Here is a 144179-nt window from a genome sequence, read left to right as displayed (position 1 = left end):
GGCTGGGGGGGCTCAAGGCTTGGTGGCGTTCTCTCATCCTGTTGTCCAGACGAATAGCATGTGAGATGAGGGTTTCGAGGTCACTTGGGCATCCAATAGAGGCCAGACCGTCCTTGATGGGGTCAGACAGACCATGGTGGAAGGCTGACACCAGGGCAGTCTCGTTCCATCCACTTACTGCTGCGAGTGTTCGGAACGAGATGGCGTAATCTGCGACGCTTCCTCCTTGCCGGATGGACATGAGCTTTCGGGCTGCGTCGGTACTGATGTCTGCCTGATCGAAGACCCGAAGCATCTCTTCAGAAAACAGCTGGAAATCAAAGCACTCAGGTCCCTGTCTTTGCCAGATAGCAGTAGCCCAGGCTCGCGCCTTACCAGCTAATAAGGTGATCACAAAGGCAATCTTGCGGCGATCCGTAGTGTAGGTGGTAGGCTGAAGCTCAAAGGTGAGTTGACACTGGGTAAGGAACTCTCGGCACTCACTGTGCTTGCCGTCATACCTCTGTGGTGCAGGAAGGCTGGGTTCGAGAGGTGAAGAAGGCAGCATGGCAGGAGGCACTGGAGCAGGAGCTGGAACTGGATCAGGAGCAGGAGATGCAGGCAGAGATGTCAGCTGTGCCAGGGTTTTCCCAATTTGCTGAAGCAGTTCCTCGTGGCGAGCAAGGGCCTCACGTTGGCTGGTGAGCATACGTCCATGAGCGTCCATGGTCGCTCCGAAGCGTGTCAAAGCTGCCATAATTCCCTGAAGGTTGGCCGGGTAGACAGTTGAAGCAGCCTCTGCTGAGTCGGTCATGACGGAGTCTTTCTGTTAGGGTTTTGCTGGGATTCGAACCTGGTTCGTTGGTGTGATGATCCAGCAAACCCCCACTAGGCCACCAGGGGGATGACAAATGCAGAGGCGTGAGGCGGAAGTAGAAAAAGTAACAAAAGGTTTATTTATACTATGTACACTATATACAATCCAGGGCAAAACAAAAAAAAACAAAAACAAAGAGTATAATTCAAAAAGAAAAAGGCAAAAATGCAAAAGCTCAGAAGATCCACAAAACACAGTACAAAGGAAACTGGAGATAAACATAACAGCACAAAGACTCCGTGACAAGAGGACTGAACTCAGGGGTATAAATACACAAACTAATTAAGGACACAGGTGAAGATAATTAGGACTAACAGGCAATTAACAAAAACACAAAACACAGGAACAGTGGTGGCCTCTAGAGGCCAAAATAAACAAGACACGAAAAGGAAATAACAGCGGCCTCTAGAGGCCAAAACAGTCCAAGTCCTAACATCGACACTCATCTGGTGTTCAAACTCAGGATGGCTCTCCTCATACGTGGCCCTCTCCTCTTTTGCTCCCAGTATTCTGGGCATGCCTCTTTGCTGCCTGACCGGCCTGCACCTCATCGACTCTGTCTTCTCCCTTGCACAGGCCTAGGGCCTCAGCAGAACCCCAATGCTGTTTACCCTGGCTCTGCTATAGCCTTATGGTTATTTTATTCCACACTCCTGGAATCCTAGTCTTATGACCTCAACAGATATAGAACCCTATTGTGGAATTACTGTGTTATAACCCTAATATGAAATACTTTGTGCTGCTATAAACCGAATATGAAATACATTGTGTTGCTATAACCCTAATATGAATTACTTTGTGTTCCAACAACCCTAATATGAAATACTCTGTGCTGCTGTAACCCTATTTTGAATCACTTTGTGTTGCTATAACCTTAATATAAAATACTTTGTGTTGCTCATCTCATCTCATTATCTCTAGCGGCTTTATCCTGTTCTACAGGGTCGCCGGCAAGCTGGAGCCTATCCCAGCTGACTACGGGCGAAAGGCGCGGTACACCCTGGACAAGTCGCCAGGTCATCACAGGGCTGACGCATAGACACAGACAACCATTCACACTCACATTCACACCTACGGTCAATTTAGAGTCACCAGTTAACCTAACCTGCATGTCTTTGGACTGTGGGGGAAACCGGAGCACCCGGAGGAAACCCACGCGAACACGGGGAGAACATGCAAACTCCGCACAGAAAGGCCCTCGCCGGCCACGGGGCTCGAACCTAGATCTTCTTGCTGTGAGGCGACAGCGCTAACCACTACACCACCGTGCCACCACTTTGTGTTGCTATAAACCTAATATGAAACACTTTGTTGCTATAACCCTAACCCCTAACCTTAAGCCTCTAACCCTTACAAACCCCCCCAAACCCCCCCCCCCCCCCCCAAAAAAAAACCTAGTCCTGGCATTGAACCCAGGCCAGACAAAGTTCGGGGCCTACTCTTTAGCCACTAGGCTACATGATTCTGTGGTTCTTGACCCCTCCACTACACCTTCTCCCCGTACCTCCCACCTGGAAAAATACCTTATTCTCCTCCTCTTTTCTCCACCACCAATCATCTGTCGATCCTGCACCAATTTAGTTTGAAGTTTGAATGACACCACTCAGAACCTATCTGATTCGAGCTCTCCCTCATTACCTGATTTCCACTCAACTTCCTTCCCCTTCCTTCAGTTAGTTCATAAATTCAACCCAGCCTCTCTCTCTCTCTCACTCACACACACACACACACACACACACACACACACACACACACAGAGACACACACATTAGCCTCTGATGAAGTAGCATAGGCTGCGAAACATTAGGCAGGACTCAACACAGTGTGGGTTTTAACAATTTAAATACTCTTGAAACCACCTAAAGTTTTTTTAACAGCTTCAACTTAGCCTAATGCCCACAGAAGATCCCTAAACCCAACCCTGTACAATTGGACTGAGTCTTCTACCTGGCTGCAAGAACCACAACCCATCGCGTGGACACTCACCATCCACTGCTTTGAGATGAACGGGCCCACTTAACCTATGTGGTGGAAGTGTAATAATTCAACACCTCAAGGCTGTTAGGGAAAATGAATATGAAATATGAGTTTATTATACTCTCGTGACAGCTGGCTTCTCCGCAATGAAATTCACAAAGTGTTTCACCCAGAGAAGCGCCTTCTGTTATCAACATACTTTTTTTTAATACAAATGTTCCTCTGTGGGCGGCACGGTGGTATAGTGGTTTGCACTGTCACCTCACAGCAAGAAGGTCCGGGTTCGAGGCCCATGGCCGATGAGGGCCTTTCTGTGCGGAGTTTGCATGTTCTCCCTGTGTCCGTGTGGGTTTCCTCCGGGTGCTCTGGTTTCCCCCACAGTCCAAAGACATGCAGGTTAGGTTAACTGGTGACTCTAAATTGACCGTAGGTGTGAATGTGAGTGTGAATGGTTGTCTGTGTCTATGTGTCAGCCCTGTGATGACCTGGTGACTTGTCCAGGGTGTACCCCGCCTTTCGCCCGTAGTCAGCTGGGATAGGCTCCAGCTTGCCTGCGATCCTGTAGAACAGGATAAAGTGGCTAGAGATAATGAGATGAGATATTCCTCTGTTATCTCCTTTCACAGTCAAGGGCATCTTCTCTTCTGTCTCTGCACATAGACACACTTAAGCCTAGGTCACAACCGGATGTACGATTTTTTGGCCGTGCAATTTTTGGCGTTTCCCAAATCGCTGTGCTTTTTTTGTTCATGGAGAAAGACGCACGTTGGCCGTAAGTTTGTCTTGCAACCTGAAAAAATGTAAGCGCCCGTAGAGTTTGTTTGACATGACAAAGAACCTCTGCGGCTGGTCTGCAGCCAGTCTACGGCTCGAAAATCAGCACGTCACACGCGCGCCCTCCGTGCGTTTCACGCACGCCCTCCATGCGTTTCTTGCGTTTTTTGCACGTAGACCGGCCGTAGGAGCACATACAGCCGGTTGTGACCTAGGCTTTACGATAACCTTGTAGGATCGAACAGTGTAACCAAAGCAACATGCTTCATCTTATATAAACATGAGACACAGGGTCGTTGACCTTCCTCCAAAGGATGACTACTCTCTAAAAATTATATTTTCCTCTACACATTCCCCTTTTTTGATAACTGTAATAAAGAAAAAGACTTTCCCTAATGCATCTTTTCTGTTTCCTGTCCATCCTATACAGGTTTTCAACAGGCACTTCATTAACAGGGAAATGGAAATGATTATGCTGCTGTTTTTGTGAGACATAGGCATCTCTACACAAATGGCAAATGAACAGATAGGAAAATATGCAGATTCATATTATACATCTCAAACATAAATATCATGTTATTTCTTCAGCCAGCAATAAGCATAAACAAGAATATCTATAGTTCATAATTGTTCACATTTGAGAAAGGGGGTTTTAATTCTCATATGACCTCAGAGGCCAGTCCTAAGGATTCAGCTTCACCATCTGGTAATTTTCCATGACTGCATGCATCATCACCATATCTCTCAAGCATTGTCACTGATGGGTGCTGTTTTCACTCTTATGCGCGTTCTCATATGAAATAGCACAATAGGGAGGGCGTTCACCCAATTCAGGCCTGTATCTTCACAGCATTTGGCCAATTTGTTCTTCAATGTGCCATTCTCTATTTCTGCTGCACCGGCACTTGCTGGGTGATGGGTACAGTGGTGTCTTATTATTTTTCACAAAATTTTTGGGAGAAAATTGAAAACCCCTTTGTGAATCAATACTTAGCCATATAGCTCATCATTCCCCTTTTTGATACATGGTTCTGCCCATGTATCAACTTAGCAAACATGGGGAAATAACAACTAGGGAGGCAGGGCATTCCACCTAGCCTGGTATGAGGACCATACCACATCCCATTACATTTGATGCAACCGGCCTTTTTCCAGCGTGCTATCTCCTGTGATGTAGCTGGTGACTGAACCTGCTCCAGTGTAGCAAACCTGGAAAGAGGATTCTGAGACACAGTTAGGGTTAATGCAAGCACAAATGGGGAACCCTTAGAAGCAGCTGCTTTAGCAGTTGCATTGGCAGCAGCCTTACCTGCGGAGACAGGATTAGTCGAGTTAATATGAGCTTCACATTTACAAATGGCAACCTGCTTAGGGAGTAAAATGGCATCTAACAGTTATTTGATGAGTTTGTGATGTGCTAGAAGTTTACCTGTAGACGTTAGAAGCCCACAATGTTTCCACAACATACCAAAATCATGTGCTACTCCAAAAGCATACTTACTGTCTGTGTATACAGTCACTGTCTTACCGTCTGTGAATTTACAGGCTTCTATGAGTGCCACTAGTTCAATAGCCTGTGCCAAAACAAGGGTTTCATAGGCAGAGACCACTGCGAAACCAACAAGGTTCTTACCTGAGTCTGGGTTTTTTTGAAACCGAGCCGTCCACAAAAAGCACCAAGTCTGGGTTTTGCAAAGGAACCTCGCTGAGATCAGAGTGAGGCGAACAAATCTGGGACATGGTGGATACGCAACAGTGAAGCTCGCCATCATCTTCAGTGGGTAACAGCATCACGGAGTTTAAGATAGAACAGTGTTTCACTGTGATGTTAGACATTTCAAGTAACACAGTGTTGTATCTGAGCCAGCGAGCTGCTGACAGATGAGATGTTTTTGTTCTAGGAGAAGAGCAGAAACAGCATGTGGAACCAATAACATTAGCTCTGAATAGCCCACTATGTCTTGTGAGGCTACCATGGCCTTTTCAGCGGTGGCAACGGCTCTGAGACATAGCGGTAATCCCGTTGCAACAAGGTCAAGTTTAGCAGAATAAAGGGGCGCTAGTGTGCAGTCATGGAGTAAGACGTTCATCTCTTGAGCTCCGTGTTGTTACCTCCTTTTAAAAGTTAATATTTATGACATACCAATGTTTTTCTGAAACTGCCTGCTGTTTAAGTTCTTCTTACGTCTATCGAACTCAGTTTTACGCCAAGATGCCCAATAAGGAAAAAGAAACTAAAAGTGGGAAAGGTTCATCTTCCAATGCTGCTAGCAATGAAGCGATATTAGCTGCTATCACTAAACAAGGTGCGGAGCTAGCCAAAGTTTCTAAACTAGTGGATGGTCTTAAGAAATCAATGGAAGAGTGTCTTGATTCAATAGAGTCATGCCTGTCCACTCTTCAGCACAAACATCACGAAGTTGAATGTTGTATGGGTGATATGGATGAGGCTCTTTCGACTGCTGACCAATGCCTTACGACACTGGAGGCTACATGCAACGAGCTGCAGGTGGCTAATGGCCGCCTCAGTGCCAAGCTCAATGATTTAGAGGGGCGCTCTCGTAGGCAACTTCAGCAAACCAGTGAAGGTGAACAGAGCACATCGCAGCTTGAAGCCCAAGCCCAAAGAAAACAAGCGGCCAAGATCCATCATCGCTAAAATCCATAACGACAGAGACGTGCGAGACATCTTGCGGCTAAGTCATCAGCTGGCACCGCTCAACTATAACGGAGAGAAGCTGTCGATATTCCCCGACTATACAGCGGAGGTGGCAGCCCAGCGACAGTCCTTCAACACCGTGAGGTACAGGCTCACCGAGGCGGGAGCCAAGTGCTCTCTTCGCTATCCCGCCAAACTTCATGTGGTCTACGACAACACCGTGAATGTCTTTGAGACAGCAGCAGCAGCTGCAGAACGATTTGCCGAAACTCTAACAGTTAAAGCTTAACGTTTTCATAGAAAGCTCAATGTTTAGTAAGTATTTATTCTTTGCAGCCAAGTTTTTTTTTTTTTTTTATGGGCAATAAGTTGCTTGCAAAGGAAGCGGGACTTTTCGTTCAAATAGTGATTTACTGAGCTTAGTTGCCCGGTCTAACTTCTTTGCATGTTATGCATTATTCATGAATATGGTAATTCAGCGAGGCATACAGTAGGCTATATTATCTGTGCAGTAATACATTGGTTTATTTCACTGTATCGGAGGTTCTCACGGAGCTCTTGGCTTAGGTTAGTTTTTGGTGTGTAGTTCAGCTGGCTCTGTTACCCGGCAGTCTCCTTATAGGAAGTATGGTAAGCCGCATAGTTCTCCACTGTGGCTTGGGGTTTATTTTTGGGGGGTTTATGTTTGTTCTATGTCAATCTGCCAGATATGGAGTTCTTATATGTCAGTCAGTCTATATGTCAATCTCTACAATGCGTTTACTTAGATGCAGGATAATTGTTCAATAAGGTCAGGACGAGGTCCTATTACTTTCATATCTTGGAATTGTAGAGGCCTTGGTGGAGCATTAAAGTGAGGGAAAGTTTTTTTCACATCTTAAATCCCTGTCAGCAGATATTATTTTTTTGCAAGAGACCCATATTTGGCCAACTGAGCAAGGGCGATTACGATCTTTATGGATATCCCACATTTACCAGTCTTCTTTTTCTTCTAAGGCAAGGGGGGGTTGCTATTCTTATTCGCAAAACTATTCCATTTAGTTTCAAGTCCATGTCCACTGACCCAGCTGGGAGATATGTCCTTGTCACAGGTACAATTAACTCTGTTCCAGTAGCCTTCTTAAACATATATGCCCCTAACTTTGATTGCCCTGATTTCTTCTGCAAAATTTTCAATCTTGTGGCCAACCATAGCACTCACAATATTATCATAGGTGGAGACTTCAACTGTTATCTAGACCCTCAGATTGACAGGTCTTCTTTGAAACCAGCCCCACCTTTAAAATCTGTACCCACTCTTAATAATCTCATGAAGTCACTTGATTTAGTAGACATATGGAGACTTCAACACCCCTCTGACAGACAATATTCTTTTTTCTCCCCAGTCCATGGCAGCTTCTCCAGAATTGATTACTTCTTAGTTGATGCTAGATTAATATCAAAAGTAGACAATTCCACATATCATAGTATCTTGGTCTCAGACCATGCTCCCCTCTCAATGAACATTGATTTTAACTTAAATGCACATCACTATAACTGGAAGTTCAACCCTACTCTACTCACAGATAAAGGTTTCTGTGAATATATATCCATTAAAATCTCAGACTTCCTGCAAAGTAATGACACAGGGGAGGTCTCAGATTCAATATTATGGGAGACTTTTAAAGTTGTTGTGAGGGGGCAAGTCATATCATACCAGTCTTCCTGTAAAAGAGCTAGGCTAAGACGTCTTTCTGAGATTGAGTCGGAGTTATCTGCATTAGAAGAATCTTATAGAAACTCAAAATCTGAGGACACCCTCAACTCTATTTTGAAAACAAAATATGAGTACAATCAGATTCTTGGTGGGCAGGTGAGGCATTATATTAATAGACTGAGACAAACACACTGAGCTTGGTGAGAAAGCACATAAGCTGCTTGCTATACAGTTAAAAGGAGTGTAAGCTGATCGGGCAATACATAAAATCTACTTTACTAATGCTCAGCTGATAACCGATCCCAAACACATAAACAAAAGATTTTTGGATTTTTACAGCCATTTATATACATCAAGGTCCACAGCCACTGACACAGAGATAGCAAACTTCCTCAATGCGCTGGAAATTCCATCCTTTGATGATGATGCCAGACAGGTTTTGGATGCGTGTATCACACTGGATGAAATTAAAAATGCCATACACTCCTTTCCTAATGGCAAAGCTTGCGGTCCCGATGGATTTGGTATTGAATTTTATAAAGCTCACATTGACACCATTGCACCCCTTTTACTTCATATGATAAACTGCTCTTTGGAGGATGGAATGTTTCCCCAAACCCTCTATGATGCCCATGTCTGTCTGCTTCTGAAGAAGGACAGAGATGAAGCTGATGTGGCATCTTATCGTCCCCTAAGCCTGCTAAATTCTGATCAAAAGATTATAGCCAAAGTTCTAATGAATCGACTGAACAGATACATTGGCACCTTAATCCACTCTGATCAAACTGGGTTCATTCCTGATAGATTCTCATTCTCTAACACCCGCCATTTGTTGAATATTATATACTCTACTAAATTGCCCCATGCTGCTGTTATCTCACTAGATGCTCAGCAGGCTTTTGATCAAGTTGAATGGAGATACATGTTTGCAGCCCTGGAAAAATTTGGCTTTGTCGACAAATTTATGACATTATTAAGAATGCTGTATGCATGTCCCAAGTCCTCTGTTCTGACAAACTTTGATAGGTCGCCTCAGTTTACGTTAGGGCGTGGTACAAGACAGGGATGCTGTCTTCCACCATGCTTTTCGCCCTGGCTCTTGAGCCTTTGGCGATAGCTATTAGAGCCAACTCAAATTAATGGGATAAGATGTGGCATATCTGACTGTGTCATTGGTTAGTATGCAGATGATGTGATTTTGAGTTTGTCGGATGCGAAATCATCCCTATCCCCCCTCCTTGATTTGATAAAGCAATTTGGGCAATTTTCTGGGTTCACTATTAACTGGGATAAAAGTCATGCCTTTGTCTAGTGGTCTAGACTCCACTTTTATCAATGCTCTGCCATTCAAGCTTGCAACAGACCACTTTAAATACTTAGGGATTAACATCACTAGAAATCCCAAACTTCTCTTTAAACACAATTATATGGAATTTATTGCAAAACTTAAACGTATGATTGAAAAATGGAAGCTTCTCCCTCTATCATTAATTGGATGTGTTAATATTATTAAAATGATTGTGCTACCCAAATTCATCTATCTTTTTCAAAATGTACCCATCTTTCTTACATCCTCCTTCTTTAAGACAGTAGATTCTATCATCATGCCCTTCATTTGGGCCAGCAAGCCACCCCGCATAACCAAGGCACATCTACAGAAACCCACAACTGAAGGTGGCCTTGGACTCACTGTATTGTGCCATTATTACTGGGCCTGCAATGCCAGAACATGGGTTTTTTGGTGTCATGCTGCAACTGCTGGTGGACAAGAGAGCAACCTCCACCCCAGCTGGCCTGCGATGGAGTCTCATAAGGCACTATCACTAACAGGAGCATCCTTACCTGCAGCTCTATTCTCTGAGTCAAACCTGCTCACCAAACTACTCAAGCAGCTTAAGGCGGACTTTATTTTATCTAATTCACTTAGAATTCTTAAGCAAATTAAAAGTGTGCTGAAGCTCTCTGATTTGTCCAGTTACGCCCCCATATGGCAGAATCCTAATTTCAAACCAGGTTTATTGGACTCTACATTTACTTCCTGGGCTGTGCAGGGCCTGTCTGTAGTTAGAGATTTCTATATAAACAAATGTTTTGCATCTTTTGCTCAACTTCAGGAGAAATATCAAATTCCCACTGGGCATTTCTTTCACTATCTACAAATCAGAAACTTTGTAAAACAGTCTCTACCTCTTGGTCAGTTGCCTGACCAACATAACTTCTATCATCTTTTGACTACAAGCCCTATATCCAAAGGTCTCATTTCTCAGTTTGTTTCACTTTTCCCAGTAAACATATCCTCTTTTCACATTAGGGATGCCTGGATGAAGGACACAGGTGTGGAGATTTCGGATGGGCTATGGGCAATGGGGTTAGAAAGGATTAAAGTATGTTCTATTAATGCTAGACTTCAGCTTATTCAGTATAAAGTCATCCACCGCTTACATTACTCAAAAACTAAACTTAATAGGATATTCCCCTCTGTCTCAGCTATCTGTGATAAGTGTAAATCAAATGATGGGACCCTGGCTCACCTTTTTTGGGACTGTCATAAGCTCAGAGGTTTCTGGGATGACATTTTTCATTTATACAGTGTTATTTATAACAAGCCACTGCAACCAGATGGTATCTTTGCTATATTACACTGCTCCACCTACTCCATAACTCTTCCAACAGCTCTACAAGAGGCTCTTATGTTTGGTATGGTTATAGCAAAAAGGGTGATCTTAAGGGAATGGAAATCTTGTTCTCCACCATGTCTTGTTTATACCTTGAAGAACTGCGGTACACAATATCTGATAATTGCACCAAATTCTTTAAGATTTGGGGTCCCTTTATTGATTATATTAACAGGGACAGAGAGACAGTGTCGAATTAGGCACACCTGAGTATTCTATAATGTACCTTTTTGTATAGCTGTCTGTTTTCCTGCCCTTTGAATATAAAAAACACTCTGGGACATTGCCTTTGGGACCTCTCTGATCACTTCTGGCCTTCACCTCATGGACAGTTCCTGACTAGTCTGGCTAACACGACTGCAAAGCTCTACGAGCTATTGGTCTGGCCAAGATATTAAGCCCAACCGTTTCCCAGAGCCCGTGGTTGACCCGCCTCCCTGAAATGCCTCAGTTTGCTACTGGTCGAAGCCAGAAAAGGCTGTGACGAAGCTTAAACCAATCACATCACTCTTTCCTCTGACGTATGTGACACGACGGGGCTAACTGGTAGATTAAACTCTTACTGAAGCCGGTCGGGAGCAAGGCGAAAACGTCCTTCCTTTCAATAAATACCTCCAGGGCTGCTCTTTGCTCCGTTTTCAATGAGAACTTGCTCCATGTTCGTAATGTTTCTAGTGAATGAAGCGCTTCCGGCATAGATTCTGTAAACAATCTATGGCTTCCGGTTGCAGTTCTACTACGTCACTACCTTGAACACGCCTCTACCCAGGGCCGTTGGAGATGCTCAAAGTTTATTGGTTCCCGATTTTTCGGGAGCTTGGAAGAGCTGTAGATAGCTTGCCTGGCCAGACTAAGCTCGCAACAGGCCCTCATGTTGCGTCACGCTTAGGATGGGCGGGCCCAGGCTAGTTCCTGACATCTAAAGAACATTTCTATCATTTGTTGGACTGACTTATTGAGATGCTTATCTTGAATGGACTGGCAGTATTTGTAGATGTAGTTTGTGTTGTGATGCTGTCTTGTTGTGGTTTATGTTTTGTCTGTTTGTTGTGTGCTGTCTTTACCTGTGTCTTAACTTGTCAAAAAAAACTTTCAAAAATAAAATGCTTAAAAAAAAAAGTTTAGCAGAATAATATGCAACTGGTCGCAACTTATCTCCATGCTGTTGTAGTAATACTGACGTCATACATCCTGATTTCTCATCGACTGTCTGGACGAAAGGATGAGTGGGGTCTGGGATTCCCAGTGTGGAAGTGCTCTGGAGGGCCAACTTCAGCTCAACAAATGCCTCTTCTGCCTCAGGAGTCCATGTCACCTTATTATAAGGTTGTAGGTCCTTGCTGTGGATCAGTGAACTAAGGGGAGACTCAAGTATAGCATAATTAGAAATAAATACACAATATGAGCACATACCCAAAAATGACATAATTTGCTGCTTGGTTAAAAGGTTTTTGTATGGCTGTGATTCTTTCTGATCTCAGAGACTTACCCAGGTCTGGCACGATGTGTCCAAAAAATTTCACCTCTTTTTGGACAAACTGGAGTTTATGTAGACTAGCCTTATGACCTTCTGCAGCCAAATGTTTCAACAAAAAAATCGTGTCAGCTCTGCACTGCTCCTCAGAAGGTGAGGCCAAAAGTAGGTTGTCTACATACTGGATTAAGGTGTGGAGCCTTCTGTCAACACAAGAGAACTGAGGCTTTGTCTCAACGCTTCATTGTACAGTGCTCAGCGTAAATGAGTACACCCCCTTTGAAAAGTAACATTTTAAACAATATCTCAATGAACACAAACAATTTCCAAAATGTTGACAAGACAAAGTTTAATATAACATCTGTTTAACTTATAATGTGAAAGTGAGGTTAATAATATAACTTAGATCACACATTTTTTTCAGTTTTACTCAAATTAGGGTGGTGCAAAAATGAGTACATCCCACAACAGAAACTACTACATCTAGTACTTTGCATGGCCTCCATGATTTTTAATGACAGCACCAAGTCTTCTAGGCATGGAATGAACAAGTTGGCGACATTTTGTAACATCAATCTTTTTCCATTCTTCAACAATGACCTCTTTTAGTGAGTGGATGCTGGATGGAGAGTGATGCTCAACTTGTCTCTTCAGAATTCCCCATAGGTGTTCGATTGGGTTCAGATTGGGCTTTAGGAGAGGCTTCTTTCATGGACGGCATCCATGCATGCCATTCCTCTGCAGTGTATGCCATATTGTGTCACGGGAAATAGTCACCCCAGTTTGGCTTTCTACTTCTTTAGATAACTGCAGTGAACTTGCATGCCGATTTTCTTCAACCCTTCTCATCAGAAGACGCTCCTGTTGAGGTGTTAACTTCCGTGGATGACCTGGACGTCTCTGTGAGATGGTTGCAGTTCCATCTTTCTTAAATTTTTGTACCACTTTTGCTACAGTATTCTGACTGATAAGTAAAGCTTTGCTCATCTTCTTGTAGCCTTCACCTTTGTGGTGGAAAGAAATTATTTTCTTTGGGGAATTCTGAAGAGACAAGTTGAGCATCACCCTCCATCCAGCATCCAGTCACTAAAAGAGGTCATTGTTGAAGAATGGAAAAAGATTGATGTTGCAAAATGTCGCCAACTTGTTCATTCCATGCCTAGAAGACTTGGTGCTGTCATTAAAAATCATGGAGCCCATGCAAAGTACTAGATGTAGTAGTTTTTGTTGTGGGGTGTACTCATTTTTGCACCACCCTAATTTGAGTAAAACTGAAAAAATGTGTAATCTAAGTTATATTATTAACCTTACTTTCATGTTATAAGTTAAACATATGTTATATTAAACTTTGTCTTGTCAACATTTTGGAAATTGTTTGTGTTCATTGAGATATTGTTTAAAATGTTACTTTTCAAAGGGGGTGTACTCATTTACGCTGAGCACTGTAAATAGTGGGAGATTTGCAAGATCCCTGACAAAGGCATGTAAAAGTGTATGGTCTACCATCAAACTGAAAAGCGAACCAGAACTGGCTGTCTGGATGAATTAGCACACTAAAGAATGTATTCGCGAGGTCTACTACAGAAAAATGTGGATTATTTGGTGGCATTTGTGAAAGAATAGTATGAGGGTTAGAAACATTAGGAGCTCGAGCTCTTACAGCTGCATTTTACCACCTGCAGGTCTTGTACAAATCTCTACTCAGTGGGTTGACCTGGCTCAGTGTGTTTCTTAACCGGAAAAATGGGATTGCGCATGGGGGAGTTAGGGCAATCTACAGTTACCCCTGCTGCCTTTAGAGAATTGAACACGGGCCTAATGCCCTCTATAGCTTCAGGTTTCAGGAGTTACTGGGACTTACAGGATCTAAAATCAGATTTTGGGGCGATCACCACTGACTCAATACCCTTTATCAGACCTATGTCATGTTTGCCCTGTGCCCAAAGCTGTTTAGAGACCTCCGTTAAACATGGGGAGTCAACTGCAAGTTTAGTAAATTGCCATTCTGACCATGTCCCTGGCACAGGTTTTTCAACAGTTAACACTACATCTCTCTTTACAGAGACAATGAAATCCAAACTCGTTTGAAATGCACTCATGTTTTGACTGTACAGTACTCTTGGATTGGTGGCATATTGCTAATCACTTGCATTTACACACTTCTACACCCATAGGCCCAAATCCTTCCACCTATACCCTTGTTGTTTTGCCAACGACACGTGCGGAGCCGTGTGTGAACTAAACGCCAGTCGATAATCGCTTGGTGGTTGCACAAATGTAGTGCACCTGTGACTGTCCCAAAATAATTTCTTTAATAACAGGTTTCTCATGTCTTCTACATTCTTTAAACCAGTTCTGCTCAAACTTAACATCTGGGTGCCGGTGGCTAATGTGAGTGGTGCAATGTAAGTTTTTTGGTCACATATAATCAGTACTGATTGGGCTAGTGCATGTTTTTGCCATCTCAACCTGCTCTCAATTTGTATTCAGAGCATCTGGGGGCGCCAACCTCCACTTGTATATAAAGGGGTGGAGATGGGTCTAGTTTAACCATTGTCATGATTGCCCCCTCCTCATCTGGGATTCGCACTACCTGTAACCCATCTGGGAGACCTATGCCTAACTTGTGCATCAGATCTCTCCCTGGCAAATTTACTTGGCAACAATGGGACAATAAAAATGAGAACTCAAATGTCTCGGACTCACCCAGTCTACAGAGGAGTGGTTCAGTAAATTTCTCGAGGACCTGCTGTTCAGAAGCGCTCATAGTGATCTGGGATCGGTTAGTTATCTGGGATCGGTTGCTGATCTTTGGCTGTGTAGAAAACTCTGAGGATCTAATGACAGAATGTCCCACTCCTGAATCTAATAAGAAATCTAAAAGCTTATTAGAGACAGTTAGAGAAAATATTACCATTTTCAAGCATAATTCATCAGCGTATAATGCATATGTACCTACTTGTTTACTTTCCCTACTTTGTGCAGGCTGTAGCAAGCAGTGAGTGCAAAGCAGATTCTTCATTGCCAGAACCTTGAGCAACTAGGACTGGCGGTCAGTCCACCATCTTGGTAACCTTGGGACCCTCACTGTTTCGATATTGCAGACATTGGTCATGCCAGTGATCAAGTGAGCCACAAATGAAGCAGCCATCTTGGCACTGTTGACCTCTTCCTCTCCCATGACCTCTTCCATGTGACCTTCCATGTCCCGCTCCACACTGCTGACTTGCTTGCATAACTTGCACCATTGTAAGCATGGTCTTGTGAAGAGTGTCGTCCTATTTTTCTGTCTCTGCTGCATCTTCTCATTCAACCTCTTTTCTGCATGCACTGCATGCCTCTCTACCTCGGCAAGTTTGCACACCTCCTACATGACACATCCATCATTGACTTCCGGGGCGCGGTACGGCCGCTGACCCAGTGCTTCACGTTGGTGGTTTGTCTGTTTGTTTTTGTTCGTTTGTCTATTAATTTCGTCTAAACGTCTATGATAAGCCTGTCTGTCTAAACAACATTAGAACGAGCAGCTTCAATATGGAATTTCTAAAGTTCTGGATGGTGATTTACATCGTGTTGCTGCTGTTGTCGGTGAGCGTCTCAAGCAGAGGACAGGATGTCCACGCTGTTTTCTCTTACACCAGAGATCAGCTGCTGACGCTGCAGGCCCACGCCAGGAATTTTGAACACCTAATTCCTACGGACTGTAAAGAAGTATTAAAACAACACAAAGTGCGATGGCCCGCATCAAGAAGAAATACAAAGATAAAGAAGAGAGGTTCGAGAGGAGGAGTAAGGGTGAGACTGAGGAGACGCGGCTCCAGATTTCCTCTACCTACAATCACACTTTCCAATGTGCACTCCCTCAACAATAAAGTTGAGGAATTAGCTGCACGAGTACATCTGGAAACAGACTTCAAACTATGCAATTTAATCTGTCTAACAGAGACATGGTTAAAGCCTGAATCAGTGGTCTCCATTGCCGGTTACACAACAATACGGGCAGATAGAGACGAACACCTGTCGAGGAAATCAATCGGTGGGGGATTATGCATGTTTTTGGACAATAAATGGGCCACGCAGATGCACATTTACGAACAAGTCTGCACCCCGGATTATGAAATTTTAACGGTATCATTTCGCCCTTTTTATCTTCCAAGGGAATTTGGACAGATCACAATCATCTTGACGTATGTACCTGGACCGAAACACCAGGAGGCTGCAGGTAGGATAGCAGATAGCTATAATGCTGCACTCCTGCGCTCGCCAGACCAGCCAGTGTTCATACTTGGAGATTTTAATCATTGTGACTTAGCAAACCATCTCCCTACGCTCTATCAATACATTGACTGTCCAACTAGAGGCACGAGAACTCTCGACCGATGTTTTGGTAATATACCCGACGCATATAGAGCACTCTGTCGTGCGCCATTGGGAAAATCGGATCATAACGTTGTTCACTTGCTTCCCAAATACAGAGTGAAAAGTAAAAGAGAGCAACCGGTTGTTAAGGATATTCAAGTATGGGATACTAAGAGTCAGGAGATGCTACGTGACTGTTTTGGAGACACAGACTGGCAATTGTTTTTTGACTGTTGTGATGATATGGATGAATTAACAGAGACTGTGACTGAATATATGAAATTTTGTGAAGCTAATGTCACTACTAAGAAAACGATTACATTATATCCTAATAACAAATTTGAGGCCTCTGCAGAGATGAACAAGTGTATAAGAGAGAGGAGGGCAGCTTTTATTAAGGGGGATCAGGATCTTGTCAAATTGAAACGTAGGGAATTGAGGTCAATAATAAAGAAGAATAAATTGAAATACAAGGAAAAGGTAGAGAGCCAATTCTGTTCAGGGAATGCTAGGAAAGCGTGGGATGGACTGAATGCCATGATGGGAAGGGAGGGGAAGAAACATGTTGCATTTGAGAATAAAGGGGAGTCATTTGCAAATGACTTAAACCAATTTTATTCTAGATTTGAAACTCCTCTACATACAAATTCTGATAGTACTGATTTTAGTTTTGATATATTTAACAACACAACTACACACTCTTCAATAATACTGACAGAGACAGAGGTAGCAAGCAGTTTAGCTAGAACTAAATTGGGTAAAGCACCTGGCCCCAACGGGCTCCGGACTAGAGTGCTCAAGACATGCAGGTTTGAGCTTACCTCAGTGCTTACAAAACTGTTTCAGCTTTTATTGAACAATCAGTATGTCCCAAAGTCATGGAAAATATCAAATATAGTTCCCGTTCCCAAGAAACCAAAAGCCACAGAGCTTAATGATTTTAGACCTGTTGCACTGACCAGCACTCTGTGCAAGTGTATGGAGAGGGTCATAGTTAACCATCTTTTATCTTCGCTTAATGAACATTTTGACCCACTTCAATTTGCATATAAGAGGGGGCGGGGCACTGGCGATGCAACTTTAACACTAATGAATACAGTCAGCAAACATGTACAGCAACCTAAAAACTTTGCAAGATTATTGTTTATTGACTTCAGCTCAGCTTTTAACTGTATGCAGAAACATATTTTAGTTGAAAGATTGTGCAATATTAATGCAAATAGTATTCTTGTGCAATGGATAAAGGAATTCCTTACAGATCGACCACAAAGAGTGGTGTTCAGTGGCATCACTTCTGAAACTGTAATCTTAAATACGGGGGCGCCTCAAGGCTGTGTACTTTCACCTGTTTTGTTTTCCTTGTATACTAATGAAATGCAAATTATGAACTCTACTTGTCACTTGTATAAGTATGCTGATGATATGGTTGTGGTGGGTTTAATGCAGGCAGGGAATACAGCCAACCAATCTGCATATTTTAACTGCATTGAGGAGCTTACTACTTGGTGCAATGATAGTGCTCTTTTTATTAATGAGGGAAAAACTAAAGAGATGGTGATAATGAAACAGAAAAATGCCTGCCATGAACTCGTACCTGTTGTAATCAACGGCCAACATGTAGAGGAGGTCGAGGACTTCAAATATTTAGGAACATATTTTGATTCCACCTTGAGTTTTACTAAAAATACTGAGTATATTTTTAAAAAGGCAATGCAGCGCCTATATCTACTTAGAAAGCTGAATTCCTATGGGGTCAGCAAGAATGTTTTGGAGACTGTGTACAGGAGTTTGGTTGAGAGCGTGTTGACATTTGATGTGTATACTTGGTTTGGAAACCTGGGGGCTAAGAACAGAAACAAACTATCCAGGATCGTGAACATGGGCAGTAAAATTGTTGGCAAAGGGCAGAAACCATTAGCAGATATATATGCCACATATGTAAGACGTAAGGCCCAGCATATTGTGTCTGATTCAGTGCATCCTCTGTTTAGAGAATTCAGGAAACTGCCATCAGGAAGGAGGTACACAGCTGCTGTAGTAACTAAGAATATATATAAAAAGTCATTCATACCAAGTGCAATATCACTGCTTAATTCCCAATAGTCCATGTGAAATATCTGTGCACTTACTCTAGATATTTGGGTCTATCTAACATTTAGACTATTGCTGCTGCTGGTAATGTGTTGTATGTATCAAGATGAATGTGATATATGTTGTATTTTGCTGTTTATTTATTGTGTATGTATTGTGTTTCTTGTTGTTTATTTATTGTATTTTTAAAAACCCACCTGTGGAGCCAAAGACAAATTTCCACTTTTGTGGACAAATAAAGTTATTATTATTATTATTATCTTTGACCATCTTAGCTATGTCAGGCTTCAGGCCACTGAGGAAAGCATTCTTCAGGTGAGCTTCATAAGGTTTTACATCCCCGCTGGCCACCATGTTGGTTGGCCTTTTGAGCCCCAAGTGTGTATCATGCACTAAAGTCAGTCTCTGCAGGTATTGTGTTATTGTCTCATCATCCTGCTGCTTACAGGTTGTTATTTGTGTAATGTCCATCTGGACTGGAAACCTCGTTCTGACAGCATTCTGCAATCCAGTGACGAACTCTCGGTAGGCCTGTTTACTGGGATGCATCCAGTCTGGGTGGTTTGCGTGCTCTTCTTCAGGAAACTTGCCTTGATCTTGCTGAAGTCCCAACCTAGTTTCTTTGCAAATACTCAGTGCATTTAATGACTGGTGGGGAGGTATGCTTGACACAAGCTGTGGAGTTCCTTGGCACACATAGGTCTACCATGCTGCCTGGGATCCTTTATCTCAGCAGCCATTTGCATAATCTCTTGTGGATCCTATGGTCTGTAAACCATCATTGGCCCTTATGATCCTACAACAGCTACCATAGGCATTTGGTGAAATTTATAGTCCCCCTTCATTGTGTGGGACCTTGTGCCTGATGACACTGGGGTAGATGTCACTACCTGTGTAAAGCTTTCACCTTGTTCAGTTTTCTCCATGAGTTGATTATGATCATAGTTGACCAGCAGAGGGTAATACAGGCTCTGTTTCTGGAGGCTGAGAAGATGACAGAGGAGGAGGGGGAGGGAATGAAGAGCAACTCCTATCCAAATCCTGCATCAGGCTGAGTTTTGAGTAAATGCCAGCAGACATCATGTCTGTTTTCCTCTGTGACGCTCCAGGCACAGCTGAGGCTGTGGAAACAAAAGCACTAGAATTCTGATTAGTTCCCTGCCATTCTAACTAACCCTGACATGGGTGTGCATTGATCCGTTTATCTCTTATTGCAGGTTCTGTTTGCCACATTTTAAATGCACCCCAATCAACCTTTATTCTATATTTCTTCTTCCTTTTTTCATTATCTTCCTTTACTCGTTTCAACCTTTCCAAGATTCTGTATCTGCCGTACACTTAAACTGCCTCCCTCTGGGAACCTGCATCGTTCTACCCACATCCTAAGTTTCTTACATGAGTCCAGTCCATAATTAGTTAACATACAGTTGACGTTTGGAGAAGGGTGGTGGGTTTCAGGACTTCTCAGTTTCTGACTGCTTTGTTTCTTTTTGCCCCATCTTATATGTCGCAGAGGAACTGCAAAGACCATATTTTACTCTCCCATTTACCCCAAACGTGTCGTGATCACGATTAGTTACTGCTATTCATCAATAAAAAGTAGGTTTCTAGTCTGCCTAAAACCTTACTTAAAAAGAGCAGAAAGGGTTTTTATCTCAAACTGGTACGTATTCGGGGCGTCGTGGCTCAGGTGGTTAAGGCGCCATACCATGAATGCGGGCGACCCGGGTTCGATTCCGGCCCGAGGTCATTTCCCGATCCCTTCCCGTCTCTCTCTCTCCCGCTCATTTCCTGTCTCTACACTGTCCTATCCAATAAAGGTGCAAAAAGCCCAAAAAAATATCTTTAAAAAAAAAAAAAAAACTGGTACGTATTCACCCTCTCAAAAATATGCACATTGATGGATCTGCCATCTACACGCGCATCTACTACGGCTTCACCGCAACACGATCATTTGTCATCAATTCATGAGAATAAAAGAAAAAAAACCTTCCTCACCATGAGTTCGTTGGATATCAGCGGCAGTGGTGGATCCCCATCATCTAAAGAATCGGTCTGTCTCTGGAGAGCTCGTCAGACTTGCTGGGCAATAATTTCCCCAACCTTGGATCTGGAAAAATCCCTGCTACTCGTGACATGCCATCCTCGTTGCCAAGAACTGTGATGGAAAAGAGTAATCATTCAACACCTTGAGGCTGTTCAGAAAAAGCAGACAGAAATATGAGTTTATTATACCCTCGCAAGAGCTGCCTTCTCCACAATGAAATTCACAAAGTGTTTTACCCAGAGAAGCGCCTTCTGTTATCAACACGCTTTTTTTATACAGTTTAGCATGAATGACATATCAGATGTTCCCCTGTTATCTCATTTCACGGTCAGGGGTGTCTTCTCTTCTATCTCTGCACATAGACACGCTTACAATAACCTTGTAGGATAGAACAGTGTAGCACAAAACAACATACTTCATCTTTATATAAATACGAGACACAGTGTCTCTGACCTTCCTTCTAAGGATCACTACTCTCTAAAAATCATAATGTGGCAGCGGGGGCGTGGTCAAGCATCGGTCTGTGACTGGAGGGCGGAGTCAGGGAAGGTAAGTGGCAGAATCACTGCACCTGATGTGAATTAATGTGTTTGTGTGTCTTCCCCAGTGACCGCGCCCTATTTAAGGAGGGAGAGCGAGAGCAGAGGGAGCTCTTCCCCAAACCAGACGCCGGTTGTGTGTGGGTGTGTCTGTCTGTGTTCGATTTGCTAAGTGTCCACTGAAAAGTGAAAAAAATAAAAACGGTTTACCAACCTGAGCTCTGTCCTGCTGTCTTCTGTGCTCCTCCCATACGTTTGAACTGCTACAGTAGTGCCGAAACCCGGGACAATTTGGAGCGCAGAAACAGAACAGTCCCATGGAGTCCTCCCCGTTCGCCGACCTGGTCCACACCCTCTCCACGGCCCAGTAAAGCCAGCACCAGGTGCTAATCGCCCTCCGAAAGGAGCAGGAACAGCGGTTCGAGGCCCTGGTGTTGGCTCAGCAAGAAGATCGTCAGGCGTTCCGGCACCTCCTCGCGTCGGCGGGGTCTACCAACTCTCCCACCGCGGGCCCGTCCCCCCTCACCCTAACAAAGATGGGCCCGCAGGATGACCCCGAGGCATTCCTCACGCTCTTTGAGCAAGTCGCAGAGACCTCGGGGTGGCCAATGGAACAGCACGCGGCGCGCCTCCTCCCCCTGCTAACGGGAGAGGCACAGCTGGCCCCGCTACAGCTCCCTGCCAACCGCCGGCTGGCCTACGCCGACCTTCGCCGGGCCGTCCTCCAGCATGTGGGGCGCACCCCCGAACAGCAACGTCAGCGCTTCCGTGCTTTGCTCTTGGAGGAAGTTGGCCGGCCGTTCGCGTTTGGCCAGCAACTCCGGGACGCCTGCTGGCGGTGGTTGAGGGCCGACAACCGCGACGACGAGGGGATCATCGACCAGGTGCTACTGGAACAATTCATCACACGCTTACCAACCGGAACCGCAGAGTTACCAACCGGAACCGCAGACACATTCACATGCATGTATCCAACCCACACACCAACCCCAAAACATGCACTCCTTCCAACACCCCCCACATATACTAGGATCCATACACACCAATACAGATAGACTAGACCCACATGCATAAATACAACGCATTACAATAGACACATACATAGACACACACCAGCCAATTTTCAGACATTTATACAAACACAATGAAACAAGAACCAGACCCTCTCACTAGACAAGAAGCCAAACAATATTTCAAAATCATTCAAGTTTCACACCACAAACATATAGTCGACACAGCCATACAAACACACTTTCCCAACAGGCATGCACAGACAGATAAGAAAACTAACAACATTCATCAAACCAGCAGCACCCACAACTGACACACGAGAATGCATACACAACAACACCACACAATGGATGACAGAACATGCAGATCCTTCACCAACACTACACAATGCAACTTGCCCACCTTTTACAAAACCGCACACCTCCCTACAACCATACAGTCTTCCAGATTGCCAGTGGCTGGGCCAGAAAAAGATATGGAAATAGATTTACTGACTCTACTCTCCCCACAGTACATCAGTCCCTCTCCTTCCCGAACCCCAGTTCAAACACAACACAAACCACTACAGACACTATAAACATCGCAAACCCGGACCATTTTCCACCCCTTCCTGACCCTTTGCAGCCTACAATAGAAGTCATTTCCCCAGAACGGTGCTAGATACGTCCTCAGATACTCACACAACAAACACCAACCAACAACATACATACACCAACATACATACACCACCACCATCTATACACCACATTACCACACACCTGAACCAACACATACACCACATATATGGCTAACATGCATTTATAGCGTGCATTTATTTTGGTTCTATATATACTGTATATTTTACATGTATAAATTTTACCAAATAAATCCATTCCATTCATCAACCCCCCACCCCACCCCTCCCCACCCCTCACAACCTACTATGCCACAGCCTACACCTAGCCTTTCCCATGCACCCACCCAGCCAGCACATTTTCGACCCACATACCATTGTGCATGAAACCCCAAATAAAAATTAAAACATTGGTCCATTGTAGTACAACGTCCCATACTCTTTCTAGGGGATTCAAATTTAAACAGGATCCCCCTATTTCCCAACGTTAGAATCCAAATTGACAGCTACCCCAGTGCTACCATTTACCATTTCCTCAAATTACTGGAACAAACTCCCCCACTCTCCCAAGTGGAGTCGGTGGTCTTTAACAATCTAGATCACAACCCCAAAAACACAAACACAAAACAGATTTCATTGCTCCATAAACAGGCCCCCCCAACATTCCCCAATATATCCCACTGATTAACTTTTCACCCTTTCTTACACCAGTACAAAAACATAACCTAACCCAGATGAATGCATACATTAGCAGACATTTCCCCCATATGCCCACTATTCCACCAGAAATATTTCACACCACACATGACAATATACTTTGGACATCCACTACTACACACACCATCTTTACACACTGGTGCAATTACCTAAATTTAACCTAGTCTCTGCCATACCCCTGGATCCCTCCCAATCCACTTCCCCTCTGTATCCACCCCCACCCTCCTACCACAAGACCCCAACACCACAAGACAGCTTAATTATGAACCTTTCCACCTCCTTCCACCTCACCCTTTCACAAACATCCCTCTTGGAGAGGGAGTTGACTTTCATTCCACACACTTCACACCTCCACCGGGTGAGCTGCAAAGGGACATCCACAATTACCATCACAGACTTAAATTAATTGATCACTTCTCATCAGATAACACCCATACCCCCACCCCATTCGCCTTCCCCTCTACCTGAGAACCAACCCAGTCCCAGATAGATGGGAAATTCCGTTGCCTTATCCAACAGGACACGCGCACATGTTTCCATTTCCTCAGGACCCCCCCCATCCAACAGGACACGCACATGTTTCCATTTCCTCAGGACCCCCCCCCCCCCACACACACACACACACACACACCCTCCCCATCATAACCTTTCAATTTTTTAACAACAGGTCATCAAACAACTTCAACAAAACAAAAATAGTCATAAAACCAGCAGATAAAGGTTCAAAAATAGTAATTATAGACACCCAGCACTAGCTATGTACAAGAAACTAACAGACAACTATTCAATCAGAAATATTATCAACCCATCTCTGATTCCATGCAACCCAGAGCACAATATCAAATACATCAATTAATCACCTCCCTTCATCAGCAACACTATCAATTCACAGGATTCTAACTAGACCAAAATATCCGCGTAGTGACACCAGTCATAATGGTGGGGGGTTCGGGAGCTGCCTTCAGCCCCTGAAAGCTCACGGGTTCTACATGCTTGGATAGGCATTCGAGTCCATTTCCTGGGACTTGCAGGCCTCCCTGAAGGTCACTCCTTTTTGGTAATATTAATGAGATTTTTGTTGCCAAAAGTTGCTGTGATTGTTTTTGATTGAAGACTTATTATAATTAATATTCAGCTATATTGGTGACATATTTATGGACTAAGAATAAAACAACCAGTTGATGTTCGCCAAGTGTCAGCTTTATTTTCAGCTTCAGCCATTCAATTACAATACAATGTAAATTTAAAAAATTGCCAGGGACGAACAAGTATTGTGTGCATGGCGCATAAGCGCCTCTTAATACGGATGACACTTTACAGTGAACACAGCATAAGGAAGAAGGTAAACCAGACTAGCATGATCAGGGACAGTCTTCACATAGAAGTACTGGGGCAGTTATGCACTGGGCACTTATGTGGACGGGGAGTGGAGCATGTCAGAATATAGAACATTCGCTTGGTGGTGTGCTGTCACCACCGCATGGGGAGAACAAGAACATTTGCCTGTTCTCCCCACATTTTGTTTAAATGTGGTCTTTAAACAAAAGACCACATTTTCAACCTTGACAAGTCTTTTTTATTAGTGTAGCAGCAACTTTTACAGGCATGTCAGCAATATTGTGGGCGTAGCCGTAAGGAAACATTGCGTATCAGCCCAATACACTGAAAAGGCCTAGTTAGAACCCTGAATTCGACAGAAAATATTCCTATTCAGCCCACATCAACCCCACCCACGTCAGTTTTACCTCCTTCCTAAAATTAAAAAAAAAAAAAAACATGGACTGTTCCCTTTGTAGTTCCCCCCGGAAGACCTATTGTTTCTGACTGTAATAGTACCACCTACAATGTATCAATATTCATTGACCACTATCTCAACCCCCCTCCACTAAACATTCTTCCTACATTAAAGGAGATATGCAGAACCATGGTCTCACTTTTTGTTTATAAATGCCTTGAGACCTCAAGAATGGCATATGAATTGTTTTAAGCATTAACAATAAATATAGTAATTTTTACAATTAAAGTGATTCATATAGGTAGCGGTCTGAATGAATGATCTTAACATCTGTGACGTCACAGCAGGAAGGCTATCGTCTCATCGCCATTTCCGCTATACTAAAACACAGAGCTAACTGCAACTTTGATCCTCCATATTGAGCTAATTTATTGCCATGCCACGTAGATGTGTTGCTGGCAGGTGCAGCAACACGACAGAAGGTGGATTTATGTTGCATTCATGGCCCAAGAATGTTCAAACTGCAAAGATTTGGACACGGTTTCCGAGAAATTCACAGATTGGGCGCCTACGGAGTGGTCTCTCCTCTGCTCTGCACGTTTTACTGAGGACTCGTACAAAACCTCTGATCTGTTGACGAGCATTGGCTATAAGCCCATATTGAAAGAGGGTGCAGCACCAACAATTAAAGGAAAAGAAAACTACAAGAAAAGGAAAGTAAGTTCAGTTGCACCAGTTCTCCCGGAGTGTGAGCTGAGCAGTAATGGTGGAGTACTCAGTATGGAGAAAATGGAGAATGAGTGGACCAGTCGTCAGATATCTCCGCTGGATATGCTTGCTTCAGCAGCAACATCTCACCCTTACATGGAAGAAGCAAATGAACGCGAAGAACTGAAAGTCAGATTGTTTCAAAACAAATCAGCCACAAGCTTGGCCTTTGAGAAGCAAGAACACAGATGAGTAAGATGTGACTTTCATTTGGTTACATAAAAAAAAAAAAAAAAACCAACACTCGTTGTTTACCTGCACTTAGATTAATACATGTAACTTGTATTGAAGTTACTAGTATAAGATTACTAAATTTACTTCAGAATGTGATTGTCTCAGTTTATCTGATTATTTAATTAGCCTTTTACATGTTATCAGTGAAAATGCATGCATGTATGTTGCATAAGTTATAACGCCTATCCTGTTTTAATGAGAGTCACATGAGACAGTCAGTTCAATTCCATCCAATTCTCTAGATGGCTTTGTTCTCTGGCTTTATTTCGTAAGGTGGGGACCTCCGTGGCCAACGTGTTACTATCGGATTCACTTTCTGATGGTTCGAACTGATACGGTTCTACATGTATAGAAGTAGCATGTACACACACTCCAATTTCAGGACTATCACAGTCAGATGTATTACTATCCAAAGAATCTCCAATAAATCTGAATGAAGAGGCCACTCTCGCCTGCCGAGTCTAGCTTTGGTCTATAGCACCGGTTCCCGCTGTGATGTCACCCACCCAGGGCTGACTGGCTCAGCAGGGCAGCTCGAATGCCAACTTTGCAGTCGATTTTAACTCTCAAAAATATATATTTTTTTAGAAAGAAAGAAAGAAAGAAAGAAAGAAAGAAAGAAAGAAAGCCAAACTTTATTCACCACACACTTGTGAAATTCCTCTCTGCATTTAACCCATCTGAAGCAGTGAGCACACACATGCGCGCGCACACACGTGAGCAATGAGCACACACACACATACCCAAAACAGTGGGCAGCCATGCTAACAGTGCCCGGGGAGCAGTTGGGAGTTAGGTGCCTCGCTGAAGGGCACCTCAGCCCAAGGCCGTCCCATATTAACCTAACCGCATGTCTTTGGACTGTGGGGGAAACTGGAGCACCCGGAGGTAACCCACACAGACACGGGGAGAACATGCAAACTCCACACAGAAAGGCCCCCACCGGACTCAAACCCAGAACCTTCTTGCTGTGAGGCAACCATGCTAACTACTTACACCACCATGCCGCCCTAATTATTCCCAATTATGCAGCATACAAGAGTCAAGGATGGAGATACTATCCACTCAGAAATGTATTTAAAAATAAAGGTTCTGCGTATCTCCTTTAAAGACACCTACCACTTCCTGGACAGAATCTGACCCATGGCAGTCTCCAACCACACTCTCCTCTTCACCCTTGATGTAGACAGCTTATAAACCAACACCCACGGGCCTACAGGCCCTATGCAACTGTGGCAGCGGGGGCGTGGTCGAGCGCCGGTCTGTGACAGGAGGGCGGAGTCAGAGGTCCCCTGTGGAGACCACCTCTCCCCGACCCAACTCACAGAGATCGCCCAGTTGCAAGCCGAGTTTTCGGACGTGTTCTCGGCCCTGCCTGGTCGCACCAACCTCATGGAGCACCACATAGAGACGCCCCTGGGGGTGGTAGTGCGTAGCCGCCCTTACAGGCTCCCCGAACACAAAAAAAAAGGTGGTTCGGGAAGAACTTGAGACCATGCTTGAAATGGGCATCGTCGAGGAGTCCCACAGTGACTGGAGCAGCCCGGTGGTCTTGGTACCCAAGGCCGACGGGTCGGTCCGGTTCTGTGTGGACTATAGAAAAGTCAATGCGGTGTCTAAATTCGATGCATACCCGATGCCTTGTATTGATGAGTTGCTCGATCGACTTGTCACTGCTCGCTTTTATTCGACGCTGGATTTGACGAAGGGATATTGGCAGATCCCCTTGACTCCACTATCCCAAGAGAAAATGGCCTTTTCCACACCGTTTGGTTTACACCAATTTGTCACCCTTCCGTTTGGGCTGTTTGGGGAGCCCGCTACGTTTCAGCGGCTGATGGACAGAGTCCTCCGCCCGCACGCCACTTACGCGGCCGCATATCTGGATGATATTATCATCTATAGTAATGACTGGCAGAGACACCTCGAACATCTGAGGGCCGTCCTTAGGTCACTGAGACGGGCGGGGCTCACAGCCAACCCAAAGAAGTGTGCGATTGGGTGGTGGAAGTACGGTATCTGGGCTTCCACTTGGGCAACGGGCAGGTGCGTCCCCAAATTAATAAGACCGCAGCAATTGCGGCCTGCCCGAGGCCCAAGACCAAAAAGGGGGTGAGACAGTTCCTGGGGCTGGCTGGCTATTACCGTAGGTTTATACCTAACTATTCGGACGTCACCAGCTCGCTGACTGACCTCACTAAAAAAGGGGCACCAGATCCGGTCCAGTGGACGGAGCAATGCCAGTGGGCTTTTTCTGAAGTGAAGGCTGCACTGTGTGGGGGCCACTTTTACACTCCCCTGACTTTTCTCTCCCCTTTGTGTTGCAGACCGACGCGTCGGACAGGGGGCTGGGGGCTGTTTTGTCCCAGGAGGTGGAGGGGGAGGACTGCCCCGTCCTGTACATTAGCAGGAAGCTGTCAGTGCGTGAGGGGTGCTACAGCACGATTGAAAAAGAGTGTCTGGCCATCAAGTGGGTGGTCCTCGCTCTCCGTTACTACCTGCTGGGGCGCCCTTTCACCCTCTGTTCGGACCACGCGCCCCTCCAGTGGCTCCACCACATGAAAGATGCCAACACGTGGATCACCCGTTGGTATCTGGCACTCCAACCCTTCAATTTCAAGGTGGTCCACAGGCCGGGGGCGCAGATGGTCGTGGCGGACTTCCTCTCCCGTCAAGGGGGGGGGGGAGTCGGCTGCAGGCCAGACGGCCGCCCGGCCTGAGTCGGGCGGTGGGGGTATGTGGCAGTGGGGGTGTGGTCGAGCGCCGGTCTTTGACAGGAGGGCGGAGTCAGGGAAGGTAAGTGGCAGAATCACTACACCTGACGACAATTAACCTGTGTTTGTGTGTGTCTCCCCAGTGACCGCGCCCTATTTAAGGAGGGAGAGTGGGAGCAGAGGGGAGCTTCCCCGGACGAGAACACTCGAGTCTGTGTGTGTGTGTCTTGAACGTTTAGATTGTCAGACTGAAAAGTACGGCAATAAAGCTGATATTTAACCCTGTTCTCTGTCCTGCCGTCCTCTGTGCTCCACCCCCACGTACGGAACATTTACAGCAACATATTCCATAAATATCCAGACCCCACCAGACCAGATCACATACTCTTTCAATTAATAGAAATACGTCTCACACACAGCAACTTCCTGTTTGACAATAAATATTACTTACAAATTTATGGGACTGCCATGGGTTAGAGATTTGCACCTTTATATGCCAACATATACATGACTGAGTGGGAACAAGCTACCTTATCCAAATGCCTACTACAGACCACTTTCTTCTTCCGTTTCCTTGATGATATTATTGGAGCTTGGCCATATTCCCTATGGGATTTCTATAACTTTTTAGACATTCTCAACTCTCACCATCCTTCTGTTCAACTGAATTGGTCAATTTCTTAGACACAACAGTTTTCTTCACACCCGTTTCCCTTCGTCACAAGAAATTTAGCAGTAAAGTTTTCTTCACATCCACCAATACACATTCCCTTCTTCATAAATGCAGTAGCCATCCAAAACATACATTCAAAGGAATTATTAAATCACAAATCATCCAGTTCCACCGTATCTGCTCCTTTTCAGATGTTCACCACACCATTTCCATACTTTTCACATCTCTACACACCAGACATTATTCTAAATGCTTCCTCCGCTACATTAAAAATCAAACACTGGCAAGGCTTCTTCCCATTCACTCACCAATCCCCCTCATCACCAGATTCTCTCAAGACCATTCCTACATAAACGACTTAGAACTTCATCCACTTCTCTACACAACACCCAACTGTCCATAACCACACTCTCATATCCACCTACAAACATAATAAAAACCTCAGGTCTTCTAGTCCATGCCTCTTTCACCCTCTCACCTCCCTCCTCCCAATCCAATAAAAGCAATACATTTCTGACCCCTACAATTTGTCATTAATCCACATACTCACCTTTCAGCCCCCTCCCATGCACTCATAATCTGTTCACTCTGCTACCTGATTTACATAGAAGAAACCAAGAACACTCTACGCACATGTCTCAAACAACACCTACACAATATACACAAAAACAAACACAACACTTTACCTGGTCACCCACTTCCAAACACATGATGTCTCCCATCTCCAGATCTTAGGGCTTGAAGGGAATCCAGTTTGGACACACCTGCAAAAGAAAAGAACAGAAAGATATTGGATATTAAAATTAAATAAAATTTTTCCAAAGGGACTGAACGAGAAAGAAAATTAAAAATTAATTACAAAGTATAACTGCTTTTTACTATAGACCCTTTTCAGTCACATGACCTTCGTAAACGCGACCGCCATTTTGGACATGTAGTGGACTTCGGCTCAAATCGGTTTGAATGCGAGGAAGGCGACAAACATAAAAGAAAAAGGAGCGAGATGCAGAAAACTGTATTTACTAGTTTACTGTAATTATGATCTGGCAGCTATTTACACCGGATCCAGTGTAAATAGCTGCCAGAGCCAACGTCCGAGGTTCCGGAGCGCGCTGGTTCCGGCCGGCCGCGAGCGAGCGCACTCCGGAACCTCGGACGTTGGCTCCGGCAGCTATTTACACTGGATCTGGTGTAAATAGCTGCCAGATCATAATTACAGTAAACTAGAATGGAATGTTAACAGCAAATGTAATGCCTTTTCTGGCTAATTTTATTCGTCTTACCTCCAACAAAGTGGTCACTACACAAGCGTTGGTATGCCGCTATCCATCTTCTCTGTCGGTCAGCATCTACCGGGATCCGATAAAATGATAACCCTTGCCTTGTTTGTTGATGGTTACTACATCCAGGTGCACAACAACATAGTGGCATGATGGAAGTCTTGCTGAAAATAAACACTTTCTTTGCTGCCGTTCCTCAATGTTGGCTGTGGTAAACTACTGGTAGTACATGTCCAAAATGGCGGCCGCGTTTGTCGTGATGTCACGTGAAAAGGGTCCATAGAGTTGGACACCTCTCTCCTCCCTTCCCTCGCCTTTTTTTGCCACTTATGAGTAACCTAATACCTTTTCGAGCACCTAGTAAACCAGTTCTTAACAGGGCAATTTAGCTCAGTGGTTAGAATGGCCATCCTTCAACCCAAAGGTCATTGCTGGGTTTCAGTCACATGACTTTTCTTAGTGGTTTTACCAGAAGTGAACTAGTTAGTGGTCTAAACGGCCGCTGTAGTGCAAACAACTACCGATAAGTTATCAGAGTATGCTCGTAATCTAGAAGCCACTGCTCATTTTAGATATATTCAGGAGATTATGTGCAATGGAATAGACCTCTACAGTCTGGGAAAGAAGGATTTGTCATACGATCTCGAAAATTACCCTTCAGTCAAGTTCCCCAACATCTCGAACTATCTGGTGTTGCAGACATCCTTCTACACCGCAAAACAGATGAAAGCGTGGAAGAGTATGGAGGCTTACAACTTTTTTTTTGTTTGTGGCTGGGTAAAGGATCTCGGTATCAAGTCGCTGCCAAATGAATCCTGTATTGTTTTTGCCTGTGTATGCATTTTTTAAGCTTTTCGTTTGTGTCTTTACAACAAAATGTTGCAGTGTAAACAAACAACAGTTTGCTTGATTCTCACTTGTGTTCACTCTTATCTCTCAGCTAAATCATTCACAAAGATCATCAGAAACCCCTTTAAAGACCTGGATCTTAGTTAAACAAGATGGAGAAGTGATCACGGCGCATTGTAACTCTATGGCTGGGTAAGAATTTTGTCGTGACGTTCATGCCTCTGGACTTTGTGAGGAGTAAACAAAGAAACAGATGGGGACTTTAGCGCTTTGTGACTAAAAAAAAGTACTGTAAAATAATGACACATAGCAAGAAAAGTACTTGGAAAACACTAACAACATAGCTGAGAGGGATATACAAACCTTTCACGAAGTAATCACTGCAAACTCTAGCATGCTTTGATTTGGCTCCCTTCAATTTCAGTGAGAGGTTCAAAAGCCACGTTTCTCGACGTCTTTTTGTGAAATCCTGTGTTCGTTCACCCTTTTTTATTAGTTAATGGGGAACCCTGAAGAAACTTTTCAGTTTCACGGTTTGATTGATTTGAACAACCTAAAACAACGCAAGCATAAGGCATTTTTCATGTGAGCAATCCACCTTCTTCGTACAAACACTTAGTCAGCTGAGCTTTGGTAGACCACCAGCTAAAGTTGTGAATAACTAATGAGGCAGATGTGACGTCATGTGAAACCCAGCAATTGATTCAATTCCAAGCTTGCACATCGTATTGTCCATAACTTGGGATATGTGAGCCATATGAGAGCACTTATCACTGGTTTTTAAATGTTTTAGTTCTCGACCATGCAGGGGGCCTTTTACGTCCCATTAATTACCCTCCCCCTCCCCCAATCCCAAAGCTTACCCCAATCCTCATCCTAACCCACCCTAAACTTAATCTCCGCACCCAACTTCCAACCCTGACCCTTCCACAACCTCTCTCTTCCTTAATTCCTTACCCTAACCATTCCAATCACCTAATCCCAAACCTCTCCTACTCCATAACCCTAACCTCTTCCACTTCCAATTCCTAACCCTAACCTTTTCCACTTCCAATTCCTAATGCTAACCTCTCCCAATTCCCAACCCTACCCTTTCCAAACTCTTTATCCCTAACCTTATCTTTCCTACTCCCAATCCCTAACCCTACCATCTCCCACTCCCAACCCTTTCCAACCTTATTCCTAATCCTAACCCCACCCAGTTACCCATCCCCGACCCAAACCAGGGCTTGTATCCCCCCCCATAACCCTCACCCACTCCCCTCTCTTTTATCACTTAGTAAGCATGTATTACATGCGAGGATCTTTAGCTCAACAGGTTAAATGATAGCCCATCCACCAGAAGGTCATGGGTTTGATGCCAGGCCTTCCCCTCACCAGGTCCTCTCTTTCCACCCCCAAACTCTAATAGACCTTTGCATAAGAGAGTTATTCCACTACCCCTACCCTACACTAATTCTATACCTATCCCTCCACAACCTCTCCCTCCCCCAATCCTTGATCTTTCTAAACTCTTTATCTGTAACCCAACCTGTCTTCTTCTTTTGGCTGCTCCCAATTAGGGGTCGCCACAGCGGATCTTTCATCTCCATTGCTCCCTATCTTCCACATCCTTCTCTACCACACCTGCCACTTTCATGTCCTCTCTCACCACATCCATGTATCTCCTCTTTGACCTTCCTCGTTTTCGTGTGCCTGGCAGCTCCATCCTCAACATTCTTCTTCCAACATCAAATCAAATCAAAATCAAATCAAGTTTATTTGCATAGTGCTTTTAACAATAAACATTGTCGCAAAGCAGCTTTACAGAATTTGAACGACTTAAAACATGAGCTAATTTTATCCCTAATCTATCCCCAATGAGCAAGCCTGTGGTGACGGTGGCAAGGAAAAACTCCCTCAGACGACATGAGGAAGAAACCTCGAGAGGAACCAGACTCAAAAGGGAACCCATCCTCATTTGGGCAACAACAGACAGCCTGACTATAATATTAACAGTTTTAACAGGTATAACCCTCAACTGTCCTCATGGGGCCGTCCTTCACAGGAGCGGTGCGATAAAACTCCGACCAGACACAGGGCACCAGGATGGATCAAGCAGGTCCGAGGGGCAGAAGAGGCCAGCATCTCAATCCCAGGATCAACATGTAACTCAGAGGTACAGATTTGGGGGGGGGGGGGAGAGAAAGAAAACACAGGTTGTTAGGTATGCCCTAAAAATGACAAGTATTAAATCTGTGTGGTAGGCTCGCAGAGACGAGAGTCTTTACATCAGGCATAACACACAACAATGGCATGTTAATATGGTAAAAAATATATCATGACCTGCTCTGGCTGGATGCTTGATTGGGTGATGGGAGCACACTCCTCAGCAATGATGAGATGCAGATGGGACCCTTAGGGCTGGCCAAGACAATTCAGTTACATTTCACCGGGTCTGGGACATGCGACAGAATGTCTGATGGCCGATTCCCTGCAGGCTACGATAGCCAGTCGAGGTCTCCACCCTCTCCACCAAAAGATTTCCTGTTGACTCCATGTAACTCAGAGGGACAGATTTGGGGTGGGGGGGGAGGGAAAGAAAACACAGGTTGTTAGGTATGCCCAATGTCACCTGAATAAGTAGGAGCAGTATACATATTGCACCGAGTACAAGCAGGGACTCCGGCAACTAACTATGACAGCATAACTAAAAGGAGAGAGCCAGAAGTTAACACAGGCATGAGGGAGCCCCGGGACATAAAGCAGCCAGCCACTACACCGTCAACAAACTCGAGTGAGCAAGCGAGTGGGGACTGACAGCATCCATACATCCCAGTTTACCAAAACACTCTATGTCTGAGGACCCTCCAGATCTACTCCTTTACCTCATAAACACCATTAACAAAAGGCTTGACTAAACAGATGTGTTTTCAGCCTAGACTTAAATGCTGAGACTGTGTCTGATTCCCGAACATTACTTGGAAGGCTGTTCCATAACTGTGGGGCTTTGTAAGAAAAGGCTCTGCCCCCTGATGTAGCCTTCACTATACGAGGTACCAGCAGATAGCCTGCACCTTTTGATCTAAGTAGGCGTGGCGGGTCATAGAAGAGCAGAAGTTCACTCAGGTACTGTGGTGCGAGACCATTTAGTGCTTTAACGGTCAATAGTAGTATTTTACAATCAATACGAAATTTGATTGGGAGCCAATGCAGTGTGGATAAGACAGGCGTGATGTGGTCATATTTTCTAGTTCTAGTAAGGACTCTTGCTGCTGCATTTTGAACTAACTGGAGCTTGTTTATGCACTTATTGGAACATCCAGACAGTAAGGCATTACAATAATCCAACCTGGAGGTAACGAAAGCATGGACTAGTTTTTCTGCATCATGCAATGACATTAAATTTCTTATCTTTGCAATATTTCTGAGATGAAAGAAAGCTATCCGGGTGAAGTTATCAATGTGAGTTTCGAATGAAAGACTGGGGTCAATAATCACTCCGAGGTCTTTTACTGCTGCATGTGAAGAAACAGAAAGGCCATCCAGAGTCACTGTGTAATCAGAAAACTTACTTCTAGCTGTATGTGGTCCTAGCACAAGTACTTCAGTCTTGTCAGAGTTAAGCAGAAGGAAATTAATAAGCATCCAGTGTCTAATGTCCTTAACACATTCCTCAATTCTATTAAGCTGGTGTCTCTCATCAGGTTTTGCAGAGACATACAACTGTGTGTCATCAGCATAACAGTGGAAACTAATACAATGTTTATGAATAATATCGCCCAGAGGTAACATATATAGAGAAAAAAGCAGTGGACCCAAGACAGAACCTTGTGGAACACCAAACTTTACCTCGGTACGTCTAGAAATATCACCGTTTATATCAACATACTGATAACGATCAGTTAGATAAGACCTGAGCCAGAAGAGGGCCATTCCCTTAACTCCCACAACATTTTCTAGTCTATCTAGAAGAATGGAATGATCAATGGTATCAAATGCTGCACTAAGGTCAAGCAACACAAGTAGCGAGACACAACCCTGATCAGATGCCAACAGTAGCTCGTTTACTACTTTAACCAGTGCTGTCTCTGTGCTATGATGAGGTCTAAATCCTGACTGATACATTTCATGGATGTTATTCCTATGTAAGTATGAGCATAACTGCTGTGCCACAGCTTTTTCAAGGATCTTGGAGATAAAGGGGAGGTTTGATATTGGCCGATAATTGGACAGCTGACAGGGATCAAGGTCAGGTTTTTTAATCAGGGGTTTGATAACTGCTAGTTTAAAGGATTTGGGTACATAGCCAATCATAAGAGAAGAATTTATTATTTTTAGAAGCGGTTCAATTACTCCAGGCATTATCTGTTTGAATAGATGTGTCGGTAAGGGATCTAGTACGCAAGTTGAGGCTTTTGATGTAGAGATTAATGAAAGTAATTCAGTTTCTTTTAGGGGAGTAAAACATTCTAACTGATGATCTGATACAGTTATATTGTTAACTACAAGGTCACTTTCATTGTCTAACCTTAAATTAGTAGTTTGAATTTTTTGTCGGATATTCTCAATTTTGTCATTAAAAAAATTCATGAAGTCGTTGCTACTACATACTGCAGGTGTGCATGTGTTGATAGTGGACTTATTCCTGGTTAATTTTGCTACAGTATTAAATAGGAATCTAGGATTATTTTTGTTATCTTCTATTAGGGAGGAGAAATATGTTGATCTCGCAGCACTAAGAGCTTTTCTATACTTCAGGAAGCTCTCCTTCCAAGCTAATTTGAACACTACCAATTTTGTTTGATGCCATTTACGTTCCAATTTTCGAGTGGTCTGTTTTAATGTGTGAGTGTCATCATTATACCAGGGTGCTAATTTTTTGTCTCTGACCATTTTCCTTTTTAGAGGAGCTACATTATCTAAAGTATGGCGGAATGTTGACTCTATGCATTCAGTTGCCTGATCAAGTTCTGCAGGGGCTGACAGTGACCCAATCAAAGTTGACAGCTCTGGGAGATCATTTATAAAGGTCTGTGCAGTAGTTGACGTGAAAGTACGTTTAATACAGTAGCGTGGTGAGGTGCATATATTATTACTCAGACATATCTTGAATGAGATGAGACAATGATCTGAGATAACTTCAGACTGTGGAAGTATGACTATATTATCTACGTTTAATCTGAATGTTAGTATTAGATCAAGGGTGTGACCACCATTATGGGTCGGTCCTATGACATTCTGCTTAATCCCGACTGAGTCTAAGATGGACACAAACGCTGTTTTTAAAGGGTCTTCTGGGTTATCGAAGTGAATATTAAAATCTCCGACAACTAAAGCTTTGTCTAAGGAAATAACCAGATCTGAGATAAAATCTGCAAATTCAGAAAGAAACTCAGAATATGGCCCCGGGGGCCTGTAAATAATAAGCAATGGAATTAACTGGGTAGACTTATTTTTTGAGGCTACATACATTATATGAGTATGAAGAACTTCAAATGTATTAAATTTATAACCAGGTTTTTGTGTTACACCTAGATAATCGTTATAAATAACCGCGACGCCTCCTCCTCTGCCAGTTAGACGAGGCTGGTGTATATAACTGTATCCAGGAGGACTCGCTTCATTTAATGCTATATATTCATTTGGCTTAATCCATGTTTCTGTTAAACACAGTACATTAAACTCCTGATCAGTAATGAGTTCATTAACCATTAGCGCTTTAGATGTAAGAGATCTAATATTTAATAGCCCCACCTTTAGATCAAAGGTGCTGGCAGCAGCTGTACAGTTAGTATGATCTAATTTTATATTGATTAGGTTACTGGAACAAACTGGTACAAACATGCTCTGCATCTCTTCTCAGGATGTGCCCATACCATCTCAGTCTCATCTCTCTTAGCTTAATTGTGAAGGACGGCCCCATGAGGACAGTTGAGGGTTATACCTGTTAAAACTGTTAATATTATAGTCAGGCTGTCTGTTGTTGCCCAAATGAGGATGGGTTCCCTTTTGAGTCTGGTTCCTCTCGAGGTTTCTTCCTCATGTCGTCTGAGGGAGTTTTTCCTTGCCACTGTCGCCACAGGCTTGCTCATTGGGGATAGATTAGGGATAAAATTAGCTCATGTTTTAAGTCGTTCAAATTCTGTAAAGCTGCTTTGCGACAATGTTTATTGTTAAAAGCGCTGTACAAATAAACTTGATTTGATTTGATTAATTCCAAGCTCTCCACATGTGCTGTCCCTCTGATGTGCTCGTTGCTTATCCTGTCCAACCTTGTCACTCCCATCGCAAACCTCAACATCCTCAACTCCGCCACCTCCAACTTTGCCTCCTGTCTCTTCGTTAAAGGTACGGTCTCCAATCCATACATCATAGCTGGTCTCACTACTGTCTTATACATCTTAAATTTCACTTTTGCTGGAACTTTCCTATCACAAATGACTCCCGAAATCCTTCTCCAACTGCTCCACCCTGCCTGCACACTCTTTCTCACCTCACTATCGCAGCCCCCCATTTTCCTGCACAGTTCACAGTACTTGAATTCACCAACTTTCTTTACGTCTACTCCTTGCATCTTCACTACACTCTCATCCCCATTCTCATTGATGCACATGTATTGTTTTGCTACTGCTCACCTTCATTCCAATGCATACCTCCATCTCTCCAAACCCAACTCAACCTCTTTTCTACTTTCACCACATATCACAATATCATCCGCAAACCTCATGTTCCATGGTGACTCTTTGCCTCACTTCATCCGTCAAGCTATCCATCACTATGGCAAACAAGAAAGGACTCAAAGCAGATCCTTGATGGAGTCCCACCTTCACCTTGAACCATTCAGTCGTTCCAACTGCACATCTCACTGCTGTTTCACTGTTCTCATACATGTCTTGCACCACTCTAATATACTTCTCATTCACTCCACACTTTCTCATACAATACCATAACTCCTCTCTCGGCACTCTATCGTATGCCTTCTCCAGGTCTACAAACACACAATGTAGCTTTCTCTGGCCTTCCCTGTACTTCTCTATTAACATTCTTAAAGCAAAAATTGCATCCAACGTGCTCTTTCTTGGCATAAACCCGTACTGCTGTTCACAGATTGCTACCTCTCTTCTCAATCTCGCCTCCAGTACCCTTTCCCATAGCTTCATGGTGTGGCTCATCAATTTTATCCCTCTGTAATTACTGCAGCTCTGTACATCTCCCTTATTCTTGTATATTGGGACTAGCACACTTTCTCCATTCATTCGGCATTTTCTCATTCTTTAGGATCTTATTTAACAATCTTGTTAGGAACTCCACAGCCGTCTCACCCAAACATCTCCAAGCCTCAATCGAGATACCATCTGGTCTGACTGCTTTCCCAGTCTTCATTCTTTTCATGGCTACCCTCACATCATCCTTACTCTAACCAACTCTACTTCCTGATTTGCTGTCTCCAACGAATCTGACCTTTTCTCTCTTGGATTCTCCTCATTTAATAAATCCTCAAAGTACTTTTTCCACCTTCTTAATACACTCTCTTTGTCAGCACATTTCCATTTACATCTTTCATCACTCTTACCTGCTGTACATCCCTCGCTTCCCTGTTTCTCTGCCTAGCTAGTCTGTACAGGTCTTTCTCTCCTTCTTTGGTCTCCAGTCTTTCGTACAACTCCTGGTATGCATCTGCTTTCACCTTCACTACTGCTCTTTTTGTCTTCTGTCTTGTCTCTCTGTATAACCGCCTGCTTTCCTCATCTCACTGATCGTCCCAATTCTTCTTTGCTAGCCTCTTCTCTTTTATAATTTCCTGCACTTCTTTGTTCCACCACCATGTCTCCTTGTCTTCCTTCCTCCTTCCCGATGACCACCCTAGCACCTTCCTTGCTGCCTCTCTTACTAGTATAGCAGTAGTATCCCAATCTTCTGGCAGACTTCCATTACCACTCAATGCTTGTCTCACTTCTTCCCTAAACTCCTTCTGATGTTTAACCTCTTTTAATTTCCACCACTTAATCTTCGGCTCCACTATTTCACGCTTCCTCTTTTTCACTTTCAAGCTCATCCTGCACACGACCACTCAATGTTGTCTAGCTACACTCTCCCCTGCCATCAGTTTACAGTCTCCAATCTCCTTCAGGTTACCCCTTCTGCAGAGTATGTAGTCCACCTGTGTAGATCTTCCTCCACTCTTAAATGTCACCCTGTGCTGCTCTTTCTTCTCGATGTATTGACTATTGCCAAACTCATCCTCTTTGAAAAATCAACCACCATTTGCCCTTCCACATTTCTCTCTCTTACACCATATCTTCCCATCACATCCTCATCTCCTCCGTTTCCCTTGCCAACATGTCCATTGAAATCTGCTCCTATCAGCACGTGCTACTCCCTTGGTATACTTTCTACCATTTCATCCATCTTTTCCCAGAAAGGATCTTTCTCTTCTCACATCCAACCTGTGGGGCATATGCACACACAACACTGATTACCACTCCTTGAATCTCCAGCTTCGGGGGCGTCATGGCTCAGGTGGATAAGGCGCCATACCATAAATCCGGGGACCCGGATTCGATTCTGACCCGAGGTCATTTCCCGATCCCTCCCCGTCTCTCTCCCACTCATTTCCTGTCTCTACACTGACCTATCCAATAAAGGTGAAAAAGCCCCAAAAAAAATCTTAAAAAAAAAAAAAAGAATCTCCAGCTTCATGCCTATCACTCTATCTGATACCTTTTTCACATCAACAGAGGTGGAAAAACCCGGGTGCAGAAAGTAAAAACCCTGCCACATTTTTGCTCCAGCCAATTCAATGAACCAGCTGATCCTAATTACCACATCCCCTAAGCCAGGTTGATGAGCTAATTGGTGAAATCACCTGTGTTGAGAGCACAGGCAGAAGGAAAACCTAAGCAGGACTTTTACTTTGTCAATCCAGTTTTTCCACCTCTGCACATCAATCACACTGTTGACCAACTCTCCCCTCAAAACAATACCAACACCATTTCTCTTTCCATCAACTCCATAATAAAACAACTTGCATCCACCTCCAATGTTCTTGGCCCTGCTTCCCTTCCACCTCGTCTCCTGCACACACAAAATGTCCAACTTCCTTCTTTCCATCATATCTGCTCACTCTCTTGCTCTGTCAATGTTCCCACATTCAGTATTCCTACCCTCAATTCTAAGCTCCTTCCCTTCCACCTTTCATGCTCTCTCCTACCACACCTCCCCCCTCTCTTTTTCCTTCTCTGTTTTGGGGCAACAGTAGCATACTTTCCACCGGCACCCTATTGGCCAACAGTACCGGAGGCGGCTGTTGTTAACCTGGGCCCTGACCGATCCGGTATGGTATTCTTTTCAATCCACATGTTAGATTTGGCACAGTTTTACGCTGGATGCCCTTCCTGACACAACCCTTTCCAATTTATCCGGGCTTGGGACCGGCACCAAGAGTATGCTTATGCACCCCCAGTGGCTGGATTAGGGTGCATAAGCATACCCAACCTGTACAACTCCCAATTCCTAACCCCAACCCTCCACAACCCCATCCCCTACCCTAACCTCTCCAAACCCTTAACCCTATCATCGCCCACTCCCAATCCCTAACCCTCACCCCTAATTCCTAACCCTATCCATTCTCATCCTTATTTCCTCATCTTAACCCCACCCACCCTCTACCACTCACCCATCCCCTACCTGAATCAGGGTTTGTATTTCTCCCCCTCCACCACCCGTAACCCTAACCCAATCCCCTCTCTTTTATCACTTAGTAAGCATGTATCACGTGAGAGGATTTTGAGCTCAACAAATTAAATGGTAGCCCATCCACCAGAAGGTTGTGGTTCAATTCCAGGCCTTTACCTCACCAGGCTCTCTCTTTCCACCCCCAAACTCTAATAGGCCTGCACATAGGAGTTATTCCACTACCCCTACTCTACACTAACTCTATACCCAACCCCTAAAACCCAACCCCTTCCTCCACCCCTAAAACCTTACCATAACCCATCACCTCAGCACCTAACCTTCACTGTTTCCCCTTTCCCTACCCACAATCTTAAAATAAGACTTACCCCAACTCTAATTTTAAACCCTCCCCTAAGAAAAACCCAAATGCAACATGGCGATGACTGATTTGGCATTGGTGGAACATTAAGGAGAGGCCCTAGGAAGGACAGTGCACAACACAGCCTCCATAAAACCTAACCCTATCCCCTTAACTTAAACAAAGACACTATGTCTGAGTCATGAACACTACTTGGAAGGCTGATCCATAAATGTGGGGCTTTGTAAGTGAAAGCTCTGCCCCTGATGTAGCCTTTTACTTTTTGAGGTGCCCAAAATAGCCTATACCTATTGATCTTAGTAGGCATGGCAGGTATTCACTCAGGTACTATGGCTCAAGACCATTCAGTGCTTTAGAGGTCAATAGTAGTATTTTATAATCACTGTGAAATTTGATTGGGAGCCAATGCAATGTGGATAAGATAGGAGTGATGTGGTCATATCTTCTAGTTCTAGTAAGGACTCTTGCTGCTGCATTTTGAACTAACTGGAGCGTATTTATGCACCTACTGGAACATCCAGACAGTAAGGCAATACAATAATCCAACCTGGAGGTAATAAAAGCATGAACTAGTTTTTCTGCATCATGTAGTTACAGTATTTATCTGTGCAATATTTCTGAGCTGAAAGAAGGCTATCCAAGTAATATTATTTACATAAACTTCAAATGAAAGACTGGAACTAATAATCACACCAAAGTCTTTTACTACTGCCCACAAAGAAACAGAAAGGCCATCTAGAGTTACTATTTCATCAGAAAACTTGCTTCTAGCTGCATGTTGTCCTAGTACAAGTACTAGTAATGTCTTGTCAGAATTAAGTAGAAGGAAGTTAATAAGCATCCAGTGTCTAATGTCCTTTACACATTCCTCAATTTTATTAAGCTAGTGTCTCTCGTCTGGCTTTGCTGAAACATATAGCTGTGTCCCCCAGCATAACAGTGGAAAGTAATACCATGCTTACAAATAATATTACCCAGAGATAGCATATTTTAATGAAAAAAAAAAAAGCAGTGGGCCAAAGACAGCACCTTGTGTAACACCAAACTTTACTTTAGCATGCATACAGAAGTCACCATTTACATATACAAATTCACAATAATCAGTTAAGACCTGAGCCAGCAGAGGACCATTCCTTTAACTTCAATTACATTTTCTAGTTCATCAAGGAGAATGGTATGATCAATAGTGTCAAAAACTGCACTAAGGTCAAGCAGCACAATCAAGGAGACACAACCCTGATCAGGAGTCAGTCATTTACTACTTTAACCAGTGCTGTTGCTGTGCTATGATGAGGTCGGAATCCTGATTGATACCTTTCATGGATGTTATTCCCGTGTAGATATGAGCATAACTTTTATGCCACAGTTTTTCCTAGGATCCTGGAGATAAAAGGGAGGTTTGATATTGACCTATAACAGCTGACAAGAGTTGAGGTTTTTCAATCAAGGGTCTGACAACTGCTAGGTTAAAGGATTTAGGTACATAGCCATTGCTAAAAGAATAACCGATTGTTTTTCAAATAGGTTTGATTGCTTCTTGTGTTATCTGTTTGAAGAATCGTATAAGGGGTGAAAAAAAATCATATATAGGCAAGTACACAAGTTGAAGATTTTGATGAGGAAATAAGTGAAATTAGTTCGGACTCTAAGGTGTAAAACACAAATCATTGCTCTGATGTAGTTATATTGTTCTCTACAGGGATACTTATCAAATTGTCCAGTTTAAAATTAATAGTTTGATATTTTCACCTGCTATTGAAAAAACTTCATTAAGTCATCACTACTAAACATTGAAGGTGTGCATGTTTCTGTGGTGGTCTTATTCCTAGTTCATTTTGCTAAAGTATAACATAAAAAAATTTAAGATTATTTTTATCATCTTCTATTAGCGTGGACAGAAATGTTGATCTAGCAGCATTAAAAGCTTGTCTGTGTAGTTCCAGAGGCTCTCCTTCCATGCTAATTGGAATACTATCAATTTTGTTTGACACCGTTTTCTAATTTTATGTTCTGATGTATGTATGATTGTTATAGCAGGGTGCTATGTTTTTCTCCTAAATTACTTTCGTTCAAGTGGAGATACATTATCTAAAAGTAAAGCAGAATGTTGACTCTAGGCATTCAATTTGCTGATCAAGTTCTGTGGGGTCTGACGGTGATCCAATCAAAGTTGATAACTCAGGGAGACTATTTATAAAACTTTGTGCAGTAGTTGATTATAGTAGTTTGAAATGAAATCCGCAAATTCAGAAAGAAATTCAGAATATAGACCACGGGTCTATAAATAATAATTAGCTGAATCAACTGGGTAGACTTATTTTTTTGGCTACATATGTTAGTATAAATTATGTCAAACATAGTGATTTTTGTATGATTCCTAGATTATCATTATAAATAACCGTAATGCCTTCTCCTCTACCAGTTAAATGAGGCTGATGCATATAGCTGGACGAGCTTCATTTAAATGCTCCATACTCATTTGGTTTGCTCCACATTTTTGTTAAACATAGTACATTAAACTCCTGATCAGTAATAATTCCATTAACAATTAGTCTCATGCTGCAGCACTACACTGATAATAGTGTTGCAGTTAAATCATTACTTGTATAGTGGTACTTAATGACTACTTAAGATCAAAAGAAAACAATAATAGTCTTATTTTAAACATCACTATAAGGTTACATATTTTAAAACCGACATATAACATCAACAATAAAGTTCAAAGTACAGGTCATTTTCAGACAAAACTACAATAACAACCATATTTAATTTGACAACTTTAAATCATGCACTGTCTCTGAATTAGCGCACCTGTAGGTCTTAAACGTAACTGAATAAGTAAACATCTTTCCACACTGTGATCACTGTTGCAGCTTCTCTCCTGTGTGAATGCGCCGGTGTCGTTGGAGACCACTCTGCTGAGTAAAACTCTTCCCACACTGTGAGCAGTGATACGGCTTCTCTCCTGTGTGAATGCACTGGTGTTTTTGGAGCTCACTCTGATGAGTAAAACTCTTCCCACACTGTGAGCAGTGATACGGCTTCTCTCCTGTGTGAATGCACTGGTGTTTTTGGAGCTCACTCTGATGAGTAAAACTCTTCCCACACTGTGAGCAGTGATACGGCTTCTCTCCTGTGTGAATGCACTGGTGTTTTTGGAGCTCACTCTGATGAGTAAAACTCTTCCCACACTGTGAGCAGTGATACGGCTTCTCTCCTGTGTGAATGCACTGGTGTTTCTGGAGCTCACTCTGATGAGTAAAACTCTTCCCACACTCTGAGCAGTGATACGGCTTTTCTCCTGTATGAATGCGGTGGTGTTTCTGGAGCTCACTCCGATGAGTAAAACTCTTCCCACACTGTGAGCAGTGATACGGCTTCTCTCCTGTGTGAATGCGCTGGTGTGTTCGGAGAGTACTCCGCTGAGTAAAACTCCTCCCACACTGTGAGCAGTGAAATGGCTTCTCTCCTGTGTGAATGCGCTGGTGTTTTTGGAGCTCACTCTGACGAGGAAAACTCTTTCCACACTCTGAGCAGTGATACGGCTTCTCTCCTGTGTGAATGCGCTGGTGTGTTTGGAGACTACTTGGATAATTAAAACTCTTCCCACACTGTGAGCAGTGATGCGGCTTCTCTCCTGTGTGAATGCGCTGGTGTGCTTGGAGATGACTCCGCTGAGTAAAACTCTTCCCACACTGTGAGCAGTGAAATGGCTTCTCCCCTGTGTGAATGCGCTGGTGTGCTTGGAGATGACTCTGATAAGCAAAACTCTTTCCACACTGTGAGCAGTGATACGGCTTCTCTCCTGTGTGAATGCGCCGGTGTTTTTGGAGACTACTATGACGAGAAAAATTCTTTCCACACTGTAAGCAGTGATACGGCTTCTCTCCTGTGTGAATGCGTTGGTGTGTTCGGAGGTTACTCCGATGAGTAAAACTCTTTCCACACTGTGAGCAGTGATATGGCTTCTCTCCTGTGTGAATACGCTGGTGTCGTTGGAGATCACTGTGCTGAAGAAAACTCTTCCCACACTGTGAGCAGCGATACGGCTTCTCTCCTGTGTGAATGCGCTGGTGTTTTTGGAGATAACTCTGATCAGTAAAACTTTTCTCACATTGAGAACAGTGATACGGCTTCTCTCCTGTGTGGATGCGCTGGTGTCGTTGGAGATCACTCTGCTGAGTAAAACTCTTCTTACACTGTGAGCAGTGATATGGCTTCTCTCCTGTGTGAATGCACTGGTGTTGTTGATCACTCTGATGAGTAAAACTCTTTCCACACTGTGAGCAGTGATACGGCTTCTCTCCTGCGTGAATGCGCTGGTGTGTTTGGAGATTACTCTGATAAGCAAAACTCTTCCCACACTGTGAGCAGTGATATGGCTTTTCTCCTGTGTGAATGCGCTGGTGTTTTTGGAGATGACTCTGCTGAGTAAAACTCTTTCCACACTGTGAGCAGTGATACGGCTTCTCTCCTGTGTGAATGCGCTGGTGTGTTCGGAGATTCCTCTTATGAGTAAAACTCTTCCCACACTGTGAGCAGTGATACGGCTTCTCTCCTGTGTGAATGCGCTGGTGTGTTTGGAGATTCTTCTGCTGAGTAAAACTCTTCCCACACTGTGAGCAGTGATACGATTTCTCTCCTGTGTGAATGCGCTGATGTCTTTGGAGATTATTCTGACAAGTACAACTCTTTCCACACTGTGAGCAGTAATGTGGAGTTCCCCCTGTCTGACTGCACTGGTTTGTCTGGAGTGCATCCTGATGACTACAACTCTTTCCACAGTCTGAGCAGTGGTGAATTCCTTTCTGTACATCACTGTGAGAAGTGTCAGAACTGACAGCATCAGTTGATGTTGGCTCACTACTGGAGCATTTGGAGGGGATTTGAAGTTCATATTTAATCTCTCTTGATTCCTGAAGTCTCACATATGCTTCGTAGTGGCATCTCTGGATGTGTTTGTCTTGGTAAATTTGAGATGCATCAGGACAAGGACATGTGGAGCAGGAAAAGACTTGCAGCAGAGCGTTCTTTACTTCTGGAGAAGCGAAAGGACAAAAATGTCAGAAATTGAACATGAAATGCAATAGGATTATAAAATCTAACAATATTAATCTAATGTCAGGGAGCATTTTTACTGAATTTCAAATATTCAAAATTCCACATGAATGAAGACAGACCAAAAATAAAATAATAAAATTAAAAAAAAAGCTTGATTCAATAAGGTGCTGGAACAGCAGCTATACACAGCATTAGCTATAGCCTTATGGGTCTGAGCAACCAAGGGAGAGTTATTGGTTTCTGTTTGATATAATGTCAAGTCTAGGTAATGGCAAGCCTAGCCTTATTTACAGCTCAACCAGGATTGAAAAGGAAGCTCAATCCTAGTATTCAAGGTTCTGAAAGACACAATGGGCCTTATTTATCAAGCTGGATATGAATAGATTTATTTGCAAATAGTTTCTAGTAGCATTTACACAAGCAAGTCTGTATTTTTTCATATGGATTTTATATATGGACTGGGTTGTCAAGTTTAAAACACTTATTTATTTCAATTACACACACATTTAATGAAATTAAGCTTGTGGGATTTTTGTGAAACCCAGTTGATTCATATTAATGTAACTAATGAAAAACAGCAAGCCAACATCCATAAATTAAGACACATAAGAAGAGTAATTTAATTAAAAAATGTCACACTGCCACGGTTCAGATGGTATTCAAGTCGGTCTACAGCAGTAGGAATTTCCTTACTGGAGTATTTGAAGAATGCCATGGTGTGGTTTGTAGTAATAAAGCAAACCAAACCTCCATGTGTTTAATTATTCAATCATCGGATGCTACTTGTCCCTAAAAGTTAGATGGCCTTTCGATTGCATAAAACCAGTGAAATTTAGTTCCCTCTGAATTTCGGTCATTGTGATACATGTTTATTTCTGTAATATCTCACAAAATATCAGGCCATTCTGTGGCTGGGAAGTTATTTAATTTGAGGGGATTCCCGAGCAAATAATGTGTATGAAATCGCTTGCTTCATGCAGTCAAGTAGATAGAGGAAGTACGTTTCCGAATGCGCAGGTTTACCTTCTTCTTCTTTTGGGTTTTACAGCAGCTGGTATCCACATTGTTGCATTACTGCCCTCTACAGGTTAACCTTGACCGTGCACTGACAGTTACATCATTCTGTTGCTAAACGAACAGCTGATCACACTGAGGTGCTCCCTGACCACCGATATTTATTAGTTTGGTTCTGTGTTTCCTTTCCTTTGTAACATAACGTCTTTACTTTTCGCTTTCCGTTACTGTAGTCGTTTTTTCATGTTTCATTCACACACTTATGTCCTCCATTTTTCTCTCCTATTTCAAATTTGTATCCTACAATGCCTTGTGTGAATGGGGAAAGCCCACTATGTGATGCATGATGTAGTATCTTGAATTGGCTCATAGTGAAGCAGGAAAAAATAGCAGAGAACTTAGGGCCACATGGCCCTAAATTCATTAATTGTTCTATTTAAAAAAAAAAAAAAACTAATAAAATTGGAAGTCTGTGATTTGAATTCAGTAGCTTTTGGTCCACTAAACAAAAATAACTGGGTGTCAGAGAAAATTCTTTTTATGACCTAAACTTGAAAAATCTGAAAGGCAGTCTACCTTTAACATGAAGTTATTTATCTGCAAGAGTTTAAAGGAGATACGCAGAACCATGGCCTCACTTTTTCTTTATAAATGCCTTGAGACCTCAAGAATTGCATAGGAATAGTTTTAAGCGTTCGCAATAAATCTAATATACAACCCCGATTCCAAAAAAGTTGGGACAAAGTACAAATTGTAAATAAAAACAGAATGCAATGATGTGGAAGTTTCAAAATTCCATATTTTATTCAGAATAGAACACAGATGACATATCAAATGTTTAAACTGAGAAAATGTATCATTTAAAGAGAAAAATTAGGTGATTTTAAATTTCATGACAACAACATCTCAAAAAAGTTGGGACAAGTCCATGTTTACCACTGTGAGACATCCCCTTTTCTCTTTACAACAGTCTGTAAACGTCTGGGGACTGAGGAGACAAGTTGCTCAAGTTTAGGGATAGGAATGTTAACTTGTCTTGTCTAGTGTAGGATTCTAGTTGCTCAACTGTCTTAGGTCTTTTTTGTCGTATCTTCCGTTTTATGATGCGCCAAATGTTTTCTATGGGTGAAAGATCTGGACTGCAGGCTGGCCAGTTCAGTACCCGGACCCTTCTTCTACGCAGCCATGATGCTGTAATTGATGCAGTATGTGATTTGGCATTGTCATGTTGGAAAATGCAAGGTCTTCCCTGAAAGAGACATTGTCTGGATGGGAGCATATGTTGCTCTAGAACCTGGATATACCTTTCAGCATTGATGGTGTCTTTCCAGATGTGTAAGCTGCCCATGCCACACGCACTAATGCAACCCCATACCATCAGAGATGCAGGCTTCTGAACTGAGCGCTGATAACAACTTGGGTCATCCTTCTCCTCTTTAGTCCGAATGACACGGCGTCCCCGATTTCCATAAAGAACTTCACATTTTGATTCGTCTGACCACAGAAAAGTTTTCCACTTTGCCACAGTCCATTTTTTTTTTTTAACTTCTGTTTATTGATTTTTCATATTAACACACACACACACACGTACATACACACACAACAGCAACACCAACAAACAAGCATTGTTGTCAACAATGAGCCGCTTTACATCAAAATCATTACAATACTATAGTCTCATATAGGTAGCAGAAGTTAAGAGGAATGCCTGGATTCAACATAGTCTATAAAGGGTTGCCAAGTCCTATAAAAACGATCAGTAGAACCTCTGAGAGTATATTTCAGTTTTTCCAGTTTAAGATGTTGCATAATATCATTGATCAATACTGTATGAGAGGGAGGGCGTGTCTGTTTCCAGTTCAAGAGAATTAATCTGCGTGCTAAGAGAACTATGAACCTAGTTGCCATGGACGCAGACCCTTTTAGAGGACTGTCCTCACTCAGTACCCCAAATAGAGCCAATGCCGGATCTGGTTCAAGTGTGTGACCAAAAACATCAGATAAGGTTTTAAAAATGGAGACCCAAAAATCTGATAACTCTGGACACAGCCAAAACATGTGACCCAGTGTAGCTGGAAATGCCCTGCAACGGTCACATAAGGGATCAATGTTAGGATACATTTTAGCAAGCTTGACTTTGGAGAGATGCAAGCGATGCACCACCTTGAACTGTATGAGCCCGTGTCTGGTGCAAATGGATGCTGAGTGTACCCCCTCCTGTGCTCCCATCCACTGCTCCTCTGTCAAGTCAATGCCCAAATCTTCCTCCCAAGCAAATTTCAGAAAATCTAGAGATACATCTATCTGGCTAAACATGTGGTTGTAAAAGTATGAAATCACCCCTCTAGATGAAGGATCAACTGAAAATAAAGAGTCCATCTGGGTGGGGGTGGGAGCATTAGGGAAAGAGTTTGTATTAGATCTTATATAGTCACGAACTTGCAAAAAACGAAAGAAATGAGACTGAGGGAGTTTAAGCTTTCTACGCAGCGTCTCAAAAGATGGGAAAATAGCATCAATATAAAGGTCCTTCATTCTTGAGACCCCATTATGAGCCCATAGTTGAAAGGAATTATCTAACAAAGAGGGATGAAAGTGATGATTTGCACATAGAGGGGCTAGAAGAGATTTAGCATGCCAGCCAAAGTGTTGTCTTATTTTAGTCCAAATTTTCAATGATTCTGTCACTACAGGATTGGATTTGGCATATTCGACTGGTATTGGAAGGGAAGAGAATAACAACGCACTCAAGGAAGTAGGATGACATGAGGCCCGCTCAATCTGCAACCAGGCAGGTTGTTCTTCTGAGCCAGGGGTCTGATCCCAAAAAGAGAGAGCTCGTACGTTGCAGGCCCAGTAATAATACTGAAAATTTGGAAGGCTCATGCCCCCAGAACGTTTAGGTCTTTGCAAAAAATCTTTCCTAATTCTAGGGGTTTTCTTATTCCAAATAAAACTAGATATTTCACTGTCTAATTGTTTGAAAAAAGACTTATTAATGATGATGGGGATGGTTTGAAAAAGAAACAGGAATTTAGGAAGAATGTTCATCTTCAAGGCATTAACTCTCCCTGCTAGAGACATAGGAAGATGGGACCATCTACCAAAATCCTTAATAGTGCGATCAAATAAAGGTTTAAAGTTAAATTTGAACAGTGACTGGACAGACCTTGTTACAACTACTCCCAGATAATTGAAAGATCCATTAACCAACCTGAATGGAAACTGAGAATAAGACACAACCTGAGCAGCGTTGTTTATGGGGAACAGTATACTCTTAGATAAATTCAGCTTGTAACCAGAAATCTTGCCAAAAATTTTCAAAACAGACATAATATTGGGAATAGATGTGAGAGGGTCCTGAATATATAAGAGCAGATCATCTGCATACAATGACACTCTATGCTCTCTCCCTCCTCTGAATATTCCCTGGTAGCCATTGAGTGAACGTAAGGCAATGGCCAGAGGCTCAATGGAAAGTGCAAATAATAGGGGGGAAAGAGGACACCCTTGTCTTGTGCCACGCCGCAAGGGAAAATAATTTGACCTGAAAGCATTAGTCTGAACCGAAGCCGATGGGGAAACATAAAGAAGACTGACCCAAGAGATGAACTTTTTGCCGAATCCAAATCTGTCCAACGCAGAAAAAAGAAAATCCCATTCAATTCGGTCGAACGCTTTTTCAGCGTCTAGTGAAAGGAGTACCTCTGGGCAGGAGGAAGGGCTGGGAGTGTAAATAATATTGTAGAGTCTACGAAGGTTTGAAAATAAAAGTCTATTCCTAATAAAGCCCGTTTGGTCCTGTGAGATAATTGTGGGAAGGACCCTGTCTAAACGGGTGGCCAAAGTTTTTGCTAATATCTTTGTGTCTACATTCAAAAGGCTGAGGGGCCTGTATGAACCTGGGTCAAGAGGGTCCCTATCCTGTTTTAGCAAAAGGGAAATGCAGGCCTGGTAAAAAGTGGCAGGAAGTGTATTAGCGCTGAATGATTCATTAAAGACATCTAAAAGTACAGGAGAGAGGAGATCTGAAAAAGCTTTGTAAAATTCAGAGCTATATCCATCAGGACCTGGAGCTTTAGAGGTTTGCATGCTCTTAATAGCGTTATTTAGTTCCTCAAGAGACAGAGGTTCTTCAAGTTGTGCCTTATCCTCTTTGGAAATAGTCGGGATGTTCAACTTACTGAAAAAATCATCAATTAAAGAGGGATCACCTTCAGACTCTGAAGAATATAAGTGTGTATAGAATTGTTCAAATTCTCCATTAATATCCTGCTGATCAAGAATTGTTTGCCCCGATTGCGCACGAATTTCAGTTATCATTCTAGAGGCAGCTGATTTTCTGATTTGTAAGGCCAGAAGTTTCCCAGCTTTCTCTCCATGCTCGTAAGATCTATGGCATGTTTGCAACAGAAGCTGTGCAGTTTCATTTGTGGATAACAGGTCAAATTCTGTTTGCAAAGCTAGTCTGTGTTTGTAAAGATCAGGACTGGGCGATACAGAATATGAGTGATCTAAATCTAAGATCTCATGGGTAAGACTGGAGATACGTTCAGCACGCAGTCTATTGGTACCCACACTGTAGGAAATTATCAGGCCACGAAGGTAGGCTTTCAAAGTTTCCCACAGTGTGCTCTTGGACACTTCTCCTGTGTCATTGATAATCAAAAATACTTCAATGTTGGATTTTAAAAATTCTGTGAATGATTTATCTGCTAGTAACAAATTATTAAAGCGCCAAGTCCTGGGCATATGTTTGTTGGAAAAAGCCAGCTGCATTTGGTGCGGGGCGTGATCTGAAATAACAATAGCCTCGTAGTCACACCGCCTAATCGCAGGGACAAGTTTACAATCAATAAGAAAATAATCAATTCGACTATATGAATGATGAACTGGGGAGAAAAAGGAATAACTACGAGATGTCGGATACTTGAACCTCCAGGGGTCAGTAATTTTAAAGGTGTCCATAAAGGATCTAATTAGTTTGGCAGATTTTGTCAATGTTTGGGTTTTATTGGATGACCTGTCCAACTTGGGATCCAAGACGCAATTGAAGTCCCCACCTATAATCAGGCGGTGGGTGTTCAGGTCGGGGAGAGATGCAAAAAATGTAGAAAAGAAATGCTCATCATCAAAATTAGGACCGTACACACTGACTAATGTAAGGGGGGTATTATATAGGGACCCAGTCACCACTACAAATCTACCATGTGGATCAGAGGTAACAGAGGAGGAAATGAAAGGAATGTTCTTATTAATTAGAATCGCAGCCCCTCTAGACTTAAAGTGGAATGTTGAATGAAAAAGCTGACCAACCCACCCTTTTCGTAGCCTAAAATGGTCTTGGTTCCTCAAGTGGGTCTCCTGTAAGAATGCTATGTCAGTCTTAAGTTTTTTTAAATGGCCCAAGACTCTACCCCGCTTCATAGCTGTATTAAGACCTTTCGTATTCCAACTGACAAATTGCACCAGGCATTCCTCTTTAGCATCAAAAGAAGTCATAGCTACCATGTGTTTTCCCTATTATTGTACTTAATTCAGACATGAGTTTTTTACAGAGCGGCATTTTTGTAAGATGAGAGACATGCAAACAGCAACAAGAACAGCAAACAAACACCCCACCCCCCCACCCACTCCTGCCTTTCCCCAACTGAAAGGCCTTAGGACCAAACAACTTAAATAGGCCTACCTTAGGACGAGACATGGTACAGTCGCTGCACCACCTAAGCTAGTTCAGAGCTTGCTTAAACTCCTGTTTAACTCGACTCCCCTTTTTTTTTTTTTTATAAACATAGATAATTATAATTCAATCTAACCCATTGCATTTACATTCCATGGCCTATTCAATGGTGGAGTAAAATAAAGAAAGCTGGACTAAATTAAAAATGGCACTGTGCTACTCTCAAGTGAGCCTATCAGGTGCAGACAGTGCATGAAAAAGCCCAGTCCAAATATGACAGAAGATAAAATAAAAAAATAAAATAAAATAAAAAATCCATTAAATATGAATTCCAATAAAAGTGCTCCCCAAAATGGGCTAGGCCTATGTTGTGGCATATTAAACATACAAACCAAAGTGCAAGTGGCCTTTTGGGATTCAAGGCTGCTCTGCTACAATAGGCTAGTCATAGTGCTACATGCGCTTAAATTCTCAGCTTATTTAAACATTACACTATATCTTATAGAAGTATACATGTAGGCTAGGCTATATAGAAATCATAGGCCAGGGCATTACTCCAGTCCAGTCCAGCCCAGTAAACTGAGTGCATGCATTGAGTCCACCACATGCGTTTTGTAAAAATCAACATAGAAAAAAAAAAAAAGGTGACAGCAAAGTGAAACTTGGCAAAAACGTGGCACTGGCAGGCACGCTCTAGTATTGTCTTTTTCAAATGAAAATAGCTGAGGGCTTTGGACCTGCAAATGCAAGCCCTAATAGGTGGCTAGCTCATAACGAGAAAGAGAGGGGGGAAAAAAACTACCACCTATGGCGCATCAAACTATAACAATTTCGTTACTCACATGACCCTTCTACAGCTAGGTTCGGGGCGATCTTTGTCTGAAAAAACTTTTCAGCTGCTTCTGGAGTGTTGAACTTGTGCCGGACACCGTCGATGTTCACGGAGAGGACAGCAGGGAAGAATAAACTGTAGTCCATCTTCGCCTCACGCAGCTTTGCCTTCACCGGGTTGAAGGCGGCTCTGAGCTTGCTAACCTCGGCGGGGAGATCGGGAAAGATGTGAACAGGGGACTGTTGATAAAGTAGCCGACCCTTTCCTCTGGAAATGCCCAGGATCCGCTCCTTTTCGGCGAAGTAGTGTAATCGTGCTATGATGGGGCGCGGGCGCTCACCCTTCTTCGGCTTCAGAGCCAGGGATCGGTGGGCACGATCGATGACGGGGGGGAGATGTGAAGTTCTCAGGGCCCAACACCTCCGACAAGAATTCTTGTAAGAAACGGGTTAGGTTAGCTCCTTCAACTCCCTCAGGGACACCAACTATCCTTAAATTTTGTCGCCGACTTCTGGACTCAAGATCAATACATTTCTCCTGTAAGCGTTTCAGCTCGCCTGAAAGAGAGCCATGCTCACTCTCAAGTCTTGCAATCTGTTCCAGTGCGTCGTTTAGACGGTGTCCCATACTAGCCTGCTCCGTAGTTACTTCTTTATGGTAATTCTGGAGTTTTACAATTTCCTCCTGTACATCTTCACGTAACTTTTGAGTGTTGGAGATTGTCTCCGTCCGAAGCGCCTCTATGTCTTTGCACAAATCCTGACGAAGGGTGACAATTTCAGCTTTAAAGTCTTTCAGGGAGGCTTGACGAGATAGCTGAAGTTCGTCTCTCAGTGTTTGTAGCGTGAGCGGCGCCTCCTCCATCTTGTTAACGTTATCCTTCGCCATGAGGTTACTCACTTTGATAAACTTTGTTTCTTCCGGTTCAATTAAACGAAGTTTGGTGATGCCATACAGTCTCAAACTTTACTAAGCAGAATTTCGCAATGGGTAGTCAAGTACCTTGCAAATAAGTTAAAATATTAATGACAAATGCTCAGGAGCCGCGGAACTCCAGTCTACTCCATACCACCTGCCGGACAACCTCGCCACAGTCCATTTTAAATGAGCCTTGGCCCAGAGAAGACATCTGCGCTTCTGGATCATGTTTAGATACGGCTTCTTCTTTGAACTATAGAGTTTTAGCTGGCAACGGCGGATGGCACGGTGAATTGTGTTCACAGATAATGTTCTCTGGAAATATTCCTGAACCCATTTTGTGATTTCCAATACAGAAGCATGCCTGTATGTGATGCAGTGCCGTCTAAGGGCCCGAAGATCACGGGCACCCAGTATGGTTTTCCGGCCTTGACCCTTACACACACAGATTCTTCCAGATTCTCTGAATCTTTTGATGATATTATGCACTGTAGATGATGATATGTTCAAACTCTTTGCAATTTTACACTGTCGAACTCCTTTCTGATATTGCTCCACTATTTGTCGGCGCAGAATTAGGGGGATTGGTGATCCTCTTCCCATCTTTACTTCTGAGAGCCGCTGCCACTCCAAGATGCTCTTTTTATACCCAGTCATGTTAATGACCTATTGCCAATTGACCTAATGAGTTGCAATTCGGTCCTCCAGCTGTTCCTTTTTTGTACCTTTAACTTTTCCAGCCTCTTATTGCCCCTGTCCCAACTTTTTTGAGATGTGTTGCTGTCATGAAATTTCAAATGAGCCAATATTTGGCATGAAATTTCAAAATGTCTCACTTTCGACATTTGATATGTTGTCTATGTTCTATTGTGAATACAATATCAGTTTTTGAGATTTGTAAATTATTGCATTCCGTTTTTATTTACAATTTGTACTTTGTCCCAACTTTTTTGGAATTGGGGTTGTAGTAATTTTTACGATTAAAGTGATTCATATAGGTAGCGGTCTGAGTGAATGGCCTTGACATCTGTGACGTCGCCGCAGGAAGGCTATTGGTCTCATCGCCATTTCCACTATACTAAAACACAGAGCTGACTGCAACTTCAAGCTTCCATTTTGAGCTAATTTATCACCATGCCACATAGATGTGTTGTTGCACCCGCCAGCAACACGACAGATATTGAATTAATTCAACAAAGTGTAAATTCAATATCATAGTCGCCACTGAAGTCCACTTGATCCTTGTTTACCGTCAATGGATCGGTCACTCGTCAAACAGTCCGCCAAAATCCGAGTAGGGAATGGCTGAGCGTAGCTGTCAGTCAAACACAAGTTACCCAATGGGAATGCATTCCTGGACAGCCCACCCACACGAAGTTTGTGCCAAAACTGCAAGCAAAAAGTCAGGGAGCGCAAACGAGAAAGCTGGAATCGCAACCAAAATAAATTACATCAAACAAAACTGAGAAAGACACGGAACAAAAATAAAAGGTTTCTGAAGAGTAATAGACTGATATTTTGCACGATTACACGAATAATTTGTTTGCCAGTCTAAAAAAATTGACTTTGTTTTTTGTATTTTGATTTGTTGTTTTTGTTTGATATTTCAAAAGTATTGTATGAACATTTTGGCACAAAATTGATTCCATAGAGTACTCAGTATGGAGAAAATGAGTGAACCAGCCGTCTGATTTCTCCGCTGGATATGCTTGCCTCAGCAGCAACATCTCACCCTGACGTGGAAGAAGCGAATGAACAGAGAACTGAACGAACAACTGAAAGATTGTTTCAAAACAATTGGCCACAAGGTCAGCCTTCAAGAAGAGAGAACACAGACTGGTAAGCTGCGACTCTCATTTGGATACAAAACACTCAGTTCATCCGATTATTTAATTAGCGTTTTACGTTTTATCAGTGAAAATGCATGCACGTACATGTATGTTGTGTAAGTTATAACACCTATCCTGTTTTAATGAGAGTCAACCCATAATCAATGAAGTCAAAGCAGTCTTAGTTGAGCAAGTCGGTAGCGGTATTTCTTACTTTCACCATAAATTTTTATTTATATGACTTTGGTCTATAGCTGTGTACAACAGCACTTACAACTCTAGATAAAAGTGCTTTTCATGAGGGCTTTTATAGTGCTATAGAATAGCTACAGGTGTAACCACTTTCAATGCTTAAACGTTGCACTTGTGTAGCGCTTTTGTAGCAGTCAGATATAGTGCTTTCATCACAGTAAATACAGCACTTCTGTAGCACTTCTATAGCGTTTCTATTGCACTTACGTAGCTATTTTATAGCACTGATATAGTGCTTATACAGTACCAGTCAAAAGTTTGGAAACACCTTCAAATTCGATGTTTTTTCTTTCTTTTAATTAACTAAAAGACACTTCGTGTCTTAAAGTAATGACTGTTATTTCTCTTTACTTAGTTGAGTGGTTCTTGACATAATATGGATTACTACAGTTGTCGAACAGGGCTATTTACTGTATTTTTATTATTTACTCTTTACTGGTTGATGGTGTCAAATGCATTAAGAAGGCAAGAAATTCCATTTTTGACAAGACACACCTGTTAATTGAGAAGCATTCCAGGTGACTACCTCATGAAGCTGGTTCAGATAATGCCAATAGTGTGCAAAGCTGTTAAAATAAATAGTGACGACTTTGAAGAATCTAAAAGATGAAACGTTTTAACACTTTTGTTTACCATATAATTCCATGTGTTATTTTATAGTTTTGATGAGTTCAGTATTGTTCTACAATGTACCGTAGGAAAATAAATAAAAACATCGAATTTGAAGGCGTTTCCAAACTTTTGACTGGTACTGTATCTCACTTGTATACTATTGTATATGGCACTTATACATCCTTCATTGCAGCTGCTTTTAATGAAACGGAACTCAAATGCATGGAATAAGTTTATAAATGTTTTATTTCTTAACAACATACCAGAAAACATACCAAACTTTCATTCCATTCATAAAACAGCATCGTCAGTTTTTGGGGTTTACACTGAATATCTTGGGATAAACACATCAATTTCCAAAATAAATATCAAGTATGTAGGTATCCTCCAAAGGCCTAGTGCTCCAGCTGAACATAGTGTGTCCACGATGGTCATGTGGACAACTTTAGCTAAATTGGCCCTCTCCATCAGGAAGGCCAATTTGATGGCTTCTGAAAAGTAATGCCCATGATTAATATTGCCATCTTATAAATCTTTAACACTTGTATAAAGTCATTAAATCATATTCTTCATTGTAGTCTGAATAGATCAACCTGTTCATGTGTTAACTCATAGAAATGTCTTACGTCCATTATAATATATATTATGATACTATATTCTTGCAGTGCACGCTAAAACAGAAATAAAGGTTAAATATTATACGATAAAATATTTGAATAAAGGTTTAGCACCAATTCATCAAAGATCATCATGTAGAGCCGGTAACTCTTAAATGTCACCTTCTGGCCTGTCCCTCTAATGTTGAAATGCAGTTGTGCTTTATGTTTCATCATTCGGTTCACTATGTTGACAGCCAGGCGGGCAGGATTTGGTCCGCCAACCTGGGACAGCACATCAACCTGAAACATAATATCCACCTGAATATAATTCTTTTATGTACGGTGTAGAGTAAATTTTAGTGTCATACTGTTTTGTAATTTTCCTTTTCACCAAGTGTCATCTCTTCAAGGACAAACGGCTCAGAACACTTTGCACTGAAACATTTTTCATCTTATGTTCCTTACGTGCGTAGCAGATGTGTGTACAAGCCAGCGATTAGACAAGATCCAATTAGCTTTAGACCTGCTCACGCTCCCGGCGCGTGATCAGGGCATGCAATTGCAGTGATATAATGCAATAGATGTAATGTTTCCTTTTTATCTAGTAAAGTATATATATAGATTGAGAACAAAGGGACTATGTGAGGGGTGTGCCGAACCCTCATCACTTGTCCGTTTCTGCAATAAACCTCCTTTCTCTTGCAAAAGGACGAGACTGGTGTTGGTCATTTTTCCACAACAAAGCTTGGCGTCCCTGGGTGGGCTGCACGACTTCTGGGCGGCAAGCGGACTGGAGGACTCTCGTGGAGAAACAAACATCCATCCTCAAACCTTGTATTCTTCAGCGAGGAGGTGGTATGCTCTTTGCTGCCCAGGGGCGGGAAACGCTGCAGTCCACCATTAAATAGGTAGGAACCACTAATCCTGTTTGACCTTATTTAAAGTTTACGAAATTAAAGGAGTACCGAAATTAATGATCAGTGAAGTTTAAAGGTCATAGACAAAGTTTCAAACGTTCATAAATGTAAAACCTTTTATGTTAAACCCTCTGTAATTTTCTTTTGGTCCCAAGAAGTACTGTTAATAAGTTAGCGCGTATCGCGGTGAATTTCTGCTTGGCGATTTTCATGACCACTCAGCGCATGACGTCATTCAAGACAAACAAATTGCTTGAATTGAGTCCACTTCCGTTTATTTGCATTGCCATTCAGCTCGAGTGCAGATGTGCGTTCGGGAATTTCCAAAGAAAAACCATGCCTTATTCTTGTGCAGTGAACTGAAACAACGGGACCGGTTCAGGAAGAAGTTTTTACCTTTTTCCAAGAGAGGAGAACTGGCGGAGAGAGTGGATTGTGCGTGTGAAGCGAGAGGGTTGGTAGTCGGGTAAATACGCCACTCTGTGCACTGATCGCTATTTGAAGAAGCCCCATCTGTTGGAGAGTTTAGGTGTCAGTGTCGGACAGAGAAGGCTCAAACCTGACGCTGTTCCAACAAAATTCGAACACAAAATCAAGCAAAGAAGAAATGGACCAGCAACGCTCAAGCAAAAAGGAGAAGATTAGAGGTAAACATTTTTACCTTTGCTTGCAATTGACAAGTCAAGAATCCTGAGGGATCCTGTACAATCGTTGTGGAAATGAGACAAAAGGGATATTTCCTCGCTTAGAGTAGGCTATAAATAGTATAATGCCACGGATGGCAGGCTAATGTGGCCTACTGGCAAGTAATCGTTACCTATATCCACTAGGGAGGGTGGTTTAATTATTCTTCAAAAGGGCTCTTATTTAGTATTACGACAAAAGTAAGAATTTATCATAACTAACAGGATAAATCGTTTGGGCGCAAGTCTTGTTGAGGTCCGGGGTCACCGCAATCAGAGTCGGCTGAGTCGCTGTCCGATTCCGAGGCTGCACGGTCAAACCAGTGAGCCACATTCACCGATTGCTTCGCAACAGCCATAGGTTCATACATATATGGTTTCACCTCTCGATATTCAATTTGGAGAGTTCCTACTTCAAAAACGCTATCAGACATTTTACACAACCTCTCACGACCAAAGTCCGTACACGTGTGCTCGGTTCACAAGTAAAAACAGAACTGCTCCCAGTCTGTTTGCCTTGAATGACGTCATGACGACGGTCCCCTGGCAGTAAAAGTGCGCATAAGTGAGATGTAAACAAACCTTTGAAATTTGCGCAAACCAGTATATTTTAACCGTTTTATTCAAGTTTAGGGTGCAAATTAGACACCAAGAAGATTGAATTCACTTTTTGGGTCGTTTTTCTAGAAAATAAAGTTGATATTCTATGTTCCACCTCTGACCCTTGCCTATGACCGTTAATGTTTGTGTCATGGCAAAGATGCATCAGTAAGGAGTCAATGATCTAGAAACTGGGTTTCTAAGATACAAGTTCTGGGAACTTCAACCTACGTGACAGCCGAGAATTAAGTTTCCCTTAGTTCTTGGAAAAAAAAAAAAAAACCTAAGGATTTATACATACCCATGACACATTAAATTGTTCCTACATGGATAATAAGAACACCAGGCTCGTCCTATATGCATGCACACACACACACCAGTGTGCTATCGGAGAGTATCTTTGTCTACTCTCTTCGCTTTCTCCTCAAACACAATTGCAAGGCACTGTGTGTGTGTGTATTTCTATTTTTAACGCAGTGTGGGTGGTGCAAGTTTTATATACCATGAACGTAAGTTTTATTTCATTATTCTACACATACAGTTGTAATAAGAGTTTGCCTCTGTAACAAAGAGTTAAGTAATTTGAAGTAAAATGGGTTTGTGCCATAAAGGCACTGAAGACACAACACAGCATACGATAAGGCACTCTGTTGTTCATATGATAGTCCTAACATAAAAAAACATTCATGAGAGTTAACTATGGGGAAGCTCTCTAGCACAGTTTGATATCGGAGTAAAAGAATGTGGGTTTCCTGAAAAGGTAAGTTTTAGTATGAGGCAGTTGGAAGGCTTAAAAAAGGCTTTAGACAAGAAAGAGAAGGATGAATTAGACAAAAAAAAAAGAATGAGGCATTTTTAGGGAACTGGAACGCGTTTGGAGAGTGACAGCGTGAAGCATGTAAGAGAGAAAAACGACAGGCAGGACCTTCATCTGTTTCTCAGTGTTTTAAGTTGCAGGCTGATCCTGACCTCAACTCCGCCCCACCGAGACAACGACTACCACAGCCAGATGAGAATGACCCAACACTTCCTGTTACACCACCACCAGTAGCAGAGGGAGGAGCCCCAGTCGTCACGTCATCTACACCCAGCGCACCTCCTCCCGCAGGCCCCAGCACAGCGCCCGCTCTACCCAGACACAAGGACCGTCCCACGACACCTCGTCAGAGCGAGCCATTGCCACTGATGACAAGGAAACAGAGAAAAGCTAAAGAGCACGCAGCAGGTTCACATCCAGAGGATGATGGCGATGAGACATTGAACATGCAGGGATAGATGGGCCTATGCTGGTTCACCGCCCATGGACTCTGGCAGATATCAAAGAAAGCACGCCACACCTCCGTAATGCATGTGAAGTGGGAGGAAGGAAGTTTGGGGAAGAGCTGTTGATCTTTTGCAGAGAATTCAGACCTACCATACATGAACTGAGACGCTTACTTATGGCCAAGATGGGCGTAGATTGGAACAAAGTCTCTCAAGAGTACCCAGCTGAGGACCTCAGACTTGTGGAGCCCGAGTGGACTCAGGCAAATAATGCAGCATATGTGGGAGCCATTAACGTGCTCAAGACACACCTAGAACAGGCCTTCCCAATGTGAATGGACATGACAAAGATTGCAATGTGTAGGCAAGATGAAAATGAGACTGCGAATCAGTATTTAGCTTGCCTCATAAAAGTACACGATGCCAATTTGGGACTGAAACACCCTTGCTAGCTGTCCACAGGCGAAACCCTGACAACTGCCTGGGAGGCCCACCCCAGGAACAACTCTTAACGGTATGAAGCCTGAGATGGCAGCAGCAGTGAAATGCCAATGCATAACATGGGACACTGGCACAATCAGCACTATTGAGTGATATGCTGTCCATACAGAAAAATGTCTTTGAGAAGGAGAAAGAAGGAAGATGGAGAAAAGGGAGAAGGACTTGCATACCACGACTTTGGCCATGTTCCAAGGTGGGCAACCTGACACGTCGATGCGCGGTGCAGGGCGAGGCCAGAACAACCCTAAAGGCGGACTTGATAGAGGAAGAGGAAGAGTTAACAGATCTGATCTGGTGTGTTACAACTGTGGGAAGATAGGACACTTTGCGAGAGAGTGTATGGCAGAGCAACCCAAAGCTGACTGATGGACGGGGGAGAAGGACGGAGAAGCAGCTGAGAACAGAGGAGGTAACACACAACCAATCAGTTCACATTATACAGGAACATACACCTTAGCCTAATCGCACAGACAATATTAGACAGCTACATGACCTCCAAATGCAGCAAGGTGATGAAAATTTATCTTTCCTTAAATATTCAGCCTTCCCATTCACCGAGCTTCCAGGCATACCATTGACAATACAGGGAAAGAAGTTTAATTTCCTGGTAGATTCAGGAGCTACCCATTCAGTCATTAAACAGGGAGAATTGCATTTTTCTGCCACAATTGGGGCAACAGGCCATTCAGTCGTAGAAAATTTCTCAAAACCTGTATCATGTCAAGATGAAGATGGAGCACTCATTCCTGATCATCTCTTCCTGCCCAATTAATTTAGTAGGGTGAGATTTAATGTTCAAGTTTGGCTTGGTTCTTACATCATCCCCAGAGGGCATTACAGTAACAAATACCACTTTAACGTGTGTTTTACATGAACAAAAGCTCCCTGTTTATGTATATGAGCGGAAGCTCTGCCCAGACACTTTAACTAATGTAACTCAATACCTTGTGCAGCAAGCACATGACAGAGTTGTAGCACATGATGTTGACTATATGGAGCATACGGACCTTCACTGCACAGCCCAGGTGCATGATGGAAAGGATACTACATATGAGAGAGTATGGTTTAAAAACACCTGCGAGCAAGAACATACTTGCCTTAGAGATTTATACTGGCCAAAAGAATATTGTGCGTGTTCTGCTGAATTACAGCACTGCGCAGACATTTGTACCTGGATTCAATTGGAGGGCATAACCAAATTCCCTAGGTGCTGCCAAAAGGAGCGGTTTGATGTCCCATCAGCCACACCCCACATTTCTTTAGCCAAACCAAAGGCAGTCCCATGGAAGGAGGTGGGACATTGGCTTTGAGGGTCTGTGAGTAAGAAAGCCTCTGATTGGGTTAGTACAATGGATCCTTCTGTATTTTATAATCCAGAAAAGGATGTCTTTAAACAATCTCTCTCTATGCTAGTACGTGTACAGAGCAGCATAGAGCGCTCCACACGCTTAGTGGCGGCTTCTGCAAGCGTTTCAGGAGACGTCTCCCCAGCCCAAGTCCATCCTAGGCTGATAGAGATTCCACCAACTCTGGGCCACAGATAAACACGATGTGGGTTTAATGAAGCATGCTGAACCAGTTGTGATCTCCCAAGTCAGATTTTAGACCTAGACAGACACAGTACCCACTAAAGCCAGAGGCCATAGAAGACGTTAGGCCTGTCTTTGAGTCTCTGTTGCAGGCAGGAGTAATTGTCCCTTGCCTGGACTCACCAATGCGCACTCCTATATTTCCTGTAATGAAAGCCAGAAAACCTCCCCAGCCTGATGAGTGGCATTTTGTACAAGACTTACAAGCAGTGAACGCAGCGGTCAGATAGCATGCACCAGATGTTCCGAACCCTTACACTATTCTAGGTCAAGTGTCATCTGATAGCAGATGGTTTTCAGTAGTGGACCTAGCAAACGCATTCTTCAACATTCCAGTACACAGTCAATACTGGTTTGCATTTACATTTGATGGCAAGCCTTACACCTTCACACATTTGTGGCAAGGGTATTGTGAATCACCCACCATTTATGGACCCTTTTCACGTGACGTCACGACAAACGCGGCCACCATTTTGGACATGTACTACCAGTAGTTTACCACAGCCAACATTGAGGAACGGCAGCAAAGAAAGTGTTTATTTTCAGCAAGACTTCCATCATGCCACTATGTTGTTGTGCACCTGGATGTAGTAACCATCAACAAACAAGGCAAGGGTTATCATTTTGTCGGATCCCGGTAGATGCTGACCGACAGAGAAGATGGATAGCGGCATACCAACGCTTGTGTAGTGACCACTTTGTTGGAGGTAAGACGAATAAAATTAGCCAGAAAAGGCATTACATTGCTGTTAACATTCCATTCTAGTTTACTGTAATTATGATCTGGCAGCTATTTACACCGGATCCAGTGTAAATAGCTGCCGGAGCCAACGTCCGAGGTTCCGGAGCCAGCGCGCTCGCTCGCGGCCGGCCGGAGCCAGCGCGCTCGCTCGCGGCCGGCCGGAGCCAGCGCGCTCGCTCGCGGCCGGCCGGAGCCAGCGCGCTCGCTCGCGGCCGGCCGGAGCCAGCGCGCTCCGGAACCTCGGACGTTAGCTCCGGCAGCTATTTACACTGGATCCGGTGTAAATAGCTGCCAGATCATAATTACAGTAAACTAATAAATACAGTTTTCTGCATCTCGCTCCTTTTTCTTTTATGTTTGTCGCCTTCCTCGCATTCAAACCGATTTGAGCCGAAGTCCACTACATGTCCAAAATGGCGGTCGCGTTTACGAAGGTCACGTGACTGAAAAGGGTCTATAAGCAAATGCTCAAACAGAGCCTGGACTCATTTGTACTCACTCCAGGCTCCGCCCTACTCCAATATGTTGACAATTTGATGGTTTGTGCGCCTTCTAGAGACCAATGTGAGAACGACACCATAGCACTGCTTCAACACCTAGCCAAGGAAGGTCATAAAGCAAGTTTGTCCAAATTGCAGTTTATTAAACAGGAGGTTCACTTCTTAGGCCATGACATCTCAGCTGAAGGTAAGAAACTGTCCACGTTTCCATATTATACCAAGTTGACACATGGGAAAGACCATGTGTCAAAAGGGAGAATGATAGCATTGGTTCACTAAACAAAAACAAAGCATTGGTTCACTAAATGATTCTCTAATCACTCTCAAAATTTTTGTCAAAAATGTCTTGTGTGCGCGCGCAACACAATGTAGGAGGAGGACTAAAATTAGAGCAGGTTGTGCACCCAACCCCAAATAGCCCCTATGACCATCTACAGATGGACTTTATTGAACTCTCACCTAATGAGGGGGAAAAAGTATTGCTTGGTGATGGTTGATATGTTCTCCAAGTGGATAGAAGTTTTCCCTACAGCAAAACAGGACTCAGAAGTGGTGGCCAAGGCCTTCCTACGAGATACAATTCCCTGATGGGGCATTCCAAGGAAGATTTAGAGTGATAATGGCACACCATTTATAAGCCAGGCATTAAGACAATTGGGTAACTATCTGGGAATAGACCCAAGACAACATTGTGCACACCACCCTGCTAGTGGAGGAACGGTAGAAAGGGAGAATGGGACATTGAAGAATAAACTGAGCAAATGCTGTGCTGAAACAGGACTAGGGTGGACAAAGGTCCTACCCATAGTATTACTGCAGATGAGAATGAGAGAAAGACCAAAGCCCCTTTGAGATATTGTTTGGAAGACCCCCAAACACAGGGATAGGTCCCATTACACCAAGATGCCCCGACATGTCTTTATGTGATGTTGAATTACTGTGCAACCCTCTCTTCTGCTCTGAATAATATTCACAAACAGGTGAGATCAGCCTTACCAGTTCTGGCGCTGGGCCCACTGCATGACCTGAAACCTGGTGACTGGGTGGTGATAAAGGACTTCAGAAGGACGAAGTGGAACAAGCCCAGGTGGACAGGACCATCTCAAGTGCTGCTCACCACACAGTCAGCTGTAAAGGTGGACAACAGAGCCATGTGGGTACACGCCAGCCACTGCAGAAGAATACCTGAACCAATGGACAAGCAGCACAAGGAGGCCCTGGTACAAGAAGGAGATTAAGACAGCATTCAAGAAGCCCTCAGAGGGCCTTGTCGCACCGTGAGTGGACACTGCTATCAAGAGGCCCTTAGGGGGACCAACAAACACGAGCAACGACATGACAGACTGTGCGTTCCACCACATTCTTCATTCTTTACCTAATTGTGAACCTCACACATGGTAGAAATAGTATTTGGTAGTTTGTCCAGTGACCGATTAAAATACACATTACAAGAGCAGTGAGACACCACAGGTACTCCAGGTGGCAGACTTTGCAGCTGGAAAAGTAAGATAGAAAGAGATCAAACTGTTAACTGGGTTCATGACCTATTGACAGATAATACCAATTACATGGTGAAACGCCCAATTACATTGGGAAAACGCCCAATACCACGTAGTTCATTGACTGACTATTGCCATAGACTGGACAGTAACCAGTAGGTGAACCCTGTATGCCCAGGTACTGGCCACCAGTCAAAACTCTCTGTGTGTAGCTTTTGGACATACAAATCATTGCAATAAGTGCTACCCTGACAAAGTGATGCATCCTCTGCTGCAGGTGCCCTGCTCATCGACTAGCTATAGTGCGACAAGAGCTAGTTCTCCTAACAGTCACGTTGCTGGGACAGACGATACTCAGAGGGGGGCAAAACATTGGTCTCACCAGTGAGGGAACCGTGTTGAACGGAATGAAGGTGGACAGACGCTGTCCCACTCCCTTGGGTGTTGGTTATAATACCTATTTATGTAAGTCCCCATGTGGAAGTTGCGATTGGCACCTGGTTATGGCATCCACGGGATCCCCTGCGGCATATGGGGGCTTGGGGTTCTCAGTAACGCGAGCCCAATGATCAACAGGAAGTAGATAGGGCCCAACCACATTCATGATAAACCCAGTGTTACCGGAGGATGCAGGAGGGTATTATTGCGCCCAAGAGCTGCCTGGGGTGGACAGGTACACCCCCATTTTCCATTTAACCGTCACGGTCACCAGTGTAAGTGCTAGACGATGGAGTAAATAACCTTGTTTTCCCTAGTCATGGAGATTCAAAGGCGAAAAACGTGTTCTCAGTGCAATGGTAATGGAGCATGCGCCTTAGCTGTCTTACATAAAGAAGAATCTGGTATAAATGGCGAATGTTGGATCTGTCATGCCTTAAGCGCCTGTTGGTAGACCATACCCATTACATACTCCATGAGCTCTAATTTGACCGAAGACACACACACTGTTCCACTTTCAGTGGTAAAACTCTTGACCTATAGCCATCAGTTGTCTAATAACATGACCCTATCAGACTCAGAAATTTAGGCCAATGAAACTAGCACCCCTGAAGGCCAAGGCTACTTTGAGATCCCATGGAAACGAGGTGACATGCATTTGTTCAAATAACCCTAATGGCCCACAGATAGGTACATCTAAATGTAGGACATTAATCTTGGCCGATCTAACGACCAATCTGTGCCAGGCTACGCGGCTGAACGAAACAGTCGCCTTCCAGCGTAACCTAACCCTTACCTCAGCACCTAGCATCATGTGGGTGTGTGGGCGCAAGGCCTATCACAAGTTGCCATCTGACTGGCACAGATATTGTTATCACATGGCAGTCTCACTTAAACACAATATATTTGCCTCCGAACAGCGATCGCCAATCTCATCATATCAAGAGGCGTTTATTAGACCAAAGTTCTGAGATGCCTAGTTGGTACCAAGGTTACCACCTCTGGGATCCCTGGACGGGACCTGTTGCCTCTACCAGGGGTGATAGCGTTCCGGCGCCGCGCCGGATTTCCGGCGTACCGCAGCGCCGGAAAAAAAAAAAAAAAAAATCTAGTTCGCCCATTATCCTGTGTCATTCTGAGATGCGCAGATAGACAGTAAAGGGAATTCGGAATTCCCTTTACTGTCTATCTGCGCATCTCAGAATGACACAGGATAATGGGCGAACTAGATTTTTTTTTTTCCGGCGCCGCGGTACGCCGGAAATCCAGCGCGGCGCCGGAACGCTATCACCCCTGTTCTACAGAATGGTCCCTTCTTCCTGGAGGGGGAGCAGCCGCGTTGTTCAATAAGCTTAATGGTTTGGCATGGCTAGTGTTGTGTTTGGCAAATGAATTACCCCTCACCTCCATCGACAGCGAGCTCGTCGCCCTGTGCTCTGCAGTTATACAACACAGATTGGTATTGGACACTCTCCTGGCAGAGAAGGGTGGCGTATGTAAGCTGCTTGGTACTTCGTGTTGTTTCCATATTCCAGACTCGTATCAGAATTTGACCACTGTAGTTGCTCACATGCGCGCTACGATCAGTACCCCTCTCCCAGCTGATAACTCATGGTTCTCATGGTGGCAGACGATCTTAGGAGGGTGGGGAACCTGGGTGTTGACCGTTTGTGTACCAGTGGTAATTTTCATAGTATTGTTGCTTCTCCTAGCTCCATGCATACTCTCATTGTTCCGTCGATGCCTAGTGAGATCAGTACAAATCATCACCCCTGAGCTCCTCTTAGTATTGAAGCACACATCTTCAGGTGACTATGACCCATATAACGACCAACCTGACTTGTATCCCAGACCCCCCCCCCCAAGGACCATGACGAGGAGGATGATGATCCTCTGACTGCAGTAGCAAAACTCTTGAAGAAAGAATAGTTAGGTTTAAGTAAAACGTTTTCATTTACTGACTATGCTTGCTCAATACTTTAAAGTGCTTTACACTGGAAAAAACAGCCTTAGCATTATTTCCTCATGACGCCTTATGAAAGGCCTGGTTGAATTATTTTGAATTCCAGGCAACGATGTATCTGTTGTCATGAACTACCTCTATCTCATTTTGTAGGACAGTATTATAGATTTAATGTTATCACTTGCATGATAAAAGGGGGAATTGTAGAGTAAATTTTAGTGTCATACTGTTTTGTAATTTTCCTTTTCACCAAGTGTCATCTCTTCAAGGACTAACGGCTCAGAACATTTTGCACCGAAACATTTTTCATCTTATCATCATCCTTGCGTGTGTACGAGCCAGTGATTAGACAAGATCCAATCAGCTTTAGACCTGATCATGCTCCCGGTGCGTGATCAGGGCATGCAATTGCAATGATGTAATGCAATAGATGTAATGTCTCCTTTTTATCTAGTAAAGAGTATATATAGATTTGAGAACAAAGGGACGGTGTGAGGGGTGTGTGCCAAACCTTCATCACTTGTCCGTTTCTGCAATAAACCTTCTTTCTCTTGTAAAAGGACGAGACTAGCGTTTGTCATTTTTCCACGACAACGGTCGTCATGTTCTTTTACCTACTCCAACTAAATGTTACATTATGTGAGTGTAATATGTGATGACCCTTCCCTGAATAGTGATATAATTACAGACCACAGGACAGTGGCATGTTTCTGTCTCTTCCAACCAGGGCTTTACATTAGCACCCGCCCACCTGCCAAATGCGGGTAAAATTCGGCTTTGGTGGGTAATAACTTTAGCCCCACTAGCCACTTTGGCGGGTGGTTTATTCTGTGGTATGACAATATATTTTAATTGTAGTTTTCTCTGAAGGCATCTGATATAATAAACGCATTGCAATGTAATATTACGCGCCTACAACTCCCATGAGCACCTGCATCAACATTCTGACACAACATGTTAGAATTGTTTAGAACGTCTCAGATAAAATCAATGATACGGTAACCTGCGGTTAATGAACGAAGCAACAAAGTTGCTGAAGACTGACAAGCGCACTATGTGGTGGCACATAGCTGGAGTTTCAAACCCTGCTGCTCAGGGAAAAAGGGGCAGAGATGAGCAGGGCCAGAGCAGCATTTTAAAATCACCGAGGTCAGTGATGCGCAAAGAGTGCGCCGAAAAATTTTCGCCATATTTAAATGAGAGGGGTGAACTACACACCACACAAGAGATCTATTCCTGAAATTACTTTTTTTGGGGGGGGCTTTTTTTCACCTTTATTGGATAGGACAGTGTAGAGACAGGAAATGAGTGGGAGAGAGAGACGGGGAGGGATCGGGAAATGACCTCGGGTCGGAATCGAACCCGGGTCCCCAGATTTATGGTATGGCGCCTTAGCCAGCTGAGCTATGACAGCTATGACATCAAATGTTTTTCAATGATAAATGTTTTGGATTGGACTTTTAATATTAGAATCAGTTCAGTTGTACTGAATGTTATTTTTCATATTATATGATATTTCATATTGTAAGGGGCTTGAATTTGAGTTCAATAAACAGAATACTCTGTTTATATTTTTGTCTGAATTGGTTGCATGTTTTCATATAGGGAGCTACCTTAACAGCACTGAGTATTGAGTGCTACTGCAAAGATACATTATACACTGCCATTCATAATTAAATCTAGATCTTCCAAACTTTAACATATCATGGTGAAGAAAAAAACTGCAATTTTCTGGCAACAAAATTGTGGCTAGTGAAAAGGCTGAATGGTTAGTGACTCGGGAAAACCACTCGCCACAGTGGCCGGTGAGCAAAAAAGTTAATGTAAAGCCCTGCTTCCAACGTGTTTAAAGTGTCCATTAGATTCATATTCTCATGAGATTTCACATGCCTCTTTCCTGAATAATAAAAGTACAATTACACACCACTGCACTCCAGCTTGCCTCACTGTTGGAGACCATGTCTTCCAATGTGTCAACCTCCTCCTTTGTTTCCAGTGGTTGCGGCAGAATTCTCAAAGCATCAGATATGCTAGTACCCTTCCCTTTCTCCTACAAATTGGACAGGCGTGTTGATGGTGACCGCAACATCTCTTTGATCTCGGACATTTGTCCAAGATGTGTCCTTCCCAATGCTGAAAGAAATATAAAGAATACCATAAATAAATAAACAAATATTTATTATAATATGGTTGTATACAAAGTATCCTCATACACTGACCTAGTCAGGAATGTGTCAAATATTTTCTTTTACATATCTTATAGCTTCAAAGGATCATATATTCTGAGATTGATCCCAAATGTTATGAACATATCCAAATGCACTTTAGCATAATCGGAGAGAGAAATGACCAGATCCAAAGTTAAAATTCTTAAATTCAAAACCTGTATGATACAAATTAAATATAATGTAATATACAAACAACAAAAGTTATATCACACCTTAAATTTAACCATTCTTTTTTTTCCTTACTGGCAATATCCATCTCTCTTTGTGGTCTTTGGTCCTTCTTCTGTGACCATTCTGACGTCCTCGCTGCTGTTTTGTATTCTATCCTCCTGGATGTCCCAGACTTTGGTGTTGTGTGGGTTGGACCCACACTACTGGGTTTGGGCTGAGGAGTGGTATAGATTGTTAGGACTTTCCTCATAGGCACGTCTGACACGTCTGCTCGGTTGTTTTCTTTAGTGCAGGTCTGTCCCAATCTCCTCCTTTGTTCATTTTGCGCCTCTTTGTTGGCTGGTCAATCTCCAAATTGGAGTTTGTTTCCACATCATTAACATCAGCAGCATAGGTGGAGTTCTCAGTATGATCTGATGTTGAGGAATTATCTTTGTCTCCAAGACTATTGGCTGTGTTTTGACAAGCACGTAAGAATTCCATTCTTCTTTTCTGATATTCCCTCGTGTAAGCAGCTCTCTCTTGCCCATGATATCTGCACGTAAGAATTTTGAATACATATGGGAACTGAAGAAACAAATCATTGTATGTAGTTTTTTCACTAATGAAAGATTTTTGTGTTAACCTAGGAATATATGAAAAATAAGGTCTGATAACATTGATGAATGATAACCTCCCCCTTTTTTTAAAAACACTCGCCTATAGTATCAAAGTTAAATTACCAAGTCTTCATTAGGTAATGGATTTACTCAAAAACGGAAAATTTAACAGGCTGACGCAACCTTACGTTTTCCCATCTCAAATTCTAGGACTATTCTAAGATCTGTATTACCTTTATTTTGGTTAGTTGCCGATTGTTACCTCATTGTTAAGTATGTAAAATCCTTGAAATACCACCGAAAATGCCATTGCCATTTTGTTTTCAATCCAAACAAGCTGGCAAACTCCTGTCTGATAGGATGCATTTCTGGAGTCATTAGTGCCTTAAACGGGCGCAGAACAAAATCTACAGCACATTGACTTTTGTATGAATCTGGTTTTCCTTAGACTTGCATGAAATTTAACTTGATTATAGTAACTAAATAAAATAAATATGAACCTATGCCTCCGTTCTCTGGTCTCTCGTGATATCACGCCGTAAGGTGTCAGCACTGCCAGGAAATTCGGCTCATGGACCCAGCTGTTTCTGTCCCATAACCATATTTGACTTGTACCATAATGAAAATAAAATAGGTATTAGGGTGTCCTGGAAAAAGAAAAAAAAAAAGCTTGTCCAGACTTGTTGCACATTAAATCGACTATCTCGTCCATTAGTCCTTGGTCATCACTGATTTCAGCCACCTAGTGTCATATTTGCAAATGCTTCAAAGCAAAGCCAAAGGCATAACCCCAATGTAACTCAAAGTGATAATTTTTTAAAAATCATTAATTCAAACTGATATTAACACCCGACCTATTCCTCTAAGGGCCTAGGGACAAGAATTTCACTTTAATCTGCTTTATAATAATTAAAATGGATGTAAATGGGCCTACTTACCTAAAGAATGATGGTTTGCAGCTTAGGCTTGGCCCTATGTGGCGATCCGTCCAACTGCAAGCACACTTTTCCGCTCTTCAAGAACACTGCTGCACCATGCAAGAACACCGACGCGAATGGCGAGTTCGAGGATGAGGCTCGGTGTAATCGGCCGTATCGTTAATTCCTCACGGTTAACCCCTCCCCCCGGGGGTGGGTGGCATGGCTCGATGAACGACTCAACATGCCCGCCGACATGTCACGCATACATTTATGGCACGAACGACTTTAAACAAGGAGGCGGTTCTTAAGTATTGTGAACACCCCGGGGACTCAATATAGTGAGTCGCTTCAGTCGGGTGAATATTTGTCGAGCATTTTTATGTGACATGAGGGTGCCAGTTTTAAGGAAATACCCCTACAAATTACCTTTACCAAAAAGAGTTGTAAAAGTACTACGCACATGCAGAACCAATTGCGCACCCAGGAACAAGTTAGCGCTTGGCGTAAGCACTTCCTGAGCGCTTTCTGGACACAGTTTTACACCTACTGTGGATATTTATAAAGGAACAACACATATAGAATCTGATAAAAGCTTCGTTATATTTGTAGAGAAATGCATACCCATAAATTAGTATTTTGTAGGCCTATAGGCTACATTTAGAAAAGTAAATGTTGGAGGTCAATACCATGGGCATAGCGCTAAGATAGTGCTTTTATAAAATCAATGAGAGCACTTTATTTTCATATGAATTTTGCACCGAAAATCAAAAATTGTATATTTGAGGTAAAAAATATTTTGTAGGTTAAGTATCAAAAGAATTAACGTTCTATTAGGTCTTTAAATTGCACGTTAAAAAAAAAAGTAATAAATAAATAAAAATAATAATAAAAAAGTCCGATAATGCTATACAAGCGCTATATCAGAAGCAGTTTCATAGCGCATTTTAATACAGTGATAAGCGCTTTCATAATTCAGAAATAACAGTTAAATAGGATTCTAATATGTATGAATAATTGTAAAAATTAGGAATAAACTAAAAAATAAGTTGATGGCTTGAAACTCATGCAAAGAATGCTAAATAATCAGGAAATGTGTTGTTTACTACATTATTTATGAGATGTGTGATTGAGCGTCAGTCCAGTGCTACTTGCATAACACTTGTATAGCACTCAGTGACTGCTATGCGACTGCCAGAGAAGCGCTCAGGCATGCTGTTCGCACTTCTGTGATGTTCAGGAGCAGGTATATTGCTGTCAGCCGTGTAACCTGTGCGCATGGGGCCTTGGCCTTAAAACCGGTTCCTGCTGTGACATCACCCACCCAGGGCTGGCTGGCTCAGCAGGGCAGCTCGGATGCCAACTTTGCGGTCAATTTTAACTCTCAAAATATATTATTTTATCCCCATTTATGCAGCATACAAGAGTCAAGGATGGAGATACTATCCACTCAGAAATGTATTTAAAAACAAAGGTTCTGCATATCTCCTTTAAGGAGTTAAAAATAAACATGATTAAAAAGGTCATTTCTCCATGACATGACTCTTGTGGAATTATTGAATTCCATAAAAATACTAAAAATGTTATTGCTTGTCAAATTGCTTGATAATATAACTATCACATACGCTCCTGAAATAAAGCAAATGTGTTCTAATTGATTTGTATAATGGTTGATGGGTTTGACTGACATCTGTATTTGCCAAATAACAACTTCGCTTGGTTTAGACATGCTGCATGTATGTGTTCAACTAACTTCTCTTCAGCCAGCTGGCTGTATTGCACTGAAGGTATTATAATGTCCCCCCCCAGTGTTTCTGTAATATTGGGAGGTCTAACAGCATTGTTCTATAGTGCGTTTGTGTGATAGGGCATGTCCCCCCCGATTTCTTCCCAAATTTTTCCCTAATTTAGCCATGGCCAATTCCCACCCATCAGACTGCTCTCCAGTATCACATCACATCACAGCTACCAAGCAGAGAGGGCTGTCACATGCTTCCTCTGGGACAAGACAGACCAGCTGACCACATCTTTTACTCATACAATGTCAGGGGGCAGCAAAGCATACTCCGAGGTAAGCCCAATCCACTCACTTCCTATTAATGTGCTCACAGACACCCATGACTGGCGAGTGTAATTGACAGGGCAGGGAAGAGAGAGCATGCCATCTCTCCCTCCCAGAGAGCCCAGACAATTTTGCTCCCTTGAGCTCCCAACCACAGATGACTGTGGCATCATCAGGATTTGAAAGTGGCAATATCTGGATAATGGGGAGGACACTTTTTCTGCTGTGCCACTTGGGATCCACAGGGCATGCATTTTACGCTACTTCTGGTTAAATTGTGTATGACGAATAAAAATGCAACAGGTTTTTTGTGGTTTACTATATATTCAGTTTCAAAATAGCAAGAGATGCAGTGGGCTGACTTCACATGTCTCAAAGGAAGACAACAGACTTCACCCTCTCTGGTTGGTCATTGTCATATGATAGAGAAGACCTACCTGGTTGGTTTTACTGGCCAAAAATCAGTTCTCTGGAGGAGTGCTTTGGTTATTGTAGACTGCATTGTACAACAGCTTTCATCGCAGAAACACTGTTAGGCTAAGAAACGTGTCACTAGATGATGCAGAAAATAACCTCTATAATCTCTTAGACTATAGTAACACCTTGCTGTCTGGTCGTTCCTGTAGGTGCAGGACCGAGTTCATTAGTATACTCCTCTTCATACCACACCAAGAGCTCCTGTCCTGGGTTAATGGGTCGACAGCAACGATACAGAATTCCCCCTTGATACTGAAATGCCGCAAGATTCTGTTCTTCCTTGTTACGGGCACAATTCACATACCTAAGAGAGTGAGGCAACGTTCCAGAAAAGGTAAAAATCAGATCAGAGTTACAGACTTGGAGAAAGCATGGCAGAGAGATCAGTGACATGAAGATAAAGTTCTCCCAACAAATGAGGAGCTGTAAAATCAATCACGAAAAAGACCCAACAACTGGTGTATTCCTCACCTCATCCAATTCACATGCATCTCTCTTTTGGCATCGATGTATTCTTCACACTGCATGCTCCTGTATACCTGTAGAAAAATACCACATTGATATTTTCTTCACTAAAATCAAGCAATGCCTTCAAATGAGGTATACAGAAACCAGAACGATACCAATATTATATTAAGCCCCATGAAGGCTGAATTAAAAGTTCTTGATTGGATCTTAAGATTCACAAAACAGCCGACAAGCTCTGAGATGAATATCATTGAAAATATATATATGATGAAATACATATTTACCAAGTCTCAAACTCGTAGGAAAAACCCTTGGTCATGTATTTATTTGTCATGAAATATATATATTTACATACAAATATCACAGCAAGAACTGACAAATATCAAATTTTCCATGAACATCACAGATTTGACCCATCAGACCTTTTATATACAAGTATTCTAACAAAGTACAGAAACATTTATATATCACATAATACAATCACTTATTTTTCAACTGAACTACTTCGATATTGCACATCAATATCAATGTCCAATAACAGAGCAAAAAACCCATACTGAAATAATTTGGAAATATTACAGAATATGAGAATAATAATCCACAGTACGAGTCTATGATATCCAGGAATTTTGAAGCATAGTATGTAAAGAGGACAGATGCAAACAAGTTTAAACACAACTTGACTACAAAAATATATAGTAATGAAATGTCAAATTACTAAGTGACAATAAAATGGAAAAAAAAAAATATTCCATTCTCATTAGAGAAGAAATACAATAATCACAAGAACTATAATACAAATTGTTAAATTGAACCTATTCTGAACTGTCACTGGTGGTTTTCCTGAATTGACTTTTACGTTGTTCAATACAATCCTGTTTTGTGGGTTTTACTGTCTTGGCAATGTTCTTTGATAGTATTATTGTTTATTTCCAGTGGAGGGACTTGGTCCTCATCGCATAGCAGGTCTTGCTTCACTTTGAGGACATCTGGCATCAGTTCAATTACATAACCATAGTCCTTTGCCTCCAGGATAGGCTTGGCAACCCACTTCTTGGATCCCTTCGGACACACCACCTTGAATCTAAGGTCACCCTGAGCAGCGCTTGTAGAAGATGAACATTTGACAGTAGCCTGTGGACGTTTGACATGGTAATTGTGATCCATGGCAGCCAGCATGTGTCGGATCTCCATCCCTTCTCTTGAGAAATGTTCGAGCTTTGGTGCATACCTGTGAAATAAAATAAGATGAAATGAAACAATTTTTAAAGAATGAAATAATGTGGAATAAAATAAATACATCAAATAAGATCATTACCTGTTCAGCACACTGTGAAACACCTCAAGGCTACCAGTGTGGACAAATGCAGTGAGTTTTTCCAAGATCCTTTAGTCCTTTAGATTGTCGTTGACAATCTTGTCTAACTCAACATGGGCAGGGATGTTTAGGGCGAGCCATTTCTTCATTCTGCTGTCATCCTCAGTCAGTGGTGGGTGCACACATTCTATGTACTTCCGAAAGTTTCCCCAGGAGTGAACATTAGCTGCATGGTGAACCACAGAACAGAATTTCTCCTTCAACAATATTGGGTTACCGTCGCAAGAGGATGCAGCCCACCACAGACGGTTGGCAACCGCAGGTACCCATTCTAACAAAGATCCATAATTCTTTTTCTTGCCTGCATTGGCGAGTTTCTTTTTTAAACTTTTGGCCATGTGTCAAACATCATACTGATGTTGAATTCGTCCATACTTATTCCTCATTAGAGCCGATATGGCTGGGTGCTGATCTGTAGCCACCATGTCTATGTCCAGATCCAGTTAGTAGTTGAATTTGTTCAAGGCATCGCTCAAAGCCCACTTTCTCCATCCCTACTGAACTGGATGCTTCTCGGCAATGTACTACATTGAATGTGATGATCTTGCCCGTCTCCTGCAGCATTAGTGAGTAAGAGCAGTACTTTGGACGGTAACCTGGAGAATCCCATCTCCCCATACACTGATGGCAACCCTTCCTCCAGATTCACTTTTGTCAACTATCTCTTGCACAGTCTTGTTTTGATCAAGTGTCCACCAGTGTTTCACAACAGGATACGGGCAAGATGATTGAATGGAATAAAATGTTTTGGGTTTTTTTTCCCACTTACAAATGCAAGGTTCAAGAACCCGGTCAACTTGGCTGGCTTGGCAAATGTGCAACCACTAAACAGAAGTGCTGCTGACGCAAGCAGATTGCCTGCTGGTTAGCTACCAATGAAAGGTTGTGATGACCAGGAAAATTCATGGCCATTCAAACATGTCAGGCTACATCTAAGGTGAGTGCCCATAACACGTTTCCTCATGCTCACCACTGGACCTTGGCATGTACTGCATGGAACTTTCCAAACAAGATTGTCGAGAGAGTCCTCACAAACAATGAATTTTCTAGTCTGTGATGCATCCTGATCAGCTGCTGATGTTTCTAGTGAAGAGGACAACGAGGATGGCTCATAAGTCTCATCATGTGATGTGGTTTCACCAAATGAAGAACTATAGTCAGACTGATCAAACACTGGCAAAGTGGGATCCTGAAACCTTTGTCCTGGAGATGACTTTTTCAGGGTGGGAGACTGAACAAAAGCATCTGTTTGCACACAAGTCTCCACGTAGCTTGTTGTCCCAGTTTGTGTTGAACACTGAACATTTGATTGAACTGTTTGCTTTGCTGTAGTTGTGCGTCTTTCATAAGTCTGTGTTCCAGAGGATTTATATTTCTTCGTCATCAATGGAAAAGAGGCTTGTGTTGACCGAGTCCTATTAATCGTGACAGTCTGTAATAAATATATAGAGACATTTGTACTAATACATTCACAAAAATTACAAAATCAATTAATTATGAATAAAACCATGTTTCAATAGTAAAGTTCAATAGTAAAACATACCTGTATGCCGCAACTGGTGACACTGGCTTTTGTCTGAACTCCACAATCTGACATATTCTGTCGTGCCTGTACCCCAATTGAAATTGTGTTCATCTTCTTAGAAATCTTGCGGGGATATAACTGCATTGGTGTGTCAGCCTTATGTTTGGAACCCGAGGCTAATAATGTCCGACAAGCAGATGGATTCACTTTTTCTCGTAGTGGTTTGGCAGTGTTTCTCTGCAAAATTTAAAAAAAAAAAAAAAATGAAGCTGATTATAATTTACTTTAAATCAAATATATTGTGAATATACTATTTTCCATTTTAATTCAGGTTCCCTATTTCTCATATCTGAGTGGGACCATAAAATTAAAAAACCTATATAATATTATATAAGCCTTTGAAAATACATGTACAGCCTTACCATGGAGATCAATGGAGATGGGGTGTCAGGCAGTGAAACATCTCTGGTGTTGCTCGATTCACCAAGTGTCCGGTATTTCTGCATGTGGGGGAAAAAATAAATAAATAAATAAATAAAACCATTGACAATTAGACCTCTATAACAAGTCAATGTAACAATAATTGGGTATTTCACTTTCATGTTTCAAAAATATTTTTAGATACATTTCTAAATAACTAACCGTGGGAATTGAAGTTTTCACAAGGACCTTCTTTCCTGATGCAATAAACAGGAAACAATCTTCATCAAAATGCTGAGAGCATTGCATGTACTTCTGCCGATTTTGTAGATACCTATCCACTTCTTGCACACCCACAGCAATAAGCCATTTTCTAGCGATTTCGTCATTTGCTGGCAGTTGGTGAAAAGTAACCAGTTTCGATGCATTCCGGCCATTCAGACCACAACTAGGCGCAAAACACGTACTCTGCATCTTGTGTCACATTTATTCCACCAAATGAACCATTTTCCAAACGAAATATTGCACAAAAACGAGTTTAAATGACGATTACGGCCTACTTTTTTCAAACTTTCCTGATTGCTATCAAAACAAACAAAACTTCCGTCTTGATTACATCAGCATTTGAAGGAGAGCGCACGCTTCTGACAATGTTGGCAGATGTTGGTCACTTTGATTTCCGCTGTACGTTTTACTTCCGTCTTACGATGTCTCGCACAGGTCTGAACGAATCGCGTTTACAGCCATTGCTTTGACATATGGACTGATATATTACATAGCATATTTAAAACACTCATAACAGTGACAAAATAGCTATCAAAAATGCATTCCTATATTTAATAAAATGAGATAAATAGAATTTTGATGATTTAAAAAAAATTGCCTTCAGTTCTCCTTTAAGACAGCAAAGGGATCACGTCAATGCAGAAGTTAGCATTGATAATTAACATTCATCAAACTTTAGGTTAGTTAGGGAACATTAACATCAGCGTGTCTTCTCACTTTAAAACAGCACACTATTGAATTTGTAGAGTTTTAGCTCGTTTCTGAGTCAGAAAAGCTGCCAACACATCCAGTAGCATATATTTGCCGTTCAAAATACAAGCGCATGCTCTAACCAGAGTTCAAACTAGGTCTATTTTTGGCTAAAATGAAATTATTCTGCATGTTCTCTATTCAATATTTTATATTTTCTAAAAAATAAATGAAAAATCAGTTGAACACAGGTAACTACTTCTGCTTCATTTCTTTGACGGCTGAAATGTATGCGCTAGTCATTTTTTGTTAACCATTTATGAACTGTTAAACTCCTTAACCATGCTTTGTGGGTGAGACCTTTTTGCTGTGGCATTACCATTCATACCTCTACAACCAGCGTGTTTATGCTTAAATTACTAAAGCACAAAATTGTTTTGAGCAAGTTCTTCATAGATCTAAACTCTTAGTTTTGCTCTCAAATTGCACCAGTTTGATACATTTAACTTTTAAAATAAACAATTTTCTAACAAGGGAGCATGCCCCCAGAGCAAGGTCCACTGACCATAGTTTGACAAAATCCTGAGGGAAAAACTATTATTCTGTCTGTTATTTTATTTTTATTATTTTTTAATAAATACTGTCAGTGGAACATCTACCTGTTCTTTTGCAAGTCAGGGTAGCTGTGAAAGAAATCTCTCTCAACTCAAAATGTAAAAGTAGGTGACTGTAATTATGCAATATATCGTAGAAGCATGTTGATGGGTAGTGAACTAATGTGGCGAGTGCGTGTGGAAGGAGGAATCACGAGACAGAGATCTCCGCTTCTGAATACGAATATATCTTTGTCATCGCACAATGAAATTGGATGCCATCATACCAGTGCAATATCTGCTTATTAAACAAATAAATAAATCCATATTTATTTATTTTTTTACAAATCAAACTCTAAAAAAGACATTCACACTCTGCTGTTCTTTAATTGCACAGTCCCTTTAAAACAAGCAGTGTTTAGTGCAGTTATGGCTCTTGGGTAGAAGCTGTTTTTCAGTTGCTAGACTACTTGCATTGACGTCACATTTACGTTAGCAACCATCGCTACCCTAGACCTGGGGGACAAGCAAACTTTGTTTACATACTGAAGCCAAGTAAAGATGTCCAACGTTCGTTGCTGTTGTCCAAAGAAAACTACAGCTAAAAAGCTCTACTACCAGATTAATTGGAGAATCTTGGTCAGAAAGAAGCAAAGGATAGATATACGTGGAAATTAGAGTTTATTAGCGGTTATGATCCAGACAAAATTCCTCAAAATGACTGGAGTGATGGTGCAGATTTGTGGCCTAGAGTTAGCTACATGCTGGAATATACTTTCTCTTTCCTGAAGAGTCCCGACACAGAAGAACAGTTTAAAAAATAAATAAATGTGTAAAAAAAAAAAACACAAAACCACCACTACAAAAGCAAGAAAACCTTTGTGTAAAATTTTTTCCCAACATCAGCTTTCGAGAAACAATGTTGTGAAAGCCAAAGCATTTACTTTCAAAGGACTACTACCTGAACTGCTGGCTAGATGGTATTCCCGGCCCTCCATATCTCAACAACCCCAAGGACTTATAGTTACAGAGTTGCACTCTTATTTATAAAGATTTTTGGGGGGGGGGGGCTTTTTTCACCTTTATTGGATAGGACAGTGTAGAGACAGGACAGGAAATGAGTGGGAGAGAGAGACGGGGAGGGATCGGGAAATGACCTCGGGTCGGAATCGAACCCGGGTCCCCGGATTTATGGTATGGCGCCTTAGCCACGATGCCCCATGCACTCTTATTTATACATTGATACTTATTGTTGTTAAAACAATATCTGAAGTGTTATTTGTAAAATAAAATATTTTGCTATAGACTTTCAACGTTGTAAGATTTTATTTTAATTTTTACCTAATAGTGGATGGTACAAATGCTAACAGAATCAGCACACTCCATTTTAGCTGTAGTAATATAGTAACTATCATCACCCTTGTAATAATAATAATAATAATAATAATTTCAATAAACAGTTAATGTTCAGTTCCCTTTTCATTTATTCTCTACTCAAAAGGCACAACTAAGTTACACAGATTGATAAGTGAGTAACGGACAGTAACAATTTTATCCAAAATAGTTTTCCTGCCTCAGTTATTTTATTTCCATTTCATATGCATGCAGCTGTTGTAAAGTGAAGTCTGTCTGTGTAGAACACTCTCAAACTGCCGGTTCATTACTACACTCTGGCTCCATGGTGACATTTTGCACAGGACTGGGTTTCTCTGATCACAGAAACAAAGCTCCAGCACTCTCTATTCTTAATCTTTTCTGTTCTTTCACGATATATCGTGAATGTCGCTCCTTGTTGGATTTTTTGCCAAATTATGTCTGTGTTGTTTGTTTGGTGCCCAATCTGGGTTTTCCGTGTCGAATAAGGAAGCTGCTTCACCTGTAAGAAAATCAAACACTTTCATGAAGAAGCTAACTCGGATGCGAGCGGAAATAAAACAAGATTCTTCAGCAAACTCTTCCATACTCGCGTCTGACTTTTTTTTTTAAATACAATCCTGAATTTCTCTGGAGATTTCAGGCTTAGCTCCTCTTGTCATATTCTCTTTAATCACTCATTTTTTCATTGTTCTTGAAGCATTTGCTTCTCTTTGTTAACATTTTTCTTGATAGCAGGGAGACGGTAATACCCTTTATCCATTTCTCTATTTGAACGATTGGAACAACCAAAAACAGCACAAAAATGAACCATATTTAAGACAGGTTAAGCCTTGCTTACACAAAAGACGTTGTCTGTTTGACCCCTAGGTGAAATCACGTGATGCATGACATGCGCAAGGGGTCTATTTGTCCGTCTCTTAATTTTTTTTTTAAAGATTTTTTTTGGGCTTTTTCACCTTTATTGGATAGGACAGTGTAGAGACAGGACAGGAAATGATCGGGAGAGAGAGACAGGGAGGGATCGGGAAATGACCTCAGGTCGGAATCGAACCCGGGTCCCCGGATTTATGGTATGGCGCCTTAGCCACCTGAGCCACGACGCCCCCGTCCGTCTCTTAATTGACCTGAACTGTCTGCCCGAGGGCAGCAGTTCAAACAGAGAATGTCTGGGGTGGGATGGATCTTTTAATATACCCTAGGTTCTTTTGAGGCAGCAGGAACTGTAAAGCTCTTCCAGGAAGGGGAGAGGGCATCCGATGATGATCTGGGCAGTGGTGACGACCCTCTGGAGTGCTTTCTTCTCTGCTGCTGTGCAGCTGGCAAACCACACACTGATGCAGGATGTAAGTATGCTCTCTGTGGTGCAACGGTAGAACACCACAAGCAGTTTTTGAGTGAGATGGTTCTTCCTGAGGATCCTCAGGAAGTAAAGTCTCTGCTGTGCCTTCTTTATCACCTGTGTGGTGTTGGTGCTCCAGGTCAGGTCCTCCTCTACGTGCACCCCCAGGAACTGGAAGTCCGAGACCTTCTCCACACATTCCCCACCAATGAGAATAGACTGAATGTCTGTTGTCTTTTTCCTTAAGTCTATGATCAGCTCCTTGGTTTTTGTGGTGTTGAGGACCAGATTGTTGTCTCTGCACCACCCAGACTGCTGCTCCACTTTGTCCTGATAAACGGACTCATTCCCCCAGAGACGAGCCCCACTATGGTAGTATCATCCACAAATTTGACAATGCCATTACTGGAGTGGGCAGGGTGCAGTCATAAGTGTAGAGGGTGAAGAGCATGGGGCTCAGCACACGGCCCTGTGGAGAGCCAGGGCTGAGGTTGAGGAGATGCGGGGGCCTACTCTCACCCTCTGGGAGCGATTAGACAGGAAGTCCTTTATCCAGAGGCAGATGGATTGAGACAGTCCCAGGTCTGTCAGTTTGGACAAGTCTGTGAGGAAGAATGGTGTTGAATGCTGAGCTAAAGTCCACAAAGAGCAGCCTAGCGTAGCTCTCCTGATGCTCAAGGTGAGTGAGGGCAGTGAGGAGAGTTGTGGCTATGGTATCCTCTGTAGACATGTTGGCTCTGTAAGCATACTGGTGTCTGTCTAACATGGGTGGGAGGCTTGCGATGATGCGAGTCCAGACCAGTTTCTCAAAGCACTTCATGATGACAGGAGTGTCACTGGATGGTGGTCATTCAAGCTACTGCTGATGGTCTTTTTTTGGCAGTGGAACTATGATCGAGAACTTTAGGCAGGGTGGAATGGTGGACTTGGATAAGGACTGGTTGACTTCTCATGTGATATCGCGTGGTCTGTACATAACATGGTTCTAGGAGATGATGTTTTATTTTACTACAAGCTGTATGCCTATCAGAAATACTGGCCAGAGGTGATCAATTAGTGCAGGAGTCTTGGTCAAGATTGCCCATTGCTATTTAGCCCCTAATGCTCTCTAAGCTTAAACATTAAACACTCTCATGAACCTTTGCACTCTGGCAAGGCTCTGGGGAACTGACAACAACTAGAGTGACTGCCATTTCTCGTCGCTACAATAGTAATCCTCCTCCCTGGACCTAAATTTATTTTCAAAATCAAACTGAGAATGGGACTAAAGGCCATTTAGATAAAAAGAGAATAGTAAAAGTTCTAAATAAATGACTACCTACAAACGTTTTTAATTAAAAAGCAGTGTCATTGGTGTATTTTTAAAAAAAAAAAAAAAAACAACACTATTTTATGAGCCTGTATGACAAGAGTGCTCAGAGAGCACAATATCCCCCGCTGGCAACTATGCCATAACTCTGGTAAAATGTGACTGAATTGAACGAAATTGTAATATGCGTATTATTGACATATAACAATCCTGCCAAGTTTCGCAAAATTCCTCCAAAAATTGAGTGTGGTGTTGATTTTAGAAGGCAAGTACCCTTCCCGGGATGGATGGACAGACGGACATCACCATGACATAATCCCCCTTTGGGCCTTTCGGCCAGCAGGGGATTTAAAAAAAAAAAAACTTTGCCAAATTACATGAAATTCCTCCAAAACTTGTGAGGGAAGTTGATTTCAGAAAGCAAGCACACCTTGATGAAAATGCTAAAGTACAAGTTTGTTAATAATCAAGGGCATAACTCTGGTAAAAGTTGCCCAAATAAGTTTCAATATGCATATAGCTGTTGTATAACAAAGCCTTTTGCCAAGTTTGGTGAAATTCTTCCACAAATTGTGAGAGGAGTTGATTTCAGAAGAACATATACCCTCATGAAATTGTCAAAGTACAAGTTATTTAATCAAGGGTCAAAACTCTGGGAAAATTTTCCCAAACGAAATTAAATCGCAAAAAGAGTATTACCGTCATATAACAAGGCCTTTTGCTAAGCTTTGAGATATTCGTCTAAAAAATTGAGAAGTTGATATCAGAAGGTGAGCACCCTTCCCGGGATGGATAGACATCGCCACGACATAATCCCTCTTCGGGCCTTTCAGCCAGCGGGGGGATTAAAAAAAAAAGCATGGGGTTGCTCAAAATTCCACAGCACACTTCACTTTACCTTACAGCACACTGGGTATATACACTGTACATATCCAATCCAATCAACCCTCACCGAACCGATGTTCAAATTATATTTTGTTTGCATTTGTGAACTCATGTTAATGAAACAGATTGTGTAAAATGTCAAACCAACTCGCATCATGGCAAATTTTGAGGTATCGAAAATCATCTGATTGTTAGTGTGGTAACAAGTTTTATATTAACTTTAGCATTAATTATAGTTAACATTACCTGTTCAAATCCTCTAGGGTCATGCTTCTCTGTTTATCCTCGACATTTAGAAAAGAAACAAACTAAGTGTGAATTAATAAGTTCCTTGTTTTTGTGTGTGTGTGAGAAGAAGCTATCATGTTGTCGGGGATGCAGCAGAGTCAAGGAGAATTTGGTTCAGTTTTTCCTCAGCTGCATTTGGGAAAACAGATTATGATGGAATGTTAATGGAAACTATGATGATGAATGAAATCTTGTGTAATACAGGAAGCTGACCAGGCTTAGTAGTAGTTATGGTAGGACCAATGTTAGTGATACTTGGGCTTGTGATTTTTCATGAATATTTATATTAAAATTATACAATAAAGAAATATTTGCTTGAACATTATTCAAGTGTTACGAGTGTTTCTATTATTAACAGGTGAATTTCCACCACACTGGCTAAAAGAATCGATGTAGGATCGCATTATGATCAAACTTGTGATTCACACCACGACTCCACAGATCACTGGCAAGAAGAAATCGATATAAATTGGAGATACCTTCATCTAGTCGGCATGTTTTGTTACTTAAAAATATACACAAGCTTAATAATAGACTTATGACAAACTCACAACCAAGGAGTCTCCACTGTTCCTGGCTTCCTCTCCGTTTACCAGCTCTCCCTGATAGGGTCCGAAGTGTGCACCTACTGGAACAGTCTCCCCCTTATTAAACACGCCCAGGCCTGCATCAGGAATACTGGACTTCTGGATTTCTAGCCCAGGAGGAAGAGTTTGTCTGGCTCGGTCAGAGACTCCCATGGCAACAGGAGTGTCTGGGATGAAGCGGGGCAGGCCATGAACCTCACATTTGTTGAAGAAGAAGGATTTGCAAACTTCACAGTCTGGGAGTACAGAAAACACAACAGGAAGAAGTGAGGCCCGAATGCGTGTGCATATCTAAGATCATATGCAGTACATTAGTACTGTATAAAGATTATTCTAAGAAAGCTTGCCAGAAAGGTTCACTGAGCATCTGGTTGAAAGTAGAGGTGTCCATCAGGACCGAGATCTCACAGGACACAACAAGGTCCATGAGCATTAATTTTTTTACTTCCTTGTGGGAGTAAATAAGTGGTCAGAAATGAAGCTTGCAGGGCAAAATAAAATAAATGTTCATTAACATGAATGTGGGGCACTGCGTGATGTATTTACTGCATTCTTAGGACCTGCCTGGTCAGGGTCATGGTCGTTTTAAATTCGGCTACTTGTTTGCTTATCTTTTGGGAAACAGAATTCCCCCAAATGTGTTATGAAATCACATGCAAGTACAAACAAAAATAACTGTCCACACAGTAAGTAAGTAAATAAATAAATAGTCCCATGCACATCTCTACGTGAACTTGCCAACAATTCTGGCATTTCTAGATCTAGGCATTTTTCTAATCCATCTAGGATTCATATTTAATTAAAAAAAAAATCATATCCAGTGGCAATTTAAGCATAACCAAAATACAGATAGTTAAGACTCCTGTCTCTCACACCCATATGTGCTTATTGAACATCCCATTCCAAGGGCATACTGACGGGTATACACTCTGTCCCCTATTAACCACAGCTGACAGCAGGGGCGCAGATAGGATTTTTGAACTGGGGGGGACTGAGCTGTCAGCAAATGATTCCATTTTGTGTAAATGCATACTGAAGCTTCAATATACATTAGAATTGTGAGTTTTCTAACTGAATGAACATTGGTAGACAAAGGCCTGCCTGGTCAACACTAGCTATACATCATCAAATTGTTATTTGTCTGGTATGTTAATCACGCTCCAAAACTTCATGTCTTCTGCATGTTTTATTTAAACATTTGCTGATCTCAGCAGGATGAAGAATCTCATCACAGAAACTTTAACTGTAACTTCTAACAAAAAGGGAATGTCCAAAAATTAATAGCAAAATAAAATTGAAATGATTCACACTCGTGCCTTCATGTAAATGATTAGAAACATAAAATGTGTATGAAAACAGAAGTATAAACACTTGAACAACAGATTCACGCAAATAAAAAAAAAAAGTATTTTTTCCAATAAACAAAACTGATAGAAAAAAAAATAATTTCCCTCTGCAGCCAAATAAATTTACCGTCTAGAAGGAGACTCAATAGGTCCCAAAAACATCTCTCCGCCGCATCCCAGTTTAAAAACTGGGACATCATGGAACATGGAATTCGAAAAAAAAATGGACAGTTAATGAAATGAAACGAAAACCCCAACGTTTATGCTGGTAGATGCTAGATTTCAATGCTTTTCCGACTTCAAACTTCCAACTTACGAGTACAACTGAATGCACCATTAGTTGTAGCAGAAACACCGTTGCTATCAAATGGATGAGCTGTGCAGTGTTATTAACCGAGAATTATGTGGAAAATTGAACACCTTGCTTTCCCAACTCTGCAAGGATCTGCTCCAGCCTTTCCCCTTCTTGAATCGGTATAATGTGGACTGATCATAGACAAGGCTACTGCTGCTGCCATTTCAACTTTGTGCTGCAATGTAAGTTAGTCTAACTAACGGAACATTAATCCTCACTTTTTCTACCTATGTTTGGCGCCTTACGTAGGGACAGTGGGTCGGGGGGACAGATAGGGGTCACTATAAATCTGGGGGGGGACATGTCCCCCCCCCGTCCCAAGTGCCATCTGCGCCCTTGGCTGATAGACCTCTTGCAGTCACGTGACCGAATCCCGGCTGGAATGTAAACAGCCGCCATCTTGTCGGTCAACAACACAGCTGAATATAACCGGCGGACTACACGGCTCATTTTTCTAATAAACAGATAACTAGATATATGTCTAAAATAAACGACCTACAGATTAGTGACCCTTATCGATTACCGGACGTAGTTTTCACGACCGTGTCAGTGGATATTGAACTGCCAGAGGTGGAATACCCAGATGTGTATAATTACCTCATTAACTTTCCTTCGCTGTTCAGTGATGAAGCACTGCGTGCTTATAAATCTCTGGACAGTTATCTTTACAGAAATTCAGGATTTGTCAGCCCCCCTCAGATGTGGCATCTTGTAAAAAAGAAAATAACAATCCTCATTGGACGGGTAAGTCACTTAAGTATTGAGTACTAGTACTGATACTAGATATAATCAGTAGTATCTAGTATAGCACTGACCAGCCGATTATAGAATAGAATAAAGTAATTCCGGCTGTAATTCCAAATCGTTCGTCTTGTTTACCATGGATCTGGCGTTGGAGAGGTAGAGGCTTGGCAGTGGAGGTTTGAGTGGCTGTTTTCTGAGCTTAGTCAACAGGCCGGCTCTGCAGCCTCGCTTTTGCTTCCTCTCCCGACGCCGCCTCCTTCGCCTGCCAGACCCGATAACAATCCACGGAGACCCCGCTGGTCTCGCTATCTCGTCCGGAATGTTGTGCATGCGATGGAAATCACTACAAACCGTCCTTTTCTGCTGGAAACCAATGTCCAGTAAGTCCATACGGTTGTAGTGGATATTGAAGTCCGGTACAGATGAACACCATGCAAAAATACACACAAAAAAAAACAAAAAACGTGCACAGGTAGGGAGAGCTTGTAGCCGCAGCATCCCCATCATGCGCCGCCATATCCACTATTATGGTTGAATATTTTATATTATCAGTTAGATCAAGTATCAGTAGTCTATCACTATTACTGTATATATGGTATACCTGATAGCAGCAATCTATTTTGCACGCCTGTCAGGGTCCCGTGGCAGCCTACTATCAAGTGCATGTGAGCATCATGGGTTTCCCACACTTGAAAGGGAAGGACTCGGACACAGGATTCCACTCGTCGTATGTTTTATTGATTTTCAGTGGAGTTGACGTTGTAGTAGAATTGTATATAGTAGGGTTTTCCAGAAGAAAAAGGTAGAAGTAGAAGCAGAAGTAGAAGGCGGAAATATGGCGTTTGACCGACAAGATGGCGTCTGTTTACAATCTGGATCGGCTGTGATGTCACATGCAAGTGATCTATTGGGGCCGTCTGCGAGCTCATGCATATGGGGAAGAGAGCACAGAGCACTTTCCTCCAGGTGCTTTTTGCTATCCTGTGACACTGCCTGAGCTGCATTTGGAAAAGAAGAGGTTGCTGGCTTCACATGTCTTGGAAGAAGCATGTATTAGTCTTCACTCACATGGTTAGAGAGATCTGGCTAGTGGGTGGATACTAGCAGGTGACCACATTGGGGAGAAAATGGGTGGGGGAAAAAAACCAAACCTATAATCTTCTAATGTAGTGAAGACGTTAGGACATTTATTTAACATTTATGGAAGGTGACCTAGGTATCAGTCAGTAAGTTTGTAAAGATGGAAGAGTCTTCAGGACAGAGGAGTTTGTGCTTTCTGGTTTCTCAGTCACACAACATGCATTTTTTTTGTTTTGGTCTCAGAACAAAACACAGGAGAGGCTGGAGAGAATGACCTGTAACATTAAATGTAACTAGAAACAAATAAAACATGCAATGTGTCACTCATTACCGTATTTTTCTGACTATAAGTCGCACTTTTTTTCATGGTTCGGCTGGCCATGCGACTTATACTCCGGTGCGACGTATACACGGAATAACTGGAGCTGATGCAGAGTCTGATGACAGCCACGCAGAAGAAGAGGAAACGGCGCTTCATCTGCCGCTGGAGTTGACAGAGTTGTTCAGAAGCGACACCGAGGATGAGGAATTCAATGGATTTGCTGATTTGGAGTGAAATCGTCAGCTTGATAAACTTGATTGACCTGTGTTTTATTATTAATGATAGGCCTATAGTTATTTAAATAAGTTATGTAATGATTTTAGGCCTATAGGCTATTGAATAACTTGACGTTACGGTACATATTCAGCCAGTTTTTCTCTGGGCTATTATAAATGATTTTGTTTTGCATTTTTAAAAATAACTCTCCTTCCAAGATGAACTTTATTCTTCGTCTCTGATGTTATGGTGTTAATGGTCTGAATAACGTTTAATGTTTTTATCTGACGTTAACTGGCAGGCGCACTTTCTGCCTGTTTTTTTCTCTGAGCGGTGGTGGTTGTTTTTTTTTTCCACTAGACGGTTGTTTTTACTACCGTACCTGTCTTTGGAGATGATATACCTATAGCCTACTTGGCCTCTGATTTGATGAAATAAAATTCGACAAAAATGAAGAATGACACTCCTCGATGATGACTACAGCTTTAATAAAGATGAAAGAGCCATGGGGCGATAATAAGCCCTACCGGTAAAAATATTCTAAAAGCAAACTGATTAATGCATCAGTAATAGGCTACTAATATTAGTTATAATAATAATATAGGCTATTAGTAATAACGATAGTGATAGTATTAAAGATAGTAGTAGATATTTAAAATAATCAGACTAGGCTACTTACAGGGCAAAGGGCGCGTTATCACTGCTCAGCTGTTCGTTTATTAAATAAACGATGCAGTCGCGCAGTAACCACGCGCCGCTTATCAGATAGAATCGCAGATTCTATGGATAGAATAACCCTTCAAAAAAGTGCGACTTGTAGTCCGGTGCAACGTATATATGTTTTTTTTCGTCTTCATAATGCATTTTTTGGTTGATGCGACTTAAACTCCGGAGTGACGTATAGTCCGGAAAATACGGTAATAAATTAAAAATTGTAATCATAGGCAAATCACTGTGGTATGAGGGGAATAATATACTTTGGGATATATATAAAAGTGTGCCTTGAAAAAGTATTCATACCCCTTGAACTTTTGCACATTTTTCCACCTTACAACCACGAACTTAAAAGTTTTTTATTGAGATTTGTGATAGACCAACACAGAGTAGCACATAATTGCGAAGTGAAACAAAAATGATAAATGGTCTTCAAAATTTTAAACAAATAAAAATCTGAAAAATGTGGTGTGCATTAGTATTCAGCCCCCTGTACTCTGATACCTCTAAATACAATCCAGTGCAATCAATTGCCTTCAGAAGTCATCTAATTCGTTAATAGAGTCCTACTGTGTGTAATTTACTCTCAGCATAAATACACTTGTTCTGTGAAGGCCTCAGTGGTTTGTTAGAGAACACTGAAGAACAAACAGCATCATGAAGACCAAAGAACTCACCAGACAGGTCAGGGATAAAGGTCTAGAGAACTTTAAAGCAGGGTTAGGTTGTAAAAAAATATCCCAAGCTCTGAACATCTCAAGAAGCACTGTTCAATCCATCATTCAAAAATGGGAAAAAAGTATGGCACAACTGCAAACCTACCAAGACGTGGCCGTCCACCTAAACTGACAGAGCGAGCAAAGAGAGCACTGGTCAGAGAAGCAGCCGAGAGGCCCATGATCACTCTGGAGAAGCTGCAGAAATCCACAGCTCAGGTGGGAGAATCTGTGCACAGGACAACTATAAGTTGTACACTCCACAAATCTGGCCTTTTTGGAAGAGTGGCAAGAAGAAAGCCATTGTTGAAAGACAGGCATAAGAAGCAAATATGTGGAAGAAGGTGCTTTGGTCAGATGAGACCAAAGTTGAACTTTTTGGCCTAAATGCAAAGCGCTATGTGTGGCAGAAAACTAACACTGCTCATCACCCTGCACACACCATCCCCACTGTGAAACATGGTGGTGGCAGCATCATGCTATGGGGATGCTTTTCTTCAGCAGGGACAGGGAAGCAGGTCAGAGTTGATGGGAAGATGGATGGAGCTAAATACAGGGCAATCCTGGAAGAAAACCTGTTGGAGGCTGCAAAAGACTTGAGACTGGGAAGGAGATTCACCTTCCGGCAAGACAATGACCCTAAACATACAGCCAGAGCTACAATGGAATGGTTTAGATCAGGGCTTTTCAAAGTGTGGGGCACGCCTCCCTTAGGGGGCGCCAGAGTTCTTCGGGGGAGCGCAACGTGAGGAAACATAAACCAGAATAAGTTACTATTGCGGACATTTAGCGAACTTCAGCTAGCCTTTGCCAGAGACAAAATGGATCGATTTTTAGTACCTAAAGCTACAGTGAGTGAGGAGACAGAGTCTGGGCCAAGCAAAAAACTAGACCCTCCAGGATTTCACGATGTTGTGATTTGCAAATTCAACCAATCCCCGCGAATTCAGGGCGGTGTTGCAATTATATCCAATCACCGCAACCTTCCCGCAAATTTGACCAATCGTTGGCGTCGACAAACTAACTTCCGCCTTACTTCCGTGTATACATTCAAGAGAAGCAGCATGCGCGCAGTGTTGCCAGATTGGGCGGTTTTAAGTGCATTTTGGCGGGTTTTGAACATATTTTGGACTGGAAAACGTCAGCAGCATCTGGCAACACTGCATGTGCGAGACAGTGTTTATATAGGCTTAAATTCTGTTACTGAAAGTGTGTTATGTTTACAGTGAAGGACTGTGTGCACTTTACATTATTTTTTTACTTAATACAAGAAATTAATGGATGCCAACATTTTTGCCAAAATGGCATTTTATTTTCCATTGTTTAGGCAGCTTCAGCATCATACTGAGATTCTGTTCAAACTGTTTTTTTTTCCTTCTATGAAGCCTGAGCCATTTATTTTATTAGTTTATAATTATTGTTTAATTTAGTCTTCAGGAGAGACTGCCTGCACACAGTACTAGTATTAATAGTTTTTTTTCTTACATGAAAGCTGAGGCATTTATATTATATTTTAAGGTAACTTCATGTTGTGCTGTGAGGTTCTATGCACTTTAACTTTTGAACCAACAGGTGCATTTGGATAAGTAAAGCCTATTTTTCTGCATTTTTGTAGTCCTGGTAATCTTTTATATTGGTAAAGTTGTTTATAGGACCATTTCTCAGTGTCTTTTTTTAATCAATAGTTTTTCAATAATAACTTAAACATATCACTCAATTTTAATCACAAAAAGAAAATCGCAACAATTTCTCGCAACTTTCACTTCCTCCCGCAATGTAATCGCAACAAAAACCTAAAAAATACCACAACTTTCGTCGCAATTTTTTGGAAAACCCCCGCAACAGACATTTTAGCCCGCAACAATCACAAAAAAGGCCCTCGGGATCCTGGGGGGACTGAAAAAAGAAGGAAGTATGACCATGATTATTTAAAGTTTGGATTTTCATGGACTGGATCTGAAGATGCTCCACTGCCACAGTGTGTTGTCTGCCAAGAGGTGCTAGCTAACGACGCTATGAGATGCTTAAAATGTGTAAAACAAGATGTTTTAAAAAGAAAAGCACAGATGTTTAAAATGTGTAAAAGAAAAAAATAAAAATGTGTACAACAACCTTTTTTTTTTTAAATACAAATGGAACATTAAGTATAGCAACAACAAAAATTGTGAGGGGGGGCGCTGTTGTTTATTTGCTCTCTGAGGGGGAGCTGACTCTCCCACACTTTGAAAAACCCTGGTTTAGATCAAAGAATATTCATGTGTTAGAATGGCCCAGTCAAAGTCCAGACCTAAATCCCATTGAGCATCTGTGACAAGACTTGAAAATTGCTGTTCACAGACGCTCTCCATCCAATCTGGCTGAGCTTGAGCTATTTTGCAAAGAAGAATGGGCAAAAATTTCAGTGTCTAGATGTGCAAAGCTGTAGAGACATACTACCACAAAAGACTTGCAGCTGTAATTGCAGCAAAAGGTGGCTCTACAAAAGTGACACAGGGGGGCGGAATACTAATGCACACCACATTTTTATTTAAAATTTTGAAGACCATTTATCCTTTTCGTTTCACTTCACAATTATGTGCTACTCTGTGTTGGTCGATCACATAAAATCTCAATAAAAAATTAAGTTTGTGGTTGTAAGTTGGAAAAATGTGAAAAAGTTCAAGGGGTATGAATACTTTTTCAAGGCACTCGTATTATACATGTATGAGAGAGAGAGAGAAATCCTGAACTTTTGAAAGTCAAACTAAGATTGGGGGGGGGACGACACATCCCCTGAAAATTTTTAATAATATAACATGCAAAACCCTGCATTCTAGTACTTATTTTCACTAAAACAAGTTATAACTTTTAAGCCTTTTTCTTTCATGTACATTAATGATTAACATGTCAAAAATATCAAATTTAATTTCCCTAGTTAATGAGTAATTTTCAGGAGTGCATTGTTCTAAATTCAGAATTTTCACTATTGGATGTCAAAACTTACATAAAGTGACGCTGTCACATCTTATGTGCAATACTGCATATATGTTTAGAAAATAACTCAACTGATATTAAATAGTTCACACTCATGAAATTGAATTGATTCAATATCAAAACACAGTCTTATTAATCAGATATTTATTGTAACAGTAAACTCATTCAGAACAGAAAAGATAAATCAGCCACATTATCTTGTAAAATTGAGCTTATTCAACACAAACTTATCTAAAAGAATATTTTCTTATATATTTAAAAAAAAAAAAAAGAGACACAGAGACATGGAATGCACTGCAAAGTTCATAGATTTGTAAAAAACAAAGACGACAGTCTGCTAGGGTAAGTGAAAACAAGCTGTGAAACGGACACCACTAAATCTAGACCCTCTTCTTCTTCGGTTGTTCCACAGCCTTACAGCTGTTTTGTTTTCTCTTGCGCTTTCCCCAAATGTCTTTTTTAATGTTTTTTGCTATGCTATGAACGGACTGTCTTGTCTTGGGTTGAGAGGCTGGATTTGGCAGTGCCTTTTCCTCTTTCATCTCCCTGAGTTTTTTAGCATATCTGCCATGTGCTGTCTGCATGTGGTAGCAAACACTTTTGTCCACAGGGTCCCTGAGGATATCCTCCCTATTATAATAGTCCAGGCTGTTTGTGCGCCGAGCTTTCAGATCATACTTCACAGCCTGAATTGCAGCATACGTCTGTACAGCCATCCTGTTTGATTTAGCACCAATGAGGTCATTCATGAAGCTAAATGACTGCTCCATTTTGGGTCCGGTGAAAATACTCAGACATGCTCTTACTACCTTCCCAAGAGCAGGATAGCAGGGCATGACCTCTCTCCACCAGTGATCCAGTCGTGTGCTGTCATTTACCGCAGGTAAGGTTGGATCCATCTGGATTCTTGACACTTCCCTCAAGTACTGATCCTTTTCTTCCTGACTTAAGATTGTCGGGAAAAAATCCTTCAGCTTCTTTAGATGTTCAGCTGTAAGGGAGTGTCCCTGTGCTTTTGGGTCGATGGCTGAAAGGCATTTCAGCAGCGCATTGTTCAGTGGCAGCTTCTTTTGCATGTAGCCTGCTGCAGTCATGTATGCGTCTTTCATCCTTTGAAGAAATTTCTTGGAGAGATTGCTGTGTTTATCGGACTTCTGCAGCATTTCGTCAACAGTGCTCCCGACGTACATGTTTGACGAGTGGTGGAGCTGGCTGTTGCAAACATCTAGCTCCTTCAATCTTCTCGCTGATGCATTGGTCAGGTGCTCCTGTTTGATGAAACACGCCAGAAAGTCACGGAAAAGACTTGTCTGTTTGTCGTGCAGACGATGGCACATTGGCTCATTTTGTTCAAAAATCAACACAAAGGATTTGAACATGGGCAAAACTGACACGTACATATTTAACAGTCCTAGTGTCCACTCTCTTTGATAGAAGATCTTTTCAACAATCCTCTGCTTCCTTTTCCTTCCATCATCGGTCAGTGCCTTCTGCTGGCAAAGCTGCTGCATTCCATTTACCTTATTCTTCATTTCTGCTGACAAGTCACTGATTATAGAGTTCACATATACCTTGTATGTCGACTTCATTTCAGCAGGTAACCAGGCAAAGTACATTGTGGTGAACGCATCCATCATTTCTAGGTCTGTCTTAGCAGTGTCGTAGGCTGATAGCCACAGATGTGCAATCCTCTGTGGTGGCTTGTGAAATGGATTACCAACAATCACACACAGGTCTTTTAGATAAGACAACAGATCTGTACTATACTTGAAGTCTGCATGGAGATCATCAATGAGATGTTCTGCATGCTGGCCAAACTGTTTGCAAAAAATCCTCACAGAATTTTGAATATGACGACATGTGTCGCCGTCGATGTCGAGCAAGTGTGGAATGTCCTTCCTCAAAAGGGTCTCCAAACCACTCACTTTCCCTCTCGTATAGTTAGCTGAATCACAGAGCATTGATATTATATTCTTTCGTGGTATATCATCTCTAACGATGTAGTCATCAATGCACTTATGGAGGTTCTTTGCATTCACACTGACCAAAGACGTAGAGTTGTAGTGCTTGGTCACACATTCACCAGCTTCATCACTGTAATAGTTCACCAGAATACTGAGCACCTTCTGGTTGTTGGAACTTGTGCATTCATCAACATTCATGGAAAAAGGATATTTCTGAAGATCTGATACCAGCCTCTTGTGGAGAACTGTCCCTAAACCTTCTCGGAGTTTGTAGGATGCTGTGGTTCGGTCCATGCACATGGAATTTGTGACGCTTGTGTCGCGAGAGAACTCTTGAGCAAACTTTATTAGATGTGGAGACATGGACAGTGGTAGGGAATGTTCTGCCATGAATGATGATAAAGCAGCCTCCTGGTATGATTTCCTATCAAGAAAACTAATGACTGGTTTTGCTGGAGTCATCTGACTGGCTGAGCAAGAAGCAGCACTGTGAACATTCTCAGAAGGCATTGTGCAAGTTGTACTGGTGGCTCCTTTCTCCATTGCATCTACATTGTGAAATACTGTGGGAAGAGTCTGGTTTGTTCTCTTCAGTCTACGAGCTTCAATGTGCTTCTTACACTTACTGTGGCTTAGGAGGACTTTCTTCCCAGATGACTCATATTTAAGCAGGTCATTACACCTGTCAAAACAAAAAAAATGGAAAAAATATATTCTCTCACACTTAAAATGTTAATATTTAGAGGTATACAAATTCATAAATGACTCATTAAATATAGCTAATCAATTAGATCCCAATAAATGGCATACTAATATATTTATATGGAGTGTGTGGTTCATTTTTTATTTTTACTAACATTAACACTTCAATACGCCGATACGGTTTACAATATCACGCACGCTCACTGATAACTACTTTTATTTGCGGTCATTATCAGTCACGTCAAGTCAATAAGAATTGATTCACAATTTTCTAAATCTCAACATTTAGTCTCAAGTACAACAAATTAAGAATAAGAAAAAAAAAAAAAATTTACTTACCACGTGCATAATGCATATCCTGGTCTGTCCACTTTCCACAGATAGTCTGATAAAAAGTCACCGTTTGCATCTTTCTCCTCCAGCCACGACCATTTGAACTTGTTCTTTACCCTTCCTTCCATGCGACGGATATCCGCCGACCTGTCGACTTGTTTGTACGTTATTGCTGAATCGGTAAACACACATATGTATAGTGTGTGTATTTTTATATATATATATATATATATATATATATATATATATATATATATATATATATATATATATATATATATATATAAAATTAGTTTCTCCCACTCCTTGCTACCATATTACACTCTCGATAAACAAAGTTCATACTTTATCAATTTCATTTTGTCACAATTTGTTGATTAAATAATCTGAGACTGAAGCTACATCCCAAATGTACTGTATTGCAATTTTAGTGCACTAGATAGTGTGTAGGATAGACTAAACAGGGAGTGTGACTGAGCACCAGAGTGGCCTGAGGTCTTACAGAGGTAGTCTTTATTCTCAGGATCTTCCACTTTAATGGAAAAACCGTCAGGTGGATTGTCAAGGTCATCTCCATGGTTGTAGATTTTCAGCTCCAGCGTCTCCTCTTTCTTCACATGGACTTCTGACGTCCCTCCATCCGTGGATGTCTCCGTCTTCATGTCCTCACACAGCTAAAGATCAAACAACAAATCTGTTAGGGCGGGACGGCATCCATCCCACTTGGGAGGGTGTTGCTTTCATTTCTTGCAGCATAGCTCAGTCTCAGAACAGGCCTAGTTAATCTGCGACAATCCAGAGCCAAGGCCAGGGAGCAGACGAAGAGGCTAAACTGACTGTCTGCTAGCTGCACAGAGTCGTCACTCAGATTCCACTATAGACCCCTTTCACTGACGTCACCCGAAACCGGAAGTAAACAGACCCTGCGCCATTTTGGAAGACCAACAAACTCGTGATTAGGGGGAAATAACGGCAGCGGTATGTGAACCCACGAGAATAAAGTGGAGTGGCAAACGACTTAAACAAATCTGAGCTGTTTTATTTATGATTTATTGGCCCAACAGTAGACTTGAAAGAAACCTGTGTGAGACTTGGCAAAAAACTGTGGATATAATGGATAAGTCTGTGCATGATCTGCGGACACTGAGGTAAGCAAACGCAAGAAATTCAGATTTAAAACATGCTAAATTGGCCCCAAGTTGATAATTGTATGAGGAGCAAGCCTCCCAGACTTCTACAATTTAATAATAATTTAGGATGGTTTGGGGCTTGCTCGCTGCTGCCAGGTTGGTTGTTGAGTAGCCTGACTGTTTTATTTTTTTCTTGCGTGTGGTATCATTGTTGACGCGAGGTTGTTTTTTGAACATGCCAATGTGGACACGATTTCCCCTGATGAGTTATGACTTCAGACGCGATGCGTGTGTGGAGGTGTGGAGTCTGCATGATATGTGCGCAAGATAGGCTTCTCATGTGTTTGGAGATCCGCGCTCCGAGACAAGCGCAAGCGCCCCCCCAAGGGAAAAAAAGGGACCCCCTCCAAAATATCGGCATAGTTCAAACACTGAGTGTAGGCACTGGGTGTAAACAACAAATAGTTTACAATGTCTGGGTAGCAGACAGATGACAGAATTGGTGTCAGGTCCTCCTTATGTTTCCATTCTCCCTTGCCGCGAGTCTTATCATATGGGTCAAACCCATCAATCACAGCCAGTTTCTCCACATACCGTGCCCTTTCTGCAGCTGGTAATGTACTCACATAACCAGAATTATCATCCATCGTGTCACTTTACTCTCGCTCGTACTTCGTTTTATATTGTGAGTGCATGTACTTGGTCTTCCAATATGGCGCCTAACAAAATCTCGCGGCGTGGTGACGTCATGTGAAAGGGGTCTATATCAAGACTGTGTCTGTTCCCCAAGCTATACAAAAAAAGTAGAAATACTCAGTTTGTTCTAGTAATCTAATTAATATAAAAATTAAAATCATATGCAGCATTTAAACAAAACTATATACCGTAAATTCCGGACTACAGGGCACACCTGATTAAAAGCCGCATGCTCAAATTTAAGAAAGATCAATTTTGTAATTGTACAAGCCGCACCGGATTTTAAGCCGCAGGCGCAGGCTCCTTCAAATTCACGTTCATTTCTTAGATTTAAAAAAATAAAAACTGTTATTCTTCTTAAGCATTGTTGAGAGATATTTACCCAGAAAGATATTACAGGTGAGATTTTTAAAAACTTTATTTAATCCGCTTAGCAACATAAACAAATGAATTACATACCTACATATTGTACGGGTTTTTTATAACGGTGCCTGTAACGTGGCTACTCCGAAATATAGCATACGTTTGTATCGAAACACATAACTACGTTGTACGCTATAGGTTGCTGCTGTTTTTTTACTCAACAGTGCATAAACAGTATTCCTGATTCTTCTAATAACTTTTAACTTAACTTAAAACATACTTAAACTTATAATTTATAACATATACCACATACCGCATCCTAGGCCTACCAGAAAAAGTCACTCATCGCTCTCTTTCTCCTCCGCACTAAAACCATCAAAGTCCTCTAATTCAGTGTCCGAATTAAACAGCCCCAGGATCTCATCACTCACAGTCTCCTCGCTCTCTTTCTCCTCCGCACTAAAACCATCAAAGTCCTCTTTGTCCGAATTAAACAGCCCCAGGATCTCATCACTCACAGTCTCCTCGCTTTCGATGTCACTTGAGTGTACGCCATCTTCATCGCGCAGCAGCCCAGCCTTTCTAAACCCGTTGGTGATGGTTGATATTTTGACACGGCTCCACGCATTTAGGATCCACTGGCAGACTTGAGTGAAAGATGCTCTTCGCATGCGTCCTGTTTTTGTAAAAGATTTCTCGCCGCTTGTCATCCAAGTCTCCCACTCTTCGCGCAGTGCCACTTTAAATGCCCGGTTAACACTGATGTCCAGTGGCTGTAGATACTTATGCCGCTTTTCCACTACAAACGCGGCTGAGCCGTGCCGTGCCGAGCTGAGTCGAGCTGAGCGGGGCTGTTGGAGTTGCATTTCGACTACAACCGCGCTGAACCGTGCTGGCTGGAAGTGGGTGGACACATTGGGTGGACACATTGGGTGGAGTTAGCGAAAGTGGGTGGACGTCACGTGATGTCGTTAAGCAGCGCAAACAGTGACATCAGTGACAGTGGCGGAACGAGTCAGAGCCGGGCCGGGGGCGGGGCAAATGACCGGGCCCTTTATTAAAGCTTATCATAACATCATTTTAGGCTACAAAATGTCCGCAACTGCGGTGTTTACCAATTTCAACACTACCGGGTGCAACTATGTTATTTAGTACATCAAGTCCTTCAAACGAACATGTAACTCAGAAACAAAAAACATTAGGATACTGTACATGGCTCATAATAAAACATCAATAGCCTATACTGCGCACATTATTTGAAGGGCATACGAATGAGCGCTCAGAGGTTGCAACGGTGACAGGAAGAGTCAGAAATAAAAGGAGGGCGGTGCAAACCTCACTGAATGCACTGTGTTTACCAATTTCAACACTACGGGGTGCAACTATGTTATTTTGTACATTAAGTCCTTCAAACGAACATGTAACTCAGAAACAAAAAAACATTAGGCGACATACTGTACATGGCTCATAATAAAACATCAATAGCCTACTGCGCGCATTATTTGAAGGGCATACGACGAGCCTTGCGCTCCGCGAACTCGTCCACGATGCTCTGTATGTCACTGATTCAGTGAGTTTTTAAGCGGTAGTCTCACCACCCGGATAGTAAACAATAAACATGGAGGACATGGAGTCGTTAGTGTTGCTGGTCTTGGTGCTGTGGCTTGTTGTCACCGACAACGGCAACAGATACTGGCAAGAGTGTATAGTTGAGGCGAGGCGCATAAGGCTTCAGAAATTCTTGTTATTCATAATTATTCTCCTTCCGGGTTTGCGGTGTTTACAGATCCCAGCATGCTCGCGGGGCGTGTGTGGGCATGTGAGGACACGCCTCCTCACCAATCAGTGCACAGGGGAGTGTCTGCTCACGCCCCCAACCTCAGTCAGCACGGTTTGGCTCGCTTCAGCCCCACTCCAAAACGGTGCGAGTTTTAGGGGCTAAGCAGGGCTGAAGCGAGCTGAGTCGTGCTGGTTTTTGGTAGTCGAAACGCGAGCCGTGTCGGGCTGAAGTGAGCTGAAGCGAGCTGAAGTGAGCTGAAAAAGGGTAGTGGAAAAGGGCCATTAGTGGTACCCCCAGGAATCACAACTGGAGTTGAATTTGTGCTCTTGATGGCAGCTTTCACAGGATCTGTTACATGGGCTCTCATGCTGTCCATAACTAGCAATGCTTTTTTTCTGCGAAAAAAGCCTCCCGGTCGCTTTGAGTAGCACTCTCTGAGCCACTCCTTCATTAGGCTCTCCGTCATCCAACCTCTCTCATTGACTTTCACCACAATTCCCTTTGGGAATTTTTCTTTTGGCATTGTCAGCCGCTTAAAAATGACCATGGGTGGAAGCTTTAGTCCTGATGCTGCGCAGCTCAGAACACAGGTAAAATGTGTCCTCTCGTGGCCGCTTGTTTTTAGTGTGACGGAGGAGTCACCTTTTTTATTTACAGTCCGAGTGAGAGGCAGGTTGAATGTCAGAGGTACTTCATCCATATTTATGATTTCATCTGGCCCGATGGTATTCTCCGCTATCTGTTTGAGTGAATGTGCAGAATGCAGCAAGTTTCTCCTCATAGTCGGGAGGGAGCTGCTGGCACAAAGTCGTGCGTGCCCTAACTGACAGGCTTTTCCTTCTCATAAATCTAAAACACCACGATGGCCCACCTTTAAAATCTTCTATTTTCATCTCGGTCGCGATTGATTTAGCCTTCAGTCCGATTTGTACAGTGGAAACACCGCGGCCGCCTGCTCTCTGTGTGTTAACCCAGTCCTCCATAAAGTTTTCAAGCTCAGGCCATCTGCTATGGTTACCTCTGAAAGCTTTGGTCGTCTTTTTGCATTGGCTCAGTTCTTCTTGCTGGCGCCTCCACCTTCTCACCATCGATTCATTTATGCCAAGATTACGGGCGGCAGCTCGATTTCCTTCTTTAACTGTCAGAGATATCGCTTTTAGCTTAAAAGCTGCATCATAAGCTTTTCTTCTAGCATTTTCCATGTTGATGAGGGTCAGTACAAATGACTGATACAAATGACTGTTGCTGGGGAAAATGTTTTTCCCGCCAAAAAAAAAAAAAAAAAAGCCACACCATAGTATAAGCCGCAGTGTTTAAAGTGTAGCGAAAAAGTAGCGGCTTATAGTCCAGAATTTACGGTATGCTTCCTCTTCAGCTATATGCGCCAGCCTCACCTAACTGGTAGAGAAGGCACCAGTTATTTATAATGATAATCTTGACATCATACAAAAACCTGAACAAAATTTCAATGTTTCGAGTTCTTTATACTAACATACGTAACTGAAAAATAACTCTACCCAGTCAATTCAGCTAACTACAACCCTAATTGCAAAAAAAGTTGACACTGTAAAACAAATAAAAACAGAATGATTTGCAAATCATGAAAAACCTATATTTCATTGAAAATAGTACAAAGACAATATCAAATGTTGAAACTGAGAAGTTTTATTGTTTTTGAAAAATATATGTTTATTTTGAATTTGATGTCAGCAACATGTTTCAGAAAAGTTGGGACAGGGCAACAAAAGACTGAAAAAGTCGTGTAATGCTTAAAAAAAAAAAAAACTAATTTGGTTAATTGTCAACAGGTCAGTAAGGCTACGTTCACACTGCAGGCTGAAGTGACTCAAATCCGATCTTTTCGCCCATATGTGACCTGTATCCGATCTTTTATTGACGATATGAACGACAGATCCGATTTTTTCAAATCCGACCCAGGCCGTTTGGATATGTGGTCCTAATTCCGATCCCTATCCGCTCTTTTCATATGCGACTTCAGTCTGAACCGCCAGGTCGCATTCATCCGACTTACACGTCATCAACAAGCCACAAACGTCACTATTCTGCGCTGAAGTAGGCAGCGGGTCTCTCAAAAAAAGTTACAACAACATGGCGCATAATCACGGGCGCAGATAGAGGGGGGGACGGGTGGGATTCGTCCCACCCAGATTTAAATTCACTTCGTTCGGTCCCCCCCACTTATAGGGAGGAAAAAACGTCTATGCTGTCTTTCTTTGCATAAGGCAAACCTCACGGAAAAATCAAAAGACTAATTACCATTCGGTTTATTGAGGTGCACAGCAGTGTATACATAGTTGCAACAACTCACATAAAACAAAACAAAGACTGATATTCGGTTGGTTGAGCTGCGCAGACTGCACAGGTTGCGAGCTCGAGCTTGGTTGCTATGGTTACTAACAACAAGTTTGACAGGCATATCGGGGTTGGTTTGCTGGCAGCTTTGTCCCCCCCAGTTTTTTGTCCCTCCCAGTTCAAAAAACGTATCTGCGCATGACATCAATGCGAGGGACGCTTCGGGCTGTGAAGGTTCTGAATCTTCTCAATGGAAGGACGCAGAGGTTAGGGAGCTGATTTCCATTTGGGGGGATGCAGCTATTCAAGCTAGATTGGATGGGTCATACCGCAACCGGGCGGTTTTACTTCCGTAAACACTGGCCATGCTCACTGCGTGTGACGTCGTCGTATCCTGCAATGCGCATGCGGAACACTTTTAGGTCGCTTTTCGTTCATACTGAGGATCACATACAAGTCGCATATATTTGTTAATGTGAACGACCTCACAAAAAAATCGGATTTCACAAAAAAATCGGAATTGAGCATTAAGCCTTGCAGTGTGAACGTAGCGCAAGATGATTGGGTATAAAAAGAGCATCTCAGAGAGGCACAGTCTCTCAGAAGTAAAGATGGGGCAGGGTTCACCACTCTGTAAAAGACTGCATGGGTAAACAGTAGAGCAATTTAAAGGAAAACTGAAGGCAAATTTATCATCACCAAAATTTCTCTCATTTTATTAAATATCGGAATACATTTTTGATAGCTATTTTGTCACTGCTATAGCAAGTTATGAGTGCTTGAAATATGCTATGTAATATAATCGGTCCATGTGTCAAAGCAATGGCCGTAAACGAGACTTGTTGAGACCTGTAGGGGACATCATAGGATGGAAGTAAAACATACAGCGGAAATCAAAGTGTCCGAAATTGCTCACTCGTTCACTACTCCCTATATTGGGAATTACTATACAGAGGACTATAAAAAATGAAATGGGGGTGGAAAAAGGAAAGAAAAAAAAAAAAAAAAAAAAAAACACTTTCGGAAACTAGTCCGCCGCGCTGGTATTTACGTCATTACTGTCGCACAATTAAAACATGCCAGATCAGTCAGCTGGTGGGTTTTCAAAATAACAAAAACATGCATGTATTTTTGAAAAGAAAAGAAAGCACAACTTTTCATCACACACTTGTGAAATTTCCTCTCTGCATTTAACCCATCTGAAGCAGTGAACACACACATGAGCAATGAGCACACACACACAGAGCAGTGGGCAGCCATGCTAACAGTGCCCGAGGAGCAGTTGGGAGTTAGGGGTTGTTTTACAATCAGGGTACGCGAGCTAAAAATCACATTTAACTCTTATCTTCAATATCAAAAGGCTTGACTAAATAAACTTGGTTGTTTATTGTAGCCCTGTGATAGCTCCATTTACCATGCAAAAAAAAATTGTGAGAACATTATTTCTGGTGAATGTATGGCAATGTGTGTCATATTTAGCAAAATTACTAGTGTCATTTAGAAAAAGTCCTTTTTTGACCACAGGTAGCTCCAAAAGGGATGCACTTAAACCATTCTTTATACCATAAAACAAATATTTGGTTCCATATCATTGGAAACATAGTTAAGTTTTAATGTTGAATGCCAGTAAGTTTTCAGACTATTTTGATCAAATTAGCATGGAATTGTGTCAAAAAAAATTTTCCTCTCCGAGACAGCTAATTTTTCAATATAAAATAACATATCTAAAATGATTATTTTCATCCTAAAATGTGGTCAAGCTATTGGGACATAAATATTAGAGACAACTAACACAAAGCTTACAGCCTTATATTTAAAAGCACTATGGAAGTAGTGGATTCTGAATTGTCAAAAAAAAAAGTCCTCTCTGAGAATCACTTCATTTGTTTCTCCCATCTTATAGCAGATTACACAAAACTACCATACACACGTCAAAAAATTACCTGAAATCTGTTCTTTAACTTGTCCTTTACTTAAAAACTGATAGAAGAACCAGTTTGAATCAATTTGAATTTTGGACCCCTGTGACACAACCTTTGTACCCTGATTGTAAAACAACCCTTAGGTCAAGGACACCTCAGCCCATATTAACCTAACCTGCATGTCTTTGGATTGTGGGGGAAACTGGAGCACCCAGAGGAAACCCATGCAGACACAGGGAGAACATGCAAACTCCACACGGAAAGGCCCTTGCCAGCTGCTGGGTTTGAACCCAGAATCTTCTTGCTGTGAGGCAACTGTGCTAACCACTACACCACCGTGCCCCCAACATTTTGTGATAAATACACATTATACTGAGCGCATTTCCCACATTAATAAACATCTTTTAGTTCAAGGCTGAATACTTTCTTCTTTGCTGCTGCCTTTTATTAAATTAAATTTCAGACTTTTGATTTTTCAGCGCAACCGCAATGCATGATGGGATATATTGCTTTGGTTAGTGACCATTGTACACTACTTTTCGTGATGCATTGTGGGATACTTTGAGTGCGTTATATAGGGTGTAAATCAGGGGTCTAATGGCCCTTTTCCACTACCCTTTTTCAGCTCACTTCAGCTCGCTTCAGCCCGACACGGCTCGCGTTTCGACTACCAAAAACCAGCACGACTCAGCTCGTTTCAGCCCTGCTTAGCCCCTAAAACTCGCACCGTTTTGGAGTGGGGCTGAAGCGAGCCAAACCGTGCCGACTGAGGTTGGGGGCGTGAGCAGACACTCCCCTGTGCACTGATTGGTGAGGAGGAGTGTCCTCACATGCCCACACACGCCCCGCGAGCGCGCTGGGATCTGTAAACACCGCAAACCCGGAAGAAGAATAATTATGAATTACGAGAATTTCTGAAGCCTTATGCGCCTCGCCTCATCTATACGCTCTTGCCAGTATCTGTCCGCGTTGTCGGTGACAACAAGCCACAGCACCGAGACCAGCAACACTAACGACTCCATGTCCTCCATGTTTATTGTTTACTATTCAGGTCGTGAGACTACCGCTTAAAAGATCACTGAATCAGTGACAGACAGAGCATCGTGGACGAGTTCGCGGAGCGCAAGGCTCGTCGTATGCCCTTCAAATAATGCGCGCAGTAGGCTATTGATGTTTTATTATGAGCCATGTACAGTATGTCGCCTAATGTTTTTTTTTGTTTCTGAGTTACATGTTCGTTTGAAGGACTTAATGTACAAACTAACATAGTTGCACCCCGTAGTGTTGAAATTGGTAAACACAGTGCATTCAGTGAGGTTTGCACCACCCTCCTTTTATTTCTGACTCTTCCTGTCAGCGTTGCAACCTCTGAGCGCTCATTCGTATGCCCTTCAAATAATGTGCGCAGTATAGGCTATTGATGTTTTATTATGAGCCATGTACAGTATCCTAATGTTTTTTGTTTCTGAGTTACATGTTCGTTTGAAGGACTTGATGTACTAAATAACATAGTTGCACCCGGTAGTGTTGAAATTGGTAAACACCGCAGTTGCGGACATTTTGTAGCCTAAAATGATGTTATGATAAGCTTTAATAAAGGGCCCGGTCATTTGCCCCGCCCCCGGCCCGGCTCTGACTTGTTCCGCCACTGTCACTGATGTCACTGTTTGCGCTGCTTAACGGCATCACGTGACGTCCACCCACTTTCGCTAACTCCACCCAATGTGTCCACCCACTTCCAGCCAGCACGGTTCAGCGCGGTTGTAGTCGAAATGCAACTCCAACAGCCCCGCTCAGCTCGACTCAGCTCGACTCGGCACGGCACGGCTCAGCCGCGTTTGTAGTGGAAAAGCGGCATAAGTGTGGGAGAGTCAGCCCCCCCCCAGAGAGCAAATAAACAACAGCACCCCCCTTACAATTTTTGTTGCTGCTATACTTGATGTTCCATTCGTATTTTTTAAAAAAATGGGTGTTGCACACGTTTTTCTTTTACACATGTTAAACATCTGTGCTTTTTGAAAACATTTTTTACGCATTTAAAACATATGAGCTTTTTTAAAACCTCTTTTTTTTTTTTTTTTTACACATTTTAAACATCTGTGCTTTTTTTTTTTAAGCATCTTGTTTTACACATTTTAAACATCTCATAGCATCGTTAGCGAGCACCTCTTGGCAGACAACACACTGTGGCAGTGGAGCATCTTCAGATCCAGTCCATGAAAATCCAAACTTTAAATAATCGTGGTCATACTTCTTTTTTTTGCTTGGCCCAGACTCTGTCTCCTCACTCACTGTAGCTTTAGGTACCAAAAATCGATCCATTTTGTCTCTGGCAAAGGCTAGCTGAAGTTCGCTAAATGTCCGCAATAGTAACTTATTTTGGTTTATTTTTCCCTCACATTGCGCCCCCCTGAAGAACTCTGGCGCCCCCTAGGGGAGGCGCGCCCCACACTTTGAAAAGCCCTGGTGTAAATAAGCGAAGTGCGCAACGCTTGTACGCATGCACGGCTTTTCTAGGTCAACTATTTCGGCTACCAAATGAACTACCGAGGCGCTGAAGTTACTATAGGAAGACAGGTAGCAGACCGTGAACTTTAAAGCTTTATAGCGATTGGCTTAAAGACCTTAAGCGAATTGTAAAACTGACAGGTGCACACTGTGCTTTTTACCAATGTACTAACGGAAGTTATAAACTTAAGCGGTGGAAGAAAACACACAATTGTCCTGGGCCTACATCTGAAGACGGGTCATGTAAATGTGAACCTCCATTTGTTTTGATTACATTTCCAACCGAAAATAAAGACCCAGAAGGACGTAAGAGATGGCAAAAAGTTGTAAGTTTGTTCAGACATTTAGTTTGTCATTTATTTTTGGCAATTCTAACAAAATATTACGTAGTTATTATGCAGAAAAGGCCTACAGGTTTACTACATCTTTCCATCTTGCTGTAATATCGCCCACCTTCGTGTCCCATAATAAGGGCCATATAGATATAGATTATAGTCAGGAGGCCTACAGATTAAAGCAGGCTTAGATTACTTTATATAATTAACAGTATAAAGCAGGCTTAGATTACTTTATATAATTAACAATATATATACACACACACACACACACACACACACGTGTATAGTCTAGACAATGTAGGCCTAAGAAAATTTTGTATAAAGAGTAGGCTACAAATTAATTGTTCTCAGTGTTTACAAGACTTGTCAGTATCAGGCCTCATGATACTATACGTTTTGCCCTAGTGCCAGTCGTGGTCTTGGTTGTCACAGGCAGTCCACGACGACTGCAAAACCGTTTCAAATCGTCAACTTTCCAAAGTTTAAACTGATCTAAATCGTAGCTGTCAATGCCATAGACATATAAACAGACACCGCCTTCTGCGTAGAATCATACGTCATCCTCGCCGCCATATTGGATGTGGCAAAGTGGAGATTCTTCAGCCGTCTCTGGTATAGCGTCTAGACAGTAGCCGAGAATAAAGATGCCTCATTCATGTGCTGCGTTTAACTATACCAACAGGTTTACCGTCCAAACGAGATCACATGGAATTACCTTTCACAGGTGAGACTGGAAAAATACTTTCCATTGTATTTGGTCATAACGTAATTTTACAAACAGATTTTTCTGACTTTGTGGCTAATATGAAGTCTCGCGCATAATAGCCGCTCAGTGAAACCTGTCTCCAAACAACAAAGTATCTCCTTCGTAACTACGCTGATTGTTAGTTGCTTAGCTAACTTTTCACATACTATATAGGTTTCCCAAAAATAAAGACATGAAAAAGCAGTGGGAGACAGCTGTGCGACGGGAAGGGTTTTCTGCTACTCCATCATCCATGCTCTGCAGTGAACACTTCAGAACGGAGGATTTTGACAGAACAGGTCAGACAGTCAGGATCAGAGAGGGAGCTGTTCCTTCAGTCTTCAGTTTCCCAGCTCATCTCCACCGGGTAGGTGTATAGTTATAAGCAGTGAGAATTAGATAACACATTACATTAAAAGTTATACATGTTTTGATGCCTGTTTGTTTCCCAAATGTATACGTGTGTGTCTTAATGGGTGAATAAAAGGCATTGAGTTAAATATTATTGTAGAAAGGGGCTTTATGAAGTTCAGTCCATTTACTTGCATTGGTTTACGGGGTTAGATTTGCCACATCCAATATGGCGGACACTCTGACGTATCCCAGCAAAGGGCCACCAGCTCAATGCGGCGTCTATGTTTATATGTCTATGGTCAATACCGCTTTCTATGGAGTCAATTTTGTGCCAAAATGTTCATACAATACTTTTGAAATATCAAACAAAAACGACAAACCAAAATACAAAAAAAAAAGTCAATTTAAGACTGGCAAACAAATTATTCGTGTAATCGTGCAAAATATCAGTCTATTACTCTTCAGAAACCTTTTATTTTTGTTCCGCGTCTTTCTCAGTTTTGTTTGACGCAATTTATTTTGGTTGCGATTCCAGCTTTCTCGTTTGCGCTCCCTGACTTTTTGCTTGCAGTTTTGGCACAAACTTCACGTGTGGGTGGGCTGTCCAGGAACGCATTCCCATTGGCTAACTTGTGTTTGATTGACAGCTACGCTCAGCCATTCCCTACTCGGATTCTGGCGGACTGTTTGACGAGTGACCGATCCACTGACTGTAAACAAGGATCGAGTGGACTTCAGTGGCGACTATGATATTGAATTTACACTTTGTTGAATTAATTCAATATTCTAGTCGCCACTGAAATCAACTCGATCCTTGTTTACCGTCAGTGGATCGGTCACTCGTCAAACAGTCCGCCAGAATCCGAGTAGGGAATGGCTGAGCGTAGCTGTCAGTCAAACACAAGTTAGCCAATGGGAATGTGTTCCTGGACAGCCCACCCACACGTGAAGTTTGTGCCAAAACTCCACGCAAAAAGTCAGGGAGCGCAAACGAGAAAGCTGGAATCGCAACCAAAATAAATTACGTCAAACAAAACTGAGAAAGACGCGGAACAAAAATAAAAGGTTTCTGAAGAGTAACAGACTGATATTTTGCACGATTACACGAATAATTTGTTTGCCAGTCTTAAAAAATTGTTTTTTTGTATTTTGATTTGTCGCTTTTGTTTGATATTTCAAAAGTATTGTATGAACATTTTGGCACAAAATTGATTCCATAGCTTTCCGCCATTTTGAAGTGCTGTTTGGTAGGCAAAAAAATTAGCGATCCCATAATGCACTGCGCGGGCCGAGATTCGCAATTCGCTTATCCTCGCTAAGGTTTGGGACAGCGCTACAAAATGGCGTCCTGACTCTACAGCGAGTAGGGAGCGAACATCCGCCAACGTTGTCAAAAGACGCGCGCCGTCTTTCGAATGTTAATGTAATCAAGCCGGAAGTTTTGTTTGTTTTGATAGCAATCAGGAAAGTTTGAAAAAAGTAGGCAGTAATCGTCATTTAAACTCGTTTTTGTGCAATATTTCGTTTGGGAAACAGTTTTCAAAATGGCGGCGCTGATACTTCACGTTTCGAAGTCTCGCACAAGGTCTGTGAAGATCGCGCGGATGGTTGCCAGTACGAGTCACGATATAAAAAGTTACTAAAACCGAACACGTTAATTAAGAAATAAAAAAAAAAGTTTTAAAATGACTTCAGTTCTCCTTTAAGAATAACGTTCATCAATGCAAAATTGTAAAGAATTTGGGGATCAGATCTAAAACAGCTCTGCAGTCGGCCTAAAGCATGTCTTAAAGTGATCCACAGAACAATACACGAGGCGTCTGCTGAAATCTGGTAGATGTTTCAGTCTGTTTTTTCTTTTTTTCGGGTCTGTCGGTCACCCTAGTTAAAAGTTGCTGCCAGAGCTAATTGTTAGAGTTCGCGTCCTCAGGGATCAGAGCTCAATACCAAACGATTCTTCCAGTAACAAGCTCTCTCAGGTCGGGAAAACAGTCCCCTTTGATTTAATCCATTTTAACGTGCAAAGTTTTTGGCTTCTACAGAGAGGGTGGTGATGCCGATTGGACGTGAAGAAAAGTTGGAATTCCGAGAAAAAAAAAAAAAAGTTAGAAGTGCGAGGAAGTCGCAATTTTGTAAAAAAAAAAAAAGTGAAGATTACTTCAATACTTTTTAAAACATACAACTAAACATGTTAGCCGAACTATAAATCTCTCCTGAGTGGATAAATAGTGCACTATATCGAGTGTACAAGCCATTATTTCATACTGAATGTAGTTCACTTAAACAGTAAAGTGGATATGTATTTGAGATTCGACTACACATCTTCAGTTTAACTTACCTCAGGGCTTTAAATCTTCAGAGCCAGACACAATAACGCGTTTCTATAAATCGAGGAGTTAAAGCTGCTGGAGCGAGCGTCGGCGTTTTCTTCTCCAATATTTTCTAGCGGTTGGGGAAGCACCTACTGGACGCGTTACCGCCACCACCTGGACTGGAGGACACCTAACCCAACCACACACCTCTACTAATAACAAAGTGTAATATTACATACACTACCGTTCAAAAGTTTGGGGTCATTTTGAAATGTCCTTATTTTTGAAAGAAAAGCACTGTTCTTTTCAATGAAGATCACTTTAAACTAATCAGAAATCCACTCTATACATTGCTAATGTGGTAAATGACTATTCTAGCTGCAAATGTCTGGTTTTTGGTGCAATATCTCCATAGGTGTATAGAGGCCCATTTCCAGCAACTCTCACTCCAGTGTTCTAATGGTACAATGTGTTTGCTCATTGCCTCAGAAGGCTAATGGATGATTAGAAAACCTTTGTACAATCATGTTAGCACAGCTGAAAACAGTTTAGCTCTTTAGAGAAGCTATAAAACTGACCTTCCTTTAAGCAGATTGAGTTTCTGGAGCATCACGTTTGTGGGGTCGATTAAATGCTCAAAATGGCCAGAAAACTGTCTTGACTATATTTTCTATTCATTTTACAACTTATGGTGGTAAATAAAAGTGTGACTTTTCATGGAAAACACAAAATTGTCTGGGTGACCCCGAACTTTTGAACGGTAGTGTACCTGGACCAATTTGTTTTTGTTTTTTTTCTGAACATGTATGTGCTGTTTTTTTTTGCTGCTGGAGGCTAAAATTCTCTGGGACTGGTTTGCTTCCAGTAGAACTGGGGCGTCGCACAAAGTGGGCACAATAATAAAGAAGACTTCTTTGAGGCACATAAAGCCAGCTGACTTGAACTGCTCATGCAGCATAACGCATCTGCTGTCTATCCACTTCCATATGTATGAGCTCACAGACTTTTGACTAGTAATACTTGTGATTGATACCCCTCTCTTCCTGATTTTTGGGTTTTGACAACATCAGAATTTGAACTCATAATCTCCAGATGATGGGGTGAATGCTTTTCTGTTGCACCGATTAGGAGCCCCTGCCTAATTAGCTTTGTCAAAATCTTGTTAATGTCTACACAAAGTGTCTGTCCAAGGTGATATTTAATCAACTATTAGGTATGCTGTATGTACATTTATTACCCTGAAGGTATAATTTTAGGGCAGCACAGTGTTGTTGACCACGAGATGGCCTAGTGGTTAGCATGTCCGCTTCTCGATCAGGAGATCGCAAGTTTTACTTGTGGTCGGGTCATACCAAAGACCATCATAAAAATGGTACATACTGCCATCTGACAAGGCACGCTGCAATACAGATGTGAGTGGGGAGTCAAACTCTCGTGGTTACCAGAGGACCAGCCCCCCCACTGCAACCTCCTGTGTGTACCTGTATGTAATAGGCGAGAGGCTGAGGGCTACAGAAACGGAGATCGGTGCCGCCTAACATGCCATACGGTGCGGGAAGGACTTTAGACTTAGATTGTGGTGTGGTGGTTAGTGCTGTTGCCTCATGGCAGGAAGGTTCTGGGTTCAAGCCCAGTACCTTCCTGCTAACCACTACTCCACCATGCCGCCCATAACTCAAAATCCATCCATCCGTTATCTGTAGCTGCTTATCCTGTACAGGGTCACAGGCAAGCTGGAGCCTATCTCAGCTGAATATGGATGAGAGGCGGGGTATACCTTGGACAAGTCGCCAGATCATTTCAGGGCTAACACATACAGACAAACAACCATTCACACTCACACCTACGGTCAATTTAGAGCCACCAATTAGCCTAACTTGCATGTCTTTGGACTGTGGGGGAAACCGGAGCACCCAGAGGAAACCCACACAGACATGGGGAGAACATGTAAACTCCACACAGAAAGGCCCTCATCAGCTGCTGGGCTCGAACCCAGGACCTTCTTGCTGTGAGGTAACAGTGCTAACCACCACACCACCGTGCCACCACTCGAAATCATTAAATTATTTTAATTAATGGCATTTTTCCCCCCAGATAAAGTAGAGGGGAAAATTATGGAATCACTCAATGTCAAGGAAAAAATTACAGAATCTGAGTACCTCAGGGGGGAGCTATGTTACATCTGCACCAGAATCCACAATGGACTCCACTTCTCATGAATACCCACAGCCTATTACAGTGGCTGACAAAGTCTCTAACTTCTTCTTCTTTTTTGAGGTTTTACAGCAACTGGCATCCACAATGTTGCATTACTGCCATCTACAGATGTTTCTATATCCTTATCACTTCATTTTCAAGCTGTCTTTCCAGTCCAGTTGTTCTTAAACATGTAAGTAACCATTTCCTCCGCTTAGCAGTGTCTCCATATTTTAATATACTTTTAATACTGTCCTTTACCTGGCCTATTTTCTGTAGCTCTGTCATTATTCCTTGCCTCTCATACCTAAATTTCTTGCATAATGTAAGTATCTGCTCAACTGTCTCAGCTTCATGGTGTTGATCACAAAAACCCATTGGATGTGTTCCCATGATGTTAAGTTTACTATTAAAATTGCAGTGTCCAATCCTCAGCCTGCTTATAATTATTATTTGCTCTTTCTGGTTTGATCCCCTACTTCTCAACATATCTACTTTATTTTGGATTGAGTGCAAACATCTCCCTTTTGTTTCCTTATCCCAGAATTGTTGCCACTGTTGGTTTACCTTTCTCCTCACTATGCGTTTCCCCTCTGATTTTGATAATTTGATGCTAACTTCAACAGTTTCTTTTTTGATTGCTTCTTTTGCTAGTTTGTCCACTGTCTTGTTCCCCTGGATGCCTGAATATGCTGGGACTCAAATGAATGTGACATTTGTCCCTTGATTAACCATTCTTGAATTGGTAAACAAGATTTCGTAAAGCAGATCTTGATGGCTTCTGGTTGAACCTGTCTTAATGCTTGTAAGTGTTGACACAGAATCACTACATATTAATATATTTCTGCAGTCTAGCTGATCAGTTCATTCTAATGCCAATAATATGGCAAACAATTCCACTGTATATACACTCAAACCATCAGAAGTTCTCTTACTAATTTCCACCTGGGAACTGGGCACAGCAACTGCAGAACCTATTGCATCTGTATGCAAAGACTTTGAACCATCTGTAAAGATCTGAATACTGTCTTTATATATATGGTCCCTATAACTATGATATTCATGGAATATATCGCCATTCTTATTAATGAGCTTAATCCTCAATAATTCCAGATCCACACATGGGTTTTCTGACACCCAGATAGGTCTAACCAGCCACACCACAGTTGAGCAAAACTCTTTGTCATATATTCCCAAACCTTTTGCTATTTGATCTCCTGTCCAGCCAAAGCTCTCTTTTTGTGTCCTTTCCTTCTCCTGGCATGATTGCAGAACTTTTTTATGGGATGGCTATTTCTATGTCCCCTTTGGTGAAGAATTGAGGGAGAAGAAGCAATTTGTGTGGAAACTGCTCATTAGGGCTTAATTACTCCATATCTTCATTATTAATTTCAATTATGCAAATTTGGGTAGAAGCTATATGCACCCCAGGCAGCCCTACCTTCCTGCCAAAAAGAATAAAAATTGGTGGAGAATTGAGAGAGAAGAAAAGATTTTCGTGAAATGTGGACGACACCAGATGGACGACAGACAACACATGATGGCATAATCTCATCACCTGTCGCCCGGATGAGCAATTAAATAATACTGTATATGGTAACTCAAGGCTACATACTTTATTTCTGAACAAATCCCGACTTCACCAGCGTACATTACATCACAGAGTGGAGGTGGAAGCGAAGTAGAAAGTTTTAGTTGCTAAAATATTGAACTGCACAAACCTTACTGCAATGCCCAGTACCCTTCAAATGGCATTTTTATTCTGACATTTTAGAGGGTATATCATTTTTGTCCCTTTTAAACTTTTTTTAAAGTGTTTTGGTTGAGTATGATATTATTTTTGTCTTGTACTGTATTGTGTGTATGTAAAAGGAGGGAACACAGTCTGTTGCTGGACGTGATGCTGGTGCTGTACAAAAGAGAGTGGTTCCTTCAGGACGCCATGCCATATGTCTGATGCACTCTCAAAAAATGTGGCCTGACTCTGGAAGACTCAGACTGAAGGCTGTTTTCTGTGGTGGTGGTAAAATATGTGATGTGAGATATTCTGTCTTGATCTCAGTGCTGCTTTTGATACCATAATTCATGATATAACCATTTCTGTCTCTCGGCTATTGGTGTTCCAGATTTGTGGCAAACACACATCTTGTACTGGAACTGTGACACTGGGTGTTCCTCTGGGATCGCTCCTTGGCTTTGTCTTCTATTATTTAAATGCTATTTTTGGGTCATATTATCTTCCATTTTTGTAATACTGCTCAAAGAAAAAGCTGCACAGACTTTCCCATGCCTTTATAATTGTTTGTCTTGATAACTGTAATCCCTTTTTTATTGGCATTCCAACAAAAAGCCTCACACAGCTTTTCCCCCTTAAGTCTATTTAGAGCTCTTCCTCCCTTACATATACTTAGAGGGTTGGACAAATCACTACCCCAGGCATCCAGGACAAACAGATTATGTGGCTATTCATTTTTGATGTAGTGGTCACCAGTGTTTTTTCTTCTTCTCTCATCAAACAAGCAGAGGAAGAAAAACAAACACATCTCCTTACATTTATCCTCAACCCCACTGAATAATTTTGGGATGAACTGGAATGCCAAGACCTCCTCACTTGGCCTAATGCTTTTGTGGCTGAATGAATACAAATCCCCATAGCCACATCCCAAAGTATGGTGCAAAGCCTTTCCAGAAGAGTGGAGGATATTATAACGGCAAAAAGGAACTGAATCTGGAATGGGGCACTTAGCAAGCACTTGGAAATGATTGGGCTGATGTCCACAGTGTTGATACTATTGATCCTGGACTTCCTTTTAAAAATCAGATTATCAACACTGTTTATGCTTTGTATATGAGACAGAATGTAACTCTTCCACCATCTCCCACACACACAATCTATTAACTGAAAGGGGGGAAAATGCAAAACATGATTCATGCCAGAACTGTATTAGGTACTGTGGCAATACCACAGACCTAATTAAAGATGCTGACTGCAAAGTTTAATTCTGGGCAAAATGTTCTATTTTTATTGCTGTTGGAGTTTCAAGATGTTTCGCTGCTGCGCACACTGGGTATCCTTTGCATCACTGTTTTGCCGAGATGAAATGCATCCTGCATTTTACCATTCCAAAAATTGCCAAAGCAAGTCAGCAGCAATATCACGTGACCACCATGGGGCGTGTTTGACCTACTTTTAACCAAAACAAGTCAGCATGGGCAAACATGGCGGACTCTGCTCTCCCGTCAGCTAAAAGCGGAAAAGAAAAGAAAAGCCTGCCTAGTGAGTGTAACTGCAAGATAGAGCAAGGTTAGATGACATGTCATTTTTCTGGACAGATAACTAAATCATTCTAGCTAGTGTTTAGCTATCTGTTTCTTAGAATACATGGGCTTGACTCCACAGTAGTGAGTATGGAATTATCGGGGCCTTTTACATGTCGTCACTGTAACCGTGGATTTGTTTATCCGGCCAAGCTTTGTGTTGGACAACGACTGGCACAAGTGTACTCAAGTGATTGTAAGCCCAATTCAGTAAATACCTACAGATAAACTTGTAGAAGTTACATCTAAAAGAACAATGCCAGAGACCTGTAGTGCTTTTGGATGTAATAACAGACGTGGAGATAAACCTAGTTTAACTGTTCACTGGTTCCCAGTGAACCCAGAAAGATGAGAAAAATGGCAAGCTGCAGTTAAACAGGAAGACTGAATGATAAAACATTCCCATGGAGAACATTTTATATCAGGTTAGTGCTCTGTGCAACATTAAAATGTATATCTGGATGTGGGTTTTGGATATGATATATTTTATTAGGGTGGCACAGTGGTGTAGTAGTTAGCGCTGTTGCCTCACAGCAAGAAGGTCCGTGTTCGAGCCCCGTGGCCGACGAGGGCCTTTCTGTGTGGAGTTTGCATGTTCTCCCCATGTCTGCGTGGGTTTCCTCCGGGTGCTCCGGTTTCCCCCGCAGTCCAAAGACATGTAGGTTAGGTTAACTGGCGACTCTAAATTGACCGTAGGTGTGAATGTGAGCGTGAATGGTTGTCTGTGTCTATGTGTCAGCCCTGCGATGACCTGGCGACTTGTCCAGGGTGTACCCTGCCTTTCGCCCGTAGTCAGCTAGGATAGGCTCCAGCTTACCTGTGACCCTGTAGAACAGGATAAAGTGGCTAGAGATAATGAGATGAGATATTTTGTTAGACCTAATGTTTGGTGAGACTAGCTGTCACAGTCCGCCCAGTCCATCCATGCCTTAGATTGTGGGACTTCCATGCCGGTTCCGGGACAGGAATTCAGTCCTGCCTTGCTGGAGGCCATTTCCTGAAGTGACCCTCCCATGCCTATTTCCACTTCTCTCCCATCAGCCATGGCTTTTTAAGAACTGTTTGGAGCTACTCCATTTGCCAGACTGCCTCTTGTAGACTTTCCTTGCCTTGCTACAGCTCATTGGTATTGTGTCTTCTTGATTCCCCCTGCCTGAATTTTTCCTTGTTTTTTGTCCCTGTTTTTGTCTGCCTGTTCTTTTGAATTGTCTTTTGCTACCTCTGCCTGGATTTCCCTTGTCCCTGTGTTCATCAGTTTTTTGAAGATATTTCTGTCCTGTTTTTTTGTCCCTGATCATGTCTACCTGCTCCTGTGTTTTTGACCTCCTGGACTGTTTTTTGCCTGAGCCCTACTTGTACCTTTTGCCTTTCTGCCGTCTACTTCATCAAAGAAGTTTTCACTTTACACTGCCTGTTTTTCTGAGTCTGCTCTTGGGTCCTCACTTCACCTCAGCTCACCACTTCTGACACTAGCAGCATGTTTATGTACTGATAGTGTAGACAAGGCTAAACACCATAAAATCTGCTAGATCTAGGTCCTGGCTTGTTTATTACTGTTAGAAGTCTATATTTGAACTTACCTTTGTCATAATATGGCATTTTTTCTTTATCAGGAACCAGAGATGGACAGTAACGGAAAAGCAAAGTTAGAGGGTGAACTGGAAGCTGAGGCTGCACACTTAGCTGCTGCGTCCACCCTGGCATTCCCTTGAGACACAAGATCAGTATTGTTAGTATGGGCACACACTTGCACACAGCAATGGCTCTAGGGAGTAGAATAGCATCCAACAACTCGGAGACCAGTTTATGATGTGCAATGGGAGATCCTGTGCTAGTGAGAAAATTTCTGTTTCTCCAAATGGTGCCAAAATCGTAAACAACGCCAAATGCATACCTACTGTCCGTAAAAATATTGACAGATTGCCCTGCAGCCAATTTGCATGCCTCGATAAGGGCACAGAGCTCTGCGGTCTGCGCCAACAGGTTTGAGGGCAGACACAATGCCTTGAGGACCTCATGATCTGAGACTATGGCAAAACCTACTTTGTTCTTTCGCGTCTCTGGGTCTCTGGAGGCTGAACCATCCACATAGAGGACCATGTCTGGATTTTCCAAAGGGTCGCTCTTTAAGTCTGCCCTGGGGGAACAAAAATCGTTAGTGAGAGCAACACAGTCATGTGGCTCTCCATCGTCCTCTGTAGGGAGAAGAGAGGCAGAATTCAAAACAGAACAACATTTCACAATGATGTTAGGCATATCAAGTATGACAGTGTTATACTTCAACCATCTCTGTGCTGACAAATGTGACGTCTTTTTCTCCAACAGAAGCAGGGAGACAGCATGTGGGACCAAAAGGGTGAGGTTAGAATACCCCGCAATATTTCTGGAGGCAGTTATTGCCTTTTCAGCTGCAGCAACTGCACGCAGGCAAACAGGAAGTCCAGCCACCACTGGATCCAGCCTGCTGGAGAAGTAAGCTACAGGTCTCAATCTATCCCCATGTTTCTGCAAAAGAACAGAGGTCATGAAACCCTTCTTTTCATCTACAGTTTGAACTGGGTCAGGCAGTCCCAGAGTGGGTGTGGTCTGCAGAGCGCTCTTTAGGGACGTCAGGCGCGCGTGGGACAGCCGCAGCATTGACTGCTTGCAGATCTTGGACAAACCTCCACTCATCAGGCTGGGACGGTTTTCTTGCCTTCTTAACTGGAAAAAATAGGAGTGCGCACTGAAGAGTCCTGGCAAGGGACAATTACATCTGCCTTCAGCAACGAATCAAAGACCGGTCTTATACCTGCGATTTGCTTCTGGTTTGAGTGGGTATTGGGTCTGTTTAGGCCTGAAATCTGATTTGGGGGTGATCACCACTGGTTCAGCATTCTTTATTAGGCCTACATCATGTTTACCCTTCGCCCAAACGGAATTTGGAACTCCCGCCAATTTAGGGTGCACCTCTGCTGGAGTTATGCCTGTGGAAACAGAGACAAACAGGCCACTATGGCCGGGGTCCTGAGAACCCTGGTCATCAGTGGCTAATATTACGCTGCGCTTAACATAGCATGACTTTATTTGTAGACCCCAAGCTTTTGGCAAAACAACACACTAGGGTCCTCTGTTTGGGACCATTCATTGCCATTGACTGCGCACTTCTTGACCCACTCCCCACGTCTTTCCAATGGGTGGCTCGTGGCCTTGCTAATGAGACATGGGATATAGAATTAACGATGTCAAAGAAATCATGTTGGCAGCAGTCAACCTCAAAGTCCTCTGACACGAGACCGCGAATAACATGTTTTGAGAACACTGCGATGAACAATGATGCAGCTGTTTGGACAACAAGTAAAGTGGACCTGCACAGCGCAATAATGTTTAGACCAATACATAGTTTGAGGGTCAATCTTTCACGTGCATGGGGGTCTGCAAACCAAGTCTTTTCAGACTCTACATCTTGCCCTTGGTGAACATGTGCTGTACAATGCAAATCTTTCTCTTTCATATAATCTGTGTCAACTGATGAGGTGTTCAAGTGTGCGAGCTGTACAAGGTGTTTTGGAGTTTGTGCGAGTTGATCTGAGCAGAGCCACCAGACATCAACATACAGAGGGCTTCCAAACCCATACTGCACACCGCACGTTTCACTTACTTCAATAGTTAGTCCATCTGGAGTGGACGTGAGATTTACTCCTAATTTGCACATTAAATCACATGCTAACAAATTTACTGGACATGTATGTGAGAGGGCGGCACGGTGGTGTAGTGGTTAGCGCTGTCGCCTCACAGCAAGAAGGTCCTGGGTTCGAGCCCCGGGGCCGGCGAGGGCCTTTCTGTGCGGAGTTTGCATGTTCTCCCCGTGTCCACGTGGGTTTTCTCCGGGTGCTCCGGTTTCCCCCACAGTCCAAAGACATGCAGGTTAGGTTAACTGGTGACTCTAAATTGACCGTAGGTGTGAGTGTGAATGGTTGTCTGTGTCTATGTGTCAGCCCTGTGATGACCTGGTGACTTGTCCAGGGTGTACCCCGCCTTTCGCCCGTAGTCAGCTGGGATTGGCTCCAGCTTGCCTGCGACCCTGTAGAAGGATAAAGCGGCTAGAGATAATGAGATGAGATGTATGTGAGATGAGAAATGAGTGGGACGTAACTATTCCTCCCTCACTTTCACACGGGAGGTTGACTGAGAACATTTCGGTTACAGGTCATCCTGAGATGCCCATTGTCTGAATAGAATTTGAGCTGAGCGGTGGGTCTACTGGAAGTACCCCATGTTGTATCACTGAGTGTCCTGCTCCAGAATCTACTAAAAAGGTTAACACATGCCCACACACAGTGAGGGGCATACAAGGGAGTTTAGAGAAGGGAGTAGTTGTGTATTTTAACAAACTTAATGCAACTTCAGGTGTATCTATTTGGACTGGTGTATCGGGCATTTCTGTGTAGTCTTGCTGTTGCATGCAGGTGCTGCTACTAATGTGTTTAACATTATGTGAATGCTCCTGTCTATGTGTATGTGTATCATCAGGTGTGTGTGTTACCTCCCCTGTTCTCTGTGTGGGGCCCATTCCCGGAGTCCGCCCGTCAGTCTGCTTTGCTGTACTCCTCACAGGGCCTCTGGCTGCTTCTGTGGAGACAATCTCGAGCAATGTGTCCCTTCTGATTGCGGTTGTAGCAGGTTGCGCCTTTTATCCAGGACGAGTCACCCCAGGTTGTCCTGCCTCGGCCCCTACCTCGACCTCTTCCTCTAGGTCCAGGCTGAGCAGTCTGGAGAAGAGTGAGAGTGGTGGCATGTAGGTCTTGGTCTCTTTGTGCTGACTTTGTCTTCTCCTTCTCTTTCAGCAGCTTTTCTGCATGCACAGCATACTGTTCAATCTTGGTGAGGCTCAGGAGTGCCCTCCACTGCAGCCAGGGTCACGGGCCTGGTCAGGCCACTGTGTTTTTTTTCTCATGCGCAGCGGTGAGACGGGCGAGAAACGCTGACACCACTTCACCATCTTCTTGCTTACACATACTGATCTTAGTAATGTCTATGTTCAAGGGAAAGCACAGTCCAGACAAGCACAGACAGCAGTGATGGTATCTCTATACTCACCATTGCCAGCCGTGCTCCAGTCTGGTGTAGTCATTCACTGGTCAGCTTCCGGCCACTCTTTGGAAACTTTGTTCCAATCTATACCCATCTTGATCATGAGTAGGCGGCGAAGCTCATGGGTGGTTGGTCGGAATTCTCTGCAAAATATCAACAGCTCATTACCAAATCTCTTTCCTCCTACCTCTCTCACGTTGGGAAGAGAAGCCATGCTTTTCTTGAGATCAGCTGTCATCCAGGGTCTGTGGACTAAAAGCACGCCGTCAGCTCCAGCCACTTCCATCATTGGAAGATGAAGGACTTCAGACTTTAGATTATGGCCTTGTGGACCCACTGGTGAGCACGTGGTCAGGTCCAGGAGGGTGGCTTTTCCATCTCCATATGCAAGACCGGATCTCGTGTGTGATGGAGAAGCGCTGAGAGGTGCTGATGCTGGAGGCGGCTGGTAGGCTGGGAGAGATTCCAGAGGCTCAGGGTTTTTTTTTTTCTTTTTTTTTTCTTTGTCTTGACTTCTCCCCCTTTCTGTGGGTGAAGCACTTGTGGGAGTGATGCTCCGCCTTGTTGAGGAGGCAGTGTGTGTTGGGGTGGTGGGGCAGACTCCAGGTCAGGGTCCATCTGAAATTTCAAACACTGAGAAGAGGGTGAGAGCCCTGCCTGTCGTTTCTCTCTTTTGTACTCTCTCTTAAGTGTTTCTTCTTTCCATGCAGAAAACGCCCTTCAGTCCCCTAAGAACTTAACATTATCTACAGACTCTTCTTTTTCCTTCTGTTTCAACTTTTCTTCTAACTGTCCTATCTGCCTGGGACTAAAACTGCCCTTTTCAGGGAATTCTAAGTCCTTTATCCATATATCAAACTGTGCTAAGCAATCCTCACCATACGAGGTTTTCATAAACTGGATGTTTGGGCTGTCATAGTGTAGGTGCAATCAGTTAATTATTGAAATTAAGTGATCAATCTCATTAAATCAGTCTCATTAAATTTGAAGGTTAATAATTAAAATGAATCAATCCCATTGAATCGTTTACTTTGACTCATTTGAATTGAATCATACCATAGAATCAGTCTCATTTGAAGTGAATCATTCAGTGAATCATTCAATGAATCATTTAGTGAATCATACCATTAATCCTGGATAAATTACCAAACAGCTAGATTATGGTATATTTCCAAATTATTATTGATCACTTACTATATTACATAAATCTGCACCTTTTTGAATTCTTTGCGATTGGGGACTTCAGATATTGTTCACACCAACAAGATGAATACACACAGCTTTGATAATAAATGAATTTATTATACAAAGATAAAAATAATAATCAATATATACAAGCAGTGAGGTGTGTGTGTGTGTGTGTGTGTGTATTATATGTGTGTTTATGTGTGGTGTGTGTGTTAGGCCCCTAGGCCTGAGCCAAGGTGTGTGTGTATGAGGGAGCTATAAAATTTGGAATGTTCTTATCTGATTGTGTTGGTATGTGTGAGTGTGGAGGAGGGCTTGACCATGTGTTTAGACAAAAGGCTAGTTCTGTATAGCTAACCAAAATGTGTTTGATCACGAGGTAGGCCTAGATTAGCTTTGTGTTGCTAAGCTAAGACAGAAGGGAAGCTATCTAAAGTGTATCAGGCCTGTTGAGCACGTGTTTCTAAGTAACAAAAAGGATTCCACACTCATAACATTACCAAACTCACTGAAATCTTAATAAGGTCAAAATGTGTGTTTAGGAGATTGAGGATATTAGTAAAAAGAATAAGAGAAAGAGAGAGGCATGCACAGCCTATTAAAACAAATGAGATTAAACAAACAGAACAATTCAATTCGACACGCTGCGTGTCTAATAGTGTAATGAATAAACCTGGGTTTAAATTCACACTTTCAAAAAAGCAACTTCCTAAAACTAGCTTAATTATTATGCCCACATATATTTTACTCAATATCTTGCCTCTAGCAAAGTTCTGAGAAGATGTTCGCCGTTGCAGAGCTTCGCTGTTCATGAAGCACGTGAGTCGATTCCGTGGACAGAGAACTTCTCGTGATCCAACGCGTCGTTCGTGATGAAAGGAAAGTCTCTGATTAATGTGCACAGAACTTCAATCAGGAGGAATTCTGGTTGCTCCTAATTACAAATTAAAACTGCGTTTGAGCTGCAGTCGTGACGTCACTTCTAATACGAATAAACCGGTTGTAACTCAGGTTGAGTTTAAAGATCGCGCTATTCTGGACTTTTACCTTGGCCAGTGGTTAAGCACAGAACGCGCTGGATGGTGAATCTTGCAAGAAGGAAGTGTTTTCGGGTTTGAGAGCATCTCTTTTGTGCGTCTAGATTCCTTGGAATCCGGACACGAGAGACAAAGAGCGGGGCTTCCGCCTGGACTTATGCGCGCATGGCGGACTGACGTAGATGATCCCGCCCACGCGTGACGTAGGTCACGCGGAAGAGGACTGGGAGTTGTAGTTCTTAGACACAGAATGGCGGCATGATACCTACAATAGAAACATCCAATTCTTATTATAGCACATGCAGCCTCACACTTACTTGCTTTTTCTTTTCTTTCCCTAACTTACTGTTTCTGTTCCTCATTATACACTGTTATATCAATAGGTTATGACAACAATAGCTGAGTTTTTTTTTCAGGATCACAAGAAGAGCAAGTTGGACTATGTCCAAAAATGCGACACAATAATCCTTTAGGTGTGTTCTTATTAGTAAACAATTTATCTGACATTTGCCTTAAACTAAAGTAGGTATCATTTAGCACAACAACCTCAAAGACAACTCACGCATGTGTACAAAATCTGTTTCTCTGTTTTAGAATTTGGAGGAGGACAGTACTCTGTTAATTCATCAATATTTTGCGTGCACACTGGCGTGTCTTTGCGTTTTCGCGATCGAACCTCTCTATCCCGTTCCCCCGACGGGCCAGTTGTTCACACAGAACAAAGGGAGCAAGATTCAATTCCTACAAATCGCTGAACGTGAATCTGTTGAAACACGCACCCGTACTTCCCCTCCTCAAGTAGGCGAGCGATTACCCAGTCGTCACTTAGGCGGATAATTCTCTTACACAACCCAATAAACTACTCACGGTTTATTGTCTCAAAATTGTGTTTTATCCGTTGTCTGCAAACATATTGATGGTACCACAGCTTAGCAGTCCTCCTGGGCTCGGACAAACTTCTGTCTGTCTCTTATATCAGTCTTCCTTGACTGGGACAATCTCTGTCCATCTCTTATATCAGTCTTTATTGACTAGGACAAATCTCTGTCCGTCTCTTATATCATTCTTTAAATACTGTTTCCACTAATTTCTTTACACAAGAATGCAAAGTTATCACTTACTGGTTTGGTGAGCCCTGACGGCCTGGTCTCTCGTCCGAGTTCTCAGCTCCGCACCGTAGCCTTGGGAGTGTTCCGTCGTCCGAGGATCAGACGCATAGGGCCCACCCAGGGGACGCCAAATTGTAATGGAAATTTCTAATAAACACTTCAGAACACTTAGCAGTCGTCTTTTCAGTTATTTATTATAGTAGATCATATAAACAGATATATAAATTAGGAAGGGAAAGAAGAAAAGAAGAGAAGACACCACTTCTGATGCCGAGAGTACGCGCACTCTGAGTTGTGTTTTAGGAATGTTATCTATTATACTCTGAAGGCATTCGCTCACTGCTTGTGTCTTCACGTGATTGGCTCAAGATTTTCTATGAAGCTTTGCTAATGAGTGCACCTGGCATGCTTTGGTACGTGTAGGCAGATGCAAGTTAGGGAGAGCTCAAGCTCCCTGCTTATCACCACCGAGGTCAGGAAAGGTGGTTACATCATGAGAAGATGCGTAGTTAGGACGAACTCAAGCACCTTGCTCATTACCACCAAGGCCACAGAAAAGCGATTACAACATTGGAAAAAACATCTTTCTCAGTATATTAGGCCACTTGAGCTCAACACACAAACACAGAGAATAGGAATGTTCATCCACTAAATTTCCCTCACAAGTGTCAGTATCGAATATGAACTTTGGGAATGACAAACGGGCCTTGTACTGTGGCATAATAGAACAACAGTGATGTGGTGTCTGTAACGTCCTACAACACCCCAACGAAAAGTCTATTACGTCTGATTTTTTTTTTGTATTTTCTCGCCTAGTTTGTCAACTCCTATGACATGTTTCTTGATAGCCATGATTGACAATTTCTTGACCCAGTGACGTGCAAGGATGTGAATGATGATTGGTCAGGTGCTGCCAGTCAGCTGACTAAGACATGGCAAAAATTTATGGTATGGTGATTGCCTAATCTGACATGCTGACCATCATGAAAGACAAAAATATAGACAGGCATTAGGTAGGGGACACAACAGCAAATAAGAATGTTTTAGATGTGCATATCTATACTATAGAACCAAGTCTATGTTTAACAGAATTTATATATATACATATGAAAAAAAAAAGAATGGTCACACTTTACTTAAAGGGATCTCAACAGGGTTACAGAAGGTATACAGTTTACTCAGGCCTGACTTTTCTTGCTTCCTCTATATCAGGCCTCTTAAATTGCCACTTCATTCATGACTTCCAGCAGGTTTTGATTTAGGTTATCATCAAACAACATGGTCTATGTATTTACAGTGGTATGCAAAAGTTTGGGCGCCCCTGGTCAAAATTGCTGCTACTGTTAACAGTTAAGCAAGTTGAACATGAGACGATCTCCAAAAGGCATAAAGTTAAAGATGACTCATTCCCTTTATATTTTAAGCAAAAATTTTTATTTTTATCTTTTACATTTTCAAAATGACAAAAAAGGAAAAGGACCCGAAGCAAAAGTTTGGGCACCCTGCATGGTTAGTACCTAGTAACACCCCCTTTGGCAAGTATCACACCTTGTAAACACTTTTTGTAGCCAGCTAATAATCATTCAGTTCTTACCTGGGAGATTTTCACACATTCGTCCTTGCAAAAGGCTTCCAATTCTACAAGTTTCTTGGGCTGTCTTGCATGCACTGCTCTTTTGAGATCTATCCACAGATTGTCAATGATGTTTAGGTCAGGGGACTGTGAGGGCCAGGGCAAAACCTTCAGCTTGTGCCTCTTGAGGTATTCCATTGTAGATTTTGAGGTGTGTTTTGGATCATCGTCTTACTGTAGGACGCATCCTCTTTTTAACTTCAACTCTTTTACAGATGGTGTGATGTTTGCTTCCAGAATTTGCTGGTATTTATTTGAATCCATGCTTTCCTCGACCAATGAAATGTGACCTGTGTCACTGGCTGCAACACAACCCCAAAGCATGATCGATCCACACCCATGCTTCAGAGTTGGAGAGGTGTTCTTTTCCTGGAATTTGGCACCTTTTTTTCTCCAAACATACCTTTGCACATTGTGGCCAAAAAGTTCTATTTTGATTTCATCAGTCCACAGGACTTGTTTCCAAAATTCATCAGGCTTATTTAGATGTCAATTTGCAAACTTCAGACACTGAATTTTGTGGCTAGGACGCAGGAAAGGTTTTCTTCTGATGACTCTCCCATGAAGGTCATATTTGTTCAGGTGTCGCTGCAAAGTAGAACAGTGCACCACCACTCCAGGGTCTGCTAAATCTTTCTGAAGGTCTTTTGCAGTCAAACAGGGGTTTTTATTTGCCTTTCTAGCAATCCAACGAGCAGTTCTTTCAGAAAGTTTTCTTCATCTTCCAGACCTCACGTTGATCTCCACTGTTTCCGTTAACTGACATTTCTTAATAACATTACAATCTGAGGAAATGGCTACCTGAAAACACTTTGCTACGTTCTTGTAGCCTTCTCCTGCTTTGTGAGCATCAATTATTTTATTATTCAGAATACGAGGGAGTTGCTTAAAAGAGTCCATGGCTGTTGATTTTAGGGACAAGTTTGAGGAGTCAGAGAATTTATACAGCTTTGAAATCTGCATCATCTGACCTTTCCTGATGAAGAATTTGAACAAGCCACAGCTCAATAAGCTAATTAAGGTCTGGAACCTTGGTAAAAGTTACCTGAGAACTCAAATGTATTGGGGTGCCCAAACTTTTGCATGGTGTTCCTTTTCTTTTTTCACTCTCCAATTGTACAAAACAAAAATAATACCCAAATCTTGCATAAAACGCTGAAAAGAAATGTATTGTCTTTACCTTTATGCCTTTTGGTGCTCAGTTCATCTTCTGCTCACTTAACTATTCACAGTAACATACATTTTCAGTAAGGGTGCCCAAACTTTTGCATGCTACTGTAGGTGTGTCTTGGTAATATGCCTGCCCATATGTCTGTCTATGCAGTGATGAGAAAGAAAGAGAAGTCATAGTTGAAGCTTACACCTATATGATGCTCTGAATCAGCTACACTGAAAGTGTACTTGCTCTCATCTCCATAGTGAACATGGAGCTGACTGGCCTCCAGCTTCAGGATCCATATGAGTGAAAGGACACCACCTAGGAGCATAGCAGAGGTTAGAGACCTATATTTTTAGGGGTTATTTAAACCATTAAGTACACTATGTTTCAAATTTTTGTTAAAAAGGCTCCTTTTAGTTTGTCTCAAATCTCAGAGAAACTACTCATTGTCAGTCCAGCACTCTTTGGCATGCTCACCTGAAGAACTCTCTGGTGCATTCCAGACTGCACATGTGCCGAGAGACCTCTTGCATGCATGCCATTAACGACGCGCACCTGCACCTGATTGAGGAGCAATATGTGCACCTACAATATATAAGGACTGCTTAGACGCACGCATAGTGCGACGCATTACGCTATGTCAGTATGCATTACTGAGCCTTATATTACCCTTGTCTGATTTCCTGGTTTCCTGATTTCTGTGCCTGTTCCTTGTTTCTGTTTTCTTACTGCCTGTGATATCCTGTTTGCACCTCGGTCAACCTTTTTGTTTGGCTTAACGTTTGAGTTTACCTGCCGATTTGGATTGTTTGCTTGTGTGTGTTTGCACTTTATCATTTAAATATAACTCTGCACTTACATCCGCCTCCTACTTCGTACCTGACAGAATACTTCACCAAACAATGGATGTAGTGGAGTTGTATCAATACGCCATTTCATGCCGCTTCCGGGTTTCGATATCTCAGCCCCTTGCCTTGTGTTTCCAGCGTTGTTTTGGAATGAACCCCCCGGCAACCTATTGTGGAATATATCATCCTAGTGGATTCAGCCTACAGTGGGACTTTTTCTATGAGGACCTCCAAGAGCCCAAGCCACCAGAACCCATCTGGGTATGCTTTATCCTCACGTTTATTTCTGGATGAGCATGCCAATGGGTGGGTTACTTGATCAGAGTAGAGCACCCATGCATCCGGAGCTCACTGACCTTTTTTGCCACACTTGGGTCCAGCTATGAATCTTTGGAAAAGGAGGACCGCCATGAAATTTTTTGGGAGGGGGATATCACGCCTGAGGCTGACACAGTGGCAGTGGAGTAGGCCATTGCTCCAGAGCTCCCTCCAGTGGCCTTTGCAGAGACAGCAGAGGAGGCTGTTGCTCCAGAGCTGGTATCTCAGCTTGCCTCAGAGCCAGCACCCGAACTAATGCCTGAACCAGAGCCTGCATCGGAGCCAGCACCTGCACCAATACCTGAACCAGAGCCTGCACCAGAACCAGTGTCAGCGCCAGTGTCTACTCCAGCTCTTTGGGGAGGGGTTCTGTCAGTCTGGCATGCTTTGGCACGCTCACCTGAAGAACTCTCTGACACATTCCAGACTGCGCACACGTCGAGTGACCTCTCGCACGCACACCATTAATGACGCGCATCTGCACCTGATTGAGGAGCAATATGTGCACATATATAAGGACTACTTAGACGCAGGCATAGTGCAAAGTATTACGCTATGTCAGTACACATTACTGAGCCTTACGTTAACCTTGTCTGATTTCCTGGTTTCCTGATTTCTGTGCCTGTTCCTCGTTCCTGTTTTGTTGCTGCCTGTAATATCCGGTTTGCACCTCGCCCGACCTTTTTGCTTGGCTTAACGTTTGAGTTTGCCTGCCAATTTGGATTGTTTGCCTGTGTGTGTTTGCACTTTATCATTTAAATATAACTCTGCACTTGCATCTGCCTCCTACTTCATACCTGACATTCATCTGCTTGTGCATCCCTTTACAACCTCATCAGTGATGAAAAATGTGTATAATGATATTTACCATGGATTTGTCTCATCTCATCTCATTATCTCTAGCCGCTTTATCCTTTTACAGGGTCGCAGGCAAGCTGGAGCCTATCCCAGCTGACTACGGGCGAAAGGCGGGGTACACCCTGGACAAGTCGCCAGGTCATCACAGGGCTGACACATAGACACAGACAACCATTCACACTCACATTCATACCTACGGTCAATTTAGAGTCACCGGTTAACCTAACCTGCATGTCTTTGGACTGTGGGGGAAACCGGAGCACCCGGAGGAAACCCACGCGGACACGGGGAGAACATGCAAACTCCACACAGAAAGGCCCTCGCCGGCCCCGGGGCTCGAACCCAGGACCTTCTTGCTGTGAGGCGACAGCGCTAACCACTACACCACCGTGCCGCCCCATGGATTTGTATTATCACATTATATTTTGTAGACCGGCAGCACGGTGGTGTAGTGGTTAGCGCTGTCGCCTCACAGCAAGAAGGTCCGGGTTCGAGCCCCGTGGCCGGCGAGGGCCTTTCTGTGCGGAGTTTGCATGTTCTCCCCGTGTCTGCGTGGGTTTCCTCCGGGTGCTCCGGTTTCCCCCACAGTCCAAAGACATGCAGGTTAGGTTAACTGGTGACTCTAAATTGACCGTAGGTGTGAATGTGAGTGTGAATGGTTGTCTGTGTCTATGTGTCAGCCCTGTGATGACCTGGCGACTTGTCCAGGATGTACCCCGCCTTTCGCCCGTAGTCAGCTGGGATAGGCTCCAGCTTGCCTGCGACCCTGTAGAACAGGATAAAGCGGCTAGAGATAATGAGATGAGATGAGATTTTGTAGACCATAAAAACACCTGTAACTACACGAGGACTAGAAATATTTTAAACTCTTTATTCACTAAACACAGTGAGTTTGAACATACTACACACCACCTGCATATGAGAAGAGTATATCTATAATTATTATACATACAGGACACATTTTCGATGGAATAAAAACATGTACTCTATTCCCTTCGAGTGGGTTTCATACGTTTGGTTTGATAACATGCAATATTGTTTGCATATTGCTTATCCTACATGTATTACATCACTCTACTCAATGGAGAATGAGTGTTGAAGATGGTTTGCGATATTGCATGGTTGTCAAGACAACATGACATCACACGTCTGAGCTAATACAAATATCCAATAAGAAAGTTTTCTGCTGCGCATGCACAAAACCATTTCTTTGTTCACCAAGAAAGAGAAAGAAAAGGCTAATCCAGTGCTAGGATTAGCTATGCTATAATTAAGCACTAAATAAATAAATAAACTGAAACTAAAGACGCATTGAACACCCGAAAGGCTACCAAAACTTCATTAGATACTCTTCACCTATTTACAAGCAGGGGTGAACTGTTACTATCAGTGCTGGGACTTCAGCTCAACCCAACCTTAGCAAGACACACCAAAAAAGCAACAGGGCAAAGGATTTTACAAGGGATTAGCAGCAGGCTGCCAGTTAGCTCCATTGTGTGTAGTTGTCAATGTTGATTTTAGAAGTAACTAAGTAAATTACACAGGAAAATGAATAGTTAAGTCTGAGTGAAAAATCCTGTGGTGAGCAAGTTCAAGTCAACTTTATTGTCAATAATGCCATATGTGCAGGACATACAGAGAATTGAAATTGCGTTTCCCTCTTATCCGCATTGCAAACAGTAATAAACATGAAATATAAAATATAGGTACAAGATATAAACTATAAAAAGGAAAAAAGGGGGGAGGGAAAAACCCCCCGGGGGGGTTTACACACACAAGCTAAAGCTATCTACGAAAAGACAAGACAGTAGCAATCCAGAAAGTGCAAATGTGGCAGTGTGAACCAGTGGCAGTTCTAGGATTTTTATGAAACAGGGGCCACTATGGGGCCATACGTAACCTTCAGGGGCCAACAGTGTCGCCACCATCTTTATCCAGTGATAACGCTGCTTGAATGAACATCAATTGGCGACAAGGCAATACGCACATTATCCAGCAGGTGGCGGTAAAACATCTTTGCTGACAGTGTGAAAAACATAGGAAATATGTACCAAGATGGCAGAGCCCGAGACTTGCCATGCCAAAAGGCTGAACGTGACATCCAGTGTTCTATATCTATGGCTGGAGTGTCTATCAACTTATACACTAGGTCACGTCCCTGAATACTTGGTTCCCTGCCATTGAGCATCTTCTGGACTATGCAACAGGACTCTGGTCTGTGGAATTGGAGTGTGAAATTACTGTGGACTCTGTGCCACAAGGCTGTGTCATGTGACTCATTCTTGCACCCATTTATTACCCATCATAGTCTTACTAAATTTATTTACCCATCATAGCCTTATTGTAAATAGGCTACCAACCTGATTTGTACATTTTGTTTAGTGGATTGCATACTGTTATACATCATACCTATATTGCTTATTTTTAAAACTTACTCTTCTACAGTATACTGCTTCTTGGCATCTGTGGGCTCTTCCAAACGGCATCTCACTGTACTTGTATACTGACAATAAAGAACATCTACTTCTACACTACTATCCAAGTACACAAATGAATAATTCAGTACCCTTTTTCAAACTTAAATAAAACATTATGAATCAGTAACGTTTGTAATAATTATTTTTTTATTCATTCTGTGTGCATAAAGGGCACATAAAACAATCAACAACATATAGGATAGCCTATCCTATATGTTGTTGATTGTCTTATGTTCACACTGTGAACAGAATTAACGGTATAAATTTAAATGTGACGAATGACAATATAAACAGAATGAACAATGTAAACGGGAACAGCAATCTGACATAGTAATTATCAGTATAAATATAAATAAATAAATGACAGTATGAGCAGAAAGCATGGAAGAAGAGTCTGGAGACAGAAATCTTAGTTTCTCAGTCGTTAGCCTGTGCTACTTGATCTTGACAGCACTGGCTTGACTGCTTTATTAGCATTCACTAACACTACTGATGAACGCTACACCAGTTGGAAGGTGACTTCACTGCTGCGATGACCGTGCCAACTCGTGGTTAAGCTCGAGTTGGCCTTCAAGAAGGCCGAGGGTGATACATTTTTGGTTCTTCTCTGTAAAAATCAAAATCTGATTGGTTAATTCATCTGTCACTTCCTACATAAACATACACTGCCATGGCCTTCTGTCCCGGCAATGAAGTTCTAACCAATGAGTGAGCCAGCTCGAAACTCTTCTCAGCCTAGAGATAACAAACAAAAAAAATCTCATTGGATAATTCAATTAGGGCGGCACGGTGGTGTAGTGGTTAGCGCTGTCGCCTCACAGCAAGAAGGTCCGGGTTCGAGCCCCGTGGCCGGTGAGGGCCTTTCTGTGCAGAGTTTGCATGTTCTCCCCGTATCCGCATGGGTTTCCTCCGGGTGCTCCGGTTTCCCCCACAGTCCAAAGACATGCAGGTTAGGTTAACTGGTGACTCTAAATTGACCATAGGTGTGAATGTGAGTGTGAATGGTTGTCTGTGTCTATGTGTTAGCCCTGTGATGACCTGGCGACTTGTCCAGGGTGTACCCCGCCTTTCGCCCGTAGTCAGCTGGGATAGGCTCCAGCTTGCCTGCGACCCTGTAGAAGGATAAAGCGGCTAGAGATAATGAGATGAGATAATTCAATTTTAAGGTTTTCAGGACAACAATTCTTTCATTTCTGAAGCAAATTTGATAGAAAATAAGGCCAAATTAGAATTAGAAGAGAATACTTATAATGAAATTATGTAAGAATGAAAGCAATAAAAGAATGAAAGAAATTAAACATAACATTTAAAATGCTGATATGTTTGGGCCTTCTCTGAAGGCCTGGAAGTCCCTGACAGTTCCCCTCTGTTTACAAGAGAAAAACATACCAACGGACATCGAAAAACTGGAAAAGAGAATGTGTATGTATAATAATAATATTGGGTGGCTTTTTCGTGGTATATCAGATATATTCCATTCAGCTAACTTGTCTTTGGCTCGTTCAATATCATGCTAGCTGAATGGAATATATCTGCTATACCACTCAATGCCAACTAGTACTATTTAAATATGTACACAAAGTAGGACTGGATATAACTAAATGCATTGTACATTGGTTGTATCATGCAACAAGGGAGTGTTCTCAAGTCACATAATTACGCTCTAGCATATTTCCTACAATGCAAAATGAACAGACACTGATTACCAGCTTTAAGCTGATTAGGATCTGGAAAAACACTTAAATGTGAAGTGGAAAGATTTCAACAGACAGACAAACAGAGTGTATTCTGTATGTAAGACAGGAACTAAACACACACCCACAGTAAATAAATAGCCAGGAGACATTACACCACAAATTAGTCTTTAAAGGAAAAAGTCTGGCCCACTGTCAAAAGTTAGATTGGATAAAATTGTGCTTATGCAAGGGGTGTGTGTGTGTGTGTGTGTGTGTGTGAGTGAATGAATGTATGAATATGTGAGATAGAGAATGTCTAATTGTAAGAAGTCATGGGTATAAATAGCCAGCTTGTCTTTAATTTGTTGGGATACTCTACCAAGCACTCAACAGGCAGAGAAAATGAAAATACTGAGGTGAATGCTTGGAATCAAATTTGGGGGAGCAGCTCAATCAGGTATTTAGGGTAGATGTGCGGTCTGTTTGTGATACACAAGTGCAGGTCTTTAAGAGGTACAGGATGTTGTGCCGATGTGTGTGTGCTACAGGAAGGCTGTAAGGAAAGTTAATTTTTTTTTTTCTGGGAAAGTTAATCTTTTTGACTGACAGTCTGTCTGTCCTGACATCCTGTCTCTTGTTACACATGGACATTAAGGACAGAATGTGGAAGGGACCTGTAAATTATACATCTACTGACATCTTAGCATCTAGCAGTATAATTGAATTTGTCAAATCTAGATTCTGTCCATCATTTTGTGTTTTCTGCAGGTTATGAAACAAACAGAAAAGGAGTTGTACCAGCCTAAATTGTTTGTTTCTCTAGAATGTTCTCCTCCATCCAAGCTATTCAGCTCCTTTTTTTGTAGCATTAAAACCAAACACCCAAAATAATTACATTCCCAAATATTGTCAATGTAAAGTGGTGCTTGAAAGTTTGTGAACCCTTTAGAATTTTCTATATTTCTGCATGAACATCATCAGATTTTCACACAAGTCCTAAAAGTAGATAAAGAAAACCCAGTTAAACAAATGAGACAAAAATATTATACTTGGTCATTTATTTATTGAGGAAAATGATCCAATATTACATATCTGTGAGTGGCAAAAGTACGTGAACCTCTAGGATTAGCAGTGAATTTGAAGGTGAAATTAGAGTCAGGTGTTTTCAATCAATGGGATGACAATCAGGTGTGAGTGGGCACCCTGTTTTATTTAAAGAACAGGGATCTATCAAAGTCTGATCTTCACAACACATGTTTGTGGAACTGTATCATGGCACGAACAAAGGAGATTCCTGAGGACCTCAGAAAAAGTGTTGTTGATGCTCATCAGGCTGGAAAAGGTTACAAAACCATCTCTAAAGAATTTGGACTCCACCAATCCACAGTCAGACAGATTGTGTACAAATGGAGGAAATTCAAGACCATTGTTACCCTCCCCAAGAGTGGTCGACCAACAAAGATCACTCCAAGAGCAAGGCGTGTAATAGTCGGAGAGGTCACAAAGGACCCCATGGTAACTTCTAAGCAACTGAAGGCCTCTCTCACATTGGCTAATATTAATGTTCATGAGTCCACCATCAGGAGAACACTGAACAACAATGGTGTACATGGCAGGGTTGCAAGGAGAAAGCCATTGCTCTCCAAAAAGAACATTGCTGCTCATCTGCAGTTTGCTAAAGATCATGTGGACAAGCCAGAAGGCTATTGGAAAAATGTTTTGTGGACGGATGAGAGTAAAATAGAACTTTTTGGTTTAAATGGGAAGCGTTATTGGAGAAAGGAAAACATTGCATTCCAACATAAGAACCTTATCCCATCTTTGAAACATGATGGTGGTAGTATCATGGTTTGGGCCTGTTTTGCTGCATCTTGGCCAGGAGGGCTTGCCATCATTGTTGGAACAATGAATTCTGAATTATACCAGCAAATTCTAAAGGAAAATGTCAGGACATCTGTCCATGAACTGAATCTCAAGAGAAGGTGGGTCATGCAACAAGACAATGACCCTAAGCACACAAGTCATTCTACCAAAGAATGGTTAAAGAAGAATAAAGTTAATGTTTTGGAATGGCCAAGTCAAACTCCTGACCTTAATCCAATCGAAATGTTGTGGAAGGACCTGAAGTAAGCAGTTCATGTGAGGAAACCAGAGGTGGACAAAGTACCCAACTTCATTATTTAAGTCAAAGTACAGATCCTACTGGTCAAATGTTACTCCGATACAAGTGAAAGTTCTCCAGTCAAATTTTTACTTAAGTTAAAGGTCCCATGGCATGGTGGTTTGTTGATGCTTTAAACGGGCTCGTGGAGGTTTCCAGATGTTATATCCGCAGCCTTCCTCGAAATGAACCCTCGGCACGTAGATATAGCCTCCTGGGAGAAAGCCCCATTTCAGCACTTTTCCCAGTGCGTCGTTTTGCTAATGAGAAGCAGGAGGCAGGGAAGGGTAGAGGGTGGGGGCGGGTCTTATCATTAATATTCATGACATGTAAACGTGTTACCTCTGATTGGCTAACAGCACTGTGACGCTACCTCCAGTGGGTCAGAACAAGCGGATGTGGGTGTCTTACTATGGCGAGAGAGAAGGAACAAACCGCGAAGGGAAAAATACCGCGCGCTGACATCATTAAGGTGCGACGCGAGGAAATAAAATAAATTCAACAAATGTTTGGGTTTTTACTGAACAAACAAACAAATAAAATGAACGAGTGACTTAAAAAAAAGAATGTGGGTGTCTTTGTAAAAACTGTTTTGATTGGCTATTATAACAGTGCATGCTGCATGTTTTTTGGTTTTGTAGTGCAGAGTACCTGGCTAACTGCAGGAAGCGGTTAGCTGCACAGCTAATGTAGCCATTGCAAGGCTAACGTGGCACCGATTTTAAAACAAGGCAAAACATAAGCTCATAAGTTACAGTCAATTTCCAGACTAAACTCAGTTTAACAGAGCATGCTGCATGCTTTTTGGTTTTGTAGCGCAGAGTACCTGGCTAACTGCAGGAAGCGGTTAGCTGCACAGCTAATGTAGCCATTGCAAGGCTAACGTGGCACCGATTTTAAAACACGGCAAAACGACCAGTTATACACTTACTTGTTCGGTGTTTGAGGCTGATGCGGCAGGGATGCTTGGCACAGACCCAGGCTTCAGTAACAGTTGATGTGCAAAACCTGCCCGGTACTGTCCCAAGTTGTGGAAACATTCATCAGTAAAATGCTTCCGACAAACATACACCGTCTTAGGTAGACTCGACGGCGTATTATTGAAGTAAATAAAATTAAGCCACTGCATCTTCAGGGGCTCTCCCGTCGGCAGTAAAAACAGACTCCTTTCTGTGTTGTCACATCCATGTACAGCACAACTTCCATGTTTAGCTCGCTTAGGTGGTGCCATGTTGTTGTGTCCTCTATGGTCTACTCACTACAACTGGGCGGGCAATCCATACGGTGGGTGGGAATCCAGAGGGGGGGCGTGGGGATCATCTCCCTTGCTGACGTCAGCAAGGGAAGAGCTTCTCAACGCGCCGTTTTGACGCGCCATTCTCAAATATTGGGCATAGTTTGGTTTACACATTATGAAATTTCTAGCCAGTGGGGTGACTTAAGAAGGTCAGAGGAACTCATTTTAACGTTAAAAAACCTCAGAAAGTGAAAATTTCATGCCATGGGACCCTTAAAGTACTGAAGTACTTGCTTTTAAGAATACTTAAGTATTAAAAGTACATTTTCTGTTAACACATTGTTGTATTATTGCCACAACGCTTATAATACCTCATGCCTCTGATGCAGTCTACTGGATTATTTTGTGAATTCGCAAAATGAACGCATGCTGTGCCATCATGGTGGTTTAACGTTAAGCTAGCTAGTCAATGAAGCTCCACCTGACATGCTAGCAAACTCTTTTCAAACTTGAAATCATACTGGGTAGCTAACATTACTAGAAAAGAAAGATTTCTGCATTTTGTTTATTTGGCAAGATTATGCTAAATCATATTTTTGAAAGCACTTCAGCTAAGTTAATGTTATTCATGTTAGTGTAACTCCGTTTTTACATGCTAACTAACAGTGACCAAGTTAACTAGCTATGTGTTAATGTTAGCCGTGGACAAGGCTATGGCAACTTGGCAGGCAAATCCATAGAAAGTCATTTGACTAATCAAACTGCATAGCTATTGCAACGTTATCGCTAGCTCTAAAAGCACAGACAACTTCATTGCAAGCTTTCTCTTGGAATAAAACCTTTATCTACCTCAGTGTGCTTCCGCAGGTTGGACGGCAAGTTTTTGTAGGCCGTGATGTGGTTTTTTTTCGGCAAACAAAGCAAACATTTAAAATGAAATGTATCTTTTAATCCTTTCATAAAACTGAAACATGGGTTCCAGGTAAAGCCATGGGTGCGTGCATTCCCCAGAAGAACCGCCTCTTTCCATTCTGCCATCAACTGACTGTGTTAAAATAACGCTGCTGAGAAATCACTGATTTTGATTTTATACAGTCTATGGATGTGATGTGACCCTAGTGATTACTGATAGTCTGTCTCAGTGTCACCTGAGAAAAAAACAATCATGTTTTAGAAAAGAAGAAAACATCCACTTTCAAAGCTGCTTCACAGTAACGAGTAATGAGGACCTTGATAGAAATGTAGTGGAGTAAAAAGTACGATATTTGCCTTTCAAATGTAGTGAAGTTAAAGTCATAAGTTTCCAAAAAATACTCAAGTAAAGTACAGATACTCAAAAAGTGTACTTAAGTACAGTACTCAAGTAAATGTACTTTGTTACTGTCCACCTCTGGAGGAAACCCACCAACATCCCAGAGTTGAAGCTTTTCTGCATGGAGGAATGGGCTAAAATTCCTCCTAGCCGGTGTGCAGGACTGATTAACAGTTACTGGAAATGTTTAGTTGCAGTTATTGCTGCACAAGGGGGTCACACCAGATACTGAAAGCAAAGGTTCACATACTTTTGCCACTCACAGATATGTAATATTGGATCATTTTCCTCAATAAATAAATGACCAAGTATAATATTTTTGTTTCATTTGTTTAACTGGGGTCTCTTTATCTACTTTTAGGATTTGTGTGAAAATCTGATGATGTTTTAGGTTATATTTATGCAGAAATATAGAAAATTCTAAAGGGTTCACAAACTTTCAAGCACCACTGTAAGTATTCATGTTTAAAGGGAGAAAAACACAACCACTTTGGGATTAAATATACAACCCCAGATCCAAAAAAGTTGGGATGCTGTGTAAACTGTAAATAAAAACAGAATGTGATAACTTGCAAATCACAGAAACCCTATATTTCATTGAAAATAGTACAAAGACAACCTTTCAAATGTTGGAAGTGAGAAATTTTGTTTTTTGAAAAATATATGCTCATTTTGAATTTGATGTCAGCAACACATTTCAGAAAAGTTGGGACAGGGGCATGTTTACCACTGTGTTGCATCACCTCTACTTTTAACAACACACTGTAAATGTTTGGGAACTGAGGAGACCAATTGCTGTAGTTTTGAAAGAGAAATGTTGTCCCATTCTTGCCAGATATACAATTTCAATTGCTCAATAGTTCATGGTCTCCTTTGTTGTATTTTGCACTTCATAATGTGCCAGATGTTTTAAATGGGAGACAGGTCTTGACTGCAGGCAAGCCAGTTTAGCACCCGGACTCTTTTACTGCTGAGCCATGCAGTTTTAATATGTGCAAAATGTGGTTTGGCAGTGTCTTGCTGAAAGAAGGAAGGCCTTCTCTGAAAAATATTTTGTCTGGATGGCAGCATATTGCTCTGAAATGTGTATATATCATTCAGCATTAATGATATCTTCCCAGATGTACAAGCTACCCACTAATGCACCCTCATACCATCAGAGATGCTGGCTTTTGAACTGTGCACTGATAACAAGCCGGATGGTCCCTCTCCTCTTTAGCCTGGAGGATGTGGTGTCCATGATTTCTAAAAAGAATTTCTAATTTTGATTCGTCAGACCTTGGGACAAGTTTCCACTTTGCCTCAGTCCATTATAAAAGAGCTCAAGCCCAAAGAAGGTGGCGGTGTTTCTGGATATTGTTTATATCTGGTTTTAACTTGCATTTGTGGATGCAGTAATAAACTGTTTTCACAGACGATGGTTTTCTGAAGTATTCCTGAGCCCATACAGTGATTTCCACTACAGACACGTGTCTGCTTTTAATGCAGTGTTGCCTGAGGGCCTGAAGATCACAGGCATCCAATGTCAGTTTTCAGCCTTGTTTCTCACATCGAGATTTCTCCAGATTCTCTGAATCTTTTAATGATATTATATACTATTGATGTGATCCCAAAATTCTTTGCAATTTTACATCGAGGAACATTGTTCTTAAATTGTTACACTGTTTGCCCATGCAGTCTTTCACAGAGCAGTGAACCCCTCTCTATCTCTATCAAGCGTCTTTGAGTGTTAAGAAAAACGCTATATAAAACCAATGTATTATTATTATTATTATTATTATTATCTTTACTTCTGAGAGACTTCGCCTCTCTGGGATGCTCTTTTTATACCCAATCATGTTACCGACCTGTTGCCAATTAACCAAATGAGATTTTTATTTAGCATTACGCAACAGGGGCGGCACGGTGGTGTAGTGGTTAGCGCTGTCGCCTCACAGCAAGAAGGTCCTGGGTTCGAGCCCCGGGGCCGGCGAGGGCCTTTCTGTGTGGAGTTTGCATGTTCTCCCCGTGTCCGCGTGGGTTTCCTCCGGGTGCTCCGGTTTCCCCCACAGTCCAAAGACATGCAGGTTAGGTTAACTGGTGACTCTAAATTGAGCGTAGGTGTGAATGTGAGTGTGAATGGTTGTCTGTGTCTATGTGTCAGCCCTGTGATGACCTGGCGACTTGTCCAGGGTGTACCCCGCCTTTCGCCCGTAGTCAGCTGGGATAGGCTCCAGCTTGCCTGCGACCCTGTAGAAGGATAAAGCGGCTAGAGATAATGAGATGAGATTACACAACATTTTCTGTCTTTTGTTGCTCCTGTCTCAACTTTTCTGAAACGTGTTGCTGACATCGAATTCAAAATGAGCATATAATTTTCGAAAAACAATAAAATTTCTCAGTTTCATCATTTGATGTGTTATCTCTGTACTATTTTCAATGAAATAATATGGTTTCTATTATTTGCAAATCTTCACATTCTTTTTTTAAATTTATGTTTTATATAGTGTCCCAACTTTTTTGGAATTGGGGTTGTAGATACAGGTACTTGGATCCATAAACAGACTTGTGACTACATGTAATTCCAACAGATTAAAAAACTATTGAATCATCTCCATAAGGGAGTGCTGTTTCCCTGAATTAGACATTCTCGTCCACCAGGATAGCATGTAACCAGAGAACTACAGGCCAATATTTACTCCAAAGGGATGTCTGTTAAAGTTTCCCGTCATCCGGTTTGTTCTGGAAACTTTGACAAAAATATCTTCTACAGTAATGTGTGCAAATCGGGACATTTGTGTAACAAAACACCCACACATGCAAACACACAATGGGGAGACCAGATACCACAGGTCAAAAGACGTGTCTGTACCTGAAAGACAAAGGAGACACAGTAATGTCTAAACAGAGGTGGAGGTGTGAGACACGACCTATCATCAACTTACAAAAACACACTTTTGTGTTCTCTTTACTCCAGAAGGTTCACATCACAGATATGAATGATTGGGAAGTTTAATTTCATTTGTTTGTAGAGCAGACAATCCCCTGAAGGTTAACTTGTTTATAATGAAAGCTTCTTGAGAATTCTGGATCCAGTATGCAGGTGAAGATGCTTGGAAACACACACACACATACACACACATCCTGAAACCTTTCGCCTGTTTCAACTGTCAAATATGAATTTCAGTTCCCGATTTTGTTTCCTCAATTTCACCCACATTTCCATTCTTACATTAATAGCACGGTCAACCTTAGCTTCCACCTTCAGCAGCCTTAACTCAATTTGAAACTCAGTTCAATAAAAGGCCATGTAAAAGCAAGCAATGATTTTGTAGTTGAATTCACACCTTAGACAGAGTCAAATCCCAGCATTGAGTCAAGGACCGGCTGGTGAACAGGTCCATTTGGAGAATGTACCCATGGAGCTGTGGCTGAAAATGCTGAAAAGGATTTGAACTCATGGTTAATTAAAATTGTTGAGCTGCCACTGCAAGATTAAAACTTAATTTCAACTGCTATGAAAGTAATCCCTAATCCCTGTTCCAACTGTTCAACTGTGTTTCATAAGTAATCTACAAATCTACAAGAACTCTACAAATACCTGCCATTCAATGTAATAACACTGATTAAAGTGATGTGACAGCTGACAGCTGTGTTTTAACAGTGTTTTAAGCGACTTCAGGCACTTGGAATCAAGGTCATTATTGATAGTTATCCCTCACAGCATCAGTTATCAAAATTCAGGTTTTTTGCACTTCCATGTCCATCTGGGTTTCCTTCGGGGTCTCTGGTTTCCTCCCACTTCCC

At 42.3% G+C, this 144179-nt stretch overlaps 1 protein-coding gene and 1 long non-coding RNA gene across 4 annotated transcripts; both read right to left on the bottom strand.

The window, feature by feature from the left end:
* Positions 1-44559: 44559 nt before the first annotated feature.
* Positions 44560-112924, bottom strand: LOC132894118 (zinc finger protein 271-like). Of its 2 annotated transcripts, XM_060933447.1 has the most exons (6): positions 112820-112924; positions 98835-99006; positions 86832-87103; positions 76195-76262; positions 75849-76027; positions 44560-46815 (listed from the first exon to the last, which is right to left on the bottom strand). In XM_060933447.1, the coding sequence occupies exons 2-6, from the start codon at positions 98992-98994 to the stop codon at positions 44639-44641; spliced, it is 2856 nt and encodes a 951-aa protein (XP_060789430.1). In that variant the 5' UTR covers positions 98995-99006; positions 112820-112924; the 3' UTR covers positions 44560-44638. The 2 variants fall into 2 exon arrangements, with proteins under 2 accessions (XP_060789430.1, XP_060789431.1); XM_060933448.1 differs by lacking the exons at positions 44560-46815; positions 75849-76027; positions 76195-76262; positions 86832-87103 and adding exons at positions 95527-97979; positions 98339-98504.
* LOC132894129 (uncharacterized) lies at positions 58245-74020 on the bottom strand. 2 transcript variants are annotated; one of them, XR_009655616.1, is made up of 5 exons: positions 71710-74020; positions 71194-71402; positions 66366-66497; positions 58755-58874; positions 58245-58466 (listed from the first exon to the last, which is right to left on the bottom strand). It is a non-coding gene; the product is annotated as an uncharacterized LOC132894129 (long non-coding RNA). The 2 variants fall into 2 exon arrangements; XR_009655617.1 differs by lacking the exon at positions 66366-66497 and having other exon boundaries at positions 71710-74019.
* Positions 112925-144179: the final 31255 nt, after the last annotated feature.

Source organism: Neoarius graeffei, chromosome 11 (genome assembly GCF_027579695.1).
Source record: "Neoarius graeffei isolate fNeoGra1 chromosome 11, fNeoGra1.pri, whole genome shotgun sequence".
Taxonomy (NCBI): domain Eukaryota; kingdom Metazoa; phylum Chordata; class Actinopteri; order Siluriformes; family Ariidae; genus Neoarius; species Neoarius graeffei.
This window is presented reverse-complemented; position numbering and strand designations above follow the sequence as displayed.

Excerpts from the sequence above, each read along its gene's own strand:
- LOC132894118 (XM_060933447.1), bottom strand. The coding sequence starts at position 98,994 with ATGAAGACGGAGACATCCACGGATGGAGGGACGTCAGAAGTCCATGTG. Across the intron at positions 87,104-98,834 it reads TGAGAATAAAGACTACCTCT|ACTGTGAAGTTTGCAAATCC; the intron begins GTAAGACCTCAG and ends CTGTACTCCCAG. Across the intron at positions 76,028-76,194 it reads ATGCATGTGAATTGGATGAG|GTATGTGAATTGTGCCCGTA; the intron begins GTGAGGAATACA and ends TCACTCTCTTAG.